The 144,179-nt window shown below is 41.2% G+C and overlaps 3 protein-coding genes and 1 non-coding gene across 8 annotated transcripts; 2 read left to right on the top strand and 2 right to left on the bottom strand.

The window, feature by feature from the left end:
- The first annotated feature begins 81,143 nt into the window (after positions 1-81,143).
- LOC117594477 lies at positions 81,144-82,558 on the top strand. Its single transcript, XM_034292023.1, has 5 exons — positions 81,144-81,382; positions 81,528-81,624; positions 81,859-81,912; positions 82,074-82,148; positions 82,288-82,558. Exons 1-5 carry the CDS (start codon positions 81,269-81,271, stop codon positions 82,323-82,325), a joined length of 378 nt encoding a protein of 125 aa, XP_034147914.1. The 5' UTR covers positions 81,144-81,268; the 3' UTR covers positions 82,326-82,558.
- Positions 81,927-99,806, bottom strand: kat7b (K(lysine) acetyltransferase 7b). 3 transcript variants are annotated; one of them, XM_010894486.5, is made up of 14 exons: positions 99,614-99,806; positions 97,313-97,463; positions 96,916-97,164; positions 96,705-96,787; positions 95,838-95,918; positions 95,641-95,739; positions 95,330-95,440; positions 94,996-95,199; positions 92,472-92,561; positions 92,141-92,281; positions 85,305-85,398; positions 84,406-84,552; positions 83,654-83,760; positions 81,927-83,040 (listed from the first exon to the last, which is right to left on the bottom strand). In XM_010894486.5, exons 1-14 carry the CDS (start codon positions 99,629-99,631, stop codon positions 82,939-82,941), a joined length of 1,677 nt encoding a protein of 558 aa, XP_010892788.3. In that variant the 5' UTR covers positions 99,632-99,806; the 3' UTR covers positions 81,927-82,938. The 3 variants fall into 3 exon arrangements, with proteins under 3 accessions (XP_010892788.3, XP_010892790.3, XP_010892789.3); XM_010894488.5 differs by having other exon boundaries at positions 99,604-99,805; XM_010894487.5 differs by having other exon boundaries at positions 94,996-95,187; positions 99,614-99,805.
- A 74-nt stretch (positions 99,807-99,880) lies between these two features.
- plekhm1 (pleckstrin homology domain containing, family M (with RUN domain) member 1) lies at positions 99,881-133,628 on the top strand. 3 transcript variants are annotated; one of them, XM_034292022.1, is made up of 13 exons: positions 99,881-99,959; positions 107,637-107,726; positions 109,502-109,749; positions 109,989-110,627; positions 110,972-111,413; positions 111,634-111,811; positions 112,322-113,299; positions 121,929-122,074; positions 122,242-122,435; positions 122,740-122,803; positions 123,011-123,168; positions 123,255-126,682; positions 132,238-133,628. In XM_034292022.1, the coding sequence occupies exons 2-12, from the start codon at positions 107,673-107,675 to the stop codon at positions 123,361-123,363; spliced, it is 3,210 nt and encodes a 1,069-aa protein (XP_034147913.1). In that variant the 5' UTR covers positions 99,881-99,959; positions 107,637-107,672; the 3' UTR covers positions 123,364-126,682; positions 132,238-133,628. The 3 variants fall into 3 exon arrangements, with proteins under 3 accessions (XP_034147913.1, XP_028975772.2, XP_034147912.1); XM_029119939.2 differs by lacking the exon at positions 99,881-99,959 and adding an exon at positions 106,609-106,962 and having other exon boundaries at positions 123,255-125,607; XM_034292021.1 differs by lacking the exon at positions 99,881-99,959 and adding an exon at positions 106,609-106,962.
- A 3,527-nt stretch (positions 133,629-137,155) lies between these two features.
- On the bottom strand, positions 137,156-137,271 carry LOC114839396. Its single transcript, XR_003781866.1, has one exon. It is a non-coding gene; the product is annotated as a U5 spliceosomal RNA (small nuclear RNA).
- Between the last annotated feature and the right edge of the window lie 6,908 nt (positions 137,272-144,179).

The following is a 144,179-nucleotide window of genomic DNA, read 5'->3' as shown; positions in this document are numbered from 1 at the left end:
TGATTCAGGAATGGTTTTGGGCTAATCACAGATTCCTGCCCCTAGATCTACCCCATAATGTCCTTTTCATTATGGATGTGGGAGCTCTATGACCGCAGTGCAAGAAAAATGAACATTTTCATTGTGACATGGACAAGATATGATGGCCAAATGCCGAAGACAGAATTTATGTAATTTGCTGTAGTGTTTGCTAAGCATTGACATTTCTTTTATTTATTTCTGATAGTATTTGTTACAATTGATGAGACAATATTTGCAATAAAAGTAATATTTTTGCATCAATGACTGTAGAAGATGCGTTCATTGATCACACTTCTGATTATGGGATAGAAATTATGGAAATAATTTTCTTTCCATTGTGATGGGTAATGTATAGTTCAAGTTTTGCCTAATATGAAAACACTGAAACAAACTTTAATTTATTACTTTTACCACTTCAAACATCTCTGATTGTTACAATGACTTAACTGCAAGAATTGCACTATGTTATGTTTTGATGAGTTAACAAATGTACTTGCTGTTCTGTATTTCACCAAAAACTTTGTGGCTGAATCATTGATCTTGTGGTGAAAGTTGTTTACAAATCAAATGTAAGCAAAATCAGTTGTTTTTAATTCAAGATTTAATGATATACCAGTATGATCAGTTTGGAGTCTTGTACTAAGAGTTTTGAAACACTGCCCCATGCTACTGATAATAGTACCAAAGTGGGGGGGAAATGTTTTATTATTATTTGGAGCTGATTGTTACACTTATGCTGACTGTACATACATAATTAATACACATACAGTTAGGTCCGGAAATATTTGGACACTGACACAATTTTCTAAATGTTGGCTCTGTACGCCACCATAATTGATTTGAAATTAAACAACCGAGCTGCAATTGATATGCAGACTTTCAGTTTAAATTCAAGGGGTTGAACAAAAATATAATATGAAACTTTTAGGAATTGCAACCATTTTCATACACAGTCCCCTTATTCCACTTCTTTGCCTTCAAAAACTCCTGGGATGCTTTTGGGTTATTGTCCATCTGTAAAGAGAAGTGCCGTCCAAACAACTTGGCTGAATTTGGCTGAATCTGAGCAGACAACATTCCCTTATACACCGCAGAAATCTGCTTCATTCTTCTGTCACATCATCAATAAACACCAGTGACCCACTGGAAGCCATGCATGCCCATGCCATCACACTGCCTCCACCGTGTTTTACAGATGATGTGGTGTGTTTCGGATCATGAGCTGTTCCAAGCCTTCTCCATTAATTTTCATCGTTGTAGTACAGGTTGATCTTGGTTTCATCTGTCCAAAAAATGCTGTTCCAGAAGAAGTCTAATCTGGCTTTTCTATTCTTCAGGCTTTTATGAATGGTTTGCACCTTTTGGTGAACCCTCTGAATTTGCTCTTGTGAAGTCTACTCTTTATAGTAGACTTGGATAATGATATGCCTACCTCCTGGAGAGTGTTCTTCACTTGGCTGGATGTTGTGAAGGGGTCTTTACCATAGGAAGGATCCTACGATCATCCACCACTGTTGTCTTCCATTGTCGTCGAGGCCTTTTTGTGTTTCAGAGCTCACCAGTGCATTCTTTTTTTAATCAAATGTACCAACATGTTGATTTGGTCACTCCTAATGTCCCTGCTATCTCTCTGATTGAATGTTTTTTTTTTGCAGCCTTTGGATGCAAATGTTTCATTTGAATTGAGAGCTCCTTTGACCACATGTTGTGGGTTCACAGCAACAGCTTCCAAGCGTGAATCCCACACATGGAAGCAGCTCCAGACCTTTTGATGCTTAACTGATGAATAAATAATGGAGGAATAGCCCACACCTGTCCATGAAACAGCATTTGAGTCTACATATTAAAGAGCTGTAATTCCTAAATACCCTCAAATTAGAGAGAGACTGCACTTTAAGACCATATTCATATATTTTGGTAAACAGCCAAAATAACTAAACCTGTGTCAGTGTCCCGTTATTTCCAGACCTAACTGTATATGATAAGTCTTTTCAATTTTTTTTGCAGAAGAACTCAGGACTTTGCATCACCATTGGTTGATTTTACAGTTTTGTTAACACACATTTCCACAGTTTCTAATAAAAAAGAAGTTAACTATAAACACTCTGCTCTATACTCAAACAATACTGACCAAATTCCAGACTTCTCAAAGAAAATATAACATATACTCAAAACCATATTATCTGAAAAATAAATAAAATGTTGCCTTCAAAAGTTACACAAAGCACATTACACATTACACTGATACTATTCAACACCCATTGCATGCTGCTAGAAGGAATTTAATACTTTATTATAAAAAATATGCTTGATCGTATTCCACCTATAAGCATACAGAAAATACAAACACAGCCTAATTTGTTTGCACTGTCATTCACAAACAAAAAACAGATCAAAAATACCTTTTTCCACCACTCTATGTACATATGATATTGACTGATTCAAAAAATCATTGAGAAAGACGTTTCACATTGAAATACATTATATTCATACAAGGTACATACAAAAATAACATTTGATAAGATTTTCTTCTCTTTATCTTCGCTTTATCTTCACTCCGCTGCTGCATGGCAGCTACCATTCAGCCCTGTCTAAGCTCTCCTCTGTGCAGTTGAATTTCTAACCCAGACCAGCTTTAAAATGTCATCCTCATGGTGTACCACAAGTACAATGTCGGATGGAAAAATTTTAATGAGCCTGCACGATCAGAGACAAATGTCATGAGAAAAATTTATGTTTGATTTCATATACAGAATTCTCAATAAATTCTAATATATTTGGGAGGTTAAAAGTATGACACTGTAAAATTCCTGCATTGTTCTACTTATTTTGAATGACCGTGAGGTATGTTTTCCATAATGTATATTTCCTGCATGTTAATATGTACATGGATATCACAAAAAGTGTTAATTATGCGCTTCAATATTTCCACCTTTATCTAGTATTACTTGATGTCTTTTACTGATATCTTCAACCTATTGCTGCGTCAGTCAGTGGTCCACAACCTGCTTCAAAAAGTAAATCATTGTTCTTGGGCCAAAAAAGGAAAAAGTCCTCTGCATGAATGACTACCGCCCTGTAGCAATCACACCAATCATCATCAAGTGCTTTGAGCGGCTAGTTAAAACTCACATCACAGACTCCATGCCTGTACATAACACTTGACCCGCTGCAGTTTGCCTATAGACATAACAGATCTACAGAGGATGCCATTGCTCTGACCTTCCACTCCGCACTCTCTCATCTGCACAAGAGGAACACATATGTTAGAATGCTGTTCATTGACTACAGCTCAGCCTTCAACACCATTGTGCCCCACAAGCTAGCAATGAAGCAGATCCCAGCCACCCATGCCATGGACTGTTTACCAAGCCGTGTCAAACAGAAGGTACAGGAGTATTCCGTCCAAAACTAACAGGCTATGGGACAGTTTCTTTCCTCATGCCGTAAGGCTGTTCAATTCAGGAACCCCTCCTCCCTTCCATCCATAGTCCCATGCACACCTGTCACTTTATATCATGATCATCTGCCAATAATATCATGCACACCTGTCACTTTTACATTGCACTCTGGTTGTACAGTTGTATAGTTATTATTATTGATGTGTGTTTTTTTGTATAGTGCTTTATTGATAGTTTGTGTTATTTTCTTATTTTTTTTTTATTATTACTGTTACTTTTTTTTACTTTTAACTGCACTGTTGGGAGTAGGAAAACCAAGCATTTCATTGCCATGACATGTTATTTCAAATGACAAATAAACCTTTTGAACCTTTTTAACTTAAAAATATTATTGTGGGAAACTAGAGGGTGATAAGCTGGTCGTAGCCATATACGGCCATACGTTTATGGCTTTACAGAGAGGAAGAAAGTCAAGTTGCTGCCATCACTGGCAGTTAACCAGTCACCTACACAAAGGGTGTAGACTTTGGTTACCTGACTTGGCTCCTGTATCATTGGATGTTACAACAATAAAACAATCTGAACCTCACCAAAGTGCTTCTATTTTTAATTATTTGAGATGCTCAAACAAGCATTTTTATCTGTAATTGGTGTTCTTCAGATTTAAAACTGTGCAGAAGAAACCCCACAAAGAAAGAACCACAATGTTGTGGTCAAAGTTTAACTAATGGTGGCAGTGCTAGTTCAACCTGCAGTAGTTAGGTTTTCCTCACAGGTGAGTGAATCAGCCCATGCTTGATGAATAGCACTTGGTTGGTTATTGAGATTGTTTTCATAAATTTTCACTGTATAAAAATTCAGTTTTTTAACTGGACCTTGAGTAATGATAAAAACTGACTACTATAGAAGCATTGTGCTCTAAAATCAATCCCTTTCCAAATTTGCACACACTTCAGTAGGTCCAACTATATTATTAACTTACTGTACTTGTCTTATATATCAGGGACATCACCAGATTTGAAAAACACTTGGGGCTCTGACAGATCATAATGTAAAGGAAGCACTCATCTGCATTCATTTTGCACATGTCATTAACAACATTTTGTGACCTGTGTAATGTCAGCTTGCAAAACACTAAGGGCTGACCAAAAAACATCCAGGGCTGGAACTCCAACTGCTGGGTCTGGTGATACCCCGTTATAAAGTATTGTTGCAATTTGTAATTGTATTAAATTGTAATTGTATTAAATTGTGACTTGGAAAACTCTCCCTGTCCCGGAATAACTTGCTAGGTGAATACATTTTGTAGTGATTAAAATGTTCGCTCCTAGCTTAGCTCGCAACAGGTGCATTTTTAGTAATTGTTTGTAATTTAGCAGACGCTCTTATCCAGAGCATCTAATAATAAATGCATTACTCTTAAAGTGTCTTGGAAAACCATCCTTCTTTGAAGACATTAGTTGGTAAGGTCAGTACCAGAGAAGTCAAATTTAAATGCATTTTGTTTCTGGTGGTAGGGGTGGGGGGGAACAATTTAATTAGGACACTCATCAAAGAGGTAGGTTTTCAGATGTTTTCGGAAAGGGGTGACATGTGAATTTGGGATAGTTGAACACAAGATGGGCTGCAGCATTCTGGATAAGATGCAGAGGCCTGATGGTACAAGCGGGGACCCCAGCCAGCAGTGTGTTGCAATAGTCCAGACTGAAGATGACAGGTGACTGGAACAGAACCTGAGCCGTTTCCTGTGTAAGGTAGGGTCGTATTTTGCAGATGTTGTACAACATGATTCTACAAGAGCTAGTCACTGCTTTGATGTTTGCAGAACAAGTTCTTGTCGAGTGTCACGCCTTGATTCTTTGCACTCTGTGAGGGGACCACCCTGGAGTTGTCAGACTGATCTTTTAGTGGACAGGCGTTCCCTGGGAGGAAGAGCAGCTTCATCTTATCAAGGTTAAGCTTAAGGTGGTGGGCTGACATCCAAGCTGAGATGTCTACCAGGCATGCAGATACGTGTGTTGTAACCTGGGAATCAGAATGGGGAAATTGGAAGAATAGTTGAGTGTCATCGGCATAGCAATGATAGGACAGGCCATGTGTGGATGTAACAGTGCCAAGTGACCTTGTGTAGAGGGAAAACAGGAGCGGACCAAAGATTGATCCCAGGGGTACACCAGTAGTGAGAGCGTGTGGCACAGACACAGACCCATTACATGCAACCTGGTAGGAAAGGCTTGCCAGGTAGGATGCAAACCAAGAGTGGGCAGAACCTGAGACCCCTAGCCCTGAGAGTGTGGAGAGGAGGATCTGGTGGTTCACAATGTCAAAGGCAGGAGGATAAGAACAGAGGACAGTAAGTTTGCTTTGGCAGTGTGGAGAGCCTCTGTGACACAGAGAAGAGTGGTCTCAGTTGAGTGACCAGTCTTGAAACCTTTAGTTAGGGTCCAGGAGATTGTTCTGGGACAGATTAGAAGAGAGTTGGTTAGAAACAGCACATTTAAATTTTTTAGAAAGAAAAGGAAGAAGGGATACCAGTCAGTAGTTTCGGCACGAGTTGACTTGAAGTCAGAGGGAACACAGCCAGTGGATAGGGAGGAGTTGATGAGGAAAGTAAGTTAAGGTTAAAAGGTCTACAGAGATGGTCTGGAGAAGGGAGGATGGGATAGGGTGAAGAGGACAGGTTGTCAGACGCCCAGACATCACTAGACACAGGACTTCGTCTGAAGAAAGAGGAAGAAAGAGGTCAGGGAATAAGGTAGTTCACTGACAGAGAGGACAAGGGACAGAGGTAGTTGAAAGAGGGGGAAAGAGAGGAGAGTAGGGTTGAGGAGGCAGACATGGGAGGCAAGAGGGAAGGAAGTTGGTAGAAGGGAGAGTTGATAAACTAGAAGAGGAGAGAGTGGAAGGAGAGAGGGAACAAGGACTGCGACGACGCATTACTATCTGGAAGGAGTTGTGTTAGAATACAGAAGGGGGGAGAATGAGACAAAGTGGTGATCAGAGACCAGGGGTGGAGTGGCAGTAAGATCAACTGGGTTACAGCATCTTGTGAGGATAAGATCAAGCTCAGTGCCTGCCTTGTGGGTGGGAGGGGACTGGGAGAGTGTGAGGGCAAAGGAGGAAAGGAGTGGAACAAGAGATGTTGACAGAAATGAATCAAAGACAGGTGTTGGAAGGTTAAAGTCACCAATCACTGTGAGTGGTGAGCCATCACTTGTGTAGCAAGCTTACTAAAGTTGCTGTGTTGTGAATTGGGAGTCAATTTACAGTTGGCTTTGATTGTGTCATGTTTCTACAACTAAAAAGTCACATTCAAAACAGAAATGGTTGCAGGACCACAAAATTCATGTTTTACAATAGCCATCTCCTGACTTTGTCTCCTGACTTGAATCTAATTGAAAACTGTGGTTCCCCAAGTGCAAAGACTAGAAAATTCCCCAAGACTAGAAAGAATCTTTAAATGTGTGGCATGGTGGAGTGATCCAAGATCCCTCTAAAATTGTGCGCCAATCTTGTCAGACTTTACAGGAAGAGGCTGTTATCCACTCCAGGGGAGGCTTCACAAAATATTGATTGTAGGGGTGACGAGAATTTTGAAACCTATGTTTTAAATTCAATGAAATGTTTTGTGTTTGAGAAATGATTGTGTTGAAACAAAAGTATACGCTTCCCCCATATTTTTTAGGCCAAATATTGATTCATTGTTTGTGTTTATTTATTTCACTCCCTTTTGTTCAATTTCATGAAGGGTGCCAATAAGACTGTAAATCTAATGTGCCAGAGTAAAGTGCCAAATCAATAAATAATTAGTCTCTGTCCAAATACAATTGCAGTACATTTAGTGAGATAATATCACAAATGTCTTAAATCACAGAGAGGGGAAGAGAAAGAAAGTGAGAGTGATGGTTTGAGAGCAAGAAAAATAGTATGACCGGTATAGCAAGATGAGAGTGAGAAAATTGAGACAGAAAGAGAGAGGATAGAGAAAGCACGAAAGAGAGAGAAATATGATGAATTGCAAATGTGACACCAGTAGCTCTGGATTGGATAACAAAAGCCTCCTGTCTCCAGTCTCCATGCATGCCACACATCTGGAACAGAGACTTGGGCTGGGGCTACCCTCAGTGTTTACAACACTGTTGTTTTCTCACACTTCCCGCAAAACTCCAGCGCCAACATACATTCCAGACACACCAACTCAACATGGGGGAAAATGTATACGCTTTTTCCACTGTAAATCCTTAATCCAGCCCTGTGCCAGTGGCGGCTAGTATATTTTAATATGAGGAGGAGGGGTGGTGGTCTGGGTGTCTGGTTTGGATCAGTGGGGCAGTGGCCCGGAGTGCCCTTAGTGAGACATATCAGTGTGAGAAACTGAGAATCCATCCTGGCTCTGTGGGTGAGGTGGCTGGGTGGTTCAGCTGAGGTCACACCAGCAGGAAGGGTGGCATGACTTTAAATTGTTTGTTTATAGTTGTCAAGGAGGCATCTATGCAGCCAAGACAATACATCTGAAGAATCTGATTATTCCAGCACATTGTCAAGGCCTACAGAGAGCAAAACAGTGTTGCACTGTATATTTGTATATTATTTTGTTGTATATTATTTAAATACATCCAGTATTTTATAACTTGTTAACACTTCATTTGGATATTTAGTCTGTAGATTCTTTACATACTATCTACACACTATGAATAACATTTTAATTAAATCTCTGCTAACACTCACTCTAGCATGAAAACTCAATACTAAATACTTATTCTATCTTATATAACCAAGCATTTACTATGCTTTTTTTCATGGTTTGTTGACAGTAGGAATATTTGTAAAGTATCTACAGATGGTAATCTTGACGATCCAAATAAAGTGTATTTCCCATTCCACCATTGTGTTTTTGTCCATGTCACAGAGCAGTTGAGTCAACAGATGGAGGTTCAAAACAAATACTCCAGCTGGAGAACAAGGCTAGACCCAGGGGAATTGGACTGGGGGAACACATGCAGACCCAATCAAGAGACAATAGCACATGGCTTGGGGTTGCTTAAGGGTTGTCAGGTGAAGACAGTAGGCCCTGTAAAGACCGGTTTATCAGGTCCACGGATTATCCTTCTGAGGTTACCTAACCAGCTACCCCTCTGGACATGAGAACGCCCCCCTTTGTGGTCCACAGGGCACAGAGGGCTTCCAGAAGTGTCGGTTTGAACGTCTGTTGTTATGGGGCCTTTAACATAATGATGAACAACTACTTCCGCCCAGATAACAAGGATAGGACCGATCAACTGTCTCAACTGAAGAACTGCTTCCTATGAGGACAGATTCTATATACAATTCTATATAGCCATCCAGGAACTAAATGTTCACGCTCAGTGACCCTATATTCATGTCCCATAGCTTTTAAGTATGTACAATGATCTATCAAGACAAAATTCTTTAGATCTATGTGATCATCTTTCCAAGTGTGTAAGCAGTATTCTTATATGCACGTTTTAAGTCAATGTGATATGAAGACTATCTGCCCTAAGGTCAAATCTTTCTATAATCCCTTTGTGGCTCTTCACCAGGAACAAACCAACAGGATCAAGTTCAGCTGCCAACAAGAATCCCCAGCTCTGTCAAGTGTTAAGTTCCATTGTGACCTACAATGGCACACAATGGTTCTAACAGCACACGGCCTGTCCCTACAGCCTATTGAATAACCCACACAGTGCCGCGCGCAAGCGGACAAGGAAACATGTCATCCTGATATCTAAAGGGTTTCTGCATGGTCATGTAAATGTCACTTAAATGTTAGGTGTCATAAACAATCGGAAGATAGATTACTGTGAACTCAAGAACCAGATGGCATCATTTATTTATTTATAACTGCTTCTTGAATGAGTATTGTGTTACTAGCAAAATGTGTACATAACATCAAATATTCCCCGCTGAGATCGAATGCGAAAACCATTTAGGCCCATGACCATAAATGGTCCAATATGACAAAGATGAACAGTCAAAGAGCACAGTATTAAAACCTGACCCCTAACCTCTGCTTGGCGGCAGCCATTTTGTTGAACTGCTTCAGGTGTTTAACCTTGTCATATTAAAGTGCTTGTCACTGGAGGGGGAGACTGGGGCCAGGATGGAAGAGGGATTTAAAAGGGCTGTGGTGCTCCTTATCGTCAGATTGTCTATGGCTGTCTGGCTGAGGTCTAGCTGCCAGAAGACATCAAAGGCTAAGTCAGTCATCTTTAAACCTCAGAAACACACCCTCTTTTTCCCCTTCCTGCATTCTTGGTTATAGCTTTCATGATGTTCACTGTACTATGTTCTTAATTGCTGCAGAGTGTTTAAAGCGAAGTGGGTCCTTCATTGTCTTCTGAAAAAAGCTCGTACAAACTGATTTTCTGGGACAGTCCACAGTGGTCTAAAAATATTCTATTCTACCAAAGGAATGACTAATAGCTAAATTGCATCTGATTGTCTTTCAGTGTATGTGCTCATTGTTTCTTTTAAAAAAAGAAAGGGAGAGGTTCTAGGTTTAAGTGGGATTTCACTGACACTTTACTGTTTAGCTTGTTGAGCCTCGCTTAGTGAACAGAGTTAGCACCTGTATGTTAAAATGCTAACTCGCGCGTTGGCTTTTCGGAATAGAAACAGCAATCTAATATTGAAAATTCAAATCCCAAGATTTCCACTCATATGTTCGAAGCTTCGACACCAAGCCCTCCATTGTACTGTCACGAATAGGGAATTTCTCCCACTTGTGCTCTCCTTCCATTGGAGGCCTGTAGTAGCTGCGGAGGGCTATTTGCATTCCAGCAGTGAGAGTGAGGGCAATTTAGCCATTTCCCCTCCAATCTGTCTCCCTCCAGCCAGCCAGGATCAATCGAGGCTCAGGGTCCAGCTGCGCAACCCCATGTGTGCCCGGCCCAGGCAGACAGAGCTGAGAAGATTGGGGTTAAACCCCAGGCTGCTCCTCAGATCGACTACATACCTGAGTCACTGCATGGGGGGCAGGGGGGACCACAGCTGTCTCCAAGCAGAGAGCAGAGGAAACGGAGGTCCTCTAACCCCATCTGTAACAGTATCACCTGGTCTTGCAGTGCAGCCGTGTTTGTTTTCTTTTACGATTTGAGCGAAGACGCCTGCGTTTCGTATAAATCACGACGCATTCATGATCCGACCTTTCGGTAAACAACTTCATTGTAGCTGAGGAGGGAAAATGCCTAGAGTTTCAGATCAGGGCCTGCAGCGCCACCTGTGTTGCCTTTTGAGAAAACGCAGTGGGTCCCCACCAAACACCTTCTGTGGCAATCCATCTGAACCTATCCCCAGGCACTCGGACCAGCCACTCCAAAGTCAATTAGCCAAATCACATTTCACAAAAGTAGACTGAGTTCACCTTCCACTACACTGACTCCTTCAGGTGTGAAAGAGCTTGGCTTAGACCTGGAGGCTATGGGCTCTAGTCCAGGAATGGTGTAGGATTAGACCTTACAAAGAGCAACAGATATCCCTCAACACCTGGGCAGTTTGGGTTAGGAGGACCCCTAACAGCCAAAATCCTTTGGACCAATTCGCAGGTGCTCAGAACTTAATCTCCCAGCTCTCGGGCTATGCAGGTATCCGATTGTACACTCCGCCTGGTTCCGTGAACGTGACACAAACTGTCATGGGACAGGTATAAGGGCTTTGCAGCCATCCACCCTCTGTACTCGAATCCAGGTGATCAATCATTTACATCTGTAATTAGGAGGGGGTGTCAAAACAGAAATTGTACACTCTCACAGGGACTCTGCGTGGGCAGCAGGTCTGAGATCAGACTTGGCAAGTCATAGGTAAACAGGGGCAAGTGGGTGGGAGCGAGAGTGGTAAAGATGAGACAAAGCTTAGATACCCAGGCTCTTTGGGGACTTGGGACTTTCTAGGTGTTTTCATCGCCAAGGGTTGAGCTATTCTAAGATATCAAATGATATGAGGGCACATCTCTTTTCTGTTGTAAGTATATTAATGAAGAAATGAAATACTCTAATATGTATTTATTTGTTATTGTTCTTTTAGACCTCTGGATGTGACACAGTGAACACTTAAGAAACCGTTACCTGCCATTTTGAGTCCCACAGTGTTCTCTTCTCGGAGTAGTCAGACTTCACAGCTGGCCATGGCTGGACCTCAGCTACACAGGTCTTGAACAACATTGTATCTAGTTTAAACAGCAAGTTGTTTTGAGAGGCTGTTTTTATTGTTTCGGTAAAGCGTCTTACTGAGCAGTTACATCATAATTATTCTGCAACCTAGGGTTCTCGGGATTGTCTAGCCTGGTTTGAAAGCTGTTTATCTGGCCGAGGCCCTGTTGTCTGCATCTCTGGTGGTATCATCAAGGTTTGATTCCTGGGCCAATCTTATTCTCTGTGTAATAATTGATAATGTTGGGCTTTCTTCTGGTAACTCCAACCATTAAGACAACGACACAAAGCTCTACCCAACTGAACACATATACTGTAATTAGATTTTTATGTTTATTACCTTTGTTTATTGTGTTTATTTTTGTTTATAGTCTCTACATTATTCATGTGCTTTTGTGTGTTGTGTTGTGCTCTTGTAACTGTAAGCCTTTAGCCATGTCGTCATTGAAATTGAATAGTTTTTTTCGACCAACTGGCTAAATATCTGTGAAATAAATTAATAAGAGAAAGAATGGTAATACATTTTTGGATTACTAAGACTTCAAAAGAAGTCAGTGGGATCCAAAGTGAGGGCAAAAAGACTGGTTAAACATGTTGTAGAAAAAGTCTGGAACATATTGAGGAAAAACTGTGCATCCAAGCATATCTTAATGAATACCTTGGCTAACAACTCACTTAACCTCACTGTTGTCTCCCTATCAATAGTCAAGTGGGTCAACTGGCTCCTGAGCTTCTAACCAGCCATGCTCTTCACTTTAGGTCAAAACAAGGGATTACATAGAGAAACAACAAAACCCCCGATTTCGGGTGATGAAATGCTTTGAATATATTTCCAATAACTGGCAGCAAGGTTTCAGATTAAGTGACCCCTGATATTGTCAAATTGAGTCATTATTCAAGAACATTTGCATTGACCTGTTTGCACTTCCCTCCCACCAACAAAAGAAGCAACACAAAAAAAAATATGAATTGCATTTAATGCATTTGCATTTACATTGAATGTCCAACTACACGTTTCCGACGTTTCATAATGTATCGGAGGGTAAAACGTTTCACAATCAAGCCCTCAACTTTCCCTGAAAAATTCCCGTGGCAGGAGGTGGGGAACGCAGACAAGCAAATGCACAACAATGCAACCGCCCGCTCACCTGAGGTGGAAAGGTGTGACGCTCCAGGCACAGAGGAGGGAGAGATTTGTGCAGGCTACCATGACTTATTTGGACTCATCCAAACCACCACCTCAGTGCCCGGGGGGGTGAGTAGGAGTTTAAAAGCTTGTCTGGGGCCTGAGTGTAGAGTTTCTCATGCAGCATGTAGTGCCTGCTACTGCTTTGAAGAGGAGGGAGAGACAGGGTCCAGTAATGAATTAGTTTATTGTCTGTTGGGAGGGAGAAGAATACCTTGGGTGGGGCATCACATCAAAGAATTTTCCGCTTTATTGCTTGCACCTTCCAGTTCAGGTATGCAAATGGACAGAGCACAGGGCAGGAGGTTCACACTGACCCCACCAAAGACGTTCCAATCTCCAGAGATGGACTAGTTCTTCAGTACTGTTTAGCACACTTGTAATGATACAGTGTAACTTTAAGGATAATTATCCACTTTTATGAAAAATACTGCCTTGAGAATCATCTGTGATGTAATGAGAAACACTACCACAACCAAGGGCGCCTGAACACTGAATGTAATCCAATCCCACACTGCAATGTCATTAATATTGAAATATGACAACAGAGAAATTTACATAGCAGGCTACTACCACCTGTTGGAGGGCCCCACTATGCAGGCCCAATCACTCAGCTATGGTCTGCAGCTCAGGTGTGACTGGAAGTTGAGGCATTTCGACACGGTCTGACTAGTACTGTCCACTGGTTCCAATCTTTACAGTGGGGACTGGACCGCGGAAATGCACTGACTGACCGCTCCGATCCTCTCAGCTGGCTCTGTGCTGTCCTGGGGCCAGTGTGGTGTCTCTCAGGGTCATTCTCCCATGACACCCAACCCTGAATGTGAACACCCCCTGGGCTTTGATGTCAGTGGCCAGGTTTGGAGAATGTGCCATTGACGCCAGAAGAGGGTCATACACCTGGACAGAGTGCAACTAAAGAGGGTGTGTCCAACTGTGGAATGTCTGGAATGAGAACAATATTATAGTATTAGGCCCATTTTAAACAATTGTGTAGAGCTGTCGCGTGATTGGTTAGTGGCTTTGACGTGATTTCAGATAATCCTATTTTCCAGTTACCGTACTGCTTGTTTGGTATTTTAAATTGCCATGAATACTTTTACCTACATCAGAAACAAATGTCTAGCACCAAGGTTGTCCCTGCAAATAATACGCGCAGGAAGGGTTCGAAAACGTTTCCCGACCAACCCGTGACGCTCCCGTCAGGGAAGATTGTGGAGATCATGGAAATAGGAGCCGCAGTGTGGTGGTCTGACCACTCTCTGTGCAGGATTGCTTTTTCCTGTCAGAACAGACAAGACCTCTGGTTCCCATTCATTCTTTCCAGCCCAGTCTTTTCGACCAGCTGGAACTTCTGCTCTGCTCAGCCACCGGTTTCTAATGTTATAATCACCCCTTACTCCCAATCTCCTCCGATCGCCACACAGGATGGCACACTGGGTAGCAGCTGGTGGAGACGCATGGTGAATAAGAGGTGAGGTAAACTGGGAGAGTTTCTTAAATTTAGATGATTCCCACCACCTCCGTCCATTCCCACCACGGCGCTATGAATGGATGTCTGTGACTTCATTTGTGTGTGTGTGGAGCGTGGGGTCAGTTAGGGGGTTGAGCATGTTTCACATGCAAACGGAATTACAACACGATAATGTCCTGTAAATGGATCCAGACACATTGAGCTTCACCATTAAGGTTGGGAAGCTTACAGTCTTCACGTAATGTTTATCATTTAGAATGAGTGACTAAATAGACATATTGTACATTATATCCAACAGAACTACTATAACCAAAATGAAAAACCATGCTAACTACCAGCATTATTAAAACACTCCAATGTCCAAATAGCCTGTCGGCGTGCCTGAATTAAGTGATTCTATTAACTACAGTTCCTTGAATGTTTGTGCTAGCCGCACCCAATTTTTTACTTTGTGCAGAAGAATATTGTGAATCAGCTCATACAAGCCAACAAGTTCTATACCTACAATGCTGCCCTTTGAATGTCTTTGTGTTAAGGTAGAGTGCCAGAAGTGGCAGAAGTCACAAAGACGTCTATAAACACTAAACCATTTGTACATATAAATTGAAAGAGAAGAACTAAGAACACACATACACACACACTGCTGGAGGTTCAGAAGAATTCTTCTGCTTTCATCAGAAGCAAATGTCTTGTAATATAAACAATCGCCATGACCAAATGATTGGAGTTACAAGCCATTATATGAATTTATATTGTATTTGTACTGCATTTATTACATTTTATTGTTGTATAGTATTGTATTTATGATGTTGAATGCAATGTCCCTTAACACTGCGTTCTTTTGGACACGTGTCCTATATGTAAAGGCAGAGAGAGCCAGAGCAAGTATTTATGAGGGATTCCCACCTTCATTATGAGCACTAATAAATAACTTCCATAAAAATTAACAGTTGGATCTAATAAATTATATTAATGTTATATATACAATAGAGTCTTTGGGACATGGAGGCGGTTTTGGTTTTGCTCAAGGATGTTCATAAACTCATCTACAAAGTAAGTATGGCTAAAATAATATTTTTTAGTTTTTGTTATCTTCTTTGCACCATAGCACAAAAGGCCCTTTCATTGTAATCTTAAATCATTTTCCCTATCACAAAGCAAAATGATCTATGAAACCCTCATCTTAAAACAATTGAATATGTTAACTAATTGGAATTTAATAGAAATGTAATGACTTGGACATCTTGGTTAAATGAAAATCCCACAACCCCACAACATCAAACCACTAGAAAACCACCAGTAAATCCTAAGAGAGGGAGAGCACCTATGCTCCCTGAGCTGCAATTAGCCTTGATGAGTTACCTAGAGGGAACAAGTGTTGAAATCACTCACAGCAAATTATTGTCATGGAAGCATAATAATAATAATAATAGGGAGAGAGAACCACAAAACAATGACTAATAAGAAGATCTGTCTGTCAACTCTGACAACAGGGGGCTCAGAAAGCACCAGAAACCCATTCAGTACACTGGGGGGTGGTCACAGCTGGAAAGATGGCAGGTTGGAAATTAAAATTGTAGATGAAACATGAAGACAGGTGTACTCTGTAACATTACTTGTTGCAAATAAAAAAATAAACTCCTCCTTTTCGATTTAAATTCGATTTAAACTCAGAATCAGCAGCTCGGCATTGGAATATTGAAATAAATGTATAAAAAATTTTACTACATTGAAACTGCATGGAAATCCAAATAACATAATGATCAATAATATTAAACAAATGCTTTTTGGCACAACATCAATCCTTGTCACTTCTTTAACATATATTTAATATGAAGACATTTAACAGATGCTCTTATCCAGATCAACTTACAGTAGTGAGTGCGTGCATACATTTGTATACTTTTTTGCATACTTTATGCAACTTGAGTTCTGAGATGTTGTTGTGGCCGTTGTCAGAGACGTGACCAGGGTCAGTCAATGATGATATATTTCCTGTGGGTTTGTCCCCTCTAATCTCCCCCGCCTAGTCTGGCTCAGAAGAGATTGGCTGATAAAGTGTAGGGCCTGAAAATTCATGGACTTTGCCAGCTGCCTCCTCTGGTCACGTTAACATTGCCCCATTAGTCATAATCTAGTCCCAAGAGTCGGGTTTGAAAAACCCTGCCATGACAACTGCAAAGTATAGCATACTGAATGCAAAACTCACTATGACCTAAAGGGAAAAAAAGAGAAAAGGGTTTTATCTGATTGACTTACTGAGCATTGGCAGTTCCACTCACTGACTGCTAGGCCGGGAAATGAAGTCACTTGTTTGAAGTTTATTCTGTCAGGAATATCTACAAAAAAATATCTGTGACGTAAACAAATGTTGTAGATTCAAGTCTGTGGCTTCCTTAAATGGAGGTGCTGTAGCACCGTTTGTGAAGAACCTCAACCAAGTCGTTCTTAAAGGACACATTTCTACATGTTGCTGTTTGAACTTGATCTCCCAAACATTTATTTTTGTATATATTGTTTTGTTACATAGACCATTTTTTATTTCCATGCACTCAAATACACATCTATATCATTTGTTTTCCACCTTCCTGGGTTCACTTGCCATTTAAACTTTTGCTGCATTTCGCATGTGTGTGTTCTTGTGCGGAAGTATGAAATGGTAAATAAGAAAAGTTGAATAAGCACAGCGTAGTGCAAACACGTTCATTGGCTATACTGCACCAGTGCACAGCCATACATCAGCATTTTTTAAACAGAAAGAGAGCAAAAGACAAGCAATGACCTGAAGATAGCAATCTGGAATGACAGACTATGAGCAGAAGAATTCTGCTGAGGTTTGGCAGACATGATAGACTAGGGTTGAAAACACTAGCGGACTGACTGATCTCCCTCATACCCCAAACATGTTACCTCTGCACTGGCTGTGTAGGGGCTAGCTACTTCAAACGGCATCCATTTTTCAGTGACAGGGGCTCCAGGGGAGAACCACCCATTTACCAGTAATTTGCTTTAAAAGAACACATGAAGTATGAGGAAGTGGTCTGGAATAATCAGGTTTCTAGCAGAGTTGACCATGTCAGGGACTGAAAAGACAAAATAGAAAAAGCTACTCCGGTCATTTAATGTTTTTTTTCAGCAGATATATGACATCCTGAGGCTATACATGCTGTCGACATCACCAGACGCTGAGCATCTTCCCTGATGATGGTCTGCCAGGCCTGTGCTGCAGCCATTTACAGTTCTCGGGTCATTTTCACCTTCAGTCTTGTCTTCAGCAAGTGAAAGGTATTCGCAGTTTCTATCAGGTTGGGTTATTGACTTTGCCATTCATTAGAATTCCAATTCCAATTGCAGCTATACATGCCCAAAATATTTGGTAAACCAGTTAGTTTTTGTCAATTTTTTCCTCTTGTCATTGCTCTGTGTCACATCTAAGCATAAAACATTTAGTTATTAGGCCATCCTGTTTATTAGGCTAACTAGTGTTTTTGCATCTTGCAGCCCCTTCGCCTGGTGAAGTCTTCTGTGAATGATAATGGCTGACACATGATCTTGGAGTAGCCCCAGGCCTTTTAGTCAATTCCCAAAATTAATATGTATTTTTTTTGGTCTGATGAGTTTGATTAACCTTGCACATAACTGAGTAGACATGGATGTAGCTGGGATGTTGTTAAGAAACACCAGCAACGAGAGCCGACGAGTGCTTGACTTTCATAGCGAACGCTTTATTTCAACTGCGCATGGTTGTACTCCAACATTATTGTCCAGGAGTTGGGCCAGTGAATGGATATCTCAGTTCATTGTGACAGCCTAATTTTGTTGGCGAATGTTGTTCTAGCTAGCTTCTTAGATTCGCTGGCTAGCTAGCGAACAACATTTATTATTATACCAATTGCTATTACCTATTGGTTTGCTGGCTAACCATCTATGTAGGCATGAGGAACATTCACCCTATTGTGCCAATGCACCCTTTTAATGTTACCTCACAGCCTTAATGGCTTCTAGGTTTACACACATTTCAATGGAGATACAACAGTGCCATAATATTTGCCACAGCATACCACTCATAAATGTGATCTGTAATTACACAGCAATAAACCTACAAATGAAAACCACGATCCTCAAAATACACAGCATAAAAATCACAATTGCATATTCTGAAACTTAAGAAAAGAAAATGATTCACAAATGTAATTCACAATACACAGACGCTGCTTGATTTGTATTTAATCTGATTTTATAACAACTATAAGTTAGAAGGGTTACACAACTCATGGATATTCTGTGAATATGACCATAAAGTTTGTAGAAGATTGATTCCTGACAGCTCATACTTACAAACTGTTTTACTAATTTATAACAACGCATGATAGGTTACAAATTAGATTTATGGTTAAGCATCACAGTACAGGGATTAAGATTCTGATTAAAGTTGGAAAAAGAGAAAGGCTGGAGTTAAGGTTAGGTCCTCATCACTAACTCCATTGCTGAAAACAGATGTACTGGCTTAGTTACTGCCATAATCTTCTGATACATTTCACATAGATTTTGTTGGCTCTGAATTCTAGTACTTTAGATTTTAGATGGTAGATTGACTATAGGGCTAAAATTGTAAACTATATTCAGCCGATATGGAATATTCATCCATATCGGCTGAACCATTTAGAAATGACAGCAGGAGGAATTACGGAGTTAACAGAAACATCTTGTCTGCTCACACTGATTTAAATGCCTCGACACTCACTTGACAGTGCTTCATCATGCCGGAGGAAAATGATCCCAAGCCATAGCTAGTTTTTCACGGCCAAAAAGTGGAAAATTCTTAAATGCCAAATTCAATCATCCGATATTAATTCAACTGAGCATGCCTCTCACGTGCTGGAAAGAATACTAAAGATATAACTGAGGTCCGAAACAAGCACCCGAAGATACAAGCCAGGCAGAGCATCACCAGGGAAGATCGCCAGGGTCTGGTGATGTCTATAAAAAAGGTACTGAAGGTTGCAGACTTTAGGCATGGAAAGGATATGCGACCAAGCACTAAGCATGACTACATCATCGTACGGAATGTTAATCTGTCCAAATTCATCTGCACCCTAAAATGGGGTGAAAATGAACAAAACTAGTCACTGAATAATTTCAAACGTAAAGTTTTTTAATACAGAGCTAAATAAAGAAGAAAATGTGTTTCCGAACAGTTACTTTTGGAGTGCACTAGGAGATGTTTCTATATTCACAATTTAAGAGATAGAAGAGAAAGCAAGATATCACCGAAGCCAGCTGCTATCGCATTGGTGTCCAGTTAAGCAGCCCGGAAAATAAAATAACTCATGCCAATGATATATTAAGCTTGTGATCTATCTTGTGAGTTAAATGATAATAATATACAGTATCCTAAAATATTCAACTCTGTACACTATTTAAAAGCCATTTTATACTCCCAACATGGAAACCTGTTTGTTGTAATTGCCGTCACGTGTTCCTTATTGTTGTCTCTATTTTACTTCCGACTTCCCAAATGTATCTTGTCATTGTTTTAGATTTTGTTCCTTTATGTATGTTCTTTTCATGTCTTTTATTAGTGTGTTTTTAGGTCTTACATTGAAAGTCCTGTATGCTCCCTGTGCCTGTGTCCTGTCTCCTACAAGCAATGTTATAGAATGTCCACATCAAAGGACAGCAGATGAATGTAATACTCGTAAGAAAGTATTACATTTTAAAAAATTTGGGAGGGGGGATGATTACGGTGGGTGCAGCGACCATGTTTGTTGTACACAATGGCTTTCTGGCTCCGGTGTGGGATCCCCCGTGAAGGCGAATCCAGGGGTACAGAGAAGGCAATCAGCCCCAGCATTTGTTTGGTGGAGAAGAGCGTCACCATGTCCTATTCTGCCCCATTGTACAGTTGTCAGATCTGGCCCTTTCTGCTTGTTCCTACTGGCTGTTCTTTCGGGGCTGGCTGTTCTTGTTCCACAACTCCGTAGGTTTTGGCGGTTGCCGCCTATGGACTTGGGCCGCTCCTCCCCCACTTTGTGTCTGGAGCCGTGTCTTTCAGGGTAGTTCTATGCTCTGCTATGGTGTAATGAATAATTAGAATGGAGTGAATTCAGAGCAGTATTAATTTTCCCCCGTAACTGAGGAGTATTTTTTTGCGGAGTGGTTGGGAAGGACATGAACATCCACAACATCCCCTGGTGAATGGGATTTCAGGAACCAACAGTGAACTCACTCACACACCCTGGGTGATTTTACAAATCATAACAACATCCACTAGATATAATTCCTTGGCCATAAAGCACCCAGGGTTCTGACTACACTACTTCCTAACTTGCTACTTGAACTTTTAGCTCCGTCGCTAGAATAACAGGCTGGTTAACATTGCATGCTTGCTTTCTTCCAAAGATCCCTACTGGGCTCACATTAGCTAGCCAGTATTCTAGGTATGACTGTTACAATAACAGTTGTGATGCAAAAAATAGAAGACCCTCCTATTGTGTTAATTCATGTCATGTCTAACAACCGTAGTATTGCTTGTTCATGTGCTAGCGAACAGCATAAACAGATAAACCAGCTCCATTGGAAACAGGGTTTGGCAGCAAGTTAGGCTGGTCCATCAGTATCTGCATCCTTTGGCCCTGCCTGTCGAGCACAGCACTCGCGCTGCTCAGACCGCACCCCATAGAGTGAGGTGTCCTTAGATACTCCCTTATCATTATGCTAACTAATGTATAGGAAAATAGCTCCTTAAAGTTAGGCCCAAATTAGTCAAAGTTAGCTGGCTGATGACTAATCATTCCATTTGAGCTATGTGGATTTAGTGCATGATTCGGTGTCATTACTCATTGCTTACATTCCCTCAGGATGCTTTTCAATAAAATACAGAAAGCTAAAGTGGCTGGAGGAGGGTTTCATTGAACAGAAGGTCAAGAATCACCTCTTGATAACTTGTTGATTGACTTCAAGATTTTGGAGGAGCCATGGTTCATACACACCTGTCCCAAAGGGAGCTATCCAAGAGCTGGTGAAAAATGCATACACAGTACCTGGTATTAATATATAGTTTAATCCCATAACATTCTCAGGTAGAAGTCACTACATATCCTCCATTTATTATACTGGTGATGCCTGATTGCTCTAAGCATTGGCACATCTGTCATGGGCACAAAAAAAGGGACTTCATTCTTATAATGATGGTCACGGCAAAACAATAGAAATATCTAGCTGAGGTCGGCAACTGAACAGGATACATTGTAAGTGTACACCTCCATGCCACTGCACTTTATACGCAAATGATATACTGTCATAATAAATGTTAGGACCTGCTGAAGGATAACCGTCGACGTCAGATAGTTGTCTCAGTGGCACACGCCTCAGGCCATTCCGTGTACTCTGCCTGTCTTGAGACTGAGTCATTGTCATTCACCATTCAGCTTGCGACCCTAAGGGCCCGTAAGGCCCACATGGCTCAGGGAACAACCCTCTATTGTCTGCACTAAAGCCTCTGAGGTTTACAAACCCAACTTCTTCTCCTTCCCCCTATCCAGCGCACCACCTCGCCCACCCCTCCTTACAGCTACCTAGCTCCGGTGTAACACTGTAGTACCCATGCTGGAATGGAATGTGTATTAGGACCTGTCGACAATGACAACAAAACAAATCAACAAAAGAAATGGGCCCAGCCCAATTGAGTGTCCCTCAGTAGACAATGCTTCAGGCTGGCCACAATGCTTCAGCCGGCCCCTGATCTCGGCCCAACCCACGGCCCCCTGTGGACTCCAGAATGTTTGAGGACACTGAAGGGATGGCAACCTTTCTCCCTACCGGCATCCCACCTGGCAGATTTCTCTGGAAGATTATTTGTTAGAATACGGGGAGGGTCCCAAGCTTGTAGACTTAGGTCCCTGAACCCTGTTGGAGGGAATTTCAACGATATGTCAAGACAGAAAGACCAGATGTTTGGTTTGGCACAGGCATGTCTAGAATTTAATGCCGAATTGCAAATTGTTATAGGGTTTTAACTTCTCATTAGTCTGGCTGGAATTCAAACATGTGAAACCAGACGATGTTAAAGAAGTTTCCATTGACTGGGTGTTACTTCTCAAGAATTCAACACAGACTAAGACCTATAAGGAGGTCTGCGCTACACAACAACACTGCCCACAAACACGCATGTCATGTGCTATTAATTGTTTTTTGTTGTTAAATGTGTGTGTCCCTGTAGCAATAGAACACAGGTCAACATGGGGGCCACCAGGTGGCCTGGGGATGTCAGTCAAGCAGCCAATGCTCACAACACATTCAGTAATAGGAATTTGGCAAACCACCACTACACTAAGTTTTGGAAAATTAATAAAGTCACACATTATGATATGTTTGTAAAGGGTGTATAAAGGGGTTGTAGGTACCATATTAAGGGTTGTTTAATTATTTGGGAATCCAAGAGTAAGACAATATTTACTTACAGTTATTGACCTTTTACAAATACAATTTCAAATGCCTCAAAGTTGAATCATTGTGTATCATCATACAACCTTAATCTCGATGGTTGCATAGTTTAATATTGGTTATTTTCTCCCCTTTGAGTGTGATCCATTGGTGCTCTGTCCCAGGAAGAGAAAGTGTTTATTTTCATGATGTATCTCGACACACGTGCAATACCCTGATTCCATGGCCATACGTACACACGGGACACCACTCGTATCATATGTTTTCTAACATATTAACAATTACTAGAAGCTATCAACATGACTTTTCTGGGATTGTCCATGTATGCTGAATGGTCTGGTGTATAATGATAACTGCAGTATGATACCGGGGACTGGTGAAGCAGTGGTGGATGTAGCCTTGAACAATGTTGGAGGTTTTGGTCTTCATATCTACCGTTCATGTACTGAACCTGTGCCAGAAGTGTTGAATATCTTCTCTCTTGTATGTGGCGAATACTCCACTGCACTACTGTCTATCTGACTAAGTATGGGCGGAAGATAGTAATTGTGACAAATTGCAAAAAAACTACAGTCATCCTATGGTTAAGCAGCACTGTGACGGCAATCCTTTTATAAGCAAACATTATGAACATTTATAATGTAAATACAATATAGTTTACACTCTGGATTGTAAATGTTTACATGATTCCCCAAACTATTTCAATTATGTTTTGTAAGTTTAAATTAGAAGCTGTTATGTTGCTTTGATCAGATCTACAGTAAAGATACACATTTTAGAATTTTTAAGTGTTTTTCCATCTGGAGTCTGAGACCTTTTTTGAATGTGTGGGAGAGAACAAGACCTACTAGATGCTTTTTACTCTACACCACCTGACTACTAGCTACTATAATTTTTATAATGTAATTTAAAAGACATATTTAGGTTTCACCATGAACCATGTTAGCTAATATTTCCTACACTGTTAATGTAGTTAAACTAGATACATAGTCTTGAGTTTCCTAATCCAAAAGTAAAACAACATCATAAAGAATTTACCATCTCTCCTCTCTTTTCAAAATTCCTGTCTGGTCAATAATGTTTCTTTTGCGTTGTGTTTGGCCACTGCCCTTTTCATAGTTGCTATTACCACCATCCAGATTCTTCACAACATACTGCCAAAGAATTTACTCCCAAAATTGTCAACATCATCTGCATCTCCACAAAGTCTGACAAATTGGCAGACTACAAAGTTTAGGGAATTTTTCAAAATCAGACCTTGACTTGATTCACGTAACAAATATGTGTACAAATGCCTCATCGGGTTAAAAAACAACTTTTGGCTGTGACGCAGAGTTACTCTATCCAAGGAATCAAAATGGTTGGTTTTTAGATCAGTGGTAAACGCCCATGATGTGCCCCACATTTGCAACCCTGATGATGCTTTGGTACATATGTATTTATTCCAATAATTAGGGCTTCAACTCCAGATTGAAATTTCCCAGACTTTGTCTGCCTCTGCGAGGCATGCATCAAATGAAGACAACCTTCAACGTGCCAAGACATTTGTTTTGACACAGATTTTATGGCAGTTTATCTTGAAAAATGAATTGGGATAAATGTAGCTAGGAAACATAATGTAACATCCAAACAAAACAGATTGCCAGCAGCATAATAGTGTGCATCCGACTGCTAGTATGTCTCTAATGCTAAGCAGGTGTTGAATATATGTTTTGATTAGATACTTTAATAGTATAGCGGATACTTTTCCATACACAATTAATTTTCATTGATTACATTTGTAAGTATGTCAACATTTATAAAAGATTGGTCATTATATTATTAATAACTTAAAGTTTAGCTATATTATTTGTTGTAGTATCTGTTCTTCCCCTCATGTCTACACAGTTTCACATTGAATTCATGCAAAAATTTACACAAAGCAATTTTGTGTGTTTTTGTGCATTTTAGGGACCACCAATCTTTTTCCATAGTTTTTGCCTTGTTGTGCGTTCAGTTGTATATACTGAGGGAAGTGTACCGCTATGTTCAGTACAGATTATAGACAACAAAACGCAAGTTAGGAGTAAGGTTAGACAACATAAAGGGTTACAGTGAGATAACTTTTCCTGTGTGGTTAAGGTTAGGATTAAGGATAGGTTTAAGGTTAAAAAATATATATATTTTGCTTTCGATTCAAACTCGGGGGTTTGAGTTGGTTGTGTTTACGCCATTCCACCATCTTCAGCAACAATTCCCTAGCAAAGCTGAACATCCTTTAAAGCTACATGCATTTATTGTTGCACCTAGTGGCTGTACTAAACATACCAGTACAACAGCATTGTATTGCCTCAACTAAATTTGTGCATTTCTGCAGTAATACAGCCTGTACATTTGTGCATTTCCGCACAAATCTGTCCCTAAAACCCACAAAAACACATTGAACCCTTTTACATTTTTGCGCAAATTCAAAATACATTGAGTCACTGTCTTTCAAATCCTTTGTAAAATAGACTCTGGTTGGTATGGTTCAAAATCAATAAAAATGAATTCTTCAAATCGTGACTACACTCCATTGTGTTGCTTATTGTAAAGGTAGCTAGCCACAGTAGCAGTATCCAGTCTACAGTGGGAGGACATTTAAAAAAACACTAGAATCAATGGAAGGGGGGGGGAATGTGGCAGAGCAGAAAGTAATGTCCTGAGAGTTGTAGACTTTTAGATAGAGGAAACATTTTGACACTGAACATTTATCCATTTATCTGCCGACAGGAACATTGCTAAAGGATATCCAATGGCTCTATCAGTCAAAGTTTTCAGATCTCACTCACCCTAACCCTAACACCCATAACTCTGGAGAGTATGTGATAACACTGAGGTGTATATGATAACTGTAGTGTACAGTATATGATAACTCTGGATTGTATGTGATAACTCTGAAGTGTATATAATAACGCTGAAGTGTATGTGATAACTCTGGAATGTATGTGATAATTCTAGAGTGTATGTGATAACTCTGAAGTGTAAATGATAACTCTGAAGTGTATGTGATAACTGAAGTGTGTGTGGGTATGTACAGTATATATAGCGTTGGTACGTGTTCATGTCTTTGTTATGCATAAATCAGTGTGTTTGTGGAGTATATGTGGAGTGTGTGTCTACTGTTTGTGCATATGTCCAGTACAGAAGAAAAGAGACATTTCACAATCTTAGACACTGATGGTATTTCATTTGGCAGCATCTTCCACTTGGATGACAGGGAAATTGGGAATGAACTTGACTAGTCACACTAGCCATGAAGTCCCTTTCAATCAAGTGTGGTGGAGTTGAAATAACAAGAAATAATGAAGCCTGTCAAGATACTCTCGATGGTCCAGCTGAATACCTCTTTGAGGATCTGAGGGCCCATGTGAAATCTTCTCAGCCTCTTAAGGGATAAGGGGTTCTGACGCACTCTCTATTCACAACTGTCTGAGTGTCTGTGAACCCTGTTAAAAAACAAAGCTGAGAACTCCTGTTAGGTAATATAGTCTGCAGTTTACTATGAGGTATTATATTTGAAATGTCCTTAATAATCACTGTCAGCTGAAAGAAAAAACATCTCAATCCTTTTTGTCTCACCCAAGTCTCTCGTCCACGCATGGCGATTCAGAAAGATGCAAAATGTATGTTCATCTTGTTAACCAGGACACATTGATTGGGTCTTTGCCAGTAATACCAATGGTAGCGATGTTTTGTTTACTTGCTGTTGTAGCCTTGTTTAAATGCTGCCTCTCTTGCCACTCTTTACATTAGTCCATATTTTCCTTTCAGGAAAGCTGTACTTGCTGCTCTCTTGTCACCAAAAGCCAAAGCCACTTCTCTGTTGTCTTGGCTGTGTGGTTTGGGTCATTACCATGTTGAAAGAATAATATTTTCTCCATTCTGAGATCATGTACACTCTGGATCAGGTTCAAGGACCTCTCTGTATTTTTCTTCCTTCATCCATTCTTCAAACCTGACCATTCTCCCAGTCCCTGCTGCTGAGAAGCATCCCCATAACATGATACTCCCACCACCACACTTCATTGTAGGGGTGGTATTATCCAGGTGATGAGAGGTACCTTGTTCTCATCAACAGACATAGAGCTTGGCATTCAGACCTAAAACAATTATTTTGGTCTTATCAATGAGATTATTTTTTCATCATGGTCTTAGTCTTTCAAGGGGCATATGCATTGTACTCAGGAGGGAGAAGGTTTACCTTCTCTGCAGAGAAACTCTGAAGCTCTGTTAGAGTAGTCATCATCTTGGTTACATTGGCGTGGTTTGGTTTTGAAATGAATGGGGAAGTGTGGGACCTTACATAGGCAGGTGTGGGCCTTTCTAAATCATGTTCAATCAATTGAAATTGCCACAGGGGCACTGCAGTGACGTTCTAGTGACATCTCAAGGATGATCAAAGGACAAAGGATGAATCTGATAAAAATTTGGAGTGTATTGGGAAAGGGTCTGAATACGTGTACATTAAATATTTCAGTTTTTTAACTTCAATAAACTGGAACAACTTTCTAAGAACGGGTATTTGTCATTATGGAGTCAATTGTGTAGATTAATGTCCCCAAAAAATTATCATAAATTAGGTATATAACACAAACAAATTTGATGAAGGCAGCAGTCTGAATATTTTCCAAAAGCACAGTAGCCAGTCTGATACATTAGTCCAGCTAGCTAGCCAGGAAACATTAGCTTTCTAGCTTACAAATGGCGAAACCTAAATTGTAATTCTACTGTTCTCATATGGGTTTGGAATTAATTAATAACTGGGCAGTAAGATTCTACTTTAAAATAACATATTATTTAAATAATTAAAAATGTTGACAAATAATGTATAAATGTCCATATGTCTACAACTTTACAAAAAAGTATCTTTCATCAGTTTTAATCGTTGAAAACAAATATACATATATACATATGTTTATAGGTCTACCACTTAAAAATGTCATAATTTCGACAGTTATATTGTATACAAGCACAGGTCTCAAATGTAATAAATGATAGATATTTAGCAGTTATACACACTGGTTACACATTAATATATGACTCAAGACTTCACTTAGAGCTTAAATACTTGTAGGCAGTAGTTGGGTATTCTACCCATGTACACAAGAGAGATCGTCAACACATCTGTGTTCAGGGGACAAGTTGTGGGTGTGAAAACTAAAACAGTCAGCGTTGTTCAAGCATAACTCCTCCCCTGTTTCACAAACCAAAGGTGTTATGGTTCCCATATCATACCAGATTGTTCACCATATGAACAGTCACAGGTAGTGTGTTGATATTATCTGGTATTGGTTAATATGGCTTTTTTTTGCTTATGTGATGTGCTTGTAAAAATCTATTGTTTAATATGAACATCATCTTAATCACTTTATAAATCATTGACAAATGTTATAACATTATTCAATAACAAAATACAAAAGAAACTACAAAAGCAATTCATAATTTTGGAAAGGGTGTGGTTGATTATTGTGTGCTGATAATATTCCATATACAGTGGATATAAAAATGCTACACACCCCTGTGAAAATGCCAGGTTTTTGTGATTTAAAAGAATGAGACAAAGATAAATCATGTCACAACTTTTTCCACTTTTAATGTGACCTATAATGTGAAAAATTCAGTTAAAAAACAAACTGTCATTTTCAAGGGGGAAAAATGAAAAATAAAAACCTTACAATAACCTGGTTGCATAAGGGTGCACATCCTCTTAACTGGGGAAGTGGCTGTGTACAGAATTAACCAATCACATTCAAACTCATGTTAAATAGAAGTCATTACACACCTGCCATCATTTAAAGTGACTCTGATTAATCACAAATAAAAAAAAAAATCTAGTAGGATTTTCCTGACATTTTCTTATTTGCATCTCAGAGCAAAAGCCATGGTCTGCAGAGAGCTTCCAAAGCATCAGAGGGATCTTATTGTTGAAAGATATCAGTCAGGAGAAGGGTACAAAATAATTTCCAAAGCAGTAGGTATAGCATGGAACACAGTGAAGACAGTCATCATCAAGTGGAGAAAATATGGCACAACAGAGACATTATCAAGAACTGGACATCCCTCCAAAATAGATGAAAAGACGAGAACAAAATTGGTCAGGGAAGCTTCCAAGAGGCCTACAGCAACATAAAAGGAACTGCAGGAATTTCTGGCAAGTACTTGCTGTGTGCTACATGTGACAACAATCTCCCGTATTCTTCATATGAATGGGCTATGGGGTAGGGTGGCAAGACGCAGGCCTTTTCTTACAAAGAAAAACATCTAAGCCTGGCTGAAGTTTGCAAAAACAAACATCAAGTCCCCCAAATGCACATGGGTAAATGTGTTATGGTCTGATGAAACCAAGGTTGAACTTTTTGGAAATAATTCCAAAATGTATGTTTGGCGCAAAAACAACACAGCAGAACACCATACCCACAGTGAAGCATGGAGGTGGCAGCATCATGCTTTGGAGCTGTTTTTCTTCAACTGGAACCGGGCCCTTTCCCGATTCCAGGGTGGAGGGAATTATGAACAGTTCCAAATACCAGGCAATGTTGGCACAAAACCTTCAGGGGTCTGTTAGACCTGAATCCAATTGAACATCTATGGGGTGATCTGAAGAGGGCTGTGCACAGGAGATGTCCTTGCAATGTGACAGATTTGGAGCGCTTTTGCAAAGAAGAGTGTACAAATATTGCCACGCCAAGATGTGCCATGCTAATAGATTCCAACCCAAAAAGAATGATTGCTGTAAGAAAATCAAAAGGTGCTTCAACAAAGTATTAGTTTAAGGGCATGCACACTTATGCAACCAGGTTATTGTTTTTTATTTTTCCCCCTCAAAGATTTAAGGTGGAAAAAGTTCTGACATGATTTATATTTGTCTCATTCTTTTACATAACAAGAACCTGGAATTTTAACAGGGGTGTGTAGACTTTTTATATCCTCTGTATATATTTAGAGGCTTACAAAATCTCAGTCTAATATAGACTTTCAGGGGCTATATGTGATGCCAAATATAACTTAGCATGAAGAGAATCTTCAATAAGAATCTTAGTAAATGGAACTCCAGAGACCGTGTCAAAGCCTTGCACTATACTGTAGGTACATGTGCGCAACATGTTCTAAGAATTACACTACTCTAACCATTATAACCGTCGTAAAGTCTCGCCATGTCACAAAAGGAAAAACAAAAAACTACGAAATTGACAACAAAAAAAACGCACAAACACTCAGGAAATTAAAGTCTGCATGTGTAGCATTTGGGTGTTACAGCATTTGGGTGCTACTCCATCAGGCCAGACCAAAACCAAATCAAAAACTCTGAAATTTCCACAATTAAGGGTTTTAAATAGCAGAAAGTTTGAAATTCCAAGCCAAAGATAAAAGAGGACTATACGACAAACCCACTCCTGATAACAAGGGTGAACGACCATTATTCCAACTGTTACCAGATGCTTCAGGAATATGTTCAAATACAAAGGTTATGGAATCTTTACACTTCATTTTTCATGTCACATTTACTCTATGCTCCATTGCCTTTAATGGGCAAGTAAATCAATATAACACCCAACGTAATTTGGACAACTGATATTAGCCTTGTTGTTATACTTTTAATGCTTTGGTCAAACCACTTTGCTGGTCGAAGAATCCTGGACATTTAATATCGAGTAGCTCTTGTTTCGTATTTACTTGTTTAATATTTAGCAAGAGTAATCTCTGATCCCATTTCAGTCCATTTGTCTTTTAAACAGACTGTCCTTGTGCATGATGCTCTTCACTTGCATATCCCTATCCATTTGTGTAAGTACCGTGCCTTTGTTTACATGCCTCATAAATGGATCCTCAGTATGACAATCAACTGGATTCTCAATATGACTGTCAAATGGACCCTCTAAACGAAACAAAATCGATAGTTGATAGGACATTCACATAGAAACTTAGCAAGAGGAACTTGCTGCTGATCCTTCCCAGCATGTGCAAATCCATGCTGCCAACTGACAGGCGAGAAGATTTAAAGAACACCAGTAAAGACATAGTTGTGACAGGGTTGTTGGAAGTCAATGCCCCTCCCATGGGATATGTTGGTCACACTTAGTTAAATGGAGGCCACATGTGACTGAGACAGAGCGATTGCGGGCGTCTTGTTTGTATCAAGCAGACTGACAGTTAGGAGGGGGCACAGCCTAGGGCAGGGGAATAACAGAGTAATAACAGGGTAATAACTAGCTTAAAGCCCTCGGCCCAAAACCCTCCCACCCCTCCGACCCTCCAAACCCCCAAATCACACCAAGGCATCCAGAGGCCCCATGTCTGAAACTACCATTAAAGTGGACTAAGAAATGAACAGAAGGAAGGTTTAAGATCACAACAAGTTATTCTTCAAGCATTAGAGACAGATTGTCTCTTCTACTTCCAATAAAGAAAGAGTAAATCACCTGAAGCTGAATGTAGAAGATTGCATTTGACCAGTTTTGACACTGACGTATGAAACAATAGGAGACTTAGGAGTCAGTTACTTGGCAAGGCCACGATACTGTTTAAAAACATTTCAATTATTCATTTGGACTTTGCAGACTTTTGCCACGGGTATTTAGTAGCTTGTCTATTGGAGAGCCGTGCTCATGACCACTAATGTAATACATAATTAAGTATTTAGACAGGGCCATAATGGAACTACACCATACAGATGTTGTACTCACGCATGATTTACAGAACAGCTGAGGTACAGCTGAGCTACTGAGGCTTGGGTTCTAAAATGCCAAGCTGTACAGTGCGAGTATTTTCCTGTGATGTGTTTTCGAAGCTACAGTCCTATCCAACATTATTGACACCCTTAATTAAGATCAGCAGAAAAGGCAGTAGTCTGGCCCTGGGTAAGATCTTCTTATCTAATTGCCTTTTGGCGACATCTTAGCTTTGACATTTATAGGTTAGTCTCAATAAAAGTATAGAGGTGCTGGTGGCTAATTATAGATTACCGTAAGATGTAACCAACTTCTGTGACAGAAATACGGCTTGTACATGGGGACCAGACGTATTTCTTGCTGGCAGAGGAAATGTTTTACTTTTCTAACATATTTTTTGAAACCATTTATAAACTATAACACTATGTTCTTCAATTAGCATAACACTTAATGTATTCCCTGCCATTAAGAATTTGGGGCATTTTCCAGCAAAAACAGAATCACTAGATCATGTCTTCTGGTAGTGTCAATCTAATTTCTGAGGTCGAGAAGGAAGTCCAGCATTGTTTGTAAAATCCAGTGTGTTGATTAGAAACTGCAGTCTGTATTGTTAGGGGATCGTTAGGAAACACTGTGCAATTGGGAAAGATATTTAGCAGTTTCCTCAGATATGATACATTTAGGGAGGTTCAAGATCCTTGTGAGACACCACAGTGAAATGGAGGGGACGCATTGCAAATGGAAACAATAATAAGTGTGAATACTCTGAAAGATGGACAGTTTAAGGAAGAATAGAAATTATCTGAGAAATGTTGTATGATACAACCAGTCAACCAGTAAATATTTTAAGACACGCTTGAACGCACACACACTTTGATAAGGTAATGTGCTTTTCTGGATTCACAAATGTCATGGTTAATGTTTATCAACAGTGGCAATCTTTTTGGATGTGGCTTTATCTATATGTTCACAGGCAATGTTTTTCTCAATATCTGGTGATTTATAAAGTTGAAGGAAGTTGCTGCTCTACTGGGTTTGGAGTGAGAAACCCAATCCATCGGGCCAGTGTTAGCTGCTAGCTAGGCGGGTGGGCCAGAGGTGTCTGATAATAACCAGAAGCCTTCCTGGCAGATGCTGTAGCTTCTCTAGTGACGCACACTTTACCAACAACACCATAAAGGAGAAAGGAATGAGGGAAAGTGAAGGACCTGAGACAGATATTGCCTTGCATTTGGACATGTGAATACATCTGGTTTGATCACATACGCATAGTGAAACACAATCCATTGAAGGGTTCCACAAAAAATATTAAATCCAAATACAGAACAAAATTATCAATGAGACACAGATAACAAAGCAATAAATTGTGTCTATGGTTGCAATCAAGTTAGATCCACAGGAAAACATGGACATGTTTATGCCAGTGTCCTGATCGTTGAAGTAAATGGGAGATCTTTAATTGTTTTCCGATTAACACCTTCAGTTCCTAAAGCGGCTTCCTACTCCAATCAAACCTTTGTAAACCAGACAAACATGGCTACCACCGCCTTGCTGCTTTATTTCAAACCCCTTCACCATCTTTGACCACAAATAGGCCCAAATAGATCCAATTACTTACTGCTTCCTAGTGCTCTAACCAGATTCAGTGATACTCCCCAGCAATGGCTGAGTGATAACTGCTCGCTTGGTTTGTTAATCTCCTTTTATTCCTACAACACAAGCCACATCTATATGAAATTTCAGTTTCATTTGAAAGACACAACCTCTGATGTCAGTGTTTGGAGTTGTGTATTGGATTTTGAGACATAAATGAAAATGGGCATTACTCTGGATTTAAACCGAATCTTGCTAAAAGTATGTATACACAGCATTTCCAAGACAGTGAGTTGTTTGTCTTCATTTCTTGATGCACCAAATTTCCCAAAGATAACCTTTTAACGATTAACCCAGACAGAAGAGGCGTCCATTAATGCAAACTCACTTCCCTAACAAGAGCCAGCTCAGACAGTATGTCCTATCTACAGGAAGTAAGTGGAAGACAGTTGAGGTGACAGGGGAGACTCTATCACTCTGGTAGCATGTGGTAACAATCAGAGGGAAAGAGGAGTTGAGGGGTCTGGCTGGCCGGGGTAATTAGAAGACGCTCCTCATGTTCATGTTTCTGTTAATAGCTCCACATTGCCCTGTTTGGACTAAAAATAAACAGGCAATTAGGGGGCGGCGAGGAAGCCCGTCATTTTAGGGGTCTGATCTTTGACCTATGGGTCAAAATGCCGTAGAGGTGTCTGTGGAGACCACCTGCCCCAAAGAAGGACCTAGTTGCAGGGGAATGGATCCATATTGTGTTTATGTTAGGGGTCAGGGCATAGACAGGGGCATTGTAAAGAAAGCAAGTGTCTAAAAATATCTAAAGTCCCGAAATGGGAGTATACTTGAAATTGTTTACCCACAGTGCATTGCGCTCTTCAGCACTTGCATGAGGCTATGACAGTTGGCTAGATAGGAGAACAAGGACCTTATTGGTTTCCGAGCAAATATCATCCTCCAAATATGAAATGTGTTTCCTCACAACGTTTTTGGTGAGTTTCCAAAAGCATATCAAGTTGTATGAAAAACATAGAAGGAAAATATGACATATGTTTTAGATAGCGAGGTTGCATTAGGAACCAAAAACCTTCAATTCATAACATTGGGACATTAAATTCCCCAATCCCTCTCCCCACCCAAAAAGCGTACTTTGGCTAAATTACCCTCCTTGTTTCACTGGAATTTGCAGCCAGATTCAGCTTGAATCTATTCCACTGAGCTGGCTAGTGGTCCGGCACAGATGTTCAAATAAGCCCAAGAACAACAAGGAGACCCTTTCACACCTGGTAACTCTCAGCATAGAACTTGGCACTAAAGAACCGCCAAGGTTGTCCGAGATCGACCTTTCACCTCTGATGATGTCAATGTATCCATCAGCCAATCATGGGCCTTGAAGCTGCCCTTGGATTTGCCTGCCCCAAACACAAAGACAAATGATTCTATCAGATTAAATGTATTTTAATGGGAGGAACAGGGTCTGAATTTGGGCCTTGCTGAAAGGGAAACCATATGTGCATTACTCTGATTATCATCCTAAATGAGACTAATTAGCAATTTGTATACAATATGTAATGGAGGGTTAAGCTCCGGCTGATCTGGGTCTATAAGGGACAGCACAGACACAAAGGCAAACACAACATAGATAATACTGTATTTAAATTTTTCTTATGTTGCCTGGAATAAAAAACAAGAATAATAAGAATCACAACATATTAGTAAGAATTAGAAAAGAATTCCAGATGGAAATTTATTTCTGATGTTAGATATTGTGAACAAAAACATTTACCTGCGCTCTAGCTGAGCCAGTCACTTTCTAATACAAAAGAGAAGCGGACGTATCCTTCAACAGAAAATGCAATGTTCCTACAGTGAGCTAGCTACCAATTCACACATTTCAATGAAAAATGAACTGCCTTGTTTTGCTTCAAGTCAGTGTATTGTGCTAGGGTGATCCAGACACACCCGGAAAGGTGTGAGGAGATTGGTTGGTAGGCTAAGCCAGTAAGCCAATCCCTATACCCAAGGCCTCCGGCAAGGGTGTGGGCCAAGAAAATGCCCCACCTTATTTTTATGTAGGCTATTTTATATTTTTGTTTTTTATCTCATTTTATTTGAACCAATACATTTATTGCTTGACAGCTTGGTATACAGTAATGTGCAGAGTCCACTCAAAATCTCCTTTCCCCTTCTTATTCTTTGAGCTACGCTAGGCGCAACCAGCTACTTGTACACACCTGATAGTGGGTGCGCATGTAAGTCAATGAATGTCAGTGCGACTACCTCTGTGGTGCAAGTCAGTTCCCATCCTCAGCCAAATGTCATTACTGCACCTAGAAGTTATACCGGAACAAACAGGTAAATGTTGGAACAAGCCTAGCCAACGTTAGGCCTACTTTAAATTGGGGGACATTTTTTTAATGATTGATATTATTACAGTTTTCTAAAATGGAATGGAAACTTAGCTACCTAATCATTTGCTAGCTTGGTTCCTGGTGGATCCAAATAGCTAACAATTTAAAGCAGGAATTAATTATCCAGCAGGATTCTGAAATAAATTAACGCTGGCTGTAAAGGATTCACCTTGCTCATCAGGGACAGTGCAGCCAACCAGCCAAAAGACAAAGACCAAGCAGGACCGACAGAGGACGTGCAGACAGACAAGGACACAAGGTCAGCAAGGTAGAGGATTTAGATGTCTTCTAACCTCTGTAGTTTAAAATTTACTTCGCAAAGTTGTTATACAATACACCAAAACATCTGTGACAAGTCAGATATTGGTTGCTAAACTGAGGGAACCATCCACTGCTTGTGACGTTCACATGTAGATCAAAAAATTCAGTGCCTTTTCGATTTTGTGAAACATCTAAACTGCAAGCTTGAATGAATACATAACATATATGGCAAGTTTACAGTTTCATGCCCCCTTGGACACCGGTTGACAAAAACAACTGGCCACACTACTATTAGTCAGGTGGACCCCCCCATGCCTATAAGATGAATTTCAAGAAAAAATTTAGGAGCTGTTCCACCAGACCTATCACTCGTTTGGGAAAAAGTGTCTGGGAATGAGAATGTGCTGCCGTAACATAAACAGAATTTTAAAGCATGTAACATAATTGTTAATTTAATATGTGAATTCCCTAGTAAATAAGATGATTCATTGTATAATATTGTGTGACTCATGAAGCAGATTATAAGCAATATGTTCTGATCTCATGCCTCAAGCAAGAGCGACACAGCCTATAAAAACTCCATTGCTATTTTTACTTCCACTTGAACTTGGTGTAAACCACAGCAAAGGCCACTTGGGCCTTGCCCCAAACCAAGCCTAAGAAATTCTCATGTAGCCGAGGCTTCGAAAGAGCAGTAAGGTCAAGTTCTGTATATACATATAATCCTTGGTTAAATGTATCAAGTTTGGATAACATTTTCATTTTAGTCATTAAGCTGACAGCCTTATCCAGAGGTACTTATTGATTGCGTCCATTTCCACCCTGGTCACCCGTGAGGATCGAACATTCCATGCGCCATGATATACAAACTGATCAACACAGGACTAGTTGTTGGCATTGGTTATTTGTGTGACTTTAGCAGACTATGTCTCCCATAGACCCACACACACACGCACACACGCAGACAGACACACACCCACACACAGACAGACACACACACACACAGGCACACACACACACACACACAGACAGACAAAATCTATCTTACCTGTGATCACCCACGCTTGACCAAATTATTCCTGGGAAGGGAGCAGAGGTTAGATGGGGTTACTGGGGGGCACCTGTGAGGGCACTTCTTGGCCTGTGTGTGGACTCTGTCCATGGTCTCTCTGAAGACAAGCAGACCCCGATGCCACTTATCAAACGTTTGTTCTCCCTAGCAGGCCCCCAATTGAGGATAATTGTCTCTTTCAGATCCTAAGGCTCTGTGATCTCCCATCCATTGAGTCTAAAGAAGGCTACCAGTCTATTTGGGAAAAGGGGTTGGAAAGTGTTAGGATACAAAAAGAAAATATAATAATATCAGATTAAAAACGGTCAACTTGGACTTATGGATTTATTGAGGTCAATAGGTTGATTTAATGTAGATGAAGTTCAACAGTTCAGAGTTAAACGTTTAAAGTCGTTGTTCAGTCATGCATGACAGTATGTCTCTATTCAGGTCGTAGCATATTCCACAGGCAAGTTCAAAAGATAATATGCAATATATGCTCCTGTGCACCCTTTTTTTCCTACGTCTTTTTGCTGGCAATTACAGACTCACATAGACACACATACACATAGACACACATACACATAGACACACATACACATGGACACACATACACATAGACACACATACACATAGACACACATACACACACACCTACAGAAGCAGATAACAGAAGCTCAGAGAATCCTCATTTACATGCACACAGTACTTGTTTTGTTATTGGGAGTATTTTATTGAGATGACAATATATTTCCATTGAAAATCGAACTTGTACCTCTAAACCTAACACACTTACTTTAACCCCAAGCCTAAAAAAGGCATCTTGTCCTCACAAGTATAGTAATACACGAACGTGCGTGCGCGCCCACACGCGCGAACCCCACACACACTGAATTCAGCCTGTTAGACGTCAGTGGGTTCAAGACAAGAGGTTTACCTTCCTGTTTTTCCTCTCCCCACCCAGTCACATAATAGACTCCCAATGAGTTAGTTACCCAGCCAGCTGTATGCTGCCCACCAACCAAAGCAGCATGTTGGCAAGCATTAGCCGAACCTTTCTGACATCGACACACTCTACTTACGTCCGAAGCAAAGCAGACTGATGGATTTACTTCTTAAGGGCGCACTGTCGTGCGTATGTGTTAGCATGGGCTCGCCCGCCTGACGAGCCCAGTGTGTTTGAAAAAGACAGGCACTGTCCAAGCATGAGTTGACTTCTGATGCCATGCCATACTTTTTGACTCCGGTAACTGACCTCAGACGCAAACACACACAGAGTTGTCTGCCGGTCGTCCGTGCCATATGTGAGGACAATATGTCGCAGCCCTGTGGTAGAAGTCTGTAAAAGGAGGAAGTGAAGGAAGAGAGAGAGATACAGAGGGAGAGAGGGAGGGAGAGAGAGAGGGAGGGAGGGAGGGAGGGAGAGAAAGAGGGATCACTGCTGCAGCCTGGAGGAGGTTGATACAGCCCCAGAACGGCGGGGAGGAATGTTTATCCTGTCCACCGCCTTTCATCTCTTACTGTTAATAGCTTCCTGCACACTGTACATGAACTGCAGCATGGCGACAGAGGGCAGAGGAAGGAGGAGAGGCAGCCATCTTAGAATCGCACTATACTGCCCCACTTCGAAGATGACGAGGGGACGACTCAATGTAACTTGTAGGATCGCCTCTGACGCCTCTGACGACGTATGGCTACATCTAAAACGCCCTCTAGGGGTCCTCTTCGTCGGGCTTCGGATTTGATGGGGAAATGAATTCAGTTTCAATGGGATAGTTCAGATGTGCACAATTCGGGACTGACTTCATGCGCGTGAATCCAAGCGTAAGCTTCTTTGGCTGAGAAGTGGTATGGTTACTAGGCATTAGCCAGCGTGATTTTACCTCACGGTGATTTCCTTGTATCGTGCCCTATGTGCCCGGCTGAGACCCAACGGCTCGCTTGTTGTGGCTTTTTAATTGTAGAAGGATGTTAGTGTTACAAAAGTCTTGTAGCCTGGCGCAGGATGGGAGTTTTCATCTGGCCCCACCAAGAATATACACCAACGAAGACACAAATACACACATACACACACACCGTTCCTCTGCACCACCACTCTCCCTTGCCCCAAGCATTTAAAAGCACTTACACAGGGCATGTCAGGTTAGACTTTCTCACACCTGGCAGACAAGATGGGGACTAAAGCCAAGGCCTTTCGTGGGGTTAAATTAACAGATCATGCCCCAGACCCCCAGACACAATCACTACTTTAGTCATGGCCATCGCTCTTTCATCGCTGTCATCACTGTCATCACTTTGATCAGTTATCAATGCTGTTACAGTTACATCACTGTTATCAATGTCATTACTGTTTTTGCAGTTGTCACTGTCATTACTGTTATCAATATTTCATCACTGTCATCGCTGTGGTCAGTCACTAATGTTATCACAATCATCACTGTTGTCCCTGTCATCACTGCAACTATCACTTTTTATCAATGTTTCATCATTGTTATTAATGTCATTATTGTTATTACTGCCATTACTGTTATTGCTCTTTCAATGTTATCACTGACCTCACTGTCATCACTGACCTCACTGTCATCATTGTTTCAACGCCGTTTTATTACAGTTACACGGTCTCATCATTGTCATCACTTCACAAACAACAGAAGAATACAAGTCCACCATGACATACTGACTTCATGCCAGAAACAATAAAGGCCCGGCATCACTAGTGAAACGCCCATACCACAAAGACTGGCATTGGCAGTTAGCATGGTGGAACTATTTTGTACCCATGGGTGGATTGGAGATGAAAGCAGAAGAAACCCGCTTTTCTCTTCACGTGACTGACATTCATTGTTTTGGATGGGTTTATTTTAACAAGAACGTTTATATTGGTTTATTGGGTGTGAACCATTGAGCTCTATTGTGATGATAGCACAATTTAAATCACTATTGACTTGGGACATCACCAATGGAACATCACAGAGTTACACAGGACTTAAGGTTTAAGGTTCGGGTTAAGGTTACGGGGTTAGGTCTATCCATTTTAGTTTAGGTTTAGGGTTAGAGGGTGTATTTTGTCAAAAAATGTAACAACTGTGTGAGATCGTGTGTGACTCCATTATTGCATGTGTTTATCCACTATATGTGTGTCAGCGAAGCAATGTGGAAAGCGTTCACGTCTCTCCTATCAGTCAGTCAGCGATGCCCTGCAGCCTGTTCTCAGCCTGTCAGACCAAACTGGGATGGGTTGCCGGTGTGTGCGTGTCCACTCCCTAACTTCACCCCACAATCTATCCGCCAACTAGGGAGGGCCATTGGTGTGGCTCTGTTCCATCAGCCAGTATCTGGGAGTTACTGTCCTCACAAAGTTCTGTGACATTCTGATGACAAGGATGTGTATTCAATTTCTTTTAATTCCAACGAGAGTGAAATTCATTTCATTCCAAGTCAGGTTATGGCAGCGCAAACTCGCTGTTTCTCCGTCCGGACCTTTACGGATGTTGCGTGTAGATGAGACAGCGACTAGAGTATCTGGTGTGAATTGAGATACAACTGCACTATTTATACTAATAAAACATGTTTATCCTTCTTACAGAGCGTACATTAAACTACAGTAAAACTGTCTCCCGACAACAACATGAAACCACGTTACACAACGACATCAGTCCATCACCTCTGACTCATATGCTGTTTGTGCCATATGACTGCCGGTGTGCAGGTCCATTAGCAGGAATCCTGGGCCCCCTGAAAAGATATATGCCTCGGCCCCCTCCCTTTTGGGCTACATTGATATCATTACGATCAGTGGACCCCCTCCCCCTAGCCATGGGCCCTGTAAATCATATCCACCTTTCCACATGTTGGCAAAGGTTCTGCCCGTGTGTGTTTGTGCGTGTGTGTGTGTGTGTGTGATCCATGCCAGCTCTGATGAGGTTGCGTGACTAGAGAAAAGTGTGTGAGTGGAAAGGTTCCTTTCCTGCCTAAGGGAATTTTCAGCACGATGTGTGCAGGCAGCTAACCGCGTTGTAAACAGCCCAGTCATGTAAAACAGCCCGGCCCAAAGGCAGGTAGGCAACACTGTGGGATCCCAAAGACGTCCGCCCCAGTTCAAAAACAGAAAGCTGCCGTGCTTTTTCAACACATAAAATCCATGCGTTGTCTAGAACTTTGAGTATGGCACAGGTCCTATGCGTGGTTCAAAATGGCCACTAAATCACAATGCACAGTTGGAAGGTTATCCATCAGTCAGTCAGGTCGAGCAGCCGCAGTGTGACTCATCCTAACATCATCCCATTATTACGGTGTATGACTGCCAAACTGGACACTAGTGAGTCATACCCTGTATGTTGTCTTAATGAAATGGGCAACAGTCATCAGTAGCCTGAGCTCCTGCAGAGACAGGGGCCTGAGGAAGAAAGGAAGTTATTCACCTGGGAATTAAGACGCTTGGATGAATTAGAGTCTACCATTTTAGTGACTTTATATAACTCTGCGAAGGATTAGTGAGGAGAGATAAATGAAATACTCTGCGAAATACTCAGCGTCGATCAATGAAGATAATGTACGCTATACGGCCAAAAGTATGTGGACACCCGACCATCACACCTACTGTATATGAGTTTATTGGACATCCTTGTGGAAGGCATTCCACAAGATTTTGGAGCGTTTCTGGGGATTTGTCCTCATTCAGCAGGTCAATCGAGACCAAACTCCACACCAACCTCGTCAAAACCATAATTCACCCTGCTTTGTGCACAAGGGAACAATCATGCTGGAATAGGAAAGGGCCATCACCAAACTGTTTCCACAGAGTTAGAAGCACCCGATTGTCTAAAATGTCTTTGTATCCTTTAGCATGATCCTTCGCTGGAACTAAACAGCCTGGCCCAAGCCCTGAAAAGCTGCCCCAGACCATTATCCCTCCTCCACCATACGTTATTGTAGACACTATGCATTCTGGTAGGTAGAATTCTCCTGGCATCCGCACACACAGATTCGTCAATCAGGCTGCCAGATAGTGTGACTCATCACTCTAGAGAACATGTTTCTACTGCTCCAGAGTCCAGTGGCGGCGTGCTTCACACCACTCCAGCCGACGCTTGGCATTGTGCATGTTGATGTGAGGCTTGAGTACAGCTGCTTGGCCATGGATACCCATTTTGTGAAGCTCCCGAAGTGCAGTTCTTGTCCTGATGTTGCTTCCAGAGGCAGTTTGGAACTCTGTGGTGAGTGAAGCAGCAGATGATAGACGCTACGCACTTCAGCAATCGGTGGCCTTGCTCTGTGAGTTTGCGTGGTCTACCACTTCATGGCTGGGCTGTTGTTGCTCCTAGACATTTCCACTTCACAATTATGGCACTTTTAGTTGACCGGGGCAGATGTAGTAGGGCAGAAATGTCCCAAACTGACTTGTGACCAAGGTGGCATTATGTGACAGTAACACGTATAAAGTCACTGAGCTCTTCAGTAAGGCCCATTGTACTGTCGATGTTTGTCTATGGATTTTATGCACCTGTGGGCGTGGCTGGAACAAATGAACTCAACAGGGGTGTCCACATACCTTTGGCCATATAGTGCATATATATTTTATTACAGTATACAAGTTGTGTTGAAACTGTCCATTCTTACAAGCTAGCTGGATGGAGACAATATTTAGAACTTGAAATAAGGGGTTGGGGCTGATCCACCTGGGCAGGGTGGGGGTGTGTTTACTGGGATGTGGGGAGAAAGGAGGGAGGGAGAGAGGGACCCAGCCGGTTCCCAAGCCAGGTGAAGGTAGTGACAGGTGTAGGAGGGTTGGCGTGGGTGTGGTGGACGGGTGGGGGACAGATTGGGGAGACCAAAGGGAGGGTGCCACCAGAGGGGTGGGGGACGACTATCCCAGCTCCAAACCCAAGGGACAGTGTGGCTCATCTGTTCCACTCATGTCTGGACAAGCCCCCCCCCCACCCCCCCCCCACACACACACACCTGTGCACAGCGGCATCTTTATCAACGAGGGGCCAATCTGGCCAGGACTCCTTCTCTGCACCTACAGGGGCCAACATTTCCTTACTCATAGGAACACCATGGCAGACTTAAGGACTCCCATGTGCTGGCCTTGGATAGCTGCCAGGCGAGCTGGGAACTGAAATACAGAGAATGCATCAAGTAGAACACACATACTCACATGTCATGGTCTCTTACCTCCAGGGTAGTTCGGAATACTGTTAGAGGAAAGTCATAACGTAGGGACACCGTGTCTGTTGATTAATTCATTATTTCATATAATAAATCCCACGTGGGCACTTCCACCTCGTACATAGTAAACCAAAAAAAAAAAAGATTGTCATTTTATTAACCTAAACTTTACAAGGAAAAAGTCACTGGAAGCAATTCTTTCCCCAAAAAAACTCAGTTTTATGTTGTATGTAAACTGAACAGTTTGAGTAATTCGTCTGAAGAAGTTATATGCCAGAAACCAAATAGAATCAAACAGGACTTGGCTGTGAAGTGTCTCCAGCATCCTACAGTGCCAAGGTTTTATTCCAACAATAGGAGTTTGAATGCAGATGAGACGTCGGCGTGCGCTGGGTGAGTAGGTCTCTCTGTAGACTCCACTGTCCACTCAGCAGTGTCTGTGGGAACCGGCCTCAGGTGTCGTTGACCCCTGACCTCTACAGCCTTCGGGGTGAAACAAAGGGCCATTACGGAAAGAGGAGGCATGTCACCACTTCAGATTGCAGCCGACTGATAGAAGTTAACAGGAAGTGTTCAGCGTCCACTTCAGAGAGTCGCAACTCGAGAGAAAACAAGGAATTGGCCTTCACCAAGTAACCACCGTTCAAAGGCTGTAGTGTAAATTAGCACATGCGCATCAAGCGTTCGTCATCAGTGTCCTGGGACACCCTCCGTCACACACCCCAGTGGCAACGGACAGCATCCGCGCGGGGTGGGGTGCGTGTTGCAGTCGCCCGTCAGAGATGTGATGATGTGGACCATCGACAGTGAATCAGTGTATCCAGACTGGGTCATTCAGTGATCATCCGACCGACCCAACAGGCTTCCCTTGACAGTGTCCCCTGCAGCCCCGTCATTGCTGACAAAGAGGAGATGTGGCTTTGTGTCCCCGGGATGGTGACGGACAGGTGAGTCCCCTAGCCGCAGCACCGGTCACCGGTCACCGGACAATGCCTCTAGTCTCTGCGGGTGCTGAACAGAGCGGGCGAACAGGGAACAATGGGATCAGTCAGTTCTAACGGGAGGTGAAGAGGTACTGGGGGTGGGGGGGGGGGGGGGTTGGTTGGGGGTTATTCTGTATCTCTCTGAGTGCCTTTACACATGAGAAGCAGGTGGTGGTTGGGTCAAGAACACATTGACCCCAGTGACATCTTTTTTTGGAAGGGAAGAAAAAAACACACAACCTAAACCAACCACAAACAGCGGGAGAGACCTACTGGAGAAAAGTAAACATAAAATAATGATTAAGGTTCTTCATTGGGGGTACAAGAAAACGACGGCATGTGCTGTTAATCTGGCACAGTAAAGTTTGGGTCGGATAAGTGTCTTTAACATGGTCCACGTAGCCGTGTACCTCTCCTGTCATGACTCTCATCTGGCCATGCTGACTGCAGGCTCTGACTAGCTCAACACTCCCACCTAGTGGGACAACAGTGAACGACGGTTGGTTTCCGGGTGCCTGAGGGAGTGTGGCTTTCTCCTGCCTGGCAGTGCTGTTGCGAGGCTGACAAGATGAGCTCACTAGAAGGGAAATACATTCTGTAGGACAGCATGGGATTTTCCATTCAACCCTGGAGGGCGTATTCATAAACCCCTTTACTTTACCTGGTAGGAAAATACAGTCAGAAACGTCAAATTTGAAAACCCTGACAATGTTTCAAGGTTACAATATTTCACATTAACATTTGAATCAGTTATCAGATGCTCTTATAATGAGCGACATACATTAAGTGCAGTGTATTCATCATAAGAAAGCTACTATAGGTGGCATAACCAAACAACCCAGTGCTTGTACTTTATCCAGTTAACATGCTATTTGCAAAATAACGTTATATCTCACTATTTTATGTGTATTACTTCTACAGCGATTGTTCGACATATCTTAAAAGGGATTGGAAGTGTAGTGTGTTTATTTCTTTGACTGTATCACTTTGACACTACCACAGGTAATCATAACATTGCCACTCAGTCTTTCAACAACAAAAAAAACAAAGTAGCTGTTTCCTTTAAAATCCCTGTTTCTTGTTACCGTCATTGAATACAAATGAGAAATTGCAATTGATCCATGCCAAGTATGAGGTCTTTGAATAAACTGGACCCTGTTGGACATAGACACTATGTGTGTGGCAGGGAGTGTTGCTGGTGCCATTCTCTTTGTAGGGGACTATCATGACAAACCTTAGGAGCTGTAGCCTATGATATCAGCTTTCCACCATCAACATTCACTCTGTACTTCTGTCATAGTCCCAATGAAAATAAAGTGGCTCCTGGAGACAGCACAATTATAGTATCCCTGTGCAGGGAAATGGTCGGGGAGACCGTGCATTGTCACAAAACAACTTCAAAGGCAGCAATATACTGTAAATATTGCAATCTTAATCAAATGTATGTGAAGCATAAACTATTGATATAATGTACAATATTCATATCATGTTCTAAAACCCCTTCAATTTATTATTGACTGAGCTTTATCACTCACTACATAGAAACACTGACATCCTCAACCTCATCCCTGCACAGACAGTCACTTTCAAATACATTGACCCTTTCAAATACATTGACCCTTTCAAATACATTGACCCTTTCAAATACATTGACACTTTCAAATACATTGCCCCTTTTCTTTGCATTGGAGTGCAATCCAAAGGACGTACCATATATATTCATATTTTAAAGCTGCTGAATAATCTACTTTTTACCATAGGTAACTGCCGCACAGGTAACTGATCTAATTTTTAGAAGGCCTTTCCTGCTACCACCATTCATTCGTCTTCGGACAGCCATTTTGACCATGACGTGAACTTGACTTTGAACCCCGCATCAGGAATCACTGGATTACATGTCAGCAAGCCGTCTCACCCTAAAAGTGCTTTAGTATGTCATTTTCTTCTGTTAAACTAATAGAGAGGCTGTGGTTTTGCAGACTGTCCCGAGGAGCCAGGCTAGGTGGCCCCTCACACCTACAGAAGACCACTGGTAGAGGGATGGCTCAATTATTCAGAGAGGAAAGCTGAGTGGCAGAGGCCTCCTAGCGCTTTCCCCGCAGGTGTAAAAGAGAGCGACTCACACGCACGCGCGCGTTGCCGCTACCCAGCCCTTCGGACACCTTGTTTGCGAGTGCGACTGGTGTAGTCTTTCTTTCCATCGCGCAAGAGGAACCTGGAACCTTGTTGTTCTACCGCGTGGAGGACACGAGAGCACGGGAAACCCGATCGCATTCAATAATTCATGGCAACACTGAAACCCCTTCACCTCTCCCTTCCCAATTAGTCACCCGAGGACCTCTGACCTCACGCTGCTCAGTCACTTCAACGCGGCTAAGTATTTACGCGGCGCTACAGGAATAGGGCTTGCTTACAGCTAGCAGCGGATGCATTCGGCATCGTACAATGGGAAAGAATACAGGAGGTGCCGATGAATAATGGAGGTCCCAGAGGTGCCTCAGAGCTCGACTAATCCCAACGCCTTGATTTGAAAATGTAAACATTCGTCCTAAACCCCTTAGCTGTACATAGTACTATTAAATGTAGCCAGGAAGAAATGTGCAGGATGGGGAGGTAATAGGCATCTGTGCGAGTAAGGGTGCAACCATTTCACAAATGTAACTGAACCAGGTAGCTTGTGGGACTTGGCTGAGAAGTTTTTTTATTTTTGCTGACCTGGCAACAAAACACACTAGTTCTTCTAGATCTGATAACCTGTTTATCTGCAAGGGATGAACCAAATATCACAAGTCAGAGATCATCAGAGATCATTTCGGGAGAGGTGAAGAGTACAGTGTGTTCCCATCATTTTGTTTTTTGGCAGTGAGGCCTGTTCCACTTGGTGTATGACACACTTTTAACGTCTCACCCTCAGACCACACAAATTATTGAGATGTTAGGGAATGTTTTGGGGATCTGGTCGATAAAAATTTATTTTGGATTCATAGGAAGTTGCCAATCCAAAATTCAACACTGGTTTTACATCTTACAAAAAGCATATGACCTCATTGAGTGCACGTGAATGTGCTGAGTTCTGTTGGGGAATACCTGTTATTAGCTTTGCCGCCATGGCTAATAACAAGCTAATTGCGCATTAAAACATCATAACATTCAACACCTTTAGCATTAGCTAATGTGCTCTGCTGCCTATCAAATGGAATGTTTTTGCAGCGAGTCTCCCGTTGTTGATAATTGAGGCCAATTAGAGATTCCCCTGCTATCTCCACTAAGTCCTGGAAGAACCAGCTGTTATTACACAACACTGCCATGCTGGTAGTAGTAATCACCCCAGGGTGTAGGAGCTACCATCCGCTTATCTTAATGACCGCATCATCTCACCTCAATTAGGTGAACTGCCTCGCATCCATGGGCCAACTAAAGTAAATTATTAGAAGTGTAAAAACAAGCAATTACACAATAACGACTGCTATTATGAAGCCAATGAATATGCAACACACACACACAGTGAATGTCTTCCTGTTGTAGTTCCGTTAACCTCTGATTGGCCCCTTTGGACAGTGGCGAAGCTAAGTATCGTCATAGCAGCCTCAGTGCAAAGATATTACTGACAAATAGCAGCAGACATGCCAAGGAACACTAAGGGTATTAGGTTGTGCTGGTGATAGTTTAGGGGTTTGGAGTCACCTCTCTGGCTCCTTCTTTATCCGTCTTAGGCAACCTTTTATGTTGCGTTCCATGACAGCCGACCGTCTTTACGGCTATTGTTTGTCACGTTCAATGTCGGTTCGACATTACGACCCCCCGTACTTTCACACACAAACTGTCCTTTTGTCTTACCGCTGTCACAGAGACTGTAATAAATAACACCTTCACCCAACCTCGAATTTAGGCCACCTTGTTACTTGGGAGCCACACTTGAAAGACGATAGCAAGCAAAAAGAAGATTAAAACCAAATAGTGTCATGGGACACAAAGTAGATTTTCAGTGTTATGGAAAGACGTCAACATGAGTAAAACCTACAATAAACACAAGCAAAGTATAGTCTTCAAAACAGGGGAACAAAGACACTTAATGGGGTTATATAAACAGAATAAAGACAAGGGAGCCCAAAACCATGTGAAATAGCATCCACGGTATCTCCACCAAAGCCCTTGTTTTTCGGTACACAGCTGCCGAGGCGACAGGCGTAGTAAGTGTTTGTTTTCGGGGCCCGTTCTAAGCCTTCAGACTACCCAATTCCCCTGACGTCTGCTTCGGTTCTCATGGGTGGGATGAGAACACACACTCACACACACACACGCAAATAAACACACAAACACACAAACACACACACCTGTACGTGCACCATCTCTATTTAGCGCCGTGCCACCACCGTCCCGCAGAGGCCACAGGGGAAAACAATAATTCTGACACGCGCGCACACATCTTTCCCCCTAACCCCTGCCCAACAGTCAGAGCATCCCCCAAGGAATGTGGCGGTGGTGCTGGTTGACGCCATACTAAGCCACCCCAGTCCTACTGAGGAGTATACTTTTGCAAGAGCTGTCGTCTACGTCTGGCCGTGACAATCATGAGAAAATCACCAGGTGCCTGGAGGCGGATCTCCCGGGTTACAGGCGAGCCTGTTGACACACGCAAAATCCCTCTCTTTCTTTCTGCGCTGCGGATCAGGTCGGCTTCACCCGAAACACGGTGAGACACTGTAAAACGCCCTGTCTTCACCGCAGACATCAGTCAGACACCGCTGACCGACCCGGAGCGAAGTCAGACTTGTCCAGTCACGTGGCCGGTGGCACCGCCCGGCAGGAGCCTAAACGACGTGCACGCGCACGAAGGCGCACGCAGACACCGCGACGAACGCAAGCCCGCGCGCAAGCAAACACACACGCGTACACACACAAACAGAGCTAGAAGTCATGCTACCAGTCAATCAGGTCCTGTGTCGCTGCCCCGGGGCCATCAGAGGGCCTAGTAGGCCCTGGCAATGCCTGATGTGGGAGAGGAGTCGCTGATGGATGAGTAAGTGAGCATTCCTCTGGCAGGTGACTGGAGCAGCAGTCATTTGATCTGCGAAAGAGTGCAGAAAGAGCAGGAAGAGGCTAAGAAAATACTGTCTACGTTGAGGGCCGATTTAAGTCGCAGGTGACAAGGCTGCCCCATAAGCAAATACCGCTTTACGGTAGCTATCGTAGGGAATAAAAAACTGTTCGGGGAATGACCTTGATATGTGTGAAACATTGTAGCTTTGTTGACGATAAGGTTGCAACATTTGCACTGACTTCTGAGTAAATGACAGCTATATATTTAAGCAATTTGTCTTTTCAAAAGAACATAATGTCTATTACAAGACTCATGACTGTGCTGACCACAAAGGCAACCCACTGTAACAGACACAATTCTCACAGGCCTAAAAACACATACTACTGTTTCATAGTCTGAAACACTGCTTTACCGCTAGCAGAGAATAAGACAGCTCTTCCATTTCAATGTTGAGTTCGACATTATTATTTGCTTAGCAGCTATGGTGACGGAAAGAGAGTAGATACCGTGCCCAAGAATCATAGACAAGTCCAATCACGGGTGAAATGGAGATTTATATTTTAAAAAAAGGGGGTTGAAATTACAAAAGATGTCCTATGACACGGGTACTGTAGCACTAGCAGTGCCAGTACAGGTTTTCACCACATTCTCTGCCAAACACGTCATCCTCTGGGGAAGTGGAGTTCTATCAACACAACCTTTCCTGTTTGTTTTGAAATCCCTACTATCTGTCAGAGGCCAATAACAACCTCCCAGAGAGCTCACAACTCAGCGACGAGCTAACTTTCCAATAATAGTTTGTCACATTAAAATGAAAGGGAACTTCGCCTGACGTCTCTGAACACTTGAATATGCAAACTACTTTAGTGGTAAGCCTCAGCAAACTGTCCATATGTATCCTTGGAGATTGTCAGCAAGGTGTTTTTATTGACTTCTGCTCTAGAGGCACCAGTCTTTCTACTGAGCGTGTCATCCGTTGTTAAAGTAAACAAGGTCATCTAGTATTTCCTGTTGCGAGGCCCGGCTACACTACACTGTTCTGATGGTATAGGAAAAAACTTGTGAAGGGTGGTGTGTGCGTGTGTGTGTGTGTGTGTTTGCGCGCAGAAGGACGTAAGTGAGTCAGCAAGGTACAGTTTGGGGAACGAGGCAAGTGGTGCACATTTGGAGCGGGGTGGACTTTAGGATGTGAAGGGTAGGTGGTTCAGCCACCGCCCTCTCTGACTTCCAGGCGCCGCGGCTTCACATAACCACAAATCTTGGTTCTCCCCTCAACTCTCCTCTCCGACCAGTGCCAGTTTCAACAGAACATCCAAGAAACAAACACAAACTCCCACTGTTCTGTTGTGACGTGGCTCCCAGACGTCGAAGTCAGAAGAGCTTTTGTACAGCGCTAAGCTGTCCGCGTAGGTCAGGCCTGGACTGTGCCGCCGGCTGACGTGACTGGGAGCTCAATGCAATGATGTATGATGCGCAAGCATCACCCAGGGTAGGAGGCGGCCTCGTCGACTGGGATTTCCTTGGCTCATCGCCCTCTAGTGTCTTCTATCAGGTAGGGTCGGACACCTGCAAAAGCTAACTGAGGTTGACAGTCGAGTGAGGGTGTCCCCACGCGCACTGATCTGACTGACTTCCTGGGTGGATGGGCGGAGTTGAAAAAGGCAGAATGGCTTGGCCCAGTTGCCCAGCAGGAAGACATGCCGCGATCTTCAAATCTACTGAGTCTGTCACTGGGACTAGACAGGGTCGTAGGTATGGTTTGATATCACTGAAGAGGGAAGAAGGAATGTGAGACAAATAAACTCCACGTTTATATCCCAAGGTGATTACCGTACATCCATGCAATGTCCGTCATAGGGGACACCAAGCTGATTTTTGTCATTTCACTCATTAGAAGATTCTCTTATCGGGAGCAACTTACAATTAGTGCATTCATTTTAAAATAACTGGTTAGGACAACCACACAACCCAGTAACAGTAAAAACACTATTTTCAGTGAAGTAGCCAGCACCACATTTTTTTATTGCTAGCATTAGTTGTAAAATATTTTCAATTTTAATGGAAAAACCAGGGTCTTTGGTTGAAATGTGTATTATTCATGTCCATATAACAGAGGCTTCCAATGCGAAACTAGGGTCACGATCCCATGTGAGGTAACATATTTCTGTTGGTACATGTTTTCCTGCCACCTTTAAAAGGTTTTATGCTACAAAACTTGATGACCCTGTTATTGATAGAGAAGACTCTCACGTGTGTGACTTTCAGTTTCATTAACAATGCTGTAAATCAGACTGAGGGGAAAGCACATAATCACTTTCCAAAGAGAAAATCACTCACAATGATTGTCTAATCTTCCATAACATATTATTTCCTGACAATGTCAATATCATTACAAATCAGTATTTAACTTCTAGTTATTCTGTTTCTATGCTCTGTTTTTTCAAACCTTTGTGTTCATTGCTTTCACCTGTGTCCTTAGTGTCTTGTTTTCCCCTAATCACCTCCATATTCAGTTTCCCAGTTCCCTGTGTCTTTGTCGGTCATTGTTCCCTGTGATGTCTTTTGTTACTGGTTGTTATTAGTAAAATGTTTCAATGAAATCCCGTTGGTTACACTTTATTTTGAGAGTCCCAATTTTTATCTATAGATTTTCTTTAGCTATTAATACTATCAACAAACTTTCAACCAACTTTAAACTAACTATAGGTTGATAAATAACTGCTTGCTAGGGTTAGGTTTAGAATTGGGTATAGGTTAAGTGTTAAGGTTAGGGACAGAATAAAGCTTAGGGTTAGAATATTGATTAAGGTTAGGGTTAGTAGATAATTAGATAGAATGTTACAGTCAGTAGACAATCTGTACAGCATCTACTGGCACACAGGGACTCTCAAAATAAAGTGATACCATACCTGTTGTTCACGTACCTCTGTGACTGGGTCATGCTCATCATGTACAGAACTGTAAACTGACAGTGGCAACGTCCTCTAATAATATGTTTTAATAGAGATGACAGTGACAACCATTACCTTATTCCATGTGACAACCACCCCCAAATGCCTATTAAAATCTTTCCACCTGGCTAGCAACTCACAAAAAAACATTTAACTATTTCTTTCCTGTTTTCAACACATAGGGTACTCTCAAATATTTATAAGCAAATACTAACTTATCAACACATCTATTTTAAAGTTTCACCTATGAAAAGCACATAATTCTAACCTAACCTCAATGTTTTGTCACGCTGAAATTAATTGACCAGGTGGATGAGGTCTTTCAAAGAATTCGCACATTTTAATCTTAAAACGATGACACAGCGCTCTCTAGGCCGGGAATAATAAGCACTGTGACAACCAACAGGTCAGACAACCAACTCCATTCTCTCCACACGACACAAACAAATGAGCCGCAGTCAAATCGAAAAAGCTTTCAACTAATAAGTCAGCAGGTAGGAAACGACTGCACTATTTCTGTCATCATGTTCCCATATATTTCTAGTTCAGCCATGAATCCTTCCAAAACAAACATCCTCTTACAATTTCACACACTCTATTTTTCCCTGGGGTGTGTAGGAGTGTGTGGTACGGTGGTGTGTAGGAATATGTGGTATGAGGCCTGCCTGTCAGGTTGTTAGTTACTAGAGGGCTGGTCCCCTCATGTCCCCACTCGGTCCCCCTCTTAAAAACCTCCAGCACGCCTCGGAGTCTGGGGAGCCACAGTCTGTAATTGTGGATTAACCGCAGCACACAGCTTGATATATATATATATATATATATATATATATAAAAGGCTGGGATAAATGAGTATATATATATATATATATATATATATATATATATATATGGGTTAAATGGTATATATATATATATATATATATATATATATATATATATATATACCCATTTATCCCAGCCTTGTCAAAATAAAGTTTGTGTGCATGGAGAAAATAAATACGGTTTTGGTGACCCACTCCCCACTTCAGCACCTATTTTAGGTCAGGCTCTACCTTTATCCTGCAGCTTTAACTACCAAATATGGGGTGTTTCTACATGCAGTGAACTGGTGGTTTTTAGCTCTTTGAGCACTGACATAAGGTTAAGACAACCATACGCTTAGCAAGCAGGTACACATCAATAGCTAGTTTGTTAATAGTCTGTAGATTATCTGTGTCTACAGATGGACATCCTTACTCCTGAAACAAAGTGTAACAGATCCCAATGTCTTATAAGCCTTTAAAAGACAACAGCAATTGCCATTCCACAATTTCATGCTAACATTTTTGAATTTTATTTATTTTACTGTTATTTAACTAGGTCGATTGAGAACCAGTTTAAATTTTCAATGAAGATGATCCTTATGGAAAACGATTTTGAATAGGGTCTCATGCTGAAGTGTGGTGTAGAGGTCTGATCTCCCAAATCCAGACCACACATACCCCCTGGAGATGGTGGAATTAGCCTTGGTTTCTCTGTGCCCTTCCTCTCAGTATCTTTCTCCATTACCTGTACCATTCCATATTTCTAACAGCCCTGTCAATACAATACAGAAGGAATGGGAGCTAGAAATCTAAAAAATCTAAAGGAAAATAAAGATTAGTTTGGACTAATGAAAACAAGTGTTCAGGTCATGTAAAATTGTTGACCTTGAAATAAGAGACAGAGATAAATGAATTGCTCAAACTGATAAAAATTATGTATTCTATGAATGCTGTATCCCTGATAGTTAATGAACTTTAGAATAACTGAGCTGTTTGGGTAAAACCCTATTAGTAGTTAATATAGTTTATCTATTTATTTAATTAATTAAATAAGTGATGTAAATCATTGTCATACCAACAAAAAACATTATTTCAAACTTTGCTTGACAGAGAACAGTGAGACATACAGGATAATGACAGTCAGGATAATGACAGTCAAGATAATGACAGTCAGGATAATGAACCCAGTGGTGCTAAGACAGAGCAATGCAGGAAGGGACAGAAAGAGGAGAGAGATAAGTTTTTTGGTAGTGCAATTAATAGACTATGTTTATTATAAGGCCAATGTATGTTTGTCTAATCCACTGAAGTGGGTAAAAAAAGGAAGTGTAGTCAAATGAGTACTTTCCGAACTTGCTTTATAGCTTTACAGAGAGTGGAGATATATTGATTAAATATGGCTTGTTACTTGTTTCATACACTGATCAGCCATAACATTATGACCACTGACAGGTGAAGTGAATAACACTGATACTCTGATCAGCCATAACATTATGACCACTGACAGGTGAAGTGAATAACACTGATAATCTCATTATCATGGCACCTGTCAGTGGGTGGGATATATTAGGCAGCATGTAAACATTCTGTCCTCAAAGTTGATGTGTTAGAAGCAGGAAAAATGGGCAAGCATAAGGATCTGAGCAACTTTGACAAATTGTTATGGCTAGACGACTGGGTCAGAGCATCTCCAAAACTGCAGCCCTTGTGGGTTGTTCCCGGTCTGCAGTGGTCAGTACCTATCAAAAGTGGTCCAAGGAAGGAAACGTGGTGAATCGGTGACAGGGTCCTGGGCGGCCCAGGCTTACTGATGCACATGGGGAGCGAAGGCTTGTCCTATCCATATGGTCCGATCCAACAAACAAACTACTGTATCTCAAACTGCTAAAAAAGTGAATGCTGCTTCTGATAGAAAGGTGTCAGCACACATAGTGCATCGCAGTTTGTTGCGGATGGGGTTGCGTAGCCACAGACCAGTCAGGGTGCCCATGCTGACCCCTGTCCACTGCCGAAAGCACCTACAATGGCCACGGAGCAATGGAAGAAGGTAGCCTGGTCTGATTAATCTTGTTTCCTTTTACATCACATGGATGGCCGAGTGCGTGTGCGTCGCTTACCTGGAGAACACATGGCACCAGGATGCAAGCCAGCGGAGGCAGTGTGATGCTTTGGGCAATGTCCTGCTGGGAAACATTGGGTCCTGCCATTCATGTGGATGTTATTTTGACACGTACTACGTACCTGAGCATTGTTGCAGACCATGTGCACCCTTTCAATGCTCTGATGGCATTGGCCTCTTTCAGCAGGATAATGCACCCTGCCACAAAGCAAAAATGGTTCAGGAATGGTTTGAAGAACACAACAACGAGTTCAAGGTGTGGACTTGTCCTCCAAATTCCCCAGATCTCAATCCATTCGAGCATCTGTGGGATGTGCTGACAAACAGGACCGAACCATGGAGACCCCACCTCGCAACTTACAAGACTTTAAGGATGTGCTCCTAACGTCTGGCTGCCAGATACCACATCACACCTTCAGAGGTCTAGTGGAATCCAGTGCTGTAGTGGAATGAGTGCGACCGTCATGAGAAGGTTAAACAGACAGAACCCCGAAAAGCAGCAGGTCCTTACAGTGTCTCCCCATCCACCCTGAAGCACTATGCAGATCAGCTTTCTGCTGTGTTTGTGAACACCTTCAACACCTCACTGGAGACATGCTGCATCCCGGCCTGATTCAAGTCATCCAAGTGCCGTCCAATCAACTTGGCTCAATTTGTCTGAATCTGAGCAGACTGTCTTCTGTCACATCATCAATGAACACTAGTGACCCAGTGCCATTGGAAGCCATGCATGGCCATGCTGTCACACTGCCTTCACCGTGTTTTTCAGATGATTTTGTATGCTTCAGATCATGAGCTGTTCCAAGCCTTCTCCATACTTTTTTCCCCCGATCATTCTGGTACAGGATGATCTTAGTTTTATCTGTCCAAAGAATGTTGTTCCAGAACTAGGCTGGCTGTTCTAAATGTTTTTTGGCAAAGTCTAATCTGGCCTTTTTATTCTTGAGGCTTATGAATGGTTTGCACCTTGTGGTGAACCCTCTGTATTTTCTCTCACAAAGTCTTCTCTTTATGGTAGACTTGGATATTGATATGCCAACCTCCTGGAGAGTGTTCTTCACTTGGCTGGATGTTGTGAAGGGGCTGTTCTTTACCATGGAAAGGATCCTATGATCATCCACCACTGTTGTCTTCCATGGACATCCAGGCCTTTTGGTGTTGCAGGGCTCACCAGTGTGTTATTTTTTCTCAGAATGTACCAAACTGTTGATTTGGCCACACCAAATGTTCATGCTATCTCTCTGATGGATTTATTTTGCAACCTTAGGTTGGCCTGTTTCACTTGCATTGAACGCATGTTGTGGGTTCACAGCAACAGCTTCCAAATACGAATGTCACACCTGGAATCAACTCTAGATCTTTTACCTGCTTAATTGATGAAGAAATAATGAAGGAATAGCCCACACCTGTCCATGAAACAGCTTTTGAGTCAATTGTCCAATTACTTTTGGTTCACTGAAAAAGAGGGGGCTACATATTAAAGAGCTGTAATTCCTAAGCCCTTCCTGCAATTTGGATGTGAATACCCTCAAATTAAAGCTGAGTGACTGCACTAAGTCTATATTCATTATTACACTGTAACTTTAATATATTTTTGGTAAACAACAAAACGTTTGTCAATGTCCAATTATTTCCACACATAACTGTACCCCATGGGATTGAAAACCACTTTGCAAGGGAAATTGTCTCACCAAGTGAGTTACAGGGGACTAAGACAGACAAACATGGGTCTAGAGAAGAAGAAAGAAATCCATGGCTTTTCTCGTACTTTTTAGATATTGGCTTGACCTGGGACCTAGGATGTCTAACAGTCGACAGCTGCATGGATCCAAATTCGTCCCGTTAAACACATTTTAATAAAATTAACAACTCTCTTCCATATTCCCCCACTGGCTATGCATGCGCAAAAAACATACTGAATATCTCAATGTAAAACCAATGTTAGCATCGCACAAATTGCAAAAAGGCAAACCATTTCAAGATTAAGCACATGCAAACACACGTTTTGTGTTTCAGTCTCCATTGCAACAGTGACGCTTTGGTGTTTTCTGTCACGCTGATTCTACTGGGAGGTTACTAAAGACAACACTGGGGTGCGTACACACGAGTCATTTGACGCACTGCTTGCTTTGATCCGTGTTTTTACCGTGTGGATAGTAACCACGTCCCTGGTTTCCCACAGTCCACACGCCTGTCTATGTCTACAGCATGTCTCATCTCTCAAACACACACAGCATCCACCCAACAGTACACCTGCCAAGGAAATGCCACATTCACACCCACTCTCACACACACGTAAACGCACACATACACACACTATGCTATTTCAGGGTTGTCAGTCAGCCACATATCAGGACACCTCATGTGAACATATTAAACATTCCCCCCATTCCCTTCGTTGGGTGAATTTACCATAACACTATAGACAGAGTCCAGTGACATCTTTAAGATTAGTCATAAGACAGCAAACATTCCTTGAGAAACCTGTCATAGGAATTTGTTGAGCCTTTCTCTTTTACCAGACGTTCAGCTGCCCTACACGCTAGCAAATCCACCCCTGAGAAACACACACCCTGAGCGCAAGACGTCCTGGCAGACTGAATGCTTGCACACCCACTAATGATTGATTGGGCTGGACATACACTGTTTGGAATCTCAACCTGACTGGTTTTAAATTAGCCAACCACACACACACAGGGATTGCTAGGTTACATCACAATGTTGTCCTTTACGGTTTCCAGTTGCTATGGGGTCCTAATTGACTGGTTTGTGGGGCCCATTTTGGGGCCTAGTCAATTTGTCAATCAACTTGAATTTGAATGAATTTGGAGCATTCCGCATGAGGGATTCGCTACGCCTGTCGTTCTCAGAATCGCGGCTCATGGGACATAACGCTTTAACAGTCAAACGGTTTCAACATCTACCTCCGTAATAAGGGCGAAGGGCAGAAGAGGTGGGGTAGGCTTCCACATTAACCATTCCTGGTGTACCAATGTTCAACATCTTTCAAGGTACTGCTCAGTGTGGATGGGATTTACCTGACTATACTGTATACGTCCTCCCACAAGGCACCCAGAAGGCAGCACTCTGATACGTACGTAAGAATATAAAGCATGAATCCTCAAAATTAGAGTCTTTATAGTTGCACAACATATTAATGAGAGAAACGGACAAACAAACTCCACTTAAATACAATGATATAATTACCCCAGAATAGGGGAAAATACATTAAACCATGTGTACACAAATATCGGTAATGTATACAAAGATATCTGGTTCTGGACACTACTTTGTGCATTTTTATACAGGAGCCACAGCACTTCTAACATGGGAGCCCTTTGCTTGAAAACCTTCTGCTTCAATCCCTGTCCGCCCACAACCGCGTGTCTCTGCACAACACCGACTCAAGTCAAGTTTGCTGACATTATGTTTGACTGACTCGCGTTTCAAAGGCATGGTGAAATGTAGGCTTCAGTGCGGTGCTGATAACTTGCCATCAAAGATTTTGTACAAATGTGCGGCACACACATAATTCGGGTCTGAAAAGTGGCCTGTCTGGTGTTTTACGTCCCACGTCCTCTCATGTCGCCGTGCTCCTCCTCTAACTCATTTTCTCTCCGCTACAAACCCTGCATCTCAAACGGGACTCATCCTTGCCCCTTTAGTTTAGGATAGAAAAGTCTCTGAGAGTCCCTAAAGAGTACCTAAAAGGACTTGACAGCCTCCATGAGGTGCCTCGGTGAACGAACACTTGCTATGTTTTTTGTCTGTGTATAGATGTACACGATGCGCTCTGGCTCTTCCTGCAACAAAATCACTGACTATGAGTCTTGCAGAGTTTTAAACATGCTTCATTTAATCCCAGAGGTACTTCACAGTGATACAGCTAAAGCCATATGATAATACATGATGCTGTCATTAAGCCAGCGAAGGACAGCCCAGACTATGAGGCTATCCCTGGTCTGTTGTCTGTTTAGTTCTGTTTTGTTCAGTTTTTTTTTCTTCCTTTGTTCTTGAACGTAGCCTGTCCTCTTGTCATTGTTTTCACCGGTGTCACGTTAGCTCCCTGTTTAGTCTGCCCAGTTCTGTTCAGCACTGGTTGAGTTATTGTGTGTCTTGCCTGCCTGCCTGCCATGTTCCTGTGTTCCTGACGTTTTTTACCCGTTTCAGTTCAGTTATTAAACTCTTCGTTGTCTGTGAACTCTGCGCCTGGCGTCCTATTTACAAAATCATCCAGGCACTGACACAACTTTGGGACGATAAAATGTAATTCATTGTTATCATATCTGCCTCTGGTGCTGTGATATTTGTTCCTTTTTCATATTTTTTCTCAAAATATATTTTCATAAATACAGCAAAGGGAAACAGGAGATTTTACAATAAGTATATGGATGTGTAAAAAACAAATGGGAAATGAAAATGCAGAAAGGGAAGAAAGGAACATAAATGACTAAACATGTCTCCCGGTCATCCTCTCTCATCCCTCATCCCTTCTACTGCTATGACGACAGGGCGAGCACACAATGCCCACGACCATAGGCAACAATAAAATTACATCGCATACATAATCGAAAACATTACATCCAGCATTTCAGCACCAAATACTCCAAATAGAATTTTTTTGTTGGTAGCTGAAAGGAGAATGTAAGCAACAAGTTGTTGTGGGGTTCTTGGGTAATATGTTCAATATCAACAGCGAGAAAAAACTGTCCCAATAATTTTTTTCTAATATTGTTTATAAGCTGTAGGTATCTGAAATGAATATTTCTGGAAAGGTTTTAAGTTTCCCTAAGATAATCAAAGCTGGCCAAATGTCCTTCCATGGAGAGATTCCCTAGGTCCCTCTGTCACTCAAAGGCAATGAGCACACAGTTTTAATCATTGTAACTGTAGTTGATTCATTGATAAATGAAAACCAGTTAACTAGGGTGTGGTATTAACTATTCAAAGCTAGCAAGAGGAAAAGCTAGTCGGTGAAGCTTTGTGATTGGTTCACCCTGGCAAGCGTCCTACGTTACGGACCTCGAACTCTCAGCACATTGAGGGTTGCATGTAAACAACGCCGCCTCCATGTTACTGCTTAATTCGTATTAAAAACGGTGGGATTTGGTAGAATTCACCAGGTCCATCGCAGGAAAGAAGTGTACTGGCTTGGTTGCCGCGATTCCCTTAGCGTACCTTTCATGTATAAAAAAAAGAAAATTGTCAGCATTTCAGCAGTGTGTGTATGGGACATAAGAGCTTCTATCTGCAAGCCATCAGACTGGTGGACACTTGACCTGTCTGACCAGCTACATTGAAACGGCCTAACTAAGCACACATGCAATCAAGCAACCACAGAAACAGACACATTTTGAATGTCTTATGCTGCTAATGTTTCCTGTTTTTATTAATATACAATTATTTTTTTTTAAATATAGTATTGCCAAGGAAGAACTTCCTTGTAAGAATCTATTTTTCCATCTGATCAGCAGATCAGCTGTAGGCTACTGTAATAGTCTACCTTCTGTTACGAGCCCATCCCTCTGGCAGGGGTGAAGAAAGCAGTAGTGTGGACTTCTGAGAAAATGTGAATGGGACCTCGGTTTATATTCCAACCCTGGGTGACTAGTCTTATTAGACATGGTCAGTACAAAATGATTAACAGGAAATTATTGAAATAGAAACAATGGCAGATTTTTGGACTAGGACTGGGTTAGGTTAGGACGACATGAGTACACCAACCTACATTAAGTAGGCTCATCTTTGTAAATGTTAATGTCAAATCATGTTGCTTTTTATCAGTGCATAGGTAACCAAGAGAACCCCCCCCCCTTATAGTCTGTGTTCAAAATGTAAATCATGTTAACCAGAATGTACATGGTTGCAGCAGTTTGATGTGGTTTTCATTCTCCCATTGGCCATGAGGAATTCCTGTTTTTTGTATTTACTTTATATGACCCGATTCCATCACAGCCCTTATTTAACCTTTCTCCAACAGAGAGATAACATCAATGGGTGAAAGCCGTTTCACCTCAGGTTTCTTAAACATATTGCATCTACCTCCCAACATATTGAAAACAGTGAGATCTTACAGCTATACTTACTGTAGACCTATAACCAGCCATCCAAAACATTTATATTGGAAATAAAAAAAACTCCAGGCTATTATTGTTTTTGAAAAGATGCATCTCTAGTAAATCACTCAAGAGTATTGTATATGTATAGGCTAATATAAACTGGTTTTTTTAAAGGCAAAACCAGAAATAAATCCAATCACTAATCTTGATATCCAGAGTCACATTTGCTAACTTATGCTTATCAGGTCTGTTGTTTTTAAGACAATCCATTATTACCATAACTCTATTTTGGAAACCAGGTCCAACATACCATTTCTCATATGTTGTGTTCATACGCATTATTTCTGAATTGAAAGGTAATCCAATAAATAATCATCTTTATTTCAAAAGTATCTGTTATCAGATTAAACATTTTTCATTGGCCTATTACTCAAATACGAATACATGGACACACAAATAAAAACATGCATACAAACACCCCCACACACACATACTAACACACACATGCTAAAAACCAACTCTGAATACTTTTCTTCTGCAACGGAGGCTCTACCCTAGCTAGGAGGCAGGCAGCCATGGCGGGGAGGAGGGAGGGGAATGTGAGGAATGCTCCAAACCCTCTGAGCTGGTGTTCTGACTCGTCCCAGACTTCATGCCGTCACCGCCGGGGTCTGTGGCCAGACCTCCCTGTGCCAGACCCACTGGCTCCAACACCCGCCCAGCCAGGCCAACAGAGCAGAGCTCCAGATCCCGACCCAAGACCAATAATTAACCAGCACAGCACTGAAGAGAGAGCACGGCTCCCGACCCAAGACCCTTCTTCCTCCCATATAGATATTTAAACATGTGAAATGTAAAACCTTAGCCAAATAATATTCCCAGAAAAATTTTGGCATTCCAGGTATATTTACAAATGTATTGTCAAGAATTAAAATACATTAAATAAATACACACAAATGCAGACATTTTCTTTTTGTCATTTTTGTTAGCTTCCATTTATACTAAAAGGCATTTAAGTATCAAGGAAATATATTTCTTAAAGGTTCTTTTTCCCCGCATGGGCTACTCTCACTATATTGCAGGCAGAGACCATGGGCGCTAAGCAGAAGGACAGAGCCTAGCCCACTGTTCATGAGGTTGGACCAGAATCGTTGCTTCAGGCTTGCCTTTGATGGAACGATGCAACAATTGTGTTAATATTATTACTATTAAATAGAATGTCCGCCCTGTTAGGAATCAGATGAAATGTTCACAATAAATGATTAATAACCCAACTTTCTGGGATCATGGTCCGTGTATCGCCTCGTAGTGTACCATGACCAGGAAAATAACCCAACTTTCTGGGATCATGGTCCATGTATCGCCCCGTAGTGTACCACGACCAGGAAAATAACCCCACGATGTGGTGCATTAGACCACTGTATTACTCGGGGGGCCCCTGCTGTTTTCTGGGTCTTTTTGTAAGTCACAAGCATGTATGGGAGAATGTGCGCGTGTGCATGCCGAAGCGAGTGTGTGCATCCGTCTCTGAGTGAGTGTGTGTCCGTACGTCTGTGAAGAGGTACGGGCGCCTGTCTGTGTATATCAAAAGAAATGCCAAGTTTACCTGTGATTCTCCACCACTGCCATAATTATGGCAGAGCAGTAGACGTCTGGTGGTATAAACACTGCAGGAGTAAGCAGTGATCATCCTCGTTCTTTTAAGACCTTTCTCCTGTCTAGGCAAGAACTCCCGGCTCTCATTCTGGTAAAGTTAGTTGCCTGTGGATGATATACATTTTTTATAGTTGCCCTACTCAATCAAAACTTTTATTCAGGACTTCCCGGCGCGACATTTGTTCTCTCAGTAAAGCAAGTGTAATTGATTGCTGGTTTAGTCAATTTTAGCCTCGATGCTTGAAGAGACACAAAGCATTCTCCAATAAGACCGTTACAACTGTGACACTAATGAAGTTGACATTGTTTTCATGTTTATTCATGGACCCTTAAAAAACTTAATGAAACATCCCAAGGACAGGACAACATTTTACCCTACAGCTAAAACGTTCAGGTCCCTGTCTTGATTGATCTCGGACTATTAGTTCTTAGATTAAGCGAGGTGATAAAGTGAAGGACTAATGGTCACTACTGTCCTGAAAGAGTTACAAAGGCTCCATCCAACCGTAGACAGAACATCTCCATGGCCCTCTCTGCTCGGTCAGAAACTCCATCCCGTTGACTTTGGGGTCAACTCTCTGCCCAGAGGGCTCGTAAATTTAACAGGGCTTCCTCAAGGAATACCTCATCCTTTGAAAAAAGGAACAGGGAAATTATACAGTGGAACAGCCCACTTCTGGATTTTTTCCCCCTCTCTTCTCAACGCTGTAATTTCCTCCTGGAGCAAGACAGAGTTGCCTAAAATAACCTTAACCTAATATTCACGACCCAGAGAGACTTCTTAGGAGTTCTGGAGGTTGTCCCCACTTGGGTGGCTTGGGTGTTTAGCGTGTAGGCGTTCAAAAGTTTATTTACTTGCTTTCTTCTTGGATACATCTAAAACATTTAGGGTAGGAGCTACTAATTTCAGTTGGAGTGCATATGAAGGAAATTACATATTTTATGTTTGGTATAGCTACCTAAATGTACTGTATATCAAACAAAGATTACTTTTTTTCTATTCCAATTTTAAAAAAGAAAATTCGGCCTCAAATTCATGGGGGGTCCAATTCATGATTGTGGCTTTGTCTTGTTGCAGTGCATTCCAGCAAGCTTGGGAGAGTCAAAGATTGGGACATGTCTTCTGAATGCACGTCCTGCCAAGACATTCTGCAGTTTTACAGCACTCAACCAGGAAGTAGACCGGAAGCATAGCTCTTGAAAGAGATCGCTCTTCTAGGTAACAACCACAATTAAGCTTGCAGGCACCAGACTGGCCACAAGGTGTTGCTAGAGCGCAAGGTGGCAAGGCAACCCTTTTTGACCATCCATTCCCCCAACCCAGCATCCCATGACCAGGAAAATAACCTGAGACGGAATGACGCAGCAGTAATGAACAAAATCTTTACCATTGAGCAACTGAGTAATCATTAGAAAACCCAGTCTCAATGTGTACCATTAATTTTTCACTTAGACTACAGGATGTCTATGTCCTGCATATGCCCCTTAAAAAAACATTGGCCTGAATGGGTTGGAGTATTTCAACACCTACAAATACCCTGGTGAATTGCCTGGACTGCTCACTCATTCAAGACCCATATTACTCACCTTCAGTTACTCACCTTCAGGTTAAACCCAGAACTTGTTTCATGTCCTGAAACAAGGCATCCTTCACCCATGCTGTATACCCTTTTAAAAATTACCATAATGCTAATCTTCAACCATAACAACATCTTCTATAAGCTTGTCGCTCAAAATCTCCCCTTAATAGCTTATATGTAATGTGGTTTTGTTATGTGGTTTTACAGCCCACAAAATACGAACTGACACTGGTAGCAACGTATTTACTTAGTTCCTTCAAGGTACATGCCCACTCTTCTTAATAAAACTCTTAATATGCTATTTCTATATACCTAATGTTTCTGTCTTGTCTTATAGCCTTTGGACAGGGCATGAAATAACTAAAGTAAACATAGCTAATCTTGTTCTCAGACATTTCTGCCCAAATTCGCAGGTTATCTTGGCTAATGATTCATCAAACTTGGTCTTCATTATCCAAGAGAAACGTTTAAATTCCAGGCGTAATAGTCACTGGTACAATCAACTTAGTCTTCTCAACAACAATTTTGAACAAAGCCTTCCCCCACTACGTTGTAGTGTTTACATGGGACAGCTGAGTGTTGATTGGATCAGCATCGACCAAACATGGGCTGCTTGGTAAAAACCTGTTCATTGTAATAAAAAATTATGCTACTAAATTATCTCGCTATCTAATCGAAGGAAGGTTTAGTGTTGCGGGATACTAGCTAGTTAGCTTCTCTTTGGTATTATGAAGTGGCTGGCTCAGGCTGGATGTAAAGGAAAAGTGGTTCTTTAGGTGATCAAACAGCAGAAATTAGGAGTCACGCCTTGCATTAATTTTATTACTAAACACAAAAAGATGAATAGAATAGAATGATAGGGTCACTCCCACTAAGGCCAACACTAGATGGTTGTTTTGCCAGCCTCACAAATGTTGTGTCCAATAGCCTGGGGATGAAGTTAAAGTGCAGATGGCTGAAGTAGAACTGCATTACTCTAAGGCAATGCAATCTACAAGGCCCCTACTTCAGAAGATTACTCAGTTTAAAGAGCGGGGGCAGTAGCTAACCACTAAAACCAATTGATGGGCACTGAAACAGAAATGCCTATGATCTCACTTGAACCAAAGTTTCCTACGAGCAGATTTGCCATTCATCTCGATAATCTAGCTATGCTGCCCCACTCATCATATTTCTTTCCATGATCTGTTGATCTGATCTGCAACCAAGCATTTCAATCAGTCTTCACCTAATGACTGTTTAGACAAGAAAGGTAAATAGGGATTGACAATGTCTCGGCTTAGTCATTCATTCTTTAGATACTCCATCAAAAGGTTTGACACTGATTTCTACTTTCATTCATGTGATTTATGGAATCTGAGTTTGTGGTTCTGGTTGTCATTAGATATTGTTTTGTGGTGATGTACAGATGCGTCGGAGTGTATCCTGACAATAAACAAGTGCTTATGTAAGGTGGTAACTATTTCAAGTTGCTAACGACTCTCCGGCCACATCGCTGTTCTGTGGGGCGGATATTAATGGCAATGATTGGTGTGATGTGATGATAACTGTATAATAGGCCACTTCATGGAACATTTATGGAACGTTAGGCACTTGTAGATAAAAAACAAACATTAATGCATTCACACACACACACACACACATATACACAGACACACACACGCCCCCAACCTTCCTACTCGACATACACACTAACACCACACACACAGGTTCTCATATGGAATATCGTGGGTGGCTCTGGACCGACGGAGGCCTCTGGAAATAGCTACGGAGAAACCCCACCATTTGAGCGAACCGAAATTTCCTTTTCTGAGGCGGGAGCGCAGCCTCCAGTCGCCACGGTCAACCACAGCGGCTACGCTGACAGCACATCACAGGGACCGCGGACAACATGGCGGAGTGACCAGATGGCCCAGCTCCTAGCAGAGGGAGGGCACACACATTCACGCACAAACGCACACACACACATAATATATACATATAAACGCATGTGTATACATGCACAAGTGCACACACATGCTCACACCACTCACATGGACCACGCCTCAACCTCCATCAAACACACCAGAATAAAGTGTGGGTGGGGGGAGGCTCCGTGTGTGTGTGTGTGTGTGTGTTGGGGGGGGGGGGTTGGTATGTTGGTATATGTGTGCGCGTTTGCGTTTCATTGCAAGGAAGTGTGCGTTTGTGTGTGAGGGAGGGGCTCTAGAGGTTATATTTGAATGTGTGTTTATACTGTTAGGTTTTCTTCGGGGATAAAGTTTCATGGTAGTAGGACATGGAAAGTTGGAGCGACTTCACTACAGAAACACCTTTCAAGTCAGTTTCATGGACAGTCACTGCCGTTGCAGGTCTCCCATAGTAGGAAGCCTGATCTCATTCTGTGTGATGTTTCTCCGTCCCTAAAAAAACCCATAAGGGCAAAAGCCAGAGGAAACATAATTATGTAACACAAAAAAGTGAAGAACGAAGGGAAAAGGTATATTCGCTGTAAACTAATTCATAATATTCTTTACTTGGCAGTTGAATAAAAGAGACAATAAAAGGTTAACTTCATTTTGTCAGGACAACTGCATATCTCTGTTTAAAAGTCCTTTTTATTGGTAGTGGGTGGGGGCTGAGTGTAGCTGTTCAAGTGGCCATTTTTACACAGGACAATATTTTCAGAGCCTTCAGAGGGCTCCAGCTTCCTTTTCCTGTGGTTTTTAGGGTGGCTGGGCAGACGAGAGGAGGGAACAGCCAAGCCCAAATGTAGATGCTCAGCTTGGCAACTCAACAGCAGTGTCTTGACCAGACAAAAGCACAAGAACAAGAAATACGGCCATTTATATTCTGCAGCGGTTTTGCGTGTCGCATTGTAGACTTGCAGACCCCAGGAGGATATTCAGATGACGGATGAAGACAGATGAATAGCTTTCCATTGAAATGCTGAATGACACATACGGAACCTTCTGGATTAATGTCATATCCATGTGTGAAAACGGTACGACTCACGGTTTAATGTGTCATTCCCGACCCATTGTAGACCCTCGCAACGCAGTGCATTATATAGTTCACAAGCTGGTCTCTAGTTTCAACAACGCTGCGTCGAAGCTGTAATGGCAGCCAAACAGTAGCTATGGAGTTTCAGGGTGGCTGTGTCAGTGTCACCAGCTTACTATCAATCACCACTTCAGACCATTCTTCTCAGAGCTCAATGACCTCACCGCCATCAGACAAGAAATGGAAACAATACAGCATGGCTCCCCGATGTGTGGATCGGTCTGATGTTTGGGCTGAACATCTGGGCCCGTCACCAACTCCGTCATGAGCAGACTCCAGCAACGGGAACAGAGGTGGGAGCTTATTAACAAAAAAAGGAAAAACCCGCAAACTGTCAAACAGACAGTAAGAAGGAGACTCTTTGACTCACCCAGGCTCTGAGAAAGGACTATACTTGGAGACGGGTGTTTCTGGTACTTCACATTGTTTCTGTAGTTAGGGTAACCGAATCCAAATGGGCCCACTCACATTTACTGTATATACACACACACACAAGTGGGAGCACACATACAGTATACCCGTACAAACATGTATGCACACATGCACATTCAAGCATGCACTCACACACACATCTATACACACACCTCCCTTCACAGATTCCTTCTCTCTCTCTCTCTCTCTCACACACACACACGCACACACACACAGCCTGGGTTCAAATATTATTTCAAATATCTCCATTCATTTTATGGAGATGTATTTTGACACAGTAAAAAAAAACACTTCTTGTAAGTAGGTTGTGAACCCTGTATCCTGTGGGGTGTGAACCCTCTATCCTGTGGGGTGTGAACCCTCTATCCTGTGGGGTGTGAACCCTCTATCCTGTGGGGTGTGAACCCTCTATCCTGTGGGGTGTGAACCCTCTATCCTGTGGGGTGTGAACCCTGTATCCTGTGGGGTGTGAACCCTCTATCCTGTGGAGTGTGAACCCTCTATCCTGTGGGGTGTGAACCCTCTATCCTGTGGGGTGTGAACCCTGTATCCTGTGGGGTGTGAACCCTGTGTCACGGCTACATTTCTAATCTGTCCCTCATATCATTACCCCCACCTAATCATCCCCAGCTTCCACATGGCTCATTCATTCTCTTTCCTAACCCGTGACAAACAGAAAATGGAAAAGGACGTCAGCTAAATAACTATAATGAATGTAACATGATGTACTTGACCGTAACAGAGGAAACCATCACAACACTATCAGTGTTCTCACCGACTTAAGCTTTATTTGCAACGTTGTTAGTTCTCTTCCAAAAATAGTGTCCTTCTATTGAATTGTCATTTCAAGAATGTTAGTTGACAATTAATACATTTATTTGAATTTGTAATTCAAAAGAAGGAAATTATTCTCTTTAGGTAATCATGGGCTGTACGGTTCTCTACCTTTCTACTCAAATTGAAACAGTTCGAACAATGTGTGCCACACCTTATGCCTGAACCACGATCGACATTCAAGAACCAAAATGTTAATCAAAAGATTAAAAAAAGTCAAATTTATGGATACACACTTGAGCAGCATTTAAGGTGAGGACATTATTGTGTCACGAACGACGGATTAACAGCAACTAAAATCTGGAATGTAAACTCTCAATAGATGCTCAATATCTCAGAAGCTATTCGGAGACAGAACCTTTTAGTCCCTGGGTGTTGAATAGGCAATTTTTATTGGCAATAGATACATATACAGTATATACAAGCCCAGGTCTATCACACACACACACGCAAGTTTGTATGGCTGTCCTCATGGGGACCAGAAAATAGAAATTGCATGCTCCCTTGCCCTAATCTTAACCCTAAACCTAACCTTTACCCTTACCCTAACCTTGACCTAACTCTAATCTAACCCTAACCCTAACCCTAACCTTAAACTCAATAAAGTAACATTTATGAACTTTACCTAGATGTAATGCCTAACCTTAACCCTAAACTTAACCCACAACGCCTGGACCCTAAAGAAACCCCAATTCTAACTGTAAAATGAATTGTAAGTTTGATCTTAAACCTAAACCCTGAGCCGGAAATTGACATTTGCCTCATGGGGACCGGCAAAAGGTCTCCATGAGTCCAACTTTTTCTGGTTTAACTATACTCATTTGGACATTTGGTCCCCATGAGTATAGTTAGACCTAAAACACAGGCACACACTCACACACACACACACACAGGCACAGAGCATCACCACTGGCTGGACCCCTCTGGTCAGGGCGAGTGCCAACCCAAAGCCCCAGCCTGAAAACGGGAACACTAGGAGTCTTGTGCCTGCTTCTGGAGCCGTTGGCTTTCTCTCGACCTTGTTTCAAAATACACTGTGGCTTCAAGGAATAGCACTCTCAGCAGTTGGGAGGCGAGCCATGGAAAATGTAGACGCAACAAGAAGATGAGGGATAAGGGAAAAAGAGGCGGGTGAAATTTATGCGCTCATTCACATTTGTGGCAGTGGGCATTTTGCTGTTAACTCACTTTAAGGAAGAGTTATCGAGAGGTTTGAAATGAAAAATTGAATCAATAACAAGTTCAACACCACAGAAATTTCAGACAACAGAATATTACTTTATATCGCAAAATCTTGCAATTCATTGATATAACTGAAAGCATTAGCAATGGGTTCCAGTGTAAACCTCACACTTTTGGTTCAGGATCCTTGGCTTTAAGAATAAATGCACGTGGTCCTGATAAAGAATCCTAAAAAGAAATGTTTGACAGGCCAATATGAAATGCTGTTGTGAATTCCCATGACAAGTCAGACAAAGAAGCCACGGCTACCCCTCTGTGGTGAGAGTGCTGATCTTGCAAAGCCTGCTGTGACCCAGAAAGCCTAGCGGGTCTGACATCTCACCTGACGACGACTTCATAATAACATCTTCTGGAGCGAACGCAGTGCGTAATGACTGTTTTAACCTGTAATCTTTCCCTATTCTGTCTGTGGTAATGGCTGACATATCAAACCGGGCTCTGGTGATATTAGTGATGGGCAGAAAAAACAGCCCTGCCAGGGAATGAGATCAGTTGAGAGAGAACCAGTAGAATCTGGACAGCCACTTTGGTCGATGACAGTTCTGACCTGTTCTAACTGGCGTGACATGTTCTTTAAGAAGGTTCCTACGATTCTCTTGAGGCCAGTTTTCGATTGTGGCATGGGATTGTGACCGTGTTTCATTTAAAGGCTAGTGACTGGAGGATATTTATAGACAAAAAAGACAGACTGACAGACACAAACATACTCTGGGTGTGGACCCTGAGAAGTTTTCTTTTCAGTCTTTCTGTCAAAGTTATCCACTAGATGATCACGGTGAATAGCAATGTTCCTGATCCTAATGTCCGAACATTGTTTTGTAGAGCAGCCCCCAGATGAAAACATTACATGTAGCCACATTAAAACACTCACCTGGTGTTGAAGAGGCAACTTAAAACAGCTAGTCACATCATAGAAAGCATTCAAAGTACATCAAATGATAAAACAGACTTTCATTACCCTTTCATCATTTGATTTCCAGGACTAGGAAATATCAAGGTGCTTATGCTATCTTTACGGTGTGTATTCTGTATTCAAGCCCCCTACCTAAAGCCATGAGCAAAGCAGCAATTGTGCTTGATGATGGTCTCTGGATTCTCCTTGTCAGTCTGTCTCCTAGGTAATCCCTGCTGTCTTATACCCTACACAAATATGGCGCCTCCTCCAACCAAACATAGGAAAGATAAACAGTGATACACCCTTAAGATGGCTGACTTGAGACATGAAAGCAGTAGCCAGGGAAATGCTATGTACATCCTTTTTCTTGTTTTGTATGCAGTTATACATTGAATATATGCACATTGTTGTATTTATATATACAGTAAAATTTTGGACACACCTTCTCATTCAATGGTATTTCTTTACTTTTACTATGTTTCACAATGTAGAACAATAATGAAATCTATAACCCCTCCCCACATACACACATAACCCTCAACTGGATAAATATATAACCACTTGCCACATAAACACACAAACCTCAACTGGACAAATCTATAACCCCTCCCCACATACACACAACCCTCAACTGAACAAATCTACAATCCCTGCCCACATACACACAACCATCAACTGGACAATTATTGCACTGTACATACTTTTTTGTGTAGTTTTTAGTAATTTATTAATGCCAGTGTTTACTGTTTTCATGCTCAGAAACCATTCTTATTCTTATTTTGTTTTTATTTGTCTTGTACAAAAAGTACTGCATTAATGGACTAGAACAAATTCCTAGTTTGTTGTGAAACTTATATGGTAATAAAATTTCTGATTCAGATTCTGAAATTCTGAAATAACAAATATGGAATCATGTGGCACCTAAAAAAGTGATTTAAACAGATCAAAATAGATTTCATATTGTAGATTCTTCCAAGTTTCCACCATTTGCCTTGATGACAGGTATGCAAACACTTTGCATTCACTCAACCAGCTTCATGAGGTAGACAGCTGGAATGCATTTCAATTAACAGGTGTGCCTTGTTAAAGTTAATTTGTGGAATTTCATTCAGTTATTCATGCGTTCAGCCAAGGTAGGGTTTGTATACAGAATATTATCATTATGTCTGTACTGTAGTGGTCAATATTACAACAAGAAACACTCAAATAGGCAAAGAGAAGGTCAGTCAATAAGGTACATTTTAAGAACTTTGAAAGTTTCTTCCAGTGCAGTCGCAAAATCCATCCAGCACTATGATGAAACTGGATATCATGAGGACCAACACAGGAAAGGAAGACCCAGAGTTACTTCTGCTGCAGAGGATATGTTTATTTGAGTTACCAGACACAAATTGGCAATTAACTGCACCTCAGATTGCAGCCAAAAAAAATGCTGAACAGTTTATGTAACAGGCACATCTCAATATCAATTGTTCAGAGGAGACTGTGTGAATGAGGTCTTCATGGAGACTTGCTTGGGCCAAGAAACACAAGAAATGGACATTAGACCAGTGGAAATCTGTACCTTGGTCTGATGAGTCCACATTTTAGATTTCTGGCTCCAAGCGGCGAGTCTTTGTGAGACGTAGAGTGGGTGAACAGACAATCTCTGCCTGTGTGGTCCCCACTGTGAAGCATGAAGGAGGAGGTGTGATGGTGTGAGGGTGCTTTGCTAGTGAAGCTGTCAGAATTCTGTCAGAAAGGCACACTCAACCAGCAGCATTCTACAGCAATACACCATCTGATCTGATTTGCGCTTACTGTGACTATCATGTATTTTTTCAACAGAACAATTACCAAAAACACACCTCCAAATATAGGCTGTGAAAGGGCTTTTTTGACCAAGAAGGAGAGTGATGGATTGCTGGATCAAATGACCTGGCCTCCAAATTCACCCGACCTCAACCCAACTGAGATGGTTTATGAGGAATTGGACCGCAGAGTGAAGGAAAAGCAGCCAACAAATGCTCAGCACATGTGGGAACTCCTTCAAGGCTGTTGGAAAAACATTCCAGGTGACTAACTCGTGAAGCTGGGTGAAAAGACGTAAAGAGTGTTCAAATCTGTGATCAAGGAAAAGGTTGGCTACACAGAAGAATCTAAAATATAAATGCATGTTGGTTATTACATGATTGTTATTTCATAATTTGATGTCTTCACAATTACTCTACAATTTAGAAAATAGTAAAATAAAGAATAACCCTTAAAAATGAGTAGGTGTGTCCAAACATGTGCCTGGTGCGTGTATGTATATATATATGTATATATGTATATTTACACTTTGGGTTTGCAGCAGGCAATATCTTTTTTTTCTCCCAAACATTAGTTTTGACACCCTCTGCCAGGAAATCTGGTGTTGGGGGACCCACCTCTGTAAGACTTCAAAAAAGTGCGTTGTTCCACTTTAGCATTCAGCATGTTTTATCTGGTCTTCCCCTTCACACATGCCCTGTGGCACACCATGGAGTTATGAGTGACAGGTCATCACGCCTGTCATAGAACCCAAGAGAGAGAAAAAGCTATAAAGACCGGTTGCCTAAATTCTGATTCACACACGGCCAAAATGTAGCCTAAAACCAAGGGAGAGAGGGGACAGACAGAGACCGGGGAAGGGCTGGGAGAGGAGGAGATCGGGGGGGGGGGGGGGGGGGCGAGGAGGAGGAGAGGAGGAGATCGGGGGGTGGCTGCTTCCTGTCGCCATTCCTCCCTGCCCACATAGACAGCCAGGGAATCTGAGCGGACTGCAGGCCACATGACATTTCGGTCGCTCTGCTGCAGAGTGATGTGTTCCTCCCCTCTCCCTCCCTCCTCCTGCCCTTCAAAGCTTTGACATGTCATCTCCCACCACAAAAACAGAGGTGGGAAGACTCACTGGCGCTACTGCTGCCTCAGGGTGTCTGGCACTAAAGCTGCCTGCAAATACAGCAGGGAGTGGAGGAGGGATGGAGAGAGAGAGAGAGAGAGAGAGAGAGAGAGAGAGGGTGGGAAGGAGAGAGAGACGGTGTGTATTAAAGCGAGGCTCGTAAAGCCGAAGGCATCAAAGTGTGTGTGTGTGTGTGTGGATAGGAGCTGTTATTAAGGTGAGCGCTGAGAGGAGAGAGACGAGACCTGTCTGTCTGTTTTAAGCGACACCGCCCCAACCGCACTCCCTGTCTCCTGTTTCTCCCTCAAACAGACACACAGTGCCTAACTGAAGTCGCTCCATGAAGAATGGTTTTGAAGCTGTACACACACGGTGAACGCACACACACACACACACACACACACACTGGTAAAATGAACAGACAGTGGGACACACTCTGTGTGGCCCTAGACCCCATCACAACCACAAAGACACAAGGAGGATACCCATGGAGGTTGAGGAAATGGAACAGATCGTACAGATACTCTAATGTAAAACGCATGTGACTTGAATCCCTGTCATATTCAGTATCACTTCCAATTCCACAGCAATTTTCTCTGAGACACAGAACTGCTTGTGACTCTAAAAGCCTACAGTAGACGGCCCCTCCTAGTGAATGGAGGACTATGGGCCAACTGTTTGCTGCTTGAAGACCACTAAATTTGCAGATTGATTTAAGGCACAATTATGCACTTGGCTTTTGAACTCCTGAGGGTTTCGGAAGGAATTAATGAATGAACGGGTGATTGGCTTAGAGACAAAGTAAGCACGTATTGACCAAGTGAACCTGAGCCATGGGGTTGCCAGTGAGAGGAAGAAGCCACAAGATCTGGCAATAAGCACACCACTGACTGGTCCAATTATGGGCACTGGGGATCAAGTCATTCTTACCAAACCATTGGAAGAGAACATACTACATAATCAAAGGCAAAATAAACAAGTAAATAGTGACATGAGAGGAGATTAGATGCCAGGTCACAGATGCATTCTGGGATATTTGGCCACTGGGTGTAAACATAGCGCTGTCGAGCAGAAATGGGTCACCAGGAATTGTGTACTTAGTCATGTGTTGTGGTGATGTGTGCCTGTTGTCATCAGAAAGCCAGCTTTAAAAACTGGAGTTGTATGGCCTGCTAAGGTTGGATATTCATTTTATTGTTTAATGAGTTTTCAACACAAATATGTGTGTTCACAACTGCATAAGCTATAAGTAGAAGGATCATCGTACCGTAGCTATGCAATTCCAGCGCAAAAAGGCGAGGTTTAAATGAAATATTCACAAAAGTTCTACTTTTGTCCTTTATTAAGCTGCAATTATTATACTGACATGATTGAACTATTCTTAATCTAGGTTTAGAGGGAAAACCGTTTCATTCATTGAAACCCTCCATATTGAAATCACCTGAAATAAACACAAGGCATTTCCATTCCACTGTTTGTGAGCTGGCCCATTGGAAACTCACTCACACATAAAAGTGTTATGTGGGACTATAGACACAAGGCGAGACACAATCTAAAGAGTCTCCAAATATTTGGACGACTTCAAAGCGCGCAGGCCTGTACTTCACTGGCTCCACAGAGAGCTCAGAAACAATCACGGCGGATACTGTCGTGTTTGTGTTTGTGTCGCTCCAATGGGGCTGCATGCACCTGACATCACAGTCATACAGCGTAACCACAAAGACGAAGCGTCCACACTGACAGCCCTGTCTGAGGGTTGCCCGGGGTTACCTCCACCGTCTGATGCCTGGCGATGACGGCTGCTTTTTGCAGCACCGTTCAACCTGGAAGCCGCTCCGTGCGGTGTTGTGTCGAAAAGGGCCGTGGAGCGTAACAAAACACCCGTTCCCTCCTCAGGAGAACGTCGACAGAGCATACAAAAGCATGTAACGTTTTGGCACTGTAATCTGTGGGAAATGAGTCTTTTTGTAGCAAACATCAACAAAGTCATTCCAGGGTGTCATACCATCCATTCTGTAGATCTTTCAGAGGGCAGTTCTAAGGCCTGCAGCTTGTAAAGACTAACGCCTACTTTGACATCTCCCAATAGCTTTTGGATTGGTAAACTGATCTTAGTTCTGTACCTAGATTCACAGCTTCCCAGAGTTGTTCATATCCCTTATGCCACATGGGAGCAAGAGCCCTGACAAAGACCCAGCTTGGCCCAGCCTGCAGTGCCAGACAGAGGGGCTTCACCCTGACACAGAGAGCCTCAGAAGCCAAATTTATGGCTCTCTGTAGGAACCACACAAAAGTGCCACAGGGCACCAAACGAGAAAAACAACTTGTGGAACAAGAGAGCCAAGTAAGGCATTTAGGCCAACTCCAACAGTGAAAACTCATATGATAATTTATAGTCAGAATGAAGACTAATTCCGATGGCTTAAATGGTGGTCAAAAGGATTAGGCTTTTTCGTGAAAAACCTTTTTGTGTTTTGATGAATATACAGTGATAGCAACAGCGGTTGCCTAATACACAACTTCAATTGATAGCACAGTAAATGCATGCTGAGATCTAGGGTAGAAATGACATCTCTCATACAAAAAAGGAATAAATATATGTCTTATCTCAAATAAAATTAAAAGGGTGTCAAATAATAATTCTCTGTACAAAAGTAAGTATTCCTAATCAAATGAAGAATGCAGTTTATTTGTACATGAACTTTAAACATCAAAGTATCCATAGGTTTAAAAGTTGAGAAACTCTCCCAGAAAGTGTGCAATGACTGTTTTGAGGAGGCTAAGAAATAAGAGCTGTAAAAATAGCCTGATGTCTCAGAGATCACCAAAACGGGTCACAACCACAAACAAACAAAAGTTCTATTTAAATGCCTGCCTCCTTCTTACTCATCCCTCCGTCCTATTCAAAGTCAAACCACATACAGAAGATATATTTCTGATTGTTTTGCAGCCTGCTTGTGAACAATGTTGTGTTTCTTTACAATGCATGAACAAAAGCCACATACACTGAGACCAATTCAAACAATTGTTTTAGAGACAAAAGATTTGTTGTAGAAGTGAATTCAAATGCCAGAAAATATTATTCAATAGCTTTAAATGTTGGGCAAGGCTGCCCTCTCCTGGAGAACTGAAGAAACACAATTTTTCAAATTCATCGCAAGACTTATGTTATAAAACAAAATCTAAAAACACATACATGAAAATCAGGTTCCACCGCTAGAAAATAACATTAACTGTATTTTTAAGGTTAAGTTGGGTTTTAAATCCAATTTAGGCAGTGATTATCAGTTTTTAAAAGCTAGTGATGACCCTGAATCTTTAATACTAAAGGTTACATTAATTGTCCCCTAGGTGGTACAATAAGAATATAACAGTTAACAGTTATATTCAAAAACACCAACAAAAAAAACATTTAATTTGAGAGGAGCACGGTTCAGATTGAGGTGTCTCAGAGAGTAGGAGAAATGTGGCTCGACATCACCCCAAAGTTTCTATGACATTAAACGTTGTCATCCTCTGAGAAGGCTGAATAAAGCAATGTAGCAGGGACCTTATACCAAAAGCATCGTCCTAACTTTCCCTTCTTCTTATTGAGAATGCTTTGGGAACAGACAACGATGGTCAGAGACAGCAAGCAGATGTACTTGGTCGAAGTGAGACATGTTAACTTTGCCCTTTGATGCAGGAGGAGAGAACTTCTCCAATAATCGTACAAATATTGTTTTTTTCGGATGACTTAAGTGCCAAAGTTTGGCATGGAATTAGCCGTTGTTGTGGCAAACATCCAGACTTCCTCTGTGCCACCATAGTGGTGAAGCCACATACAGCATCACAGGTCGGTTGGTGTGGTTTGGAAACTGCTTTGGATAATATCATCGGGCCCTCCAGACTCTGCCACGCACTGTTCATTTGCCTAATGTTGGTCAGACGTATCAAAGCGTAGTGATTGTCTTGTCTGATCAGCTACACTGGCTCCTAAACCGCACGTACACATCCTAATGCACTCATCCATTTAAAACTCACACAAACGTTCTGTAAATAATTACATAATTACTCTACAGTTATTAGTACTGATAGTGTTTTCTTTTCTTTTATTGCTATTTGTATTATGTATTTTTTGAATTATTTTATTACATTTTCCATCATTCTCAAGCAGTAAGCCGCAAGGTTTTTCACTGTGTGGTTTGCCTCTTATCTGACTGCGCATACGAGTATCAGAAAGGACCCATTTAAAGAATTCCACCATAAATACGCCAAAAAATGATAATTATAATATGAAAGGTATTAGGGAAATGTGTTATTTGAAATGAAGAACCTCACACACAGTTTGTAATTTTCAGTGACTTCATGAAGATTTTCTCTTGTTCATTTCTTGTCAATCTAAGAAAGTGGACTAAAGTTCTGGATACAACTCAAATGTAGGCATCAATTTCAAGCAATTTCCTATAGTGTCTTTGAAGGAATACTGTCAAAAATTAAGCATTAAGCCATGAAGGGGAGTGGTAAATGGCCAATATACCATGGGTAATAGCTTTTCTTCTTCTTTTGATAGATTCAAGTGAGGTGAATACTTCTCAGCATGAAATAATAGGGTTTAGCTAACTCAGTAGCACAGTGTAGTTAAGGTTAAAAAACAGATCCTAGATATTGCACAACGTCAATATATAGAGCATTCTGTAGGTTCGCAAAGTAGGTTAGCATACCACAGGCTAGTCTAAAGTCAGGCAGAAATACCTTAAGAGGTCTACAGCTCAGTGCTTATTTAATCCTACTTAAACAGAAACTTTTTGCAAGACTGCTTGAATAATAGCCGGCCTACTGAACAGCAGGCTACATTCCAGAGGAGCCAGCTCGACAAGTTTTAATCCTTTGTGGCATTTCAAAATGAAACCTGCAGGCATTTTAACTAGTTTTATTTGATTTGATGTGTTAACACGCTAATATGTAACAGAAACAGTTGCAGCTGAAATAAACAGAAGCAGTTCATGGACAGACATTACACAGCCTAGCTACTGTTTTCAAATATCATTCAGACAGATTTCTTGAAGAGACTGTTCAAATCCCCTCTGGCGACCTCAGAATTCTACTCAGGGATTTTATGTTGATGAGGAATATAGGCAAGAAGCCTTAGGTGGCCATTAAAGTAGCACTATCAGACAAACCGAAGGTGACAATAGGCTGTTGTAGTTGATCTGTGGCCACCTGCTCATCTGAGAACACAGCATCAACGCCAGATTACTGGACACGACTGAGCCCTCGGATGTCTTGTCACAGGTTAATTGGGCTGAGGCCGATTCTTTGGTGTATGTATAGTGCCACCTAGTGTCAATAAGATGTCAGTTCATGTGGGGGCAGTAAACCTTTCAGGGACTATTTCATTAGTTGGTTTAAGTAATAATTGAGAGGACAACCCCCACACCATTCAATCAATCAATCAAATGTATTTATAAAGCCCTTTTTACAACAGTAGTTGTCACAAAGTGCTTTACAGAGACACCCGGCCTTAAACCCCAAGGAGCAAAAAACAGTAGTGTTGAATTTCTGAAAGTTAAATTGAAGTCAGCATAGCACATGTCATTATTGCAGAGGGCTGTGATGTAATATGTGATGTTATCTCTAGGGTATGGCTAGACAACGAAATGTTGCGTTACGGTGAACAAGGTTAAATGACAGGTAAAAAGGAACTTCATGAAAAGAGAACTAATTCGATGCGAGCACAGCCTGTTCCTCATGTCCTTGCTCAGTTCAGACACTTCCTATCAAAACAGGCACGGCAGGATTCCGCCATATTTCAAGGGTATAAAGTGTTCAGAACATCATCTGGCATCGGCGGAGTCCGAGACCACCCAGAAAGTCATTTCAGTTAGGTAACTCGGATCAAGAAGTTCTAAGAAAATACATTACACTTGAAACCAGGTCTCCAATCCCCAAGAGCCCTGAATCAATCTCTTTTCATTGACATGTTCAGCAGGTATGAATAAAATGGGAATGGAAGCATCCCATTGAGTTTGGGTTCAATGGTACTGTACTCAGTACATTCTGTACTGCACAGTGGTTCCTCTGTCAAAAACGCCCCCATTCCTGATAAAAATGTATGACAGGCATTTACTGTCATTTACAGAGAAACAATACAGCAAATAGATGAATCACCATGTTGACATATCAACGAGTTTAAGGAATGGTTGTGATCCAGTTTCTTCAAAAGCATGGATGAAAGGGATTCAGTTATCCACGTCAAGTCAAAACCAAGCCCAGTGGAAGGCCACCCTCTTGGGCAGTTCACCTTCTCAGATTCATTCTGTGTAACATGGAAATATAGTGGCATAGTCATTATCGAAGCCCATTGTAGGATGCCGTTTCACATGCAAATGAAGGACCTCCGATCCTTTTTGATTCGCCACTCAGCTTTAGTCGCCAGGGCACACGACACGAGGGCTGTTCCGGTGTAATTGCCTTTCAGCTCAAATTGCCCGATGTTTTTCCGTCTATGTGGAGCACCTGTGCAGAGTTCAAAGCATTTGATGTGTGTGTGTCACCCACATTTCAAGAAGATGCCCTTAGAACACCCAATTGACAAGTAATTGCTCCTCGATGCTGGGAAAAATTTATGGCTAATCAGGCATTACTAATCAATCCCTAAAATCCACATCTAAGCCCAAACCGTAAAAGGTTAAATGATCTACGTAAAAACGCATGTATGTAATGACTAAGCAACCATCATTGAAAAATCATTTCAGCTGCGGCAGAAAAAACATGACATTATGGTTCACGAGCATCACTCTCAGCTGGGAACCGAGCTCCCCTCAGTGTTGTTAGGACATACCATCTGCTAACTATAGCCCAGAGTCGAAAATCACAACATGGCTTATTGTAGACATTTAGAAACCATGAGTGTCAGATTCTCCTGTGCTCTGTTCATCTTAGCTGAACCCCACATCAGGCAATGAGACAGAGCTGTATCCATCAGTTTCACTGAGGGTACTAGTTCATGTTACGGAGTGAATGAACAAGCCACACAGAAATCCACCTAATTTTTTATTAATATACAATAGGTACAAGGTCTGTATTCAACTGTTGTCCCGTAAGTTTATGAAGATGATTTATTTAGTCAGGAGTTGGGCTGGTAAACACTCACAGTAGAACAAAGCTTATTTAACAAGGTACTGTTCAAAGATGTCAGGCACTCACTTTCCTGCCCCCTTGTATCAAAGAGAAAGATCAGAAAGTCCCAAACAAGATTGCTGACTTACAATATAGTCAGTTGTAGGTCAAACACAGATAAAATAAAAAAATAGAATCCAAATAAAAATTGCAATATTTAACTATGGATTACCATGAATCATACGGATTTCAAATCAGATGTTGTAGACAGTAACATTTAGTAATAAAAAACACAGGTCCCAATTAAACACAAGGAAAACTAGCTGAACACCGGGTTAATGTGTTTATGCAAATCAAGGCCTAGAAAAAAGAATTACATTTGTGAAGTGAATATTGAGCGTCACATTATCTGTCCAAGTGTTTCAACTGGACAACTGATTATTGCATTCCCCTCAAGTATTGTTTCCTCACACAGTATTGTACCTGTATAGGAATGCAAAATATCTATTTCATTCAACTCCTTGCACGGTGAACAATTTGTATTAGACTAGCCTTACTTTTTGATTGTGTCGAGGGGAGGGGACATGAGGCTGTATGGGGTACTGTAGTATAAAATCAACGTATTCAGAGGAGGATCAGACAGAAAGGGAACTGACACAGCTAGTCCATCCGACAAGACAGATTTTGAGCTTCCTCAGCCAATAGTGGTCTCCTTATACTTCTGAGGTGAAAGTTTAACTTGGTATCCTTTCATTACACTAAATGGATATTTGTAAATTTCAGCTGGTAATAGTTAGCCTGTACGCACTGGTGTACACATATCAAGGATTGTCATTTAGTGTTGACAAGGAACACTGGGTATCAAAAGACTGGCAGGTAAGTGAAACTTTCGCATTGCTATTAATGATATAAAATGAACGTATTTCATTGAAATAGTTGTCTGCATTTTAAAATAATTTTCACATAAAAAAAACATACTAAACGAGAATATCATTATTTCTTCAATAAAACATTTCCTTAGGATGAGCCACTGGAGGAAACATTAGCCAGTCAAGTGGCTAGTCTGATAAAGAGGTCCAAAGCCCATAGGTTCTACGGGCTCATGGGCAAGCGCTCAGGTAAACACTATCTTTCTGCCTTTCCGTACTAGTTTGTACCATTATTTGTAATAGAAAACTTACTAGGATTAAGCATATGAGTACATAGGCTTAATCCTGGTTCACAGAGTATATTCAAGAGTATTCTATCAAATTACTTCAGCAAACCAAATAATATACTATTCCTGTATATTACATCCATTAGGAAATAGTTTAACAATCAACACTGAATGACTCTTCCCTGATTGTGCCCAGGAAATAAGGGGGAGATGTTTGTTGGACTTATGGGAAGAAGAGGATTACGTGGAGGTGAGTTACTACACTTAGATACACAACACAAGGCATTTTTATTTTGAAAAGACACAGCACAGAGAAATATCACTGAAAGTAAAAACAATAAAAACAGTATGAACAATTCCAGTAGGGGGTGTGTGTGTGTGTTGTGACCAAATGCACTTTTGTTGCTACAGAATCGTTCACGAGAATCCTTCCAGATGCTACCAGCACGGGCGTGGATGTTGCAGAGGGGTCACCCACACAGCCCGGTATGACTTACACAACGTTACTGTTAAAACCTGAGAGCACTTTGTAACGCTAATGTACAACGTCTATTAGGTGTTGACTGAATGCAAACCAAGCATTATAACTGGCATTATGTACTCATTTTATTTCTTCATTTGGCAGATTCACAAGAAGAATGGGACAAACTCCAGTATCAGTAAAGCTAGAAAAAAAGATGGATTAATGTTTACAAGATCTACACAATATTTATATCCACGCAAAAAGGACTACCATAGAAAACAAAGCAACATACTTTAAGAAAAAATGCTGTCTTTAACGTATCAAAGTTCATGCCAGTGATTATTATACAGTATATTCTATCCCAAAAAGGTTTGTCTCTGTAAAGAACTGCAACTGTGTTCAATAGAATAAATGGCCAAAAATGCTGCAGCTATTCAGAAGTACGTTTTTCTTTTCTCAGAATGAGGCAAACATTCAGCATTTGATCCACTTCAGTCAGAGGTTCTCGGTACAAGGCTTAGACGAAATGCAAATACATTCGTAGCTTAACTAAGAAAATGGTTTTAAACTAAAGTAATCAACTTAAATTCTGAAACGTTCATTGTGTAACAATATTTAGCCAAGACTTGATTGGTGTCACATTACTAAAAAATAAATATGAGTCAAAATGTAAAACGGGAAGATATTTACTCCAGACAAGAAAAACCTAGTAAAGGGAAACTCTACAGGTAGGACGTAGGGACAGAAGAACACTGTGGTGTCAATAGGACTCCTATCCTGGCAGGTGCGGTAGAAGTAGAGTTTATGAGTTCCCTATGTGCCTTTGGGCGGGGTCCACTTTAGTGAATTGGGGTCAATGGTTTTGTTGTTGCTCCCTCTTTTGGTCTCCTTGGCTTTCCACTCGTCAATCAGGTCCTAGGAGGGGGAGTTCAGTAAAAAGCATTGAATAACCTAATTCAAGGAATTGGCCTCATTCAAGAGCTGATACCAATTTAAATATGCCACATTTCCTATAAATGACAACATGCGGATACAATAGATTGCTACATACAGCAAATACATAACACTCAGTGCCACATCCAGGGTAGCTGAAATTTTCACAGGCATTAACATGACTAGATTAGCAATTCAAAGGCTAACATGAGACTATGGGGAAATTCTGAAATGACACAATTTGGTGCTTTCAATAAAATATGAACACCAATATTCGGGGTAGATAGAACAGAAGACAAGAAATGACAAGCGTTGAAGTGACTGGACTAAATCGTGTCTCCAAGTGAATAGTGACTCTTGACAAACAGTGCATAACAACGTTAAAAGACATAGGCTCACTATTTGGCAAACCCCAATGAGTTATTGCACTTCTTTTGACAAAGGCAAGAAAATTATTTCAACTGAATTTACAAATTATGAAATTACCTTTAACAAGGTAATTAGAAACCCTGATCCTGTATTTGAGATCCAAGCAAAAGTGCTTACCAATGTTAATGTTATTATGTCCCAACCACCCACACCCTCTTACACTCACCTGTCTCTTCAAGACGAGGTGCTTTCCCTTCCAGTACTTGAGCATCTGCAGGGACTGGAGGGTGCTGACGATGTCCACAGGGTTCACGGCCGTCTCCTGGCTGATCTCTGAGAACAGGCAAACACAAAGACATTTAAGCATCCCAAACAGAGGCTCCTGTCCAGAATGTACCATTTCATATGCAATGCCTTAACATTTTAAAGCTTGGTTGGAGAAAAAATAAAGGGTATGTGTTCTAATGAAATTGAGGCAAACGTACAACCTATAATTATAATTACGTAATTACAACAAACACCCTAACATGTTTAACATTAAATGACCACCATTTACAAACTAACGGGTAGCCTTCTCAGGTTTAAAGTGTTGAGTGCATGTTAAGCAGTTTGATACTCCTAGGACAAATTAGCTGAGAGGAAAATTGGCCTACATGGCCATGAATAAAAGCAGGACTAAATGAAGACATTGTACACACATAAGCCTAGTAGGAATTTAAAGAGAACACATTGGTGTGTGTATCACAAACAAGCTCCATGACAAGTCCCTATTGACCCTAAACTAATTGCTTCCGAATCCTCTCTCATCACAGTCTTGGGGCATTTACAACACACATGGGCCTACTTGACAAATTGAGGTTTTAAAATCAAGCTCTATGCAGGAGTTTTATTCTGTAATGATAGTACTCCAGTGTGACTCGTGACAAACACACTTTTCTGGGTTGAGAAATTTGATGCCTGTAAAGTTCTCTGAGTCACCTTTGATAGAGATCTCCTTGCCCTGGAAGTTATACATGTATCGCAGCAGAACCTCCTTCCAGTAGCTACGGTAGCTGATGAGGCCCAGGTCCGACAGGGGCCGCTCCGGGGAGCCCACTTTTTCTTCTACCTTGGACAGCAGGTAACCTAGGCAAACGGGGGGGGAGACGACACACACACAGGGTTCAGTACGCCACTCTGAAACAAAAACACGATTGAAACGAATGAACACCTCCCTGGGCCAAACCGTGGAATTCTGCAAGTGCTTTAACTCTTTTGACGGGTTCGTTGTTCACCAACGTTTAATCAATATTGTGTCAGGGATCTCTGAGATCTGTTGATTCTGGGTTAGCAAGACTCATATCCCTGGACGTGTGTGCCAAATGTCAAACAGATATAAACGAGCCCATGAACTCAGACCTTCCAGGTCCTAGAAGCAAATATGTTCTTTGTGATGAGAGGGACATTTGTCCATGTTCTTTAATCACTTCCTTGTTGTAGTGCCACAGTCAGGCCAACCAGCATGACTTGTAAAAGCTGGATCTCAACAACAAAAAGCATAATTTACTGACATTTTGGATGGTGCCTAAAATATTGTGTGACACACACAGCACATGAAGCTCCGGAAAAAATGAATAGACCACTGCACCTTTTCCTTTCCTTTCCAAAAAAGTTGAAAAGGAAAGTTGCGTGAAGAACATTACGTTAATTTTAACCCTTCCGTTCCTCAGTATGTGTCTCTGTTGTATGAGACACCAATGCAAAGACACGCCGATTTCACTGCACCAATGAGATGGACTGCACCTACATTACTGAAACCTCCTGGACAAAAGCAACTGAGCAACTGTAATCAATTACTGCAGTCTTGCACAGACAAAGTTAAGAAGGCCTATACTTACTGAAGTCGATCAGCATCTTTCCATAGCCTTGTCTCATGTACTGGGGCATTGTCAGGATGCAGGAGACATTGTAGTTGAGGAAAGAGTTTTTTTCCTGCAAGAGGACAGAAAATATCTGAGTCTCATCTTTAAAAGTATGGTAATGACAGGTACTTCACTAAAAACCAAAACATTAAACACAGCACAAAAAAATTAAGGGAACACGTTATAATCACAGTACAACACCAAGTCTATTAAACTTCAGGGATATCAATCTGTCCAGTTAGGAAGCATAAGCGATTAGGAATCAATGTCACCGGTTTTGGGGCAAATGAAAGTGACAACAGGTGCAATGGAGAGGCAACAGCAAGACAACCCCCAAAAAGGGAATGGTTTTGCAGGGGGTGGCCACACAATATTGCTCTCTCATTACTCTTCCTGATGGATTCTTCTCTAGTTTTGCTAGTGTCCTTGTCACTGGTAGCATGAGTCTGTACCTGCAGCCCATTCAGGTTACACAGATAGTCATGCTCCTCCAGGATGTCACGTCCATATGTGCCATCGCAAGAAGGTTTGCTGTGTCTCCCAGGACAGTCACAAGGGTATGGAAGAGATACCAGGAGACATGCCGTTACACAAGGAGAGCTGGAAAGGGCCGCAGAAGGGCAACAACACAGAAGTACCAGTATCTGCTCCTTAATGCAAGGAGAAACAGGAGCACTGCCAGAGCCCTACAAAATGACCTACTGGTCTACTACTGGTCGGCATGTTTCTGACCAAACTGTCAGAAACAGACTCCATGAGGGTGGCATGAGGGCCCAACGTCCTCTAGTGGGAGCTGTGCTAACAGCCCAGCTCGCAGCTTGACTGGCATTCGCCAGAGAACACCAGAATTGGCAGGTCCATCATTGGCGCCCGTTCTTTTCACAGATGAGAGCAGGTTCACACTGAGCACATGACAGACGTGAAAGAGTCTGGAAACGCCGTGGTGAATGCCTTGACTGCTGTTGGGTACCGGGATGAAATCCTCAGACCCATCATCAGACCTTACGCTGGTGCAGTGGGCCCTGTTCCTCCCGGTGAAGGACAATGCCCGGACTCATGTGATCAAAGTGTGTAGTCAGTTCAAGGACGACAAAGGCATTAATTTCATTTGACTGGCTCTCATGTTCCCCAGACCTGAATCCAATTGAAAAGCTCTGGGACGCAATTTATCAGTGCATCCGAAGCTGCCAAGTAGCACCACAGACTGTCCAGTAGGGATGGGCATGGATAGTCGAATAGCCCAAATGAATTTAGTATTCCAGTACTTGTGTGTGTATTCAATTTTGACCCCGATTTATTTTTACATATCTGTATTTTTTGGATTTAAATAAACAGACCTGAATATAATTTTTCTAAATACTATTAAAATTCCAATCACTGATTTTTACATATCACGATAGAATATTACATTTAAAAAAAATGATATAACCGTGCTCAAAAGTTTGCATACCCTTGGAAAATTGGTAATATATGTGCCACAGAAAACATGAGTGAACAGGCAAAACTTATTTTTTTGCTTATGGGATTCACATTCAACTGGTCATAACAGAGGGGCACAATCATAAAACAAAACATGTCAACTAAATTAACTGACCCCAGTTCAAAAGTCTGCATACCCTTAGTTCTTAATACGGTGCATTGCCCCCTTTAGCATCAGTGACAGCATGCAATCTTTTATAATAGTTGTCTATGAGGCCCCGAATTCTTGCAGGTGGTATAGCTGCACATTTGTCTTTGCAAAATGCCTCCAGGTCATGAAACCTCAGAGTGGCTTGATGATATTAAGGTCAGGAGACTGTTATAGACACTCCAGAACCTTCAACTTTTTCGGATGTAACAACTGGAAGGTCAACTTGGCCTTGTGCTTTGGGTCATTGTCTTGTTGGAAAGTACAAGAGCGTCCCATGCGCAGCTTTCATGCAGAATAATGCAAATTGTCTGCCAATATTTTCTAAAAACATGCTGCATGCATATTGCCATCAATGTTCACAAGATTCCCCGTGCCATCAGAGCTCACCCCCCCCCCCCCCCCAAAACATCAGTGAGCCACCACCATGCTTCACAGTGGGGATGGTATTCTGTTCACTACAGGCCTTGTTGACGTGTCTCCAAACATTGCGCTTATGGTTGTGACCATAAAGCTCTATTTTGGTCTCGTTACTCCAAATGCCCGTGTGCCAGAAGCTGTGAAGCATGTCAAGATGTTTTTGGGCATATTGCAACAGGGACATTTTGTGGCATTGGTGCAGTAAAGGCTTCTTTCTGGCAACTTGACCATGCAGCTCATTATTGTTCAAGAATCGTCGTATTGTGCTCCTTTCCAGAGCAGCCTGTATTTCTCCTGAGGTTATCGCAAACAATCCTTCTGACCTTGGCTTGGTATCAAGAGATCCCTGAATATTCAATAAGTGATTGAAAAGTACTGACTGGCATTAGGGCTGCACGATATGGACAATAAATAGAATTGTGATTTATTTGCTAGACATTGTGATTGCGATTTCACATTTGATAAACAAAAATTAACATGTCGTTTTGATGTGGTTTAGAGCAAGTCTTTGGATAATTAATATGTGATTGGCTCTGTTATTTCATTAAGTCTTGGCGAGTGCACTTTTCACGTCATTTGCGAATGTCTCCGACCTGCTTTTTCAAGAGGGATGGTCTGCTTTTGTGAATGTTTATCGCCTATAGGCAACGCTTTTCTAAAGCATAAAGGATTATTTTGTTAGGCCATTTTCTTCTGTGTTCTATTGGCTATTTTTCCACGGCGATAGACTAATAAATAAAAAATGGCCTGTTGTTGATCAATTCATCATTTACTGGCATGACCACATATTTAGAGTTAAATTACGTATTTACTAATATGCACATGAAAATAGGATATCCCGCTACCCATGATTATTGATGATTGTTTGGCTGATCTGGGCTGGGTTTGCAATGTACTTTTGGTTTTGTCAAGAGACTTCTTTGCCACCCATTTTCCATGCAAGTCAAAATGGCGCTGACTAGTGTTGAAATAAGTTTGTTGTGATGCCGTGTGTTGTTATAACAACCATCGTACAGGTTTTGCATATTAGGCAGCATTAGTTTGTGACATCTCTTTGGATCCCGAAATATTCCCAAACAACAGGTTAATTATTTTTCTGCAACATATCATCCCTGGTCTCAATTACATTGTCATCTGGGTTCATTTTCTTAGTCGATCCTCTTCTCTCCCTAACAGCACGCCCTACTATGAACTATTCTTTCGCTGTGTGCCCCACGCTGCATCTACAATGTTTCTGACTGGTTAGAATTTGCTGTGCATGCAGCTAATATCGTCTCCCCAGCCGCGCAAGTTGTTACTTTATTGGGTTGTGACTATTACTTTCGTTAGTTATAGAACCATGACAGAAATGGGATATTTTAAGAATACTGACCCTAAGTCACTTTTAATAATTGGGTCGAGTGAGAGGCGTGATCAGAACAATGTATTGTATTGGTTTGATTGACTGATTTGAGACATACAGCTGGACATTTGAATTGTAAAGGTTTATTGTCTTAAAATAGCAAAAAGTAGGGTAAGAGCGCTTGTTGATATGTGTTGACTGACACCATCGTTACGTTCGGTTGCCAGACTCTAATCTTTATACAAATAATATTAATTATTTTAAGCAGGCAAACGTATTCTGAAATCAATACGATTATACCGAAAATGGCACACCAGTAACAATTATTATTTTGACTGAGTGTAAAAAAATACAATAAAAAGCCAAAATCGCTGCTGTCTGCGGTTTAGAAATTGCACATGTTCATTTAGCGATATGATTTTGATTAATTGTACAGCCTTAACTGACATTTGCAATACTTTTTATATCCTATTCCATCATCCATTACCGTGTAACCCAGGTCTTTTGACAGTTATTTTCTGCTCCCCATGGCTCAGTATCTAGCCAGCTCAGTGCATGCACATGAGAGCTGACTGTGTCTATAAATATTGACTATTTTGAGACACAGACACTAATTGCAATTTAAAAAGCCACAGATGTGGGAAATTCATCTTAAATTGCCATGTTCACCTGTGTGTGTCACCTTGTGTCTGTAACAAGGCCAAACATTCAAGGGTTTGTAAACTTTTGATCAGGGCCATTTGGGTGATTTCTGTTATTATTATTTAAAAATGAGCCAAACAACTGTGATAATAAACTGCTTCATGTGATCACTATCCTTCAATTATTATTATTTTTTCATATTTTCTAAATCAATGCCAAAATTTCACAATTTCTGCCAGGGTATGCAAACTTTATACTGCATAGCCTACTGTTAGCAAGTGGATGAAATTTTACTAATTCAATGGAAGATGGAATATACTTACTGACAATGTTACCTACGGGAAAATAATTTGGCCACAAAACGCTACGTAAAGCTGTACAGAAAACGGCGATATAGCATATAGCTATATATGCATATATGGCTCTTAGTTAACTAGTTTCTCTAGACACCTCCATCCAATACACTCAATGTTATGCGTTGATAATGTTTTCTAGGTCAGTAGACAAGTTTTGTGTCTACCACACAACTTCCTCCATATGCACACGCTCTTTTCTCACACAAACGGCCATTTAACCGATGTTACATGAAAACTACCCCCACTCATTCACCCGCAATGTAGCACTCATGTTGTATCAGTAGTTTTTAAAAACATTTCAGTTAACCGAATACTATGCGAAAAATAAACTATTCAGATATTAAAATCTTGTATAATAACTATTATCCAGGAGCTCACTGACACCCTGAATCAGGTCTGGGAGGAGAGCCCCCAGGACACCATCCCCCGTCTAATCAGGAGCATGCCCAGATGGTACAGGCGTGGGGGCCATACACACTACTGAGTCACATTATGGGCTGCCATGATTTAAATCATACAAGTTGGCACAGCATGTGATCTCAATTGTTTACTCTCATCTTCCGTTTGAGTTTGAATCCAGCCCTCAATCGATTGGTGATTTTGGTTTCCACTGACCGTTGTTACATAATTTTGCTCTCAATGAATTACACAATGTACAGTAAAGACTTTGATCTTTAATATATTTCCTACATCAAGACCAGATGTGTGATTTAAGTGTTCCCTTAATTTTTTAGAGCAGTGTAGCGCTTTTCATAAACTGTGTCAAAGGCTGATGGGAAACATGCACTAATCCTTTTAATAGAGTAGTCAGAGGGTATGTACAGTACCAGTCAAAAGTTTGGACACACTTGCTCATTCAAGGGTATTTATTATTACTATTTTTCACATTGCTGAATAATAGTGAAGATATAAAAACTATGGAATAACATATGGAATCATGTAGTAACCAAAAAGTGTTAAATCAAAATAGTTACATTTCAGATTATTCAAAGGAGCCACCCATTGCCTTGATGACAGCTTTGCACACAAGGGCATTCTCCCAAATAGCTTCATGAGGTAATATTTTTTCTAAAGTCATGAAGGAGTTCCCACATATGTTGAGCACTTGTTGGCTGCTTTTTCTTCCCTCTGCGGTCCAACTCATCCCAAACCATCTCAATTGGGTTGAGGTCAGGTGATTGTGGAAGCCAGGTCATCAGATACAGCACTCCTTCGCTCTCCTTCTTGGTCATAGTCCTTACACAGCCTGGATGTGTGTTTTGGATTATTACCGTGTTGTAAAACAAATAGTAGACCTAAGCACAAACCAGATGGGTTGGCGTGTCGCTGCAGAATGCTGTGGTAGCCATGTAGGTTGCGTGTAAATTCTAAATAAATCATCAACAGTGTCAACAGAAAAGCACCCCCACACGATCACACCTCTTCCATGCTTCACGGAGGGAACCACACACGGGGCGATCATCCATTCACCCACTCGGCACTTCACAAAGACAAGGTGGGTGGATCTCAAATCATCAGACCCAAGGACAGTTTTCTAGAGGTCTAATGTCCATTTCTCATGTTTTGTTGTCCCAAGTTACTCTCCTCTTATTATTGCTGTCATTCAGTAGTGGTTACTTGACCATGAAGGCTGATTCACAAATTCTCCTCTGAACAATTTAAATGTATGTTTCTTGAACTCTGTGAAGCATTTTTGGGCTGCTATCTGAGGTGCAGTTAATTGCAGATTTCGCAGACTGGTAACTGTAATTAACTTATCCTCGAAACACAGGGTCTTCCTTTCCTTCGGCGATCTTTATGAGAGCAAATGTCATAGCTCTTGGTGAGTTTTGCATCTGCACTGGAAGAAACTTTCCAAACTGACTGACCTTCATGTTTTAAAATAATGTTGCAATGTCGTTTCCATCATCCAACATTTGAGCTGTCCTTGCAATAATCTGAATTACTAGAGTACACACAATGATGGTCTTCTGGAGTGGTCCTCAATTCCAGGCCTTGGGACCAAAAGTGCTGCTGGTTTTCATTCTAGCCTCTAAATATTGACAAATTTAGACTTGGAACACCAGCTGAATGCAATGAACTATGAGGCAGAACAGAAAACAAGCAGTAGTCTGGGTCCCCAGGCTTGGGGTGGAGAACCCTTGGTCTTCTGTATACCAACCCTAACTTGGCACAAGACAATTAATTGTCTCAAACTAATTAAGTAAAGACATTCCAGACGACCTCATGAAGGTTGTTGAAAGAATGCAAGAAGGTGTTTAACACTTTTTTGGCTGCTACATGATTCCATGTGTGTTTTGATGTCTTCACTATTATTCTACAATCTGGAAAATAGTAAAACTAAAGAAAGACCATTGAATGAGGAGTCAAAATGGTTGACAGGTACTGAATATTATATACACATTTATTTATATTGTATTTTCACCTTTGAGAAGTATCCCACAAGATGGCAGCCTGTGTTGTCGGCCTCAGTCATAACGTAGAAAAGAAACGGTTCCACGTCGTAGTACAGCGTCTTGTGATCCAGGAAGAGTTTGGCGAGTAGACACAGGTTCTGGCAGTAGATCTGGAAAAAGAGACCCCCCCCCCATTGTTTACATTTCCCAAAGAATGAGGAAATGAGAGACATCACAAAACTAAAAGTACACATTCCACTATGATTATATTTGCTTTTTAAACCAGAGCCAATATACCCATTTTTAAATAAATAATGAGGGTCATTTAAAAGGGTAAGAGAAAATGTATAGGCGCCTCACCTTGTTTTTCTTGCCATCAACCTCAAAGACAGAGATGGCTCCCTTCCTGTAGACCTCATCTCCAGGCGGATGCTTCCACACACACTTGGCCTAACAAATACACAAGCATACATCACTACTAATACCATAGATAAAACCCAATCATGCTCATTTGTTTGAAGTATGGGGGAAAGTAATGGACATGTAAATAAAACACGCAAGCAACGCTACTGCCACCTCCTGGCCTGGACATGACAGTACAGTTCTAAATGTACACAAAAACTAAAAAGATCCATGAACTTCCATTAAAAATGATAATGGTTCTGAACCAATATACCTGGTTAAATGACAAAATAATGAATTTGAACAGGACCCATTAAATCATACAATCGATTACTGTTCTGGGAAAATATAAATCTCTAGCAGATTGTTGTAGATAGCTGCTAAAGATCATATAAATGTAGATCTAATACTTTTGCCAGATCGCATCAGGGGAGCCGGCCAAAAAGAGCGAATGTCTCTTACTTAGTGAGTGCCTGACAGACTGACTACCCATAGTTAAATAGCGTAGTGGTTAGAGATGCAGACTGTCACACATAGTGTAATTCACATGGCGTAGTGGTTAGCTATTAGGGCTGAAAACAAACAGTCGAATTGTCCACATTTCGACAAGGATGGCATTTATCGACAAGTTAATCTAATTTTCGAAAGTAACACAAAAAAATCTATACTACCAATTGACTCACTTGGCGGCAGTAATGACGCGTTATTTCTTACAGACTAAACAAATCTGGCTAACGGCCAAGTACAGGACATTAACACAGCTAGGGAAAGCATCCCCGCCACATCTGTAGCCTACCGGCTAAAAGGGTTTTCTCAACTGTGGGCTTGATAGTCACCAGACTACGTAAATTATCATAAATTATCATAATAATTTGGACATTGCCTAATGATTCTTTACATTTTTGTTATGAACTTGAATCTATGGATGTGGTAGACAGATTGTTTGGTTTTTGTTAATTTTCTAGAATTTATTCCTATTAAGCTTCCTCCCAATATTTTATATTCACTGGAACACATCGGTAAGTTTGTTTGATTTAATGCAGACTGTAAAGTAACTGTTAGTCTATATATTAAGTGCAGTTTCGTTCGGAAACACAGGATCTCTGTAATTGCAAACAAAGGTTTCTGTACAAAATATTAAGTACTGCTTTTCTGATGTATCAAAATACTTATGTCTTGCAATAAAATGCAAATGAATTACTTAAAAATCATACATTGTGATTTTCTGGATTTTTGTTTTAGATTCCGTCACTCACAGTTGAAGAGTACCTATGATAAAAATGACAGACCTCTACATGCTTTGTAAGTAGGAAAACCGGCAAAATCGGCAGTGTATCAAATACTTGTTCTCCCCACTGTATCTCTGCGCTAATTCATGGCAGAGAATGCACATTTATACAATGTCTATAGTTAATTAGCTATTTTAATTAATGGAAAAGATTGTAACAATCATTTGAAGTAAATCTAACTATTTACCGTTATATTGCGATGGACGAACTGCACCTACAGACCATTTCGATGTACATAGTGTAGTTCACACAGTGTAGTGGTTGGCTATTCAACGGTCACTTTTTTTTTTTTATGAACAGTAATCTCTTTTTAATTTAACGCTTTGAATGTAATGTTGCGATCCTGTTATACCTGTTGTTGGTTAGTAAAACTGCTTACGGTTATATCGTGATGGACGAACTGATATATACATATATGGACCATTTTGATACATAGTGTAGTTCACACAGCATAGTGGTTGGCTATTAAACTGTCACTGTTTTCTAAAGGAACGAACCAGCCATGGAGTGATTGGACTTACTGTTTTCATTATAGGTACAGTATAGCTATTAGCCATCTACAGTAATCTCTTAATGGTTTAGTTTACCAAACAAAGTAGGCATTAGGGTTTGTGTTCCAGTAAAACTGTTATATTAAGGTTATATTACAAGGACCATTTCAGAGTCATTGTGTTGCGATCCTACTGCACCGGTTATTGGTTTGGATGTTAATAGGTAATTTAGGGAACTAGTTTTGAGAACTGTGGAGTTTCGACTAATTGGTTTAACAATGCAGGAAGTAAACAGATACAACATCTGTACACACGTATAACAACACCCACTGTTTAAATAGGGTAGCGGTTAAAGACACAGTCTGTCACATAGGACACTGCATCGAATCCAGCCAGGGCAACAACATTAATTCCTTCTAATCGTGGGTCAGCTGAACTTGGCTTGCCCGGTTTCTTGTTTGTCAGGCAAACCCATACAAAATTAAACAAGTGCATTCTGGTTACTAATCTTAATATGCACCCGGGTTTGCACACCAAAGCAAATGACTGGTTAAGAAGCGCAACATTTGGACCTGAACAAGCATAAAGACAGGATATGTTTGATATTTTGCCTATTATATAATGTATCAAATGGATTCTCACACCAACTGTGTTGTTATTTCCTTTGTGTATCCCGACCTAGCGACAGACGTTTGCTCTTACCATGTGTCGTCTCAGAATGGTCTGGCTCTTCATATACTTCAGGCAAAACTCGCAAACGTAGAGGCGTCCCAGACGGGCATACTCTTCGGGGTAGGGCGAGTGGTACCAAGTGTCCAGCTCGTAGCGGCCAAACAGGATGGTCTTTATCATGTTGCTGCCCTCCGTGATCTGGCCCTGAATCCGCAGCTTCTCCTGTGGTGTTTTCAATAAGCACCAAATAAAAGAGGGGAAATATGAAATTCTGCCGAACTACCAAGATTATCGTATCAAAAATAGTAAAAATCACGACTTGTCTAGTATGAACAAATGACTTAGGTAGAGGTTTTTGTCTTACGAGATCTTCAGATGCGCGCGCCTGGGCCTTTCTGAAGAGCTCCAGGTCATATTCACTAGTGATGTTTTCCAGAAGAGGCTCTCGGGTGTTGCCATGACTCTGTCGATGTTCCTGTTGATGAAATGGACAGAGACACAGTTCGAGTCTCTATTTATAGTCTTACATGACAACTTCACAAAATGACTAATATTTTAGTTTGTATTAATAAAATAGTAATGGAATAAATGTTATAAATAAGATATTCAATCTGAATTCCACAAAGCGAAGTGATTCACTCTTTATTAATTTGAATAGTTAGATTGGTATCTCACCATGTATTTCTCCTTCTGCTCCTTTGGCAGCCCAGAGTTCCTTCCCTTTCGCATCTCGTTCACCTGCTCTTTGTATCTCGTCTGTTTTGAAGTGGGCGTCTGGAAACAACAGAAAGTAACTGAGGATTTTAGCTTTTTTCATCCACACGATACAATGAATCCTCTTGAAAATTACTAAATAATGTAACTAATGAGACCTGATGTCTTGTGGCGTGTCTGTTGCTTTCCTCCGGAACCTTAGGCTCTTCTTCGTGTTTCTCGCGGGTGGATGCTTTCACCTGTCAATAAAAAGAAAGGTGCAGGAGATGAACAAAAAATTGCATAGAAACAGAAAAAACATATGTGCGTGTCAATGCAGTTTTCAATTTATTTGAGCTTTCAGTCAACTGACTTTCATCAGGCTCTGATTAAGGTCTTCTGTTTCTACAATAAAAAGGATGAGTAAACATAGGTGTTGATTTTAGGGTCAGGACTATAACAGTATTGTGATAATCAGCATAAAGGCAAACCACTGAAACATAAAAAATTGTTTTTTCCTAAAACTGGAGGTTGTCATAGAACTTTGAAATTGTGAACATGATCATGTATATCAGTTGTAAGAACCGTTTAAATACACTGTCTAGAATTTCCACCAGTTTTGTGGGGATGGAGTTTTGGTCTACCTGATCACATCACCAAGTGGTAAATAACAGACCGATAAAAAATGATCCAGAATAATCTAATCTCTGTCAATAACAACTAGATTTCAGCTTTTCCTACCACTTGCAGATACACCTACCAAATAAATTGCTCTACACGTGCAGAGCCGTGGTCCAACGGGAACACTACTGGCTCTTCACAAAATTTCTCTTCACTAAGAAGCATTTATATTTTTAAAACAACCACATAAAGGTACTTTGTTAGTAAAAAAATATAGATATATTTTGAGAACAAACATACAGGAGAAAATACTGCAATACTGATTTTGGGACAGCCCTATTTGATTCTCTGGAGCTCTACCAAAACCAAACACTGAATGAGATATACCTAAATTAAAACATGAAAAATATTTTTAACACATTTACTTTGCATTCGTCAGCAGAGAGGTTGTGGTAAAGTGGGCATCCAGAAACGGCAAAATGACGTTCATGTTTTCCTGTTAGATGTCCTGCAAGGAACAAAAGAGATTTAAAAAACTATGAGTTTACAAAAAAACACAAGTGAACCACCAGTTCAAATGTAAACCATCATGACAAATGTTGCTGGGCGTTTACTAAACAACACGGAGTGTCTTACCCAGCGAGTTGCATCCCGGTGTGGGACACTTCATATTAAAATTGTAGGTCTCATGGCAGCGGCGACGCTTGGGCCGGTGGGAGAGGTCTTTGTCTGAGTCTCTGAGGGCAGGGTCTTTGGCTAGGCTCTCGTCATGGGAGGCGTTGGGGCTGGAGATGTCCAGCTCAGACTCAGAGGAAGGGGCATTGCCGGTGGGCGTCAATGGTGGAGACTCATCATGGTCGCCCACCCGCTTCACATCTGGTGTGTCTAAATGGACATAAGGGGCAAAGATGTATGATAAAATAAAGGAATCTTATATTCTAGAATTCTCAACCCTCAGAAGGTCTTAGCCAGCACAACCACTTCAGTTTAGATATTTTTATTCCCAGCTAAACCATTTCTCCCATTGTATTACCTTGTGAACTTTGGCTTAAGCGCAGAGATGCTCTTGTGAGGCGAGTTCTCTTGGGCATGTTTCCATCACTCTCTGAACTGTTTGTTTGTTCTCGTTCAGCAGAAGAGTCTGAATCTTCAGTCCCATCTGAGCCGCTCCCCACATGCACTCTCTGTAACATAATAAAATACAGCATGACTGGTACTGTAAAGATAATGTTAGCTTCATAACCTCTATAGAAAATAGCCAGCCAACTTCTTTAACTGTAGTTGACTATCTATGTACCTAGTAAGGCAATGTTTGCTAATGTTACTTAGTAAGCAATTCACAAATGTGCACACGTTAAGCCACAAGTTATTCTACAAAACGTAGAGTTATACGTTATTAACAATAGACACATGCAGTTAGGTAGTTAAATTACCTAGCAAACAAAGTAGGTAGTTAACCTGTGTAGCTATATCTGACCTTACTGTAACTACAGTGCTCAAAAAAATGTAAGGAAACACTGAAACCACACATCAAGCCTCGATGAACGAAATATATTAAAGATCTAAATCTTTACTGTACATTGTGCAATACGTTGAGATCAAAATGACATTACAACAGTCAATGGAAACCAAAACAACCAACGAATTGAGGGCTGGATTCAAACTTTAACTCTAAAGTAAACAATTGAAATCACAGTTTGTCCCAACTTGCGTGAATTTCTCATAATGTGACTCAGTAGTGTGTATGGCCTCCAGGTGCCTGTATGCACTCCCGACAACGTCTGGTCGTGCTCCTGATGAGACGGTGGAGGGTGTCCTGGTGGATCTCCTCCCAGACTTGGATCAGGGCATCAGTGAGCTCCTGGACAGTCTATGGCACTACTTGGCGGTGTCAGATACGTAACGTCTCAGAGATTCTCAATTGGATTTAGGTCAGGAGAACGTGAGGGCCAGTCAATGAAATCAATGCCTTCGTCATCAAAGAACTGCTTACACACTCTGGCCACATGAGTCCAGGCATTATCCTGCACCAGGAGGAACCCAGGGCCCACTGCACCAGCATAAGTTCTGAGGATTTCATCCCGGTACCCAACAGTAGTCAGGGTACCTTTGGTTAGCACATAGAGGTCTGTGCAACCCTCCAAGGATATGCCTCCCCAAACCATCGCTGACCCACCACCAAAGTGGACATGTTGGATGATGTTGCAGGCAACATAACGTTCACCACAGCGTTTCCAGACTCTTACACATCCGTCACATGTGCTCAGTGTCAACCTGCTTTCATCTAGGAAAGAATGGGGCGCCAATGGCGGACCTGCCAATTCTGGTGTTCTCTGGCGAATGCCGTTCGAGCTGCAGTGCGGGGCTGTGAGCACAGGTCCCACTAGAGGAAGTCGGGCCCTCATGGAGTCTGTTTCTGACAGTTTGTTCAGAAACATGGAAACCAGTAGCCTGCTAGAGGACATTTTGTAGGGATCTGGCAGGGCTCCTCCTGTTCCTCCTCACACAACAGAGCAGATGCTGGTCCTGCTGCTGGGTTGAGGCCCTTCTACAGCCCTGTCCAGCTCTATCCATGTAAGGGCCAATCTCCTGGTATCTCCTCCATGCTCTTGAGGCTTTACTGGGAGACACAGCAAACCTTACTCGGCACGTATGGATGTGACATCCTGGAGGAGCGGGACAGCCTGTGCAACCCGAATGGGCTGCAGGTACCGGCTCATGCTACCAGTAGTGACAAGGACACTAGCAAAATGCAAAACTAAAATCAGTCAGGAAGGATATGGAGTTATACTAAGATGATTACGTGTTCCCTTACTTTTTTAGCAGTGTATGTAAACACTACAGTGTTGAAATTTAAGTTAACTAGCTGGTACGTCAGTAGGCAGTCACCAAAACTTTAGCTAGATAACGTTGCCTAGCCAACCAGCTTCTTGTACTATATAAGGACCACAACACAAAAGGTAACATAAACTAGCTAGCTCGCTAACACATTAGCTCACAAGCCTAAGAGAGGCCATCTTAACTAGCTTGTTTGCTATCTAATGTTAGCGAACGATAGCTAGCTAGATGGTTGACGTTAACTATTCCATTATAACAATGTTATCAGTTAAACAACCAAATATACATAAATCAATGTGCACAAAAGATGGATCGCTTCATGACATATGTAGCTAGCTACTAACTTTATCTAACATTTCTTTAACAATATGTCAACCTAGCTAGCTAATTCTGGGCTAGCCATTAGCCGGGTTAGCTTACCCAGACAGTTAGCGTTACAGTAGCTGGCTATGTGTAATAACGCTAACGTTAGCTATTCCGACCTACATTGTTTTACCTGTCGTCTACGGGGCATATTTGCCTTGAGGGCCGTCAGTTCCTTTTCCGTTCGCCTCTTAAAGTAAAATAGGTTCCCAAATGTCTAATAACTACACTTGGTAAAAGTGCTTTAGATTCGTTTTTTACTTAAAAAGTTTGTATGTACAAACTACACAGGCTACCTCTCGCGCCACATTTTCGTTACAAACACTTCCGGTTGGAAACTGTATGCAATGTCCAACGTCCTCCACTGGGCGTGAAATTACAGTAATGTGAAAAAGTATAACGCCTAGAAAGTTGTCCTTTTTTTTACATTTTTGGACGCATCGATATAATCATAGCTTTAACACTATTAACATATAACGGTAAGACAACTTATCAAAAGACACTAAACGAGTATTATTACTGAATAAATATTATTGCAATAATTTATTCATAAAAAATGTAATAGTGATTACATAGATGTGTTACTTAATGTAGCTGTTTCTTGTAACTGTCTACCAAGTGTCTAACATTGACTGGGAGTAGATTTAAAGTACAGTACTCTTCTTTACAGTACTGCTTCAGCTGTGTCATGTTCCAGTGCTTTTTTGCATGCGTAGCCTCACGGACCCAAAGCATTTTGATAGGATTGAGATCTGGGCTTTGACACACCATTTCTTCTTTTTGAGACATTCTGTTGTACCTTTGCTTGTGTGTATTGGATCAGGGTTCAGCATGAACCTTTTGACTGGTGGTCTCACATAATCTCATTAATCTCACATTAATCTCTGGTACAGTATGTAATTCATGGTTGACTCAATGATAGCAAGTTAGCTAGGAGCTAAGGCAGCATAGCAGCACCAGCACCAAACCTTAATACCACTGCCTGCATGCTTTACTGTTGGTATGAGGTTGGTCTGTTCAAAGGCAATTTTTTGTGCATCTGGCATTGCGTCTTAAAAACTCCAACTTTGACTCATCTGTTCAGAGCGTATTGTTACAGTAGGTTTGGGCTTTACCCAGATGTTGTCTGGAAAACAGTCTTGTCTTTATATTCTTTTTTGAGAGCTGAGGCTTCTTTCTTCCAGACCTCCCTTGAAGGGCAAAGTTTTTGCAGTCTCTTCTAGACAGTTGACTCATGCACTTGATTGTGGCAAGAGAGGGGGTGTAAATCCATTGATGTTCTTCTGGGGTTCTAAGAGACCTCTATGAGGACCTTCCGGTCAGTTATTGGGCTGAATTTGGTGGGATGACCTATACTGTTTAGATTTCAAGTTGTCTTTAATTTTCTCCATTAGTGCTGTAGATGATCCATCGAATGTTGGAATGAGGGACTTCGAATTGCTTGGAAATGTCTTTGTAACCCCTCCCATGGGCAGCAACAGTCTTTCTTCTGAGGGCTTTAAATGGGTCATTTGATCTTGGGATTATGTGCTACCACACACCCATATCGTAAAAACCAAGTTACTAATCTTAATGGAAGGTTGGACCCTTGCAAGTTACATATGTTATGTGATGGTATAGGTGGGAATGTGCTAACATTTTTCTCATAAGACATTTTATTTCTGATTCTTTTAATTGTATGAATGATTTCACGTTTTGTGAGATGTATTAAATTGGGTAATCTTGATCAATGAATGAGGTTGGAATTTAGCTCAAATATCCATGTGTAAAAATATGAACAAAAATAAATAAAAAAACTACAACTTTCCAGGGGGTGTACTTACATTTTTATATGACTTTGGTGTAAACTATAACCCTAAATAATATTTTAATATTTTACAGTTCAGCAGTACTATCTTACTTACATTAATACAAGTTGTATAGCTATGTGTAAAATGGGTAACTATGTATTGTGATAAGTTCAGGAACATTATAAAGTATATGGTAACAAGCCTATTCTCTGTTCAGAAGGTCACTGCTCATCAGTGGATACAAAAATACATTATCTTTACTCCATAAAATCTATAAGAAGAAATGGCTGTCATCTTAAAATAAACAACTTCTGTCATTAAATCATACAGTAAATATTACTAGGGTCAATCATTCTAGGCAGCAACCAATTATGTACTATTTTGGACATTAGCCATTTTTTGGGAGTGATTAGGTACCTCAGGGTCTGGTTTGAATCTTAACTGACATGGATAAAACATATAAAAATGTGTAGTCAAATTCAAATAAAATATGATACCATGCCTGTCACGAAGGTGTGGGGTAAGGAGTGGGGTAAGACAGAATGGTGCTAAAGACACTATGCATAACACTATTAAGATCATCCCTGGATTATGCTAGTACAGCATATCCATCAGATGCACATTTCTTCACTGAAAAAAATTGTTGTAATCCATGCCCAGGGATTAACAATATGCTGTGGAGCAATCCTAACTCCCCCAAGTAGCTTCACTTCAAGTAGCATTGGAAGTGATGCTGTTAAAGTTCAGATGACAACAAATTGCCATGACATATTAGGTGAATCTTTAAGGTCACAAGGACACACATCATACAGCGAAGGAGATCCTATAGTGCTGGGAGCATAACATAAATGTTTCCTAAGGAAGACAAGACAAGTGGGTGAGGATTTTGACCTTCCCTGACTCTCACCCCCAGTTTGTGGATGTAATGCACATTAGGTTGCCAACTGCCATATAAAATCAGTAGAAGTATAGCAGCGTTAAGTCTGCTAAAAACTCTCCTAAAAAGGGATGTATAATATAAACTATTATAAGCTAAACACAATAGAAGTAAACCACAAAGGATATTTCTAGCTTTTCTTTGTTTGCTTTCAAAATAAAAGTTTATATTTCAAAGTATTGAAAATTGAATTAAAAAATAAATCACCCTTAAAACAGAACACAAATACTAAGCAATCTTGCAATGTTGTTAAATAAGTATTATTTATTGATGTTGAACATACATATTGGTCTGTACAGCCTATGATAGATATTGTGCACTCATGAAAGGGGTTTTCAGCTACCTCACTGACAGAATAAAACTTTAAAGAGTTTAGACATATATTAGTATCCTAGCCCTTATTATACAGTGGATATAAAATGTCTACTCACCCCTGTTAAAATGCCAGGTTCTTGTGATGTAAAAGAATGAGACAAAAATAAATAAAAAGAAACTTTTCCCACTTTTAATGTGACCTATAATGTGAACTAAAATCTTCGAGGGGGAAAAATGAAAAATAAAAACCTTACAATAGCCTGGTTGCATAAGTGTGCAAGACCCTCTCATAACTGGGGATTTGGCTGTGTTCAGAATGAACAGTTTCAAACTCATGTTAAATAGAATTCATTACACACCTGTCATTGTTTAAACTCTGATTAATCACAAATAAAGTTCAGCTGTTCTAGTAGGATTTTCCTGACATTTTCTTAGTTGCATCTCAGAGCAAAAGCCATGGTCCACAGGGAGCTTCCAAAGCATCAGAGGGATCTCATTGTTGAAAGATATCAGTCAGGAGAAGGGTACAAAAGAGTTTCCAAAGCATTAGATATACCATGGAACACAGTGAAGACAGTCATCATCAAGTGGAGAAAATAGGGCACAACAGAGACATTACCAAGATCTGGATGTCCCTCCAAAATTGATGAAATGACAGCAACATTAAAGTAACTGCAGGACTTTCTGGCAAGTACTGGCTGTGTGCTACATGTGACAACAATCTCCCGTATTCTTCATATGGGTTATGGGGTAGGGTGGCAAAACGGAGGCCTTTTCTTACAAAGAAAAACATCCAAGCCTGGCTGAAGTCCCCCAAAAGCACGTGGGAAAATGTGTTATGGTCTGATGAAACCAAAGTTGAACTTTTTGGCCATAATTCCTAAAGGTATGTTTGGCGCAAAAACAACACTACACATCACCCAAAGAACACCATACCACCAGTGAAGCATGCTGGTGGCAGCATCATGCTTTGGGGCTGTTTTTCTTCAGCTGGAACTGGGGCCTTTGTCAGGGTGGGGGGAATTATGAACAGTTCCAAATAACAGGCAATTTTGGCACAAAACCTTCAGGCGTCCGTTAGAAAGATGAAGAGGAAAGTGTTGTAATAAAATCAAAAGGTGCTTCAACAAACTATTAGTTTAAGGGTGTACACACTTATGCAACCAGGTTATTGTGAGTTTTTAATTTTTCCCACTCAAATATTTCAGTTTGTTTTTCAATTGAATTGTTCACGTTATAGGTGACATTAAAGGTGGAAAATGTTCTGACATGATTTATCTTTGTCAAATTGTTTTACATCACAAGAACCTGGCATTTTAACTGGTGTGTGTAGTATTTTTATATCCACTGTAGTGTTGTCAAAAATATCGATATTTTGATAAATATCGATACTGAAATTTCTGAACGGTACCAATACTCATTTCCCGAAGTATCGATACTAGCCGCGCTTTCACTTTCACTTGTCTCCAAAGGCGCGTTGACAACCACCACACGCGCACGCGCACTCCCACTCGTCTCATTCGCTCTGGTTAGCAAAGGTGAAGTGAATGGAAAGATGGCGAGTGCAGCGCCCGTGCGACCGGCTTTGGTTGATAAGGAACACAGCAGGAGTGCTATCTGGAAATATTTTGCATATGAGGCAAATGAACATGGAAAGCCGAAGGACACAAGCAAGCCAATATGCAAGAGATGCTACAGAACAGCGCTAACAAAAGGCGCTAACACCACTAATATAGCAAAGCACTTGAGAGACCGACACCCGGATCTGTATAAAGAATTTCTCAAGGTTGGTATTATTATTATACATTACTGACACTCTATCCTCCAATTTGATACTGTTAAGAGCTTTGACACAATCTGTATTGTTAAAAGCACTATATAAATAAAGGTGACTTGACGACTTCATGTCGATCCAGTGAGCACAGTTTTCGCGTGTGATGCACGCACGTTTGCGTTTAAATCTGTTCATCAAATTAATGTATTAACCAGCTTTTATGACCGATGAGCAATGCATTTGTTACAGTATATTTTAATCTTTGATAACAGTAGGTATTAGGTAATAAAAATATAACGGATCATGTTAGCTCTGGTCCAATGAAAAAATATTAACAAATAGAACTTTGGATTTTAATCAGTACATGTATTAGTGAATGTTAGTTTAAATCAACTTTTAACTTTGATTAAAAAATGTTTTGTAAGTATTTTTCATTGCTTATTCATGTTAACAAATATCTATTACCATTAACCTAAGTTTTTAGATTAGTTCATTCAGTTCATTTTAAAAGTGTGGTCTAAAAAAAAAAATGTTTATTAAAGTTTGGCATTCTCTTGTAGCACCAGAAAGAAGATGAGACTCGACCTGCAACAAAAACAACACAATCACAACCTACACTACCAGCTGTATTTGAACAGCAAAGTAAGTATGAAGCAAACTCAAATGAAGCCAAGAAGTTGAACAGGGCTGTAGCAGTGTACATCTGCATGGATCAGGTTCCTGTGTATACTGTTGAGAAACCTGGCTTCAAACAACTTCTAGAACATTTGAACAACAGGTATGCCCTTCCTTCACGCAACTTTTTCATGCACACTGAAATCCCAGCCCTATATAACGAAACAAAAGAAATAGTAATGAACCATCTTGGAAGGAAAACCTTTTTTTCATGCACCACTGATCTGTGGACAAGCAGAGCCACTTCCACGTTCATGGCAGTAACTCTGCAATTTGTCCCTGAAACCTGGGACATGCAGAGCTGGTGTTTGGGCTGTGTTGGGCTCAACACTGAGCACACTTCTTGGCATACTTTATTGGTTTTTGAATGTAATGCAATCTGAGAGGCTTTTGAACAAGTGCACTACCTCAGGACATTTTTGTTAATGTAAAATATATGTTCTAGACTTGTTATATTTAGCTTTAAATAAAAAAATAACCCCTTAATATTGTGGCAGTTTTTTTCTCTGTGGTATCGAAAATGGTATCGAATATCGATATTTTTCAAGGTATCGTATCGAAGTTAGAAATTCTAGTATCGTGACAACACTAATCCACTGTAGGTCTTTGAATAGCTGGCTACAATGAGGATTTTGACCATTATGGGGTTTGAAGATACATATTGGACTGTACAGCTTATGTCAAAAGATTTTCATTTTTTATAGGGTATTATAGGGTATTAACTTACTCATTGACACAGAATACTACTGCAAAGAGTACACAAATATTAGCATCTTTCATTATACCTTTGGCAGAATATATATTTTCTCAAATGAGGTTTTTCAATTATTGGCTAAAAAATATGCCATATTATGATCACCAGCAAGTGTATTCAATTGTTTAAAGACATATAACAAACCTTTTCCTGTTGTGTTCTGTCAGCTAAGCTGCATTCATATGTCACAAGCCTTAAAGTTGACCTCAACCGATAAATTCACCTATCTGGTCTTAAATATGCTCCCTTATATATAGAATATTGTCACAGCACATTAATTACGTGTCACTGCACAGAACATTAGAAATATTCACCAATCTCCCTTGTTGGAATTATTCTTTTCCAATGTTTCTTTACATTTCCAAAATATTTATTCATCACCATGTGTCTGAGACTTAAGAAAACCTTCACTAATTTAATCTGGATTGATAAATCTCCTAGAATTAGACTCTCATTACTATATCTACTATGATATAGGGAGTCAACAGTGGTATTACTGGAGACTGAATCTAAATCTGAATCTAAATACCTGAATTGCCCCATGTTTGAGAAGAACATCCGAGTAGTGTGTGCTGTGAACCAGGCAAAAACACTATGTTGTTTTCTGCGAGGATCACTGAGTAAGCTCATACCCCATTTCATGGGTATCCAATATTTACTCTATGTTCATTCTTCCTTGTATCAGTATACTCTCAATTCAATTACGCTTTTTAATTGATTCCAGTGGAATTAATTTTTACTCAGAAATAATTATGATATATAATTATTTGGAAACATTCTAAAATTACTAAGCATTATCCAGTCAAAAATTGCCTTTCAAATATATTTTCAAGGACTTATATTTTGAAGGCGAAAATAGGAGAAGCTATTGTGTAATCTGCTATTGTGGCTAGCTTCTTATACGTGGTGTGACATAGGAGACAGTAGTATCCCTCGAAGTAGATTTAGAACGTATTTCTACTTCTGTATCTGCCGACATATCATCCTGTCTACGGTTCAGGAATGTACTTGTGAAAGAAATGTATTTGTGACATGGGATCATACCATACAACGTTGCAGTCCAATAAGGAGTCAAAACAAGAGCGACCAAGCGGTGGAAAAAGTCCTTCATCGCTTGTTGTGGACATTGCTAGCTACAGTACTAGCTATTTTAGCCTGCTATTCACCGCTAACGTAACGCTGGAAGCCAAACTCATTAACAAACATGTTTTTTATGTACTACTAACGCGTTAGTTAGGTAAGTAATATGGCATGTTCCGTATGCTTTTATGTCTGTTATTGGCTTTGTTATTCGTTTCAACTTCTTTTTACGACACTACAGTAAAGTTAACGTTTCTCACTTGGTGTGTGGGTTCTTAACCAGACGTAACTAAACATTGGACTTTGAACTAGATTGTAGGAGTGATGTTTTTGTGCACTGTCAGCGTCAACTGTCAATCAAATGGCAATCAAGCCAAGGGTTGGGCTGGTATTCAAAGCACAAACACACGTGAAAGCTCTGAGTTCTCACTGAACGTTATTTTCTTTCACTATGTTACATTTATGGAGTCATTTTATATTTGCCTTACTGTCAACAAAATCTGTACCGCGGGATTGTCTGAACTCACGTTCACTTAATCACAATTCAGATTAATTTACAAATGCAGATGTAATTGGAGACTGTCTTGTAATCTCGAAATTGTGGTTGTGGTAGAACGTGACTCAGCAGGATGTGGAATATATATATTTATTAGATTCTCTTTTCTGACTGACTGCCATTATATTGAGAACCCTTGACTGATTTTTTACTTTAAATTGTGTCATCTAGCCCAAAGAAGGGGCTGACAGTTGCAGAACAGTTTTCTGTGAGTTGTTAGTTTAGCTTGTTGTTGCCAGGATAACCACTGGGGATATCTTGTGTGTATGTAACAGCATGCCATGTGGGAGTGACAGATCCTTGGAGGTGCGATGCTAGCCACACAGACCCCAAACACGGGGCCAGAGGCAAAAGATGTCAAGCAGGTAGGTGAAACCCTTTTACTCTTAGTCACCTGCCAAAAAATCCGTAAACCACTGAACTGGTATTGAGATCTGTCTCTCAGGTAATCTGTTAGTGTTTGAGTGACACATTGACATTGTCTGTTCCTGACCCATTCAAATATTTTAACAATTAACCATGTGAAGGCTATTGTTTGTTTGTTCCTTGTCCCAGTATGTATTGCTTATTGGGGAATCCTGATGTTCCCATTAAGGGTCGGATATAGATTTTATGTTTTGATGTAGGTGAGTGTTGTGTAGTCTGTGTGATAGATAACAGTCTTTAGCTTACTCTGTTTCTATTCGTGGGAGAACATTTGAAAACATTTTTTTTGGCAATTTTAGGCAATTTGAGAAAAACTGAAGTTGATTTTGAGGTCTGTTTTTGATGTCTAAAGAGATGTTTTGAAAGTGTTGTTTTGCCATGAGATGTTATTGCGTAAGATGCATGTTCTCTTGCCATCTTGCCAGTGTCAGCTGACATCAGGTGACTTGGATGTGTGTCAGTAGGTACAGTGTTTTTCATATTCACATGGCATGTCTCTAAAGGATGACACATCTTTTCTGACATTCTTTTGTTTCCAATGTCTGGCCAATTTTGTCACTTGAAAGCAGCATTTGGAAATGCTTCAGAGCTTTTGGCCTATTGGTTGCTTCATATGCTCATGGGAAATAGGAAATAGGAAATGGGGAAGTGGTAAGTCCAACATTGTGCTGAAGTGCTTTTGAAACTGCAACAGTTCTTCAACCATTAACATTAAAGCTAGCTTGATAAATTGCATAGGCTATTTTGAAACTAGGTACATCAGGGTTAACCAACTGTATTCAGGCAAAGGTTGTAGTTTGTAATAAAAAGTATTTGGGTTATTTTGCTGAATTCCTAGTGGTTTTAGTCCTGTTTTATTTTCTTATTTTGTAAGAATGTCTCGTACTGAGTGAAAAACTGACCACCCCTTGTTAAGTAGCATAGTGGTTAGAGATGCGGGCCTGCAAACAATAGGTCCCACATTTGAATCTCGTCACATTCAAATCAAGTTATGCTTTTTGGGGTAATATAGGTTAGATCAAAACCCCTTGGGCAGTAAAAGAGTAGGGGTTTCCACAATTCTCTTGTCTTTTCCCTTGATAAAAAAGTCTGTTGTCGTCACCTATATTGATAGTTATTGTATTAATATCATTCACGAATGAAAGAAAAACAAACAGTTTGGTGCCATGAAATGAAGTAGCTTTGGCAGTGTAAAATGTATCTTCAGTCTCACTAGCAATTGCTCGATTCTTATGACTATTCCAATTTGTAAGTTAGTAGACACTAGTAAGCTAATAAGCTGTTAAAAAGGCCAGTGGCAAAAGCCATACAGTTCATAGATGCTATTTGTGGTAGAGGTAAACTTAATAAGAAACGTTAGTCAGTTTAACACAATTCTTAATGGTGGGTGGCGACACCAACATGAGGCTAACGTGTAGCAACGTTGCATAGTGACTAAAGACACAGCCTCTCATGTGGAAGACCCTGTTTTGAATCCAGTGAGGGCAACAACAATTATCACTTTTAACTGCGGGCCGGCTGAACTGGACATCCCTGGTTTCCTTTCTGGTTGTCTGAATGTTGCAAAAATTGAAGCAATTTAATGTCCCAATTCCTGGCATGCTATTACTTAAGCATGGAGGTTTTTATTGTAGTTGCTCAAGTGAATGTTAAAAAAAAAATAAACTGAATACTAGATCCATTCTGATTCAACCTAATCACACCATTTTCTTAGGGGATCAAAGAGAAGTTGGCATCGTCACTTAAGGCTCTGCAGAAGCGCTACGTGACAACCGATGCCGTGGTAACCAGTGAGGATAGTGACTCCAACCTGCTGTGTTGTGCCCTGGAGGCCATCTTTATCCATGGCATCAAGAGCAAATATATTCGCTCCGAGGCTGGGCCACGCATCAGGAAAGGGGGGTCCCGGGGCACCCTCCCCCAACCTGTGTTCTGGAGCTTGCTTAAGACGGTCACTCATCGGTAGGTGTAAGCCTGAGGCTGTATTGAGAAATACATTTTCTGTACAAATCCCTCCCTCAATTTGCTTTACTAGTTAAGTATTTGTAATAAATGACAAAAGTGGTTATTTACAGTGGTTAAGCCAAATAAAGTTTCTGATTAGATGATGTAGCTATCTGTACATATGCATTGTCTTAATGAGTACTGGAAATGAAGTAACTGCTTTTCTTTATCACTATTGTGATTTAATGTGTCCTCAGTGACGTGATCACAGAGCTGGAGAACATGAGCTTTGTTAATACGGATGTGGGTCGCTGCCGGGCCTGGCTCCGGCTGGCTCTAAACCACGGCTTGATGGAGTGTTACCTGGCGTCATTGTTCCGCGAGGGCTCCAAACTGCAGACCCACTACCAGCCCTTTGCCTTGCTCCTTGACCTGGAGGAGCGTGAGGTGCTGCTCAGTTACATCCAGGGCCTGGCTTCTCTTACCTTCAGCCTGTCCTACAAATCAGCCGTGCTCAATGAGTGGACCACCACCCCTCTGACTCTGGCCGGCCTCTGCCCTGCCACCCAGGCCGATGCTGTTGACCAGCCCGGTCTGACCAAGCACAAGGAATCCTGGGACACGGTATCACAGTCGTCCGTTGGGTCGGACACGGTGGAAGTGCAGCGAGCTGGGCCAGGGGGGCTGGGCAGGGGGATCTTAGGGGGCAGGACCCATATGACCTCTTCCAGCTTAAGCCTGGACACCACAGGTTCGTCTCAGCTTTCCTCCAGCCTTAGCTCAGACAGCCTGCTACAGGGTAATGACCCTAAGAGCCTAGACAAGGAGACCTGGGCATGTGATCTGGAGATCTCCAACCCGGAGAACAATGGCGATGTCAGAAGGCCTCTCAAAGAGTAAGTTAGTGTTGATATGATATGCCTGTGCTAAGGAATTTTACGCATCACCAAACCAGTATGGCTTGGTTTACACAGGAATCCCAATACAGAACTCTTGCTAGTTATTCGGCACTTGGCCAATCAGATCTTTTTCCCATAGAATCGGGCTGCCTAGATGATTTGGTCATATAGGAGTTAATATGAACCTGTACCTATGCAATAAAGAAGGCCACACAGTCAGCAAGTCAGCAACATGCTTCAGCTGACAAAGCATAAAGAAATTATTCAGTACTTTTATTTAAAACAATTTGACGAATGTTGTCCCATGTTTTATTTGGTGATCTTTCTGTAACCTTCTGCAGCATTCTGGCAGACTTCAGGGAGAATGGGCACTCCAGCCAGGACTCCATGCGTGAGGATTCCTATGTGTCCACCCCAGGCGCAGACCACCTCTCGGAGAGCGCAGCATTCAGCGGCTCCGACGGTGAGGCCCAGGGGACTAGCACACCGTCCACTGGCCACTCTAAACATACTTCACTGGGGCCAGACCAGGAGGGGCCAGACCAGGAGGGGTCATCCACGAAGACCGATCTCCCCTCGGAAGTTTACTTTGACGTCCCCTCTGATATGCCCCCCAGTCTCAGTGAGAGAACGGTGACAACTTCTCACCTGCTAGTCACTGATGCACCATGGGAGGAAAAGATGGACGATTCTGCTAAGAGCACCTCAGAGCCTTCAGCCCACATAAACTTACATCGCACGACAAGCATGTATAGTCGGATGGCGTCTACAGACTCATTAGCAGTATGTTTAATCACTCTGTCTCCATCTGTCATTACCTGTGACTGACCTGACTTTTTCTGTATTTTTATTTTCTCTGCATCGGCTATGGTTAAAACCTACTTTGTGCACGGCATTACTAAATATTGAATTCTATGGGTTTATAATAAAATCTTCACTATTCCCCGATTTCCTGAATTAGCCACGAATCATCACTATGTAAAATCTGTCTTTCCGTTCTCAGCACTCCCACTCCTGGATCTCTGAGGATGACATATATAAGCCTAACCTCGATGAACTGGCTGACCCCAATGAGCCTGTGCTAGCGCCTGGCCCAGCATGTATGAACGGGTTGGCCTCTCCCCCTCCAGAGATGGAGAGCTCCCAGGCTCCCCCTATGGTGGTTCACCGCAGGCAGATAGGTAAACTCCCAAACCGTCTGAATCTGGTGACTTTGAGTGTGCTTGTTTCCATTCCTGACAGGGCATTTGACTGGTATTTCCAACCATTGGAAGTACATTTCACAGTTTTTTTTTTAGATACAAAAACCAGGAAGAAAAACTAAAGACCTTGTGTTTCTGACTGTACTAATTATACGAATGGCCTTGTTCATGAGGTGACCAAATGCAAAGAAATTGTCTCAGTTTTAGCCCTTTTCTTGTTCAGGTCTACGTCACACTTTTGGGAAGTAAGATGAACCAAGTAGTAGTTTGTTCAGCTGCAGGGTTTGGGTGATACCAGTTTCCATTATTGTGGAAAAAATATCAATATACATTTTTAAGCCCAGTCGGTAAGAAAAGTTAACTTTTTAATGGCATGTAGAGTTTTATCTGGTAAGAAATAAGGCTGATGCAGTTTAGAGATTTGTTGTGGAGTTTTTTAGTAGTGTCCTGAAGTTGACCACTCTCCCTCTTTCTTTGATGGTCTTTCAGGTCTGTCCAACCCTTTCCGTGGGCTCCTGAAGCTGGGCCACCTCGAACGGCGGGGTCCGGTGGGCATGTGGCGCGATTACTACTGCGAGCTCTCGCCCTTCGAGTTCCGCCTCTACCTGAACGCAGAGGAGCGCACCTGCTGTGACAACTGCTCCCTGCTGCGCTGCGAGGACGTCCACCTTATCTCGACCGATGGGCGCTTTGATCTCACTTTCGCCGGGAAAAAACTATGCCTGCGGGCGGCGAACCGCGATGAGGCTGAGGACTGGGTGGACCGCATCGCAGAGGCCATCAACAAGTGCCGTCCGCAGCACAGTCCGAACGGCCAGTTGGAGGTGCTGCAGCCTGTCAGCAGCAGTGCCATCGTGGACGAGCCGCCAAAATCGTCGTCCCCTTCGTCCCCCTACTCCGTACCCGCCAGTCCCGAGCGAGGAGTGGCCGCGGCCGAGCGAGGACAGGAGCTTCCTCTTGAGCTGGACTGGACGCGCCCCACTGATCCCGAGCCGGACGCCATTAAGGAAGCTGTGCTGTACCTTTCCCAGGACTCGGATGCTCGCAACTGGACTCCTCTGGTGTTCTCCCTCTCCTTAGAGACTCTGAAGGCCTTCCAGGTACAGGATGGCCAGAAGACGCTGCGGTACTCCCACCCCATCGAGGGGATACGCGACGTGGTCCCAGATGTTTCTCTGGGCGGACCGACTTTCTTCAGGGTCGTAATGGCCAGGGATACGCTCAAACTAAGAGCCGAGAGCCCAGAGGAGGCGCGTGCCTGGAGGGGGCGCATCAGAGGTGCACTAGACTCCTACCTGGAGAGTGGTGAGGATGGGGAGCCAGACAGTCCCTCTGTGGGACCTGGGGCAGGGGGGAACATTCACAGACTGGTGCAGCATAGATTAAAGGATGATCGGAGCCTGCTGGACCATCTATACACAGTTCCCACAGAGAAGGGACTGGACCTTCAGGGCTTCAAGTGTGCAGGTAGGTCAAACCCTATTAGTTCTTAAATAGGCAGCACTTTAGTTTCCATGAAGTAGCCCATTGCAGTGGTTCCCCTTTTGTTTGTTTTAATGAGATGCCCTTTCAAGATCAAAATTGTCTCTGGATTGAATGAGGTTTGGCTGGTCAGAGAAGCGTTCATGTTTGGTATAACAGACACACTGTTTGTGGCTAATTTGCAGGAGGATTGTCATGTTTTCATTTGGGTATGTGTGAGTTGGGCTTCCTTAGTAAATGTAGGCCTTTCCTACACACACCATTCGATACCTGATTATCAGTATTGGTTTTCAGATTTGCCATATGAAACCCATTGTACTAATGGAAGATTATTGTATCTAGAATTACATGAGGAATAGGGTACAATACACAACTCAAAAAAATTAAGGGAACACCTAAATCACACATTGGGTCTCAATGAACGATATATATTAAAGATCAAAATCTTTTCTCGTACATTGTGTAGTTTGTTGAGAACAAAATGACACTTGGCAGCGTCAGATACCGATACATAACGTCTCAGAGGTTCTCAAATGGATTCAGGTCTGGGGAACCTGAGGGCCAGTCAATGGCATCAGTGCCTTCGTCATGCAGGAACTGCCTATACACTGTGGCTACATGAGGCCGGGCATTGTCCTGCACCAGGAGGAACCCAGGGCCCACTGCACCAGCATACAGTCTGACGACAGGTCTCAGGATTTCATCCCGGTACCTAACAGCAGTCAGGGTTCTGTTGGCTAGCACGTGGACGTCTGTGCTTCCCAAACCGGTCATGCTGGATGATGTTGCAGGCAGCATAGCATTCTCCACGGCGTCTCCAGACTCTTACACATCCCTCACGTGCTCAGTGTGAACCTGCTCTCATCTGTGAAGAGAACAGGGCGCCAACGGCGGACCTGCCAATTCTGGTGTTCTCTGGGGAATGTCAATCGAGCTGCACGTGATGGGCTGTGAGCACAGGTCCCACTAGAGGAAGTCTGGCCCTCATGCCACCCTCATGGAGGCGGTTTCTGACAGTTTGGTCAGAAAGATGCAGACCAGTAGCCCACTGGAGGTCATTTTGTAGAGATCTGGCAGTGCTCCTCCTGTTCCTCCTCGCACAATGGAGCAGATACCGGTCCTGCTGCTGTGTTGATGCCCTTCTACAGCCCTGTCCAGCTCTCCTTGTGTAACAGCCCTCCCCTGGTCTCTCCTCTCCTGAATGGGCTGCAGGTACCGCCTCATGCTATCAGTGGTGACAAGGCACTAGCAAAACTGGAGAAGAATCAGTCCGGAAGGATAAGGAGAGAGCAATTGTCTGTAGCCACCACCTGCAAAACCATTCCCTTTTTGGGGGTTGTCTTGCTGTTGCCTCTCCAGTGCACCTGTTGTCACTTTCATTCACATCGTAACGGTTGACATTGTTTTACAATCGCTTAAGCTTCCTAACTGGACACATTGATATCCCTGAAGTCTAATTGACTTGGTGTTGTACTGTGAATATTTTTTGAGCAGTTTATATTGACATGATGACACTTAACTGTGTCATCAGTTCTTCCAAAGTCAGTGTGATCAAACTGACTGTTTGATCACACTGACTTTGGAAGAACTGATGACACAGTTAAGTATGTCAGGTAAGGTTTGAACTGTCTAGTCTGCGCCCTGCTCCTTAATGTTTTAATTAGCAGTTTTACATTTAATATGATCAACTGTTAGTGATCTTCAGCAACAACCACACAATCCAAAAAAGGTTTAAACAAAAACATGTTATTAAATGAATTATGAGGTGAAGTACTATTTTAAATGTTACAGTAAATTGTCAATATAATATGTGGTCATTCATTTTAATAACCTAATGGTTGATAGTGGCAGTGGCTGCTAATCTTGTTGTTGCTTCCTCTTTTGAGTTTTAGGCTGCTTATCTGTATAACTACTCATGTAGAAAACGGCTGTGTGATGCATTTGATGAATTAAGTGGTTATGTTTAAAGAATATATTTATAATTTAAATAGAATAATATTTTTTTCTGAGCTTTATCACCATTTTCTTTAACTGGACAACGATACTCCACGAACAGGACCAAAATAAATTTGACAAAATCATTGGGAGGAGGCAGAATCTATGAGCTTGAATACGCCAACATAAACTATTTGTGAAGTTCTGCATTTCAAATGCAATCTTTTTCCAATACCCTTTACAATTATAATTTTATTGTGTTTGTGTGGTTGCAATCGTACAAATGGCTATTAACAAACTTTTTACATTTTATTTAAAGCCTCTAATAAAAAAATTGGCCATGTACAAAGTTACCTTTCACCAGACCATTATTGCTTGAAGTCATAAGTTTCTGTATGACTGTCTGAGATTAAACTCCAGTAATCATTAGGAGAACTGAAACTAATCTATAACTAAATCTAAAAATATATCTTGTTCATGTCTCTCTTGTAAAGGGCTCTTATCATTTTGTAAATTTCCGTGCATGTAGAATGGTTTAGAGTCCATCAGACGAAACAATGTGCATATTGTTGCATTTGAAACTTGCAGGTTTGCTTGACCTTAATAATAATTTCACTATGGGTGAAGGTTCTGTAATAATGAGGTTATTTAGCCACGGTCAGAATATGCCATATCTGTAAACAAGGCTACATTTTTTCAAAATACACAAGAAACCTGTAGTTGGTTAAGACATGCGTTACCTTAGAGAGAAAGATGTATACTTTTCAATAAAGTTCCATTTAAGCATGGGTTACTCCTGTCAGATTGGCCACTTAGTGCATAGCTAAGTGTATTAACATTGTAATTCATATCTAACTGTATTGACATTTTTATAGATACAGTTGTGCTGAAAAGTTTGCATACCCTTGGAGAATTGGTAATATGCAGCTCCAGAAAAAATTTGAGACCACTCCTAATTTTTCTTAAATCAGCATCTCTACTTGTATGGCAGCCATTCCATTCCAGTGTCTGTTAAATTCCAACACAGGCACACCTCATTTAACTTAATGAGGCACTGATTAGGTGATTACCTGAACCAAATCTAATTTAACGGGGAAAGGTATAAAAACCACTGCTGTGGTCATCACTATCCTCTTGCAATAGGACCAGCTGGATGGCAAAAACTGTGCAAGTAGTACCTCAAAGGTAATTTGAATACAAAAATAACTGTTCAGCATGACCCAAGAGTTAAAAGGAAAAGCTTTGTTTGAGGAAAAGTTTCAAACACGGCAGTTCATAAGAACAAGGTCAAGCAACAGACACTGGGAACAACAAAGCTACAGACTGGCAGAGGGCGAAAACGACTGTCCTCTGACTGAGATGACCGTTAACTCTTTCGAGTGTCACTCAACAACCATGGGATGACATCAAGTGACCTACAAAAATTATGGCAAACAGCAGCTGGGGAGCACGGCGAGGACTATTCGAAACAGGCTCCTAAGGGCAGGGCTGAAGTTGTGCAAAGCTAGAAAAAAGCCCTTCATCAATGAGAAGCAAAGAAGAGCCAGGCTGAAGTTTGCAAAAGACCATAAGGATTGGACCGTAGAGGAATGGAGTTAGGTCATCTTTGTCACCCAAAAGCAATGTGACAGACTGGTGGGGAGCATGCCAAGACTCATTAAATTAATCTGGGTTATTCCACCAAATATTGATTTCTGAACTCTTAAGTTAAAACATTAGTATTTTTTTGTTGAAAAATGTATATGAATTTGTGGTCTGAAAACAATGCATCTTTTTTTGGTTATTTTGACCAGTTGTTATTTTCTATTAAAAAAAATTATACTCTAAATGACAATATTTTTATTTGGAATTTGAGTGTAATGTTGTCAGTTTATAGAATAAAACAAAATAAATTTTACTCAAACATATTCCTATGAATAGTAAAACCAGAGAAACTGTTAATTTTGCAGTGGCCTCTTAATTTTTTCCAGAGCTGTGTGTACCATTTGTAAAGAGAGTGAGCAGGCAAAACACGTCTTTTATTTCTTATGGGATTCACATTCAACTGTAGGTAATAACAGAATGGCACAATCATAACTAAACATGGCAAAAAATTTAAAAAAATGACTGACCCCTGTTCAAAAGTCTGCAGACCCTTAGTTCTTAATACTGTGTATTGCCCTCTTTAGCATCAATGTCAGAGTCAATTGTAATAGTTGTCTATGAGACTCCAAATTATTGCAGATGGTATAGCTGCCCATTCATCTTAGCAAAATGCCTCCAGGTCATGCAAAGTCTTTGGTTGTCTTGCATGAACCGCACATTTGAGATCACCTCAGAGTGGCTCGATGATATTTAGGTCTGGAGACTGTGATGACCACTCCAGAACCTTCACCTTTTTCTGCTGTAACCACTGGAGGGTCAACTTGGCCTTGTGCTTAGGGTAATTGTCGTGCTGGAAAGTCCAAGAGCGTCCCATGCGCAGCTTTCGTGCTGAAGAATGCAAATTGTCTGCCAGTATTTTCAGATAACATGCTGCATTCATCTTGCCATCAATTTTCACAAGATTCCCTGTGCCTTACACCCCACCAAAACATTAGTGAGCCACCACCATGCTTCACAGTGGGGATGGTGTTCTATTCACTATAGGCCTTGTTGACCCCTCTCCAAACATAGCGCTTAAGATTGTGACGTCACTCCAAATTACAGTGCCAGAAGCTGAGGCGTGTCAAGGTGTTGTCGGGCATATTGTAACCAGGCTTTTTTGTGGTATTGATGCAGTTCCGGCTTCTATCTGGCAACTCAACCATGCAGCTTATTTTTTTAAAATTATCGTCGTATTGTGCTCCTTGAAACAACCACACCGTCTTTTTCCAGAGCAGCCTGTATTTCTCCTGAGGTTACCTGTGTGTTTTTCTTTGTATCCTGAACAATTCTTCTGGCAGTTTTGGCTGAAATCTTTCTTGGTCTACCTGACCTTGTCTTGGTATCAAGAGAGCCCCATATTTTCCTCTTCTTAATAAGTTATTGAACAGTACTGACTGGCATTTGCAAGGCTTTGGATATTTCTTCATTTCCTTTTCCATCTTTATAAGGTAAGTTCCATTACCTTGTAACGCAGGTCTTCTGACTGTTCTTTTCTGCTCCCCATGGCTCAGTATCTAGCCTGCTCAGTGCATCCTCTTGAGCTCATTGACTATTTATACACAGACACTAACTGCAATTTAAAAAGCCACTGGTTTGGGAAATTCACCTTTAATTGCAATTTTCACCTGTGTTTGTCACCTTGTGTGTCTGTAACAAGGCCAAACATTCAAGGCATTTTGATCAGGGCCATTTGGGTGACTTCTGTTATCATTATGATTTAAAAATGAGCCAAACAACTATGTGATGATAAATGGCCTCATATGATCACCATCCTTAAATCGTTTTTTTGCATGATCATATTTTCAAAATCAGTGCCAAAATGTCACTATTTCTGCCAGGGTATGCAAACTTATGAGCAGAACTGTATCTACACTCGCCTAAAGGATTATTAGGAACACCATACTAATACTGTGTTTGACCCCCTTTCGCCTTCAGAACTGCCTTAATTATACGTGGCATTGATTCAACAAGGTGCTGAAAGCATTCTTTAGAAATGTTGGCCCATATTGATAGGATAGCATCTTGCAGTTGATGGAGATTTGTGGGATGCACATCCAGGGCACGAAGCTCCCGTTCCACCACATCCCAAAGATGCTCTATTGGGTTGAGATCTGGTGACTGTGGGGGCCATTTCAGTACAGTGAACTCATTGTCATGTTCAAGAAACCAATTTGAAATGATTCGAGCTTTGTGACATGGTGCATTATCCTGCTGGAAGTAGCCATCAGAGGATGGGTACATGGTGGTCATAAAGGGATGGACATGGTCAGAAACAATGCTCAGGTAGGCCGTGGCATTTAAACGATGCCCAATTGGTACTAAGGGGCCTAAAGTGTGCAAAGAAAACATCCCCCCACACCATTACACCACCACCACCAGCCTGCACAGTGGTAACAAGGCATGATGGATCCATGTTCTCATTCTGTTTATGCCAAATTCTGACTCTACCATCTGAATATCTCAACAGAAATCGAGACTCATCAGACCAGGCAACATTCTTCCTGTCCAATTTTGGATGAGCTCGTGCAAATTGTAGCCTCTTTTTCCTATTTGTAGTGGAGATGAGTGGTACCCGGTGGGGTCTTCTGCTGTTGTAGCCCACCCGCCTCAAGGTTGTGCGTGTTGTGGCTTCACAAATGCTTTGCTGCATACCTCGGTTGTAACGAGTGGTTATTTCAGTCAAAGTTGCTCTTCTATCAGCTTGAATCAGTCGGCCCATTCTCCTCTGACCTCTAGCATCAACATGGCATTTTCGCCCACAGGACTGCCGCATACTGGATGTTATTCCCTTTTCACACCATTCTTTGTAAACCCTAGAAATGGTTGTGCGTGAAAATCCCAGTAACTGAGCAGATTGCTTAAATCACCTTTCTTTCCCATTCTGACATTCAGTTTGGAGTTCAGGAGATTGTCTTGACCAGGACCACACCCCTAAATGCATTGAAGCAACTGCCATGTGATTGGTTGATTAGATAATTACATTAATGAGAAATGGAACAGGTGTTCCTAATAATCCTTTAGGTGAGTGTATATCAACGTGGTCTTATTACTCGATAACTCTAACTCTTATTTATAGCTAACTGTATCAACCACCCCCTTTCAAAATGTTCACCTTTTTTGCCTTGCAGCCTGAAATGAAAACACAATCAGGCTTTTTCCGGTTGTAATTACACACATTGACCTACAATATCCAAGTGAAAAAAATATTCATCATCATCATCTTCTTCTTCCGGGGCCGAAGCTTATCCGGGGCCGGGTTGCGGGGGCAGCAGTCTAAGCAGGGATGCCCAGACTTCCCTTTCCCCAGACACTTCCTCCAGCTCTTCCGGGGGGACACCGAGGCTTTCCCAGGCCAGCCGGGAGACATAGTCCCTCCAGCGTGTCCTAGGTCTTCCCCGGGGTCTCCTCGGGGAAGACCTAGGACAAAAAAAAAAAAAAAATAATATTTTAACTAATTTAAATTAAAACCGTAACATATTGTATTTGAATATGCAAACTCCCCCACCCTGTTTGAATTACAAACTTACTGTGGTATAACCAACAACTTACCCGATCACACATCAAGATAATTGGGTTCCATCTGTGATCAATTGTAGTAGACTTTGATTAGTTAAGAATATAAGCGGTTAGTCCTAGAGGACTGCACTGCTTGTAGTGCAATTCAGCGCAAAGAATCCACTATGGGTGGAAAGGTACCTTCCATAGGTCTATGAGATAAAGTCAGAGGATGATATAAAAAGTTCAATTTCGAATACTTTATCTGTTGGAAGAATCCATTATCCCTTGAAGAATCCATTATCCCTTGAAGAATCCATTATTTAGAAGTGGAAGGTGTATGGCACCACCCAGACTTTTCATAGATCAGGCTGTCCCTCAAAACTGGATGACCAGGCGAGGAGGAGAGGAGGCTCCTTCATTTCAACTTTGAAGGAGCTTCAGGCCTTTATGGCAAATACTGGTCCGTGTGTGCCTGTGACCGCTCTATCATAAGCACTCCACAAATCTGGCCTCTATGAGGAGATGTCAAGAAACAAAAAAACACTCAATAAAGGCAACATTGAAGAAAAAGACTGTAAAAAATTCTTGAATAGAATCTGTGGCCCTCCCTCGGGAAGTAAAAAATGGGAATGTTGTTCACTTTTCAACTTGACCATGACCCGAGGCGCACCACCAAAGCAACCATGCATGGGCAATAGGACGGTGAATGAAGGTGAATGTCCTTGAGTGGTCTAGTCAGAGCCCTGACCTAAATCCCATCGAGAATCCATGGAATTACTTGAGTGCAGTCCATAAGCGGGTACCATTTAATTTGACTGAGCTTGAACAATTCTGCAAGGAAGAATGGGTAAATATTGCACAGTCTAGGTGTGTAAAGTTAGAGACGTGTTCCAAGAGAATCATGGCTGTAATTCAAGCAAAAAGTGGTTCCACTAAGTTTTAACTAAGGGAGATGTCCACTTATCCAAACAGGGTATTTTACAGTTTACATGTATTTATTTATTTTTTCCCGCTTGGGTGTTGTGGGTTGCTAAGTCAGATTTGGTGTGTTTTAATTTCATGCTAAGTCAACAAAAGGTGAACCTTTTTGAAAAGGGGGTGGTGACATTCTATTAACATAGTCTTATTCATAAATAACTGTATCAACATGATCTTATTGTTGGTTGTTGACAGGGTCGGTTTTATATTGCTAAATTAAAGGAGGAATGTGAGGTGTGGCAGATCAGATGTGCAGAGTGCAGAGCAGATGAAAACGAAGCGCATGATAATGATTTTTTCAATATTATGCATTCAGGGAAAGTTCTAAATATTGACAGATTAAATGCAAAGTTAAATATACTCTAAATGCATTTGATATAAATGCATGGATAAGTCACGCTTTAGACTGTTTCTGTAAATATCTAGTGCTTTCAGGCAATCAGTTGGCCTGAAAGCACCAGCATCACCCGTCTCTCCACCCCCCACTGCTGCTGACTAAACCTTTAGGGGAAACACTGCTGAGAAAACCATACCCTTACTGGGAGAGACCTTGTATTAATGCCCTATTCCTCTGCAGGTTGTCAAAAGCCAGTAGGCGTCTCTAGAGAGAAAGCCAGATTGTGTGAGTTCTCCGGGCTGTACTACTGCGAAATGTGTCATCAGGGCGACACCGCCATCATACCTTCTCGAATGGTGCACAACTGGGACCTCATGCCTCGAGAGGTGAGTCTTGTAAGGGGACACTTTGTGTACATCAAAAATAAGTAAAAAATAAAAAAATACATTTCACATTACTTCCTCATTACGTAACTTGTAACATGTTTTCATCCTAAACCAGTGTTGTTGTTTTTAAACTTCGGTTGATCTTTGCCCTGGTTGTGTAAATGTAGGTCTCCAGACAAGCCCTCAAGCTGTTGACTCAGATTGAATATGAGCCTCTGCTCGATCTAGAAAAACTGAACCCTGACCTTTGCGAGCACTCTGAGGCCATGTCCGAGGTAAACAGCCTCCGACAGAGAGTGCGTCTCCTAGGAGAGTACCTGTACCTGTGCCGCAGTGGTGCTTTGAGGAATATCCAATCAAGGTGCGTGCTTTCCACTTCTGTACGCTGTCTTTTTTGGTATTGCAAAATGTGATTATACGCCGGTTAATATTATGGTCCTGCTTTGTAATAACACTGGGCAAAGTTTTACATTTTATGGTCTTCAGACTATCTGGATTTTGGCTATCAAAGACTAAACAATTGTGTAGAAATACAGTTAACTGTTCTGTTAATTCCATATCTGCATTTTAAAAGAAGTGACGATCTGGATAGTGGTTATCTGGATATTTCCACAAAAGCCTTGCATTGCATTTTGTCTAACCATGACTTTGCGATTTCTTTCCAGGCTGGATGAAAGGACATACCTGTTAGAATACAGCCATACCTACAGTGTCATGGACTTGAGACAGGTATTTAGGCATTATCATCCAACCCAGGTTGCTGCCATGAAAGGCAACCAGCCTATTTATTGCTTTAATAAGGTTAACTCGCTTGATGATTTAAATGTGGCTCATTCACACTGATGCAGATCGCTACCACACAAACATTTTCAACCCGCTGAACCCCAACCATTATGTTATAATACTCATACATCGTCTCTTGTTCCCCGTGATCAGATAGCGGAGGGAACGTACGTGCCCTACCTAAATACGTTGATCCAGTTTGCCGCCAACCATGTTCACCACTGTGACCTTTGCACCCAGAGGGGCTTTTTCTGCCAGATCTGTAATCGCAGCGACATCATCTTCCCCTTCCAGTTTGACACCACTGTCAGGTATGTAGGTCACTTGCCCCCCCACCCCCTCCATCACTTAAACACACTGGCATGGGATCACCTACTCTTGTCTGTCTCCCACAAAGGTGCACAGATTGTAAGGCTGTATTTCACACAACCTGCAAGGCCCAGTCAGATCCCTGTCCGCAGTGTCTGCGTCGTCAGAGTTACCTTGAGAGAGATCTGCAGGACTAACACCTCCGCCCGGCCTGGATAGCAATGCGTGTCGCCCAGTTGGCTTCCCGTGGCTGCAGAGATGAATTAAATTACAAACAGCAAAAACAAACAGGAATTTCCTGTTTGGTTTCCTTTTTTTTTCTTTCTTTCAAGAACTAACCTCAAGTGCGATTAGGGAATGTGACAATAAGTACCAACTGCAGACCAAACATAACCAACGGAACTGAATGGCGTGACTGCCGGGATGTAATCAACTTGCACTAATATAAAGAGAGCTTTCTGCTATTGACGAACGTTCTTACCTCTCAGAACTCTCCATCTTGTGTCCAAGCCAAGAAATCCTATGAAGCATAGAATCCTGTAAAGGATTATGCCACAAATATTTTTGTTAATGTATGTTTTATATAGTTGTTTTTAACACACATTCTGGTTGTCATCATTGGGGACTTGTGGTGGGGTTTTCATTTTACTCTCATGTTTACAAGACACTGTAAATGTCTATATATTTCATACAAAACTTTCTGCAAAGTTCAAAGAAGCAAGTCACTCAAATGGAATATTTCTTTCTATCCTGTTCCTAAATAGCAAAAAACTGCACTTAAAAATATTGTCACACTTAGATCGTGCCTTTTTTTAGTTTGACTTAAGAATGTTCCATTTATTGTAGTACTGTGTAGCATGCACATCTAGTCCCAAAAAGCACATGAGGAGACAGTCTGTTTTAAGTCTTGTGGTGACTACAGTAAATAGTCATCAGTAAATTGTAACTATTGAGTTGCCATCTATCCATTCATTGAGATCATTGAGAAGGAGACTTTTGAAAATGGATTTAAATTACCACCATCCCCTAAGTTCTGAACACTTAAAGACACATTGTTTGAGCTATAGCTATTTATTGATTACATGCTTTTGGTTAAGGGGGATGCTCCACTTTACCCTGAAACTAGATATTTTGTTTCTCTCTTTCTAGTTCCAGGTTAGCATTGAAAGGAAGCTTAAAAACTCCCCAGCCATTCTGTTATTCCTATAGGTGTAATAAACCATATGAGATACCAGAAGGTTTAATAACAAAACTGATCATATGTGACGGGGTGGTTTATTCATGTTTTCAATGAGGACTTCTTGATATTCCTGAATATACTAAATAATTGTTGCTTGACACAATGGTGTGACTGTTTATTTCTTTTTTTATTAAATTGTTACAGCCAGTTCCTCTTAGAGGAATCATGAATTATTCAAAAGTATACAGTATGTTCGGTATATAAATAAAAAGGTTTTTAATGGATATGTATAGTGTAGAAAAAGAATGCTTACCCATTCCTTGGGACATTATGTAATTCTTGATGTTGTAAATGAAGGAAATGGTTGCAGAGATCGGTGGTTAGGTTTATAGCTCCATAGTTCTATACTGGAAGGAAACCATTTTAGAACATAACACTGCACTCTGATGGTTACTTTTGGTAATGTTCTGTTTCAACTGTGTTTTCAAATGTTCGTTTTATAAATACTCATTATATTACTGATGAACTTTTAGAATAAAGACATCAATAATGTTCATTCTCTTTCTATCATAACCACCCAAATAGTCTGCGTAAAGTGTGTTCACTCGTTTCACTAGGTTCTATAACATTAATAAATAAGGGTGATACATTAGGCTTGCTGTGTTTCATAGGGTTACCCTCAGGGGTTGGTTTAAAATAAAAAATTTAAGACGCATTGTCCTTTTTTCACTAATTGTTCTTTTTACCAATCAGATCAACTAATTTGCTGGGCTTCCTGTGTAAACACGGCAAATGTTGTTGAAATCAAGATACTACTAAAAAGACAACGGGATTTCTCACATGAGAAACATCTCACTGGAATATTTTTTTCTGGTAGAGGATGCAACAAGAAGCAGAACCCTTCTATTGCCCCACACAGACCAGAAAAAAATTACCCTTCTATTGCCCCACACAAACCGGAAAATGTTTTGCTAATGAGTTGTCTTGCAATACATACACAAAGTGGCACATCCAAGATGAAAGGAGGAGGCCAGTCTCGGAGTTGGCCACCTAGATTATTCTACGGTCTCTGCCGAAATAGCACCTCCCCGCAAAAAAACATTTCTAGAAGTGTTGCGAATCTACAGTGTACTTGATGCGTGCTTTTTGTATAGTCTATTCAACTTTATTTCAAAGGGGTTTTATTGACATGGGAAACAATTGTTTACAATGCTGAAGCAACAGAAAAATAAACATTTAATAGAAGTTGGAATTCACAAAGGTAAAGTAAATCCAGACTTAACATAACACACAAAATGAGTATGAATAAAGTAATTTCAAATGTTATATTCTTGGCTTTGTACAGTGGTGTAACAATGTGGAAATATTTAAAGTAGAAATGAGTGAAATAAACCGATCATTATTGGATGTGTACAATGTGGTTTGTTCTCCACTTGTGTCCTTTTCTCATGGCAGTGGGTCAAACATGTTGATTCTGTGATTAAACATTGTGGAGTTTAGCAATGTTAGAATTTGTTTTAGCAAATAATTTTCAGGTCTATGGAATTTTTGAGGAATATGTCTTAAGCCTGGTAAAACATAGGAAGTGGTGGTTCCTTTTCCACTTAATTCCATGGCCAGTATGCTTATTGTTCAGGTATTTCGTAACTATGAATTATCTGTAATGGGGAAAGGTAGAATTCCAATTTGTTCTGTTTTTTGGTTGATACTTTTCTGTGCATCAAATAGTTCTCTTTTTTTGTTTTCTTCTTGTGTTGCTGTCCTGGGGCTGTTGTTTAGTGTGTTGGAGTTGAAAACCAGCTGGCTGAGGAGTCTTTTTCAAGATAACTTGTCTGTAGATGAGGGCTTTGTCATGGAAGGTTTGAGAACCGCAGTCTAGGTGCTGCTGTAGATTTTCCTTTCTTGAGAAAAGAAGCACCAGATTTGATTTATAGGATCACAATGGTGAGGCTCAGGATATCGTTTGATAACATTTGTTTGTATTGTCAAAGCAAATGGAAAATAAGCAACTAATAGGAGTGAAAACCAAAATGAAATACAAGATCAGACATGACTAACAACATGCATTGTTGAACTTAGACTCCCGTCCAATAGGTGGCGATAAAGTGCAAACTAGGCCGTCATTTACGTTCTCTCTGTTTACGCGTTTAGCGTTCTAGCTACAAAAATGTCGAATATACAGCCTTTAAGTGTGTTTTTAAGCGAACGGTTAACAGCAGTTGCTGTAGAGATACACGCTGTAGTTCAAAAAACGATAGCCGGATATCAGGCTGAAGTTTTGCGTTCAAAAGAAGAGATTCAGCGCTTACGGATGCTACTGAAATTACAAAGAGCTGGTGAGTAATAGTCGGTAATAGTACCCAGCTAAAAAAGAGACCTGGCTTACGTAATACAGTTGTATAGTTTAGCTACAGAAAACGTTTGTTGAATCCCAAATCGCATACTACGTACTGCAAGTACATACTTCGGCGGTGATGATAAAGTACGTACTGTTCAGCATATAGTAACCTAGTATGCCAGTACTGGGACCGATTGGGACATACTACCTCGTCATAAAATTGCGTCTCAACATTAGATCATTTTGTCGCGCATTACCATCACGCCAAGTTTAAATATTTAGCGAGACACCATTAAGCGTTGTGTTAAACTGACTAATGTTTCTTATGAATTTTACTTGGACCAGAATAACATCTAAGAACTCTATGGCTTTTGCCGCTGGCCGTTTAAATAGCTTACAAGCCAGTAATACTAGTATCTTACTACTTGGAATAGTCATACGAATTGACGCCATGCTAGCGGGACTGAAGACGAACTTTACACTGCCAAAGCTATTTCATGGAACAACAACGTTCGTTTTTTCTATGTGAACGTCATTAATGAAATCACTATTAATATAGGTGACGATAACTGACTTTCTCGTCACGTGAAAAGACGAGAGAGTCCTGCAGGCTAAATACTTTTACACTAGTATTTAGCCTGCAGGACTGACGATGGCGTCATAGTCGTATTGTAATGTCATTAAATGAGGAAACCTTCAGAATAAAAGCGCCAATGTCAATATATTGCATAGTGTATAATTCGTTCTAAAGATGGTAAAGATAACTTGTTAAAAAGGTCCTTTCTAATGAATGCAAAGAGCAAGTAATAGAATTATATAGGTAACCACAATATTAAAGCATAAAATGTGCAAAACTCTGTCTGAATTTAGCCTATGCAAATTGCCTACTCCATTGGCTTCAGTACTAGACTATACCTGAATTCGGGATATTCACATTTCTTTATAAAAACTAGACATTGTGCGTCTACATTGTATTTGAAGACGTTGTGTTCGAATACAATTCACTTTTTTATTTTACCGAATTAAGCACATTGCAATGTATTTCAGTGATGGCTTTTATTTTTTTTTAAAGATCTGAGTTAGTGCTACCAGCATAATATCCTGATGCTAGGAGAACGGTAATCTCTTTTCTTGCGCAAGGGGATGTGGTCTACAGGTCCTGGTCGTAAAATCAGAATATCATCAAAGATTTATTTCAGTAATTCCATTCAAAAAGTGAAACTTGTATATTCATTCATTACACACAGACTGATATATTTCAAATTTTTATTTCTTTTTAATTGTGATGATTATAACTGACAACTAATGGAAATCTCCAATTCAGTATCTCCAAATATTTGAATATTACCTAAGACCAATACAAAAAAAATCATTTTAGAAATGTTGGCCAGCTGAAAAGTATGAGCATGTACAGCACTCAATACTTAGTTGGGGCTCCTTTTGCCTGAATAACTGCAGCAATGCGGCGTGGCATGGAGTCGATCAGTCTGTGGCACTGCTCAGGTGTTATGAGAGCCCAGGTTGCTCTGATAGTGGCCTTCCGCTCTTCTGCATTGTTGGGTCTGGCGTATCGCATCTTCCTCTTCACAATACCCCATAGATTTTCTATAGGGTTAAGGTCAGGCGAGTTTGCTGGCCAATTAAGAATTTGGGGTTTTCATTAGTTGTCAGTTATAATCATCAAAAGAGATAAACACTTGAAATATATCAGTCTGTGTGGAATGAATGTATACATTATACAAGTTTCACTTTTTGAATGGAATTACTGAAATAAATCAAATTTTTGATGATATTCCAATTTTATGACCAGCACTTGTATATTAGCCCATAAAGCATGCAAGGATGCATACTTCGAAAATCCACCAGAAATAATAGGGCGCAGGTCAGGCCGCAGGCTGTTAGCCAGCCTGCTAGCATAGTGGAGTCGGTCGATAGCATAGCCAGAGTAGTTAGTACAGCTTTGCCTATTGCCACTGTGACTCGTTCCAGGCTGAGAAAAGTTAAACAAGGTAGTGCTAACAAAAACAACCTTATTAAGATAAAGCCTTCCTCCGCCTCGGTCACAAATAAAAATACAAATGACTGTATCACCTCGCATCTCAAAATGGGACTCCTAAATGTTAGATCCCTTGCTCCAAAGGCAGTTGCCGTAAATAGATTAATCTCTGATCATAAACTAGATTTTATTGGTTCATGTGAAACGTGGCTAAAGCCTAATGAATTCACTGCCTTAAATGAGGCCTCTCCTCCTGGTTATACTAGTGATCATTTCCCTCGTGCATCCCGAAAAGGAGGGGGTGTCGCTAATATTTTTCAGACAGTAAATATAAATTTACTCTCAAACATATCACTGAGTATCATTCTGTTTTACCAATGAAAGTTAACCAGGCCGATAAATCGTTTTACATAACTACTATTTATAGGCCCCCCGGGCCATACACAATGTTCCTCACTGAGTTTCCAGAATTCTTGTACTATAAATTCTCGGACTACAAATAAATTCCTTGATATTCTTACAAGTTCGCTCATTAACGACAGAGTAGAAATAAATATGTAAACGATCAAATCGAGGATCTAAACTCAACACTGCGAAATGCATTAGACACAGTTGCACCACTAAAAACTAAAGAAATACGGAACAAGAAACTTGCTCCCTGGTACACAGACAATACTAGAGCACTTAGCAAGCCTCCAGAAAATTGGAGCGAAAGTGGCGCTCCACCAAGTTGGAAGTATTTAGACTAGCCTGGATAGACAGTACACTACAATACCGAAAATCACTCACATCTGCTCGATCAGCTTATTTCTCCAACCTGATTGAGGTGAACAAAAACAATCCAAAATGTCTCTTTGATACATATGCAAAGTTAACAAAAAAGCTAAGTTTAGCAAGTGAAGTGGGTCTTCACTTTAGTTGTAATGAATACATGAACTACTTTGATGAAAAGATCATCACCATTAGAAAACAAATAACTGACTCCTCCTTAAATAGTTATGGTCCTCAAAATCTCAGTTGTCCTAAAAATGTCCTGAACCTTCCTGACCAGGTGTCAATGGGGACACTTGAATTTTTAGATACGTATCACTTGACACTCGTACTAAATTTGTAATGAGTTCTAAACTGCTTATTTTCATCTTCGAAACATTGCAAAAATTAGAAACTTTCTATCAAAAACTGATGCAGAAAAATTAATCCATGCTTTCGTTACTTCTAGACTAGATTACTGCAATGCTCTTCTCTCTTGTTATCCAGACAAATTAATAAATAAACTTCAATTAGTGCTGCACAGGGCTGCTAGAATCCTAACTAGAACAAAATAATTTGAACACATTAATCCTGTCCTAGTGTCCTTACACTGGCTGCCTGTTAGGGTTAGGGCTGATTTTAAGGTTTTACTCTTAACCTAAAAATCAATACATGGACTTGCTCCTACTTACCTTGCTGAAATGATCCAGCCATACATACCTACACGTAACCTACGATCGCAAGATGCAGGCCTTTTAATTGTACCTAGAATTTCTAAACAAACAGCTGGCGGCAGGGCCTTTTCTCAGAGCTCCACTACTGTGGTTAGAAATGCAAAGTCAGTGCAAACTTTCAAGTGTCTACTAAAAACTCATCTCTACAGCACGGTTTATAATTAGGTGTAGCCTGGCCCGGGGGCGTGAAGGTGACCAGTAGGCTTGATACTGTCCACCCTTGCTGTCTTGCCAGGTGGGCTCTCGTCGCCACTGGGATGCCCTCCCTCCAATGCCTTTCGGGGGAAGAGTCACTGGCTTGTTGTTGTCTCTCTGTTGCGCACTTGTGCAATTGGGCTGTACGCTACTGGCAATACTTGGCCCTCTTTCAGGGGGGTTGCGGTTGGTGGGTATCCCTTTGGTTGATGCCTGGCAATGTGGGTGGATTGATTTCCTGTCTGTTGGGCCCTGTCCGGGGCCTCCCCCGGGTAGGGCCACAATGTCGCCGGACCCCCCGTCTCAGTTCCAAGGGGTTACGCTGCTATATTATTGTGCTGGGGGAAATGAGGAATGCACTTCCTAACTTTTCTCAGTCTCCTCCAGTTTTACATTTTAGGAGGAGTTGAGGTCCTGGTCCGCACCTGCGGAGTACCTGGTTTGGGGGGCCCGTTGCTGTCCCTGTCCTTGTCCACCTGGGTCATACTTTTGACCTAGTCTAAAATCGAATAGACTCTGGATTTAGCCCAGAGAAATTAATAAATTATTCCAATTGGACTCTTAATATCTCACCCGGCACAGCCAGAAAAGGACTGGCCACCCCTCTTAGCCTGGGTCCTCTCTAGGTTTCTTCCTAAAATTTGGCCTTCTTAGGGAGTTTTTCCTAGCCACTGAAATCCAACACTACTGTTGTTTGCTTCTTGGGGTTTTAGGCCGGGTGTTTTGTAAAAGCACTTTGTGACAACTGCTGATGTAAAAAGGGCTTTATACATAAATTTGATTGATTGATACACCATTCGGGAACATGTTGTCTAGGCAACTAATTAGAGACTATCAACCGTGTTTTTTTCTGGCAGGTTCTACCATCTCTGCAGACAGAAAAACTCTGAAGCTCTGTTAGTGGCCATCTCCTTGACCAATGCCCTTCTTGGCTAGTTAGTTTGTTTGTGGCTGGATGCCCAGATTTAGAAAGATTTTTGGTAGTTCAAAATTTCTTCCATTTCACAGTGATGGAGCCTACTGAGCCCCTGGGAACTTTAAGTGTTATCAATACTTATAATGACCTTCCCCAGATCTACGGCTCAACACAATTTGCAAATCTCTGAGATCCACAGAGATGTTCTCAGGCGTAATGGCTTGGTTTTTGTCATTCACTCTAAAGTGCGGGAGCTGTGTGTGCCTTTCTAAATCAAGTCCAATCAATTAATTTGCAACTAATGAAAGGACACAGGATGCATCTGAGCTCAATTTGGAGTGTCAGGGCAGTTCGTCTGAATACTTATCTACAAATTTCTATGAATGTGTTTTTGCTTTATCATCATAGGGCATTGTGTGTAGGTTGTCGGCAAAACATTTTTTATAATCAATTATAAAATAATTTTATTACATAACAGAATATGGAGAGAGTAAAGGGGTCTTTATACTTTCAGTGGGCAATGTAGGTCTTCGAACATGTGGCCTAAGGACATTTTTTTTTTTTTTTTACATTATTGCCTACATTAAGAGGCATGTTGCACACCCTTTTGTTCTCTAAGAAAATGTAAAAACTAATTGTTTTTCAGTATGCATGTTCACCTTTTTAATTAAATTGCTCCTCCATCCATACTCATGACCTAGACACCTCGTATCAACACTGCGTTTACATTTTTTTACAGCTTTTAAAGCCATATTTACCTAAGTTTCCAATATTTCTGGAGAGCAGTGTATATAAGATAACTAATCTACCTATCTTCCCCATGCGAAAACTGCAAAAAGAGAATGTACATTATTAATAAAGCTTTGAAATGGTAGATTGGCTGTTTGTATGGCTGGTGGTATGGGGCAGTGGTGTTTCCTTAGCAACCATTTGGATAATCCTTACTCCTTCCCTCTGTCCAGACCCTCAGTTACTCACCTTGCCTGCCGTGGATATTCGCCCTGCATTGGTGGAACATGAGCGGAAGTGTCTGGGCCAGACTGACTCGGAGCCCCTACCGATTAAATGGAAACAAGAGCCTAGTCTGTCATCCAGTGAGGACCATGGACAGATTGAGGAACTACAGTCTGACATTAAACAGTTTGTCATGTTCAGTCCTCTCTTTGATAAAAGTGGCCATGAACAGGAAGGCCCAGCTCATTCCTTACATCTTTACCAAGCCCCAGTTGAGGAAAATGGAGAGATGGATTCTCTTCCCAGCAACTCATACGAACAGGTGGAAACCGGGTCTGATGGAGAGGGCTACGGAGAATCAGAACCGACAACCAGCAACTACTGTTTTGCCGCTGAGGCTGTAAGCTTTGATGGCATGGGGAATGGAGAACAAAGGTCTCTGCATACGACCGAACGGGTCAGAAAATCTATGCAGTGGTCCCAACTGAAGTCGACTGGTCAAGGTCACTTCAAGGTCGCTGGCCCTAGCTGTAAGGTGTGTGGGAGGTCTTTTAACAAAATGGGTTCTTTGATGAAACATGTGCAAACGCATACAGGGGAGGAAGAACATGTTTGCGGTGTGTGTGGAGAAAGATTTGGGTCTACAGAACGTGTAACTGATCACCTCGAAACTCACAATGGAGCACAGTTTTGTCATGTTTGTGGTAAAAGTTTCAGCAAAAGTACCAAAATGAACAGGCATATGAGGACTCACACAGGTGAGAAGCCGTATCAGTGCCATCAGTGTGGCAAGGTGTTCAATCAGAGTGGAAATCTGCAGTTGCACATGAGGAGCCACACAGGGGAGAAACCATATCAATGCTCTGTCTGTGACAAATGTTTCATCACTAGTTGTCACCTGACTGGTCATATGAGGACTCACACAGGGGAGAAACCCTTTGTTTGCACGGTATGTGAGAAATGTTTTAGTGACAGAAGCACGTTAAGCAAGCATCTTACAGTTCACACTAAGGATCACACCACTGTTAGGACAAACCTATGAGAATGCCTATGAGAAAATACATGTTCCTTGTGAGTGGGTGAAAAGGCATCTTAGTTTCCTGGACAGCGATCTACTTCTAAGGCATGACATCAAGAGACTTGTATTAAGAGGCTGTACTCGGATGACACTCACTGGGCCTTCCTTCACTGTTTCCCCTCGTCTTGTAGTGTCTCCCTTATAGTGTCTAAACTGGATTGCTTTTGTACATTTAACTGCTGTCAATGTTTTGCTGCTTTTCATTTCATTCTTTCACTTTAGATTGAAGCTACAGTTAGTGTGTGCTATATTGTCATGTATATTGTCATGTAAATATCTTAGCCGGTGTGGTAATAAAATGCATTGAGAGAAAACTGGAAACACTGATATGACCGTATATTTCCTTATTCCTCTCGTATATAGTTAAAGATCATTTGAGGCAGGGGTGTCAAACCGGTTCCAGGGAGGGCCGAGTGCCTGCAGGTTTTTGTTTTTTCCCATAAATTGGTTCCCAGCTCAGGTCTAAACAACCAGGTGTGGGTAGAAACTAACCAATTAGTGACCAAATTAATCAAGTACAAGGTGAGAGCGAACCTGCTGACACTTTGCCCTCCACGGAACCGGTTTGACACCTGTGATTGTAGGCATACTTACGTTTTACTATATGGTGTGCAGTGTCTATCTGGTGTGTAGTTCTTAACTAACTTCCAAGCAATTGCTTGGGTTGAGTGTGTTCTGTAGAGGTTTTACGTGTGTTTGCCCATTACTCATCAAAGAAACGTTGTAAATGAGCTCTTTGACTGCATTTATAATGAACGTTTGGTCACAACCCTCAATTATCCTCCTCCTTTCAGAAGTAAGTATTACCTTGTCATTGGCACTTTTCACTGGAATTGAATGTTATTACCATTAGTGTCGGAAATGTTTTGTCTAAACCTACATACACTGTTAACTCTTTCTCAAATTCTTTGTTTTAAAGGCTGAATTAAGAAACGAAGATGAGGCATGCAACAGAGGAATCCTTTTAAATCAAATAACTGTCCTACAGATAGAAAATAGAATGCTGAAGGAGAACGGCCAGTTCCGGACCAGTATCAGCACCAGGATCGAAACCGAGAATCCACATCTGGTAACTTTTATAAAAGTTATAGGTTGCCAGATTTGATTTCTTATATTCTTTTTAATATAAAACATCACATCTTTGATGTCTAAGAAGTGTTGTCCATTTCAGACTCACACTGGAGGAGGGATAATGGTTGTCAGAGGCAGCGCTCTGCCACGTCGATCATTCACACCACCGGAGACTTTCAAACGGCCTTCTCAAATTGTTCTTCTCAAAGGAGGAGATGGCGGAGAGCAGTCTCAGAGGAAACAGGTGTAACGTCCACAAGAACAGTCCTGTCAAGAAGGTCCTCGACACCAAATTGCATGAACCTTCCCACTGAATGTCTGAGGATTTGTTGGCGAGGTGCACGGATGATCCAAGGTTTCTGTATAGTTTGGGCATTCCTTAGTAGAACACTGCTCCCTATGGCTTTCCGGCAGTAAAATGCGGGGCACGTATTTGAGGGTACAAGGTGGGTCCCTTAAAAGCCTGATGTTCCATCTGCTCAAACCTGTCCATATCCCATCCATTTTCTAGAACCATTGGACATTTCACCTATGCATATCGTGCTGAGCATCGTAACTGTAACAAATTTTCCAGAATGGAAATAGCCTGTCCCACGTTCTCTTCTACCAAAATTGCGGGGAAATCTGGACATTGGCTGAGATTCGGTTTTAGTTTCCTTTTTTTCAGGTTTCCTCCGATGTCTATGATGGTTGAGGGTCCTCACTTAGGCCTGAACCTGGTCTAGTGCTGGGCCAGGTTCGAGAGGTGGAGGAAGGATAACTTGAGATAACAAAAGCACCCCTAGGCCAAGAGACCTGAATGTCTTCAAACTGTGGAATCCCACCTTTGCACCAGCTGCAGTCAAGCCATTGTTATGGGCACAGTTCCCTAGTCAGTCCGGAATAAAATAAAGATTGAAAATAGGATCAGTTTGGGACGGGCGTGGTTTCAGCAAAAGCCAAGGTATGGCACTGTGACGTAATTTCAAGGACCTACTATGCTTTTGAAAACTGTTTTAACCTACACATAGCTCCATGGCAACACACAATGCCTAATGTTTGCATGTGATGCGGGACTTGGAGAGAGCAAAGAACTCCTTTCATCGTATATATTTTGGCGCATATTTCAACATCACAGACAGAGCAGAGGTCTAATTATCTTTAGTAATTTGTTTAAACTTCACAGAAAATAAAGAAATGCACTGAATTACATGCTAATTTCTAGTAGGGTCTTCAAAACATGAAATTTGGCACAAAATAAATATGGCAAATTTATTGTAGTTTCAAAGTACAAAGGTCAGACAACGCAGGCTGATTTCAGTCTTCCATGACGTTTGAATGAATAAGTTACTGGAAAAGACACCTACAATCACGGACATCATTTGCACAGGCTGTTTGGCTGTTTTGGCTGTTTGGCTGAATTTCACATGATAAAAATCACATGTGGTTTTTAGACACTTCACATGTGATTTACTAAAGTATTCCACATGTGACATTTCACATTACTTTTCTCATGTGGAGTTTCACATTACTTTTCACATTTACTTTTTATCTTACCTTTCACCACAGTCACTTTCACATTGACAAGATTCAACATTACACTATCCCCTCTTGTGTTCCATATTGATACCAATATCAATAAAATAAATGAGAGATATATGTAATACAATTAAAGAAGTTTATTTCAAAGAAGTGGATGCTGATAAAAATCTGAAAAATCCAAAGAGAAAATCCACAGGGACATCTGTGAGAAGGTCCAAAGAGATGTCCTGATCAACAATTGTCAGACATGGGGCAGGTGCAACCTGAATGGGCTGCAGGTACTGACTCATGCTATGCTACCAGTAGTGACAAGGACACTAGCAAAACACAAAACTAAAGAAGAATCTGGAAAACCATTCCCTTTTTGCGGGGTTGCTATACGGTTACCTCTCCAGTGTACCTGTTGTCAGTTTCACTTGCAGCAAAACAGGTGACACTGATTCACAATCGCTTAAGCTTCCTAACTGGACAGATTGATATCCCTGAAGTTTAATAGACTTGGTGTTATACTGTGATGATTACGTGTTCCCTTAATTTTTTGAGCAATGATATGGTTTATATGGATGGCTTACCATTAGTTTTCCCACACCCTGTGAGGGGGCAGCCCAGTAACTGAGCAGATTGTGAAATACTCAGACCGGCCCGTCTGGCACCAACAACCATGCCACGCTCAAAATTGCTTAAATGATCCTTCTTTCCCATTCTGACATTCAGTTTGGAGTTCAGGAGATTGTCTTGACCAAGACCACACTTCTAAATGCATTGAAGGAACTGCCATGTGATTGGTTGATTAGATAATTGCATTAATGAGAAATTGAATAGGTGTTCCTAATAATCCTTTAGGTGAGTGTATATCAGTCTGTGTGGAATGAATGTATACATTATACAAGTTTCACTTTTTGAATGGAATTACTGAAATAAATCCACTCTTTGATGATATTGTAGTTTTATGACCAGCACCTGTAGTCTTCTGTGTTTATATACATGTCATTAGTTCTTTAATATATACAATAATGTATCAATGAAGTTTAAACATTTTTAATATTAACATCATTTTAATTTAAAGACGTTTATTGGAACATTGTAAATATGTTTACATTGCCAAAGAATATCGAAAACAGAAGATATAATACAATTGTTACACAGAATATTAAAAGGGGTAATAATGAATGTTCATACGCTGTCAAACAGTGGGCGTGAAGAGCATTAAACATGTTACCTACGCTCAAATTCTTTTTTTTTATACAAACAAAGGAAGCCCCGCCGTAAGGCAGGGCATCAAAAAATTTGTTGATACTCATAATGTTCCTCTCCACGGAAATCTTTAGTAAAAGGCGAAAGATTTATGCGATCTGAAGAGAAACCAGAGTGTACTGCAGTTTGAACGGTGAAATAGTGAAGCCATTCATGGACATGACATTCCTAGTAGCGGTAACATTGAAATCTTGGGTGTAACCAAATATCGTGACCTATTCAACGTGTCCTAAAATAACCGCGGATTTGAGAGAAATAGAGTTTTTAATTATTTTCCTTTTTTTTTAAACTGTGACAGTAAAACAAATTGAAAACGATTCCATGTGAGGTGCATGACGGGTAACCTGTATATATGCGCAAATGAATGTGTACCATCAAATCATATCGGCAGGTGGCACTCTTGCGAAGTATGTGATGTCATGGGTATAATCAGTGATGAACCCTCTTGCAGTAATTTTCATGAATAATTATAGCAATATCTGCAGACACTAAGAAAAATGCCACCACTACAAAAAATTTCACAACCACTGGAAAAATTTTGAAAATGTCAGTTATTAGGACTAAGAGGTCGGAACAATACCTTGCAAGACAGGATACTGTATTTTGGAAAAATATAGTTATTGAAAATTTTACTAAAATTATCTTCATAATAAAGTAAACTTTACTGTACTGTTCTTATGTTTAACAAATCAAGTTTATAATTCAATCTTTGTGCCAACTGATCAGTTTATCCATCAATACAAAAGTCTTCTCATGAGAATTTTTGATAAAAGACATTGCTCACTTTGCGATTGATTTGGGCCCATTTGGTAAAGCAGAACAGACTAGTATTTTAATGCATAAATATTTCATATATTTTAAATACATTTAATGGATGACAAAGTTATGTGCTGCAGACAAGAAGCCCATCATGGAGTTCTTGTTGGTGGGTGTCTGTTAAATTCCTTATGACTTGCCGAAAGACTGAAGATATCCAATATAATACATATGTTGACTGTCCCCTTGATTTACATTTTAGTAACTAAGCAGATGCTCTTATTGAGAGCAACTTACAGTAAATGCATACATTTTAAAATAACTAGGTGAAACAACCACACGGTTTACAAGTGCATTTTAATCCATCAATTAGTTACTGACAAAGGTCAATGCTGGAAAGAAGAGTGAATATGTATATTAACATACAACAAAATGTTAACAAAAGACAACAGGCAGAGGTGGTGGCCATTCGAACAGGTGATAGCAAAGTTAGTGTATGTTGTAAAAGCAATTTTTAGCTCTAATGCAGGGAATGGTTGACAATGACATTAACATACGTTGGGTTTGACATCCATACAAGCATCATACTAATGTTTTTAACCCAGCAAAGTGTAGAATTTATTTAAAAAATCGATGTAGCCTAATTTTGCTCAGGGTCAATGGGGAGATTCATGAGAATTCCCCAATGGCATCTTTCCCCCACTCTTTGCCATTACATTTTACTCCTCTGGAATACCAATCACTCTGTGACACTATGAAACTCATGTTTTTCAGCCATTAAAAAACTAACAAATGATAAAAAAAAAAAGGTATCTACAGAGGCCAGATATGTGAATTTAATCGAAGTGTGATCATTCTGCATCAGTCTGGATATATGGATCACGTTTTGTGCCCATGCATTACTTCCAGGTCTTTTACTAGAAGCTGACACCAAATGGACCCCAGGTATAAACAGATCCATCTGCTTTGCTCTTCTTGGCTTGCTATTCTGTCAGGCTTACAGGTTCTTCTAAAAGATGTTCTGCTATGCCTCTCCCCCTCTACACAGGCCCCTGCTGTAAACGCTGCTGCTGACAGCGGGTGCACGAACAGTGGCTTTCTAGTGGGGGTTGAGAAGAGAAACCAGGGTCTTGCGGAAGACCAGATTATCGAGGAGAACCTCCGACGCAGTGAGGCGATGTTCCACGAGGCAGACACCGCTGGTGAGGGAGGTAAATAGACTTCATGTCTCTTATACTCTTTTAGCCTATGCTGTACTATTCAAATGCCCCTCATCTCTCTCCCTCATCCTTTTCATTCCTTTTAATCTCTGAAATGAACATATATTGGGATTGAGGCGACCGAGAAGGTCATGGGTGACACTGAAGATGAAGTTGTGGACATCATCTTCATGATGTTGGACACCAGCTGTGACGGCAGTGTGGACTGGGTGGGTGTCTGTCCAACCGAGCTGCTGGTTTTGAGGACCCTGGACAGCATTTTGGTTGTTTGTGTTGTAATGATGGATATTTTACTTGCTTGAGTTGGCGTATTCCATAGAGAGCCAATTGTCTCTCACAGACAGTGAGCCTCTGTCAGCCAAAACCCTCACACCCACACCCAACTTTTTTGCTGGACTGAAATACATAATCAACAGAACAACAGACCACTCTAGAGGAGACTTTACTTTGATTAACAAGTCTATTCGTTTTACCCATGGATTTCTTTTCTCCCTGTACAAATACATCCACAGGCAGCTTGCCTATGAAACGTTGGATCATTAGACTTTTGTGGGAATGTCTACGCTATCAAGCAGCAAACCTTTATAATTGTGTCCCGACAGAGGTGCTGTCACCTGGGTGGTGTTCATACATCACATCATAGGAGATGTTTTGTCATAGAAAACAAAAGCATGTCAGCGTAGGCCCTCCCAATTTAAGTCCATGAATTGGACCCACTCTACAGTGGCTGGTAACTCTGTGGAGACTGGAAGATGTGATGCTACTGTATGTAGAGTGATGGCTTTCAGATAGACAAGGGTGGTTCCCATTCTTCTTGAATAGAACATAATGGCAGAGACTACTTTTATCTTCTTTTGCCCCCTCTTCCTACTAGATTCTGCCTGTCTGTCCCTGTCTGTCTCTTTATGACACAATAACTCTGCTACTCTTCTTTCTGACTGTCTGCTGTGAGAGTAACAAAAGGCGCTGGGTGTGGAATACCAATATACCTACCTCTATTATTCCTGGTACTACAGGAAGTCTGTAAATATCAGAATAGATAACATGTTATTGCTGTCATTGCAAAGTCTGCCTTCAGCAACTTACCATATTTGCTCATACATCGTATTTGACCAACAAAATAACTCTGTGTCCTAAATGCTGTCCAACCCAGTCCATACAGGTATTGTTGTTTGACTGATGTCCTGGTGGTTTGGTTACAGTGTCCCATGTGAAGCCATTGTTTGGCTCCAGTTCTCCCCAAATGCTGATCAGCCAGGCTGTGAAAACTTCTAAGGATCCCTGCTTTAAAGTACCAGAGCACCAATCTTTATGAGTTGGACTAAGGAGAGAGCGATGCTTTGCATAGATGGAGACTATTAGCTGAGTCAGTGCTGCTTTTCCACTGGGAAGGATGCTCATAAAACCATCTATTCTATTTTGAAGTGGGCCTCCATGACTCATCCATTGATATACAGACTGTAAATCAGACAATGTAGTTCAACTCCAATAGGGACAGAGGGCGCTACTCCCACCACCTACTTCAGTAGTGTAATCCACAGTGGATAAAGTTGTCAGACAGACTGCTTAGTCTAAGAAGTAAAATTAGCCCCCTCAGTTTGATGTCTATTTAAAAATAGGTGCTTGTATAAAATATTGAAGAAGTTCAAATAATGGTTCATACAAAATCTTTCAGCACAGTGAAAGTCACTGGGAATTACATCTTTGGGTTTCCATAAAGAATGAAAAAATGCTGTTAATCTGTAGTAAGCTATAAGCCTGTGCTATTTGATTTGTATTTATGAGGGCAGCGTTAAGTTTACCATTTCAATCAACTCTGTCTCCCACATACCACAAAATATTTGAGGTCTACTTTTTAGTTTGCTGTAAAAAAGTATAGCAATTAGTCAGCCTCAATCAGTCTTCAATTTTAAACAATCTACTAATATGTTTTATATAAATATATGAACAATTCATTAACTAACTGGAGATTCAATTACCTGAAGACACGTCTTGCCACTTGGTGGGGTTTGTCCACCTGGCAGGGAGAAGGGTCAGCAGGAAGGCCCCAATAGTATCCAATTGATGAAAATTTTTCAGCAGCAGGAAGACTAGGCTAATAGTTAATGGACATTTTCTGATTAATAAGTATGGATTCAGGAGTTCAAATATTTGGATGATTTCCATCTAGTTTTTCCATGGGCACCAGTGGTTTACCATGTGTCCCCCAAACAGTGTGTGTAGTTTGTAAATGAGGACGTGGTCAACACGTCAGTGGCATCTATGGCCAATAAACTTGAAAAGTGGAACTGCCCATATTTCGCCATCTTGATTCCATGGGTCACGTGAGCCATTTATTTTTCAACCACAGATGGTCGCCATTGGTCTATGGCTGTTTTTAATAAGTGCGTATTTTAACGATGAAGAACCATACGTCGAGTCCGTGACGGAAATGTCTGTGCGCCCACACATTACAACCTCTATATTTGGTACCAGCAGGGCTTGATATTGGCACCCGACCACCCGCCAAATGTGGGTGGAATTTGGCTGTGGCGGGTAACGTAGTCCCTCTTATAGCCACTTTGGCGGGTGGCATTCTATATCTATACACCAGGTTTTTCCAGCTTTCAAAACTCAAACCAAAATCTCGCACCGCCTCTTTGTGTTGGCATGGTAAAACTAGATTTGAGTAACGTCAGAAATACAAGTGGATCTTAATTTTTTTTTTCATGTCAAAATATTTCAATAAAACGTAATTACCTCAAACTACATCCAAGCCGCATAAATGTTTTTAAACTTTTCAGGTGACTTCTAGTATTGCCTACTATTACAGATTTATTTAAAGAGAGATTGCGAGACAAATGAAGACGACTGGTGAAAAGATCATCAGATAAGGGTGTGTACTGTCACCAAAAACAGTGGGCTATTAATGCAATATACAAAAAATATACAATTAACATATTTAAGTCATTAAGAATATAAACATATGAACATGAAGAAGACTTTGGATCAGCGACAGCAGCAGAGCCTAGTACATCAAGGCAAGGATGGAGGAAAAAATTACGTGACCAGGCTGTAATATATACAGCTCTGTTCCGTTTTTTTGCAAGTCTATATTAACAAGTATATAGCATAACAATGAAAATAGACAACAATAATATTGGCTGCTATATAGCTGATGAGTGATTTCATATTTATTTTAAAATATCATGCTAATAGGTCTATGTTAAGAATAAATATATTGCTTATATATTTTGGTTGATATTAGGGAGGACATTGCAGCCTGCATTGGCTGCTCAAGTAGACATGGACAACATGGCAGATTTAACACAAGGAAGATTTAATAGTGTGTAGCCACATATTATATCAAATATTTTGCTAGAGTGCGAGGGTTGGGGTACCACCTTTGCCTAATTTGTGTATATATATACAGTGAGGCAAAAAAGTTTTTAGTCAGCCACCAATTGTGCAAGTTCTCCCACTTAAAAAGATGAGCGAGGCCTGTCATTTTCATCATAGGTACACTTCTACTATGAGAGACAAAATGAGAAAATTAAATTGAGAAAATCACATTGTAGGATCTTTAATGAATTTATTGGACAATTATGGTGGAAAATAATAATTTGGTCAATAACAAAAGTTAATCTCAATACTTTGTTATATACCCTTTGTTGGCAATGACAGAGGTCAAACGTTTTCTGTAAGTCTTCACAAGGTTTTCACACACTGTTGCTGGTATTTTGGCCCATTTCTCCATGCAGATCTCCTCTAGAGTAGTGATGTTTTGGGGCTGTCACTAGGCAACACAGACTTTCAACTCCCTCCAAAGATTTTCTATGGGGTTGAGATCTGGTTACTGGCTAGGCGACTCCAGGACCTTGAAATGCTTCTTACGAAGCCACTCCTTCGTGGCCCGGGCGGTGTGTTTGGGATCATTGTCATGCTGAAAGACCCAGCCACGTTTCATCTTCAATGCCCTTGCTGATGGAAGGAGGTTTTCACAAAAAATCTCACGATACATGGCCCTATTCATTCTTTCCTTTACACGGATCAGTCGTCCTGGTCCCTTTGCAGAAAAACAGCCCCAAAGCATGATGTTTCCACCCCCATGCTTCACAGTAGGTATGGTGTTCTTTGGATGCAACTCAGCATTCTTTCTCCTCCAAACACGACAAGTTGAGGTTTTACCAAAAAGTTATCTTTTGGTTTCATCTGACCATATGACATTCTCCCAATCCTCTTCTGGACCATCCAAATGCTCTCTAGCAAACCTCAGACAGGCCTGGACATGTACTGGCTTAAGCAGGGGGACATGTCTGGCACTGCAGGATTTGAGTCCCTGGCGGCGTAGTGTGTTACTGATGGTAGCCTTTGTTACTTTGGTCCCAGCTCTCTGCAGGTCATTCACTAGGTCCCCCCGTGTGGTTCTGGGATTTTTGCTCACTGTTCTTGTGATCATTTTGACCCCACGGGGTGAGATCTTGCGTGGAGCCCCGGATCAAGGGAGATTATCAGTGGCCTTGTATGTCTCCTATTTTCTTATAATTGCTCCCACAGTTGATTTCTTCACACCAAGCTGCTTACCTTTTGCAGATTCAGTCTTCCCAGCCTGGTGCAGGTCTACAATTTTGTTTCTGGTGTCCTTTGACAGCTCTTTGGTCTTGGCCATAGTGGAGTTTGGAGTGTGACTGTTTGAGGTTGTGGACAGGTGTCTTTTATACTGATAACAAGTTCAAACAGGTGCCATTAATATAGGTAACGAGTGGAGGACAGAGGAGCCTCTTAAAGAAGAAGTTACAGGTCTGTGAAAGCCAGAAATCTTGCTTGTTTGTAGGTGACCAAATACTTATTTTACTAAGGAATTTACCAATGAATTCATAAAAAATCCTACAATGTGATTTTCTGGATTTGTTTTTCTCATTTTGATAATTACAGGCCTCTCTCATCTTTTTAAGTAGGAGAACTTGCACAATTGGTGGCTGACTAAATACATTTTTGCCCCACTGTATATATATATATATATATATATATATAATATACACACACCATTTTTTTTAAAACTGTAGTCTCA

Source organism: Esox lucius, chromosome 5 (genome assembly GCF_011004845.1).
Source record: "Esox lucius isolate fEsoLuc1 chromosome 5, fEsoLuc1.pri, whole genome shotgun sequence".
Classification (NCBI taxonomy): domain Eukaryota; kingdom Metazoa; phylum Chordata; class Actinopteri; order Esociformes; family Esocidae; genus Esox; species Esox lucius.
The sequence above is the reverse complement of the archived record's forward strand: the minus strand, read 5'-3'. Positions and strand labels throughout refer to the sequence as shown.

What these genes read in the sequence shown, in the direction of transcription:
- plekhm1 (XM_034292022.1), top strand. Translation starts at nt 107,673, where the DNA reads ATGCTAGCCACACAGACCCCAAACACGGGGCCAGAGGCAAAAGATGTC. An exon ending in CTTAAGACGGTCACTCATCG is followed by an intron (nt 109,750 to 109,988) that starts GTAGGTGTAAGC and finishes ATGTGTCCTCAG; the next exon opens with TGACGTGATCACAGAGCTGG. An exon ending in GGTTCACCGCAGGCAGATAG is followed by an intron (nt 111,812 to 112,321) that starts GTAAACTCCCAA and finishes ATGGTCTTTCAG; the next exon opens with GTCTGTCCAACCCTTTCCGT.
- kat7b (XM_010894486.5), bottom strand. An exon ending in CCATTCTGAGACGACACATG is followed by an intron (nt 92,562 to 94,995) that starts GTAAGAGCAAAC and finishes TGTATTTGTTAG; the next exon opens with GCCAAGTGTGTGTGGAAGCA. An exon ending in TTGTGGGATACTTCTCAAAG is followed by an intron (nt 85,399 to 92,140) that starts GTGAAAATACAA and finishes GTCCTCTTGCAG; the next exon opens with GAAAAAAACTCTTTCCTCAA.
- LOC117594477 (XM_034292023.1), top strand. Translation starts at nt 81,269, where the DNA reads ATGGATATTTGTAAATTTCAGCTGGTAATAGTTAGCCTGTACGCACTG. An exon ending in AAGAAGAGGATTACGTGGAG is followed by an intron (nt 81,913 to 82,073) that starts GTGAGTTACTAC and finishes TTGTTGCTACAG; the next exon opens with AATCGTTCACGAGAATCCTT. An exon ending in GGGGTCACCCACACAGCCCG is followed by an intron (nt 82,149 to 82,287) that starts GTATGACTTACA and finishes TTCATTTGGCAG; the next exon opens with ATTCACAAGAAGAATGGGAC.